Raw genomic sequence first — 121,896 nt, forward strand, 5'->3', positions numbered from 1 at the left:
ATTAAAAGTGGAGCCACTGAGTCCAGCGCTGACTTGAGTTTGTTGTTAAAATTGTCCACAATAAAATCACAGGGTGCTGGTAAAATCTCTGCAGGAGTGCTCTGTAAAATCTGGATAAAATTTGCAGCCACTTCAGAAGTTAGGTAGCGTTTCCTCACCGTTCTCACTGGGGCCTCCTCCTGGTTAAAACTGGTGGTGTTAAAAAACACACAAAAGTGGTCGGACACAGCCAGATCCACAACAGAGGACACACCCACGGACAGGCCGTAGGTTATGACCAGGTCCAGGGTGCGCCCTCTGCTGTGGGTCGGCTGCGTGATATGTTGTTTAAAATCTAAACAGTTTAAGAGGTTTAAAAATTCTCTGGATACTGGGACTGAGGTGTTGTCAATGTGTAGATTAAAATCACCAGTTATTAAAATCCTGTTGTAGGTGGAGTGAATGATTGATAATAATTCAGAGAAATCACTGATAAAAGAAGTGGAGTACTGGGGTGGTCTGTAAACCGTTATGCAAAGGATGGGAGGGCTGCTAAAAACAAAGGCATGATGCTCAAATGACGTGTAACTGCTAAAAGAAACTTCATTTGAGGATATTGTGGTTTTTGTTACTGATGCAGTTCCACCTCCTCTTTTACCTCCACTAATAGAATATAAAAAGTTAAAATCTGGTGGGGAAGCCTCGGTGAGAACAACAGGTGCGTCGGTGCCAAGCCATGTCTCTGTCAGGAGAATACTGTCTAGGTTATTGTCTAAAATTAAATTATTTATGATAAAAGATTTGTTTAGTGGAGCGCACGTTCAGCACTGCCATTTTAATGTTTGTGCTGAACGTGCGCTCTTCGTGACTTTTCAAATGGATGTTAAAAACACGGTTAGCTCTAAAAACATTCCTGGGTTTCAACTTTCTAAGTGTAATGATAGTTTTTATGGTGTGAATGTCCTGTGTTTCCGATTGCAGAGAAGGTGCTACTGAGGGAGAAGTATGTGTGGTGCAATGTGTAGTGGGGGAGGGTGGAGGTGGGTGAGCAGTGAGTCAGGAGGTGCTGTGGTGCAGGATCGGACGGTCAGGTCAGTGTTGACTGATAAAAGCCGTGATCCCTCCTGGTTTGGGTGGAGGCCGTCCCGTTTAAAAAGGTGGGGTCTGTTTAAAAAAGCTATAAAATTGTCCACTAAAGGGACACTTTTGGACAGGCAGTGTCCCTTCAGCCACAGGTGCAGCTGACGAAGGCGGCTGGTAGTGACGTCACCATAACGAGGCGGGGGAAGCGAGCCGGAAATAATTAGCCGCTTCCCTGTGTCCAGCAGGCGGTCCACCAGGGAGATGAAGTCCTGCTTGAGGACCTCTGACTGCTGGTTCCTGAGGTCGTTGATACCGGCCTCCAGGACCAGCGTGGAGGCCGAGCTGTGCCGTGCAGTCAGCTGGAGGGTGGAGGATGCAACCTCACTGACACGGGCACCAGGGTGGCAGAAGGTGCGGCCGTTGTGCACTTCCACGTGCCTGACCATGGAGGTCCCGATCACTAGCACAGAGGGGGTGCACTGCTCCCGAGTGCGCGCCTCCGGCTGCCTGGAGGTTCAACGGTGACGGGATGGAGCCCGATGTTTGTGGCGCCGGGCCGCGGTTCCTCCTGACCGGGATGGAGGGGAGGGGTCAGGCTGGACAAGCAGACGCCGATTCCTGGACTGGTGAGAGCCACAGCCAGCTGGATGTAGGCCTACAGGGTCCACAGGCAAGCTGGACGAAGCATCCACGGGAGGGAAGACCTGCAGGCTTAGGATGGCAGCTCCGGAGACGGAGGATTAGGAGATGGACGAGCCCCAGAGCCCCTGGCCACCACCGACCAGGGCTCCCTCAGCTTGAGTGGAGTTGAGCTCACCGGTGCTCCCGCTCCACCCTCCGTGATGAAGCGCTGCGGCTCCGCAGCGTGAAGGCAGGAGGTTGAGAGTGCCGATGATTTGGGCTTGGCTTGCTAGCGGGACTTGGCGAGTGCTGGTGTCAGAGTTCCGGTGGTTATGGAGCCGGTCCACAGCAGGGTGGTGGTGTTCATGGCCATCATACTCCGGTCACCAGCGCCGGATGCCGTCAGGTGAGCAATATGTTTCGCCTGGGTCGTGGCGACGGTGGTAAAATCCAGGAGGATCTTTTCTCTCTCCTTGAGATCGGCCTGCAGTCCAGAGATGCTCTCCCTCAGTTTTGACAGGGTCGGGAGGCAGGACTCACACACCGCCAACATACCTGCGGCCTGTGCTGGAGATCCGTCCCCCGGGACACAGTATCAACACACGGAGGTGAGTTAAAATTTTTACCCTCGGTCGTGGGGCCGAAATGTCCAAGGGGACCTTCCCCAATTTTAAGGGGGCAGTCCGCTTCAGGTGGTGAGTTGTAGGTCTCCCACAGATGGACGATTTTTAAAAGTTGGCGCCTCATTAATGCCGTTCGGCTGGCGACTTCCGCGTTCACTTCTGCGGTAGTCTATGATCCGTGACAACCACAGGCCCGATGGCTTAAAACCTTAGTCCATGTTTAAAAAGTACATACAATAAAAGCTGAGAGCAAGTGGTTCGTTAATAAAAGAAGCGAGAAACTGGATTAAAAGCTGTGTTTTACCGGACCAAAGTGGCAGGGAAATCGGTGACGCCACGCATGCGCAGAACAACTCAAATGAATTCATGTCGAACATGTGAAAATATCCGCTTGACAACTTATTATGGAGCTGGGAACAAGCCCAAATAAGCAACTACACTTTAGAAACAAGCCCAGAAAAACCGTGACCCGCGACTACCAATATTTGTAAGCGACTTTACAGAAAAACAAGCCCAAAGTCGCTTATAATAAGTGGACTTGGCAACACTGGCCTCGTTCTGTGGACGATAAACCAGGTGCAGACTTCCATCTGTGTCACCGCTGATGAGGAAATACAGCGAGTGCTGGACGGAGCAGTGAGTGACAACAACCCCGCCCACATTTAAGAGGACTGTCTGAACACACCGAGGGTCTAGGTACCATGTCTGAAGGCTTACTGCTGGTTCCAAAGGTGCTGGACTGAAAGGGTTTGGTGGAAACTGTAGTAAATTATCTATAATGTGATAACTATCGTGTAAACTGCCCCTTAATGTCTTATTTTTTACGTTTTGTGTGGACCCCAGGAGGAGCAGTCGTCACTGTGGTATCAACTGATGTGTATCGTGAATACAGACTGAAGACTGACAGGTTGCAGCAGACTGTAGCTGTAATAGCACACCTGCAGCAGCAGAGGGCAGTCTCTCTGCACTGCAGCTCTGTTCTAATGACTGCATGTGTTTTTTTCCTCCCTGAGAATGGTGAATGACTTTATGATCACACCAGACTTAGAAACCTTTGCCAAGTACGACACACACATCACTGGTCATGTGCCACTCTCCACCAGCATGATGTATCTTTACTCTCTGACGTGCAGTTTTTTTTATTTTGTTTGCTCTCTTTTTTTCAGACCAGAGGAGCAGTTCATTAAATCTAAACATCTGTAAGATTGAATAAGTAAGTCCTCCCCAGATCCTAAAGATGACAGCAAGTTATAATCAACAAATTATGAAATTAAGCCACAAAATGTATTGATAAGATGTATTATATATATATATATATATATATAATAATCGCCTCTGGAGATATCCACAGTCTGGGCCTCTCTCAGGTCACTGGGATCCTGAGTAGTGTCACTGCCCCCTTCAACCAACGGTGATGCTAATATGTTGAATATTGATAAATGTTACTTAATTTGCTTTTGTTGCACGATCTGAAGGAGCTGACAGGTTTATGTAACTGGTTACATGTGTGGTGTGGGGAGCATGGAAAGTTGCTGTAACGCCACCCTGAGAATTTCACCCATGGAAGTTATTAAGACTGCTCTGGGCTACTGAGGTCACACAAGTTCAAATGAAACCACAGGGTCAAAGACGTGTTAGCCAAAGGATTTATTTAGCAAAATAAAAATAAAATGCCTAAAATGTCAAGAACACTAACCAGTGATAAACTAATAATCATTAGCACCTCATGGCCATTGTTTAACTGCCCTCTTTCCCTCTTTGTGCTGCGGGTGCAGAGCGGCAGTCCAGTCCCTTGGTGGTGGTGTTTCTCAGTCTCCTTCTTTTGTTGGTGGTTAGTTTGCAGATCAGTCCAAGACTGATATGAAAACGTCTTCATCACAACTTCCCAAGACCGGTCCCTTTAAATGTGGACTTTATGAGAGGTGAACCCAACAAGGTCTTACATGGACTCAGCTCAGTTTATTACCACCTTTAATTTAGTTTTATAGTTGGAAATAGTTTAGTTGGATAAATTTTACAGTTCACTATCAAATACACCAGAAAAAACATTTTCCTGTCCTCTGCTGTTGTCTTCTTGACAGGGATGTGCAGTCTGGAGAGCTGTCTGGGGGATCTGATACTGGCCAGAGTCCGACAGGCCGCTAAACCCAGAACCCCCGAGGACTTCTTGGCCATCCAGATGTAGACTTTGAGCTTTGAGTTCATGTTGTGAGTTTTGTCTGTTTTTTTCTCCTGTGAAATTAATGAGTGATTCAGATTCATCTGATCGTCAGTGTGCCAAAATAATAATGTATCTGTTGCATTGGGAAACAGGTTAAAGAGTGAGAAACAGTCCCAAAGCTCAATCATAAACTCACCCTATAAATCAACAACCACCAGATCAATAAAGATGGAGAACTGAAAAACATCCAGCATCCAGACCCCGCCCCCCCACAGCTGTTTGTCTCTCTGGACTTTGATTTATACTTTGTGGTGTTTTTCCACTATGAAGACGTGACGTCATTTGGAAGATTGCTTGTATATAAGCTTGGACACCCCTGATCGAAATTTCATTTACCGTGAATAGTTAAGAAAGTAGAAGATGAACTGATCTCCCAGAGACATGAAGTTAAAGATGAAACATGCAGCAGGATCAGTGTTTTATTTTTGTTTTGTACAGTTTGAGAGTGAAAAAATGAAACGAGCACCATGAAAAAGTTTGGGCACCCCAAGACATCTGAGCTCTCAGACAACTTTTCCCAGGGTCTCAGACCTTAATGTGCTTGTTAGGGTCTGGCTTGTTCACAGTCATCGTTAGGAAAGGCCAGGTGATGCTCATTTCAGCTGGCTCCTGAAACCTTGTCCCAACAATCAGCAGCCATGGGCTCCTCTAAACAGCTGCCTAGCCCTGTGGACTGATGAAGGTAAAACAGAACTTTGAGGTATGTTTGGAGAACAAACTGTTAAACACGGGGGTGGATGGATGATGCTTTGGGCTTGTGTTGCAGCCAGTGGCACGGGGAACATTTCACAGGTAGAGGGAAGAATGGATTCAGTTAAAGTCCAGACATCACAGCATCTGTAAAGATGGCGTCTACAACAGGACAATGATCCGTAACACACCTCCAAATCCACAATGGACGACCTCAAGAGGAGCCAGCTGAAGGTTTGGCCACGCCCCTCACAGTCCCCCGACCTAAACATCACTAAACATCTGTGGATAGAGCTCAAAGAGCAGAGCATGAAGACGGCCCAAGAAGAAATCCTTAAAACAGGAAGTGTAAGTCCTGACCATGCAGGTTGCCCAAACCTCTGCCTCAGGCCCTTTCCCTTTTTAATTATTTCAAAACTTTAAAAGATGGAAATTTAAAAATATAGTAATCTTGCTTAGAATATTGAAGAAATGAAGAAGAAATTAAGAAATTGTGACCGGGGTGCCCAAACGTTTGCATTCAGCTGTCCTTCATGTACATTAACACGACACAGAAATGTCCAAAGGAAAGAATTTCTCTGTCAAATTAATCCAGTTTTCAGGTTCTGTTAAACATTGATAAATGTAAACAACATAAATCAGTAGTAAAGTCAGTGTGACTGATTATATGTCAGCTGTTGGCTGAATAAAGATTCCACAGATGAGGCGATAACGATCAGGAGGTCCTTTTCCGTTGAGTAACGTCGTTTCTTGCAAACATGTTTAAGCTCTCTGGTTCTTGTGTTGCGGTGTTTCAGCCTCAAAGCTGTCGTTGTAGTAGGGAGTTAGGTCGGCGCGAACAGACGACTTCTTGATTCCACAGCAGATGAGTCTGTAGAGAGCCACCAGAGGGATGGAAATCACAGGTACTACAGAGAGGAGGATGATGATGGCAAACACCCAGTCTGGGTAGGGCTTGGTTTCAGTTTTTGGGAACAGTTCCTGCAGAAAAAGACAACACAGTGTAAAATATAATGTACAGATTATTATTATTATTTTTAAAAAAGAAATAAATAAATAAATAATGTACAGAATATTGTAAAATTATTTAATTTAAAAAATAAAGTTGAACAATACTTTGACATTTTGTGAAATGAAAGCGACACCACGGTGCTAAATATGAAACTAAATCCAACAACGGATAAGCTTAACTTAAAACCATAACTAATTTCTACTTTTTGTTCTGTGTATGGGTCAAACGGTGAAGATAAAACATGCTAACTGGTTAGCTTTAGAGGTGTAAGTGGGCATATTTATGTCCTTTCGACAGAGCCAGGCTGTTTCACACTTCCTCCATCGCTAATTTCCTGCATGACATGACTAGCTTCACGTTTAGCGTACAGACGTCAGAGTGCATCGCTGTTTTAATCTAACTCTCTGAATGCGTATTTCCAAACATGTAAAACTATTCCTTTAAACCTGCATAGTGTTTTTTGGCTGCTTTTGGGACTGAACAGGAAGCAGCAGCAACAACACTGACATCATCATGTGAAGTCGTTTTGGCGGACATTTTGGCAAACAGTTGGAAATGCACATATCAAACAGACACAGAGCAACATTAGCATTTATTTGGATTTCATCAGATCACCTGATGAATGTAAGTCTAAAAAAGTCTGGTGCTTGGTCAGTGACTTCGTGATATGTTGCCGGTTGCCATTATTATTTAATGACACTAGGCGGTGTCAGGGGGAAACGCGGCGGGACAACAACGAAAGTTAAGGTGGCGGAAGTCCAAGTATGGCGGGCAAGAGGGATGGTGGATGGGTCCAACAAACACCTACTTTCACCTGAGAGAGCTGTGTTCATGTCCTGTAAGACTGTAAAGCCAAACCCTGTTCTTTCTTCCTAAACCCAACCACGTGTTTTAGTTGGCTAAATGTAACCACATGCATGTGGTGTTACTGAAGGACAAAAACGGCAAATTACAGTGTTTTACTGGTGTTGACACGGCGTCCCAGAACGTCAACAACCAACACACCCAGGGTACCTTGGACGTCATATGTGGACGTGGAAAGTCCATGACCAAACGTGGACATGTGACGAGGTCACAGTGAGGATGATGATGAATATTCAGTCTCTTTTAGTATTTCAGGTTCTCTGTGTCCTTCACATGTTTGTGTGTGAGAGCGAGTGCTCATTTTGTTTGAGGATCTTTGTCTCCTAACTACACGTGTGGGGCATTGATTGGCTGGAGGTGTGGACTCAGTCTGGGAGTGTCGACTGCTGATTGGCTCTCCAACTATCGTCTGCTGTTTAAATCCTCGACTTCCCAACAGGTCCATTGATTGACAGCAGTAGTGTTCGTGTCCTCAGCCTCCTTTAGTATTGTGTTGTGTTAAACCTGAAGGTTTGGTTTTTCAGTAGCTACTGACTGTTTGTACTTCCTGTCGGCCATCTTGATGAGATTTTCGTATTTGTGTTTGCAGAAACATTGTGAGTATTTTATAGCCTATTTTTCGATAGTTTACCTTTTATTATTTGTAACTTTGAAGTTGTAGGGTGGGCTGCCATTTTATTTTCTATATTTTTCTCATGTTTCTTACACATCTCAGGGAGCCAGGTTTAGGAAATGCCTTTTTGTTTGTTTCACATACCTGTGGTTAGTATGTTCAGGGTTTAGATAGTTGTTTTGTTTGTTGTTTTGTCTGACTTACAGTCAGGTCCATAATTATTTGGACAATGATACAGTTGTCATCATTTTGGCTCTGTACACCACCACAATGGGTTTTAAATGAAACAATGAATACCTGCTTAAAGTGCAGACTCTCAGCTTTCATTTAAGGCTTTTTTCAAAAATGTAGTATGAACCGTGTAGGAATGACAACCATTTCTTCACACAGTCCCCCAACTTTAAGGGCTCATAAGTATTTGGACAAACTAACATAATCATCAATTAAACAGTCAGTTTTAATACTTGGTTGCAAATCCTTTGCAGTCAATGACTGCCTGAAGTGTTGGACACATAGGCATCACCAGATGCTGGGTTTCTTCCCTGGTGATGCTCTGCCAGCCCTTTACTGCAGCCGTCTGCACTTCCTGCTTGTGTTTTGGGTGTTTTGCCCTCAGTTTTGGCTTCAGCAAGAGAAACGCATGCTCAGTTGGATTCAGGTCAGATGATATGACTTGGCCATTGCACAACATTCCACATCTTTGCCTTAAAAATGTCTTTGGTTGCTTTTGCAGTATGCTTCAGGTCAATGTCCATCTGCACTGTGAAGCATCGTCCAATGAGTTTTGAAGCATTTGGTTGAATCTGAGCAGATAATGGTGCCCCAAACACTTCTGCTTTCATCCTGCTGCTCTTGTCAGCAGTCACATCATCAATAAATACAAGAGAACCAGCTCCACTGGCAGCCATACATGGCCATGACATAACAGTACCTCCACCATGCTTCACTGATGAGGTGGTGTGCTTTGGATCATGAGCAGTTCCTTCCCTTCTTCCTTCTCTTGTCTTCCCATCATTCTGGTAGTTGATCTTTGTCTTATCTGTCCACAGTATTCTGTTCCACAACTGTACAGGCTTTTTAGATGGTTTTTGACAAACTCTAATCTGGCCTTCCATTTTTAAGGCTAACCAATGGTTTGCATCTTGTGATAAACCCTCTGTATTTATTCTAGTGAAGTCTTGTCTTGCTGACAAGAGCAGCAGGATGAAAGCTGAAGTGTTTGGGGCACCATTATCTGCTCAGATTCAACTAAATACTCCAAAACTCATTGGACGATGCTTCACAGTGCAGATGGACAATGACCTGAAGCATACTGCAAAAGCAACCAAAGACATTTTTAAGGCAAAGAAGTGGAATGTTCTGCAATGGCCAAATCATATCATCTGAATCCAACTGAGCATGCGTTTCTCTTGCTGAAGCCAAAACTGAAGGCAAAACACCCAAAACACAAGCAGGAAGTGCAGACGGCTGCAGTAAAGGGCTGGCAGAGCATCACCAGGGAAGAAACCCAGCATCTGGTGATGCCCATGTGTCCAACACTTCAGGCAGTCATTGACTGCAAAGGATTTGCAACCAAGTATTAAAACTGACTGTTTAATTGATGATTATGTTAGTTTGTCCAAATACTTATGAGCCCTTAAAGTTGGGGGACTGTGTGAAGAAATGGTTGTCATTCCTACACGGTTCATACTACATTTTTGAAAAAAGCCTTAAATGAAAGCTGAGAGTCTGCACTTTAAGCAGGTATTCATTGTTTCATTTAAAACCCATTGTGGTGGTGTACAGAGCCAAAATGATGACAACTGTATCATTGTCCAAATAATTATGGACCTGACTGTATTTTTGCTTCACATTATTGTTAAACTAAGTTAATTTCTCACAGTAATAAATAACTGACACACTTTTATGTTGTGCTCCTGCTCCGCTACACAGGGGTGTAACAAGTCTTCACTAACTCCTGTGCGTCTGTGTAGCTGCTAAATGCTCCACTGTGTTCACCAGCTCGTGTCTAATTTTGTACGTTGTTTGGTGTTGGGCAGGTAGTGTACAACAGCTGTTCCTCTGAGGCTGAAAACGGCTCTTACAAGGTTGATGAGTGTGAAGTAAAACATTAAATTTGTGGGCATTAAAACCAAAACTGAGGTGAGCTAAAGATGCGTAAACGTTTACAGAGCTGAGGTTAACAGTGGAGATGATTCTTACATAATGTGTTCAAGATTGGACGCTGTGCTGCTAAAGTCTTAACGTCTCCGTGTCAGTGCCTTCGACTTGCTTACATAGTCTGGGTTCCATGCAGGATAGGTGGGGTGTTTCTGTGCCTGGACGACCACGTAGGAAACCAACACCACCAGGAGCATCAAAGGACTGATGACCATCCAGCACGCCTTCCAGAAGATGTTGGGCCTCTTCCCAGTCATGAAGTAGATATCGTCACTGAAACTGTCAGAGGATAAAGGGACCAGAAAGAAATGTTTCATGTATATGAATCTCATGAGACTGCAGAGTATCACAGAAGAGGAGAAATCAGTACTTTCTCATTCCATAGATATAAGCGACTCCAATGATCTCGATGAACGCGATGATGAGCAGAGGAACAGAGCCCACGTAGCTGTTGAAGATCTCCACCCAGTAGTTTCCTGACGCCATGGTGAAGATGAGAGCTACCAAGAAGGCGACCAGGCACATGATCGCTACGGGAGAAGAAAAAAAAGTTGTTCAGAGACGAGTTTCAAAAGGAAAAACACTTCGACTTCATAACAAGCTGATTTGCAGGTACCGGTTGAGAGCTCATTGGGGATGCACTTGGGCATTAGTTTAAGGTCCTTCATGGGGTTGAGGACTCCTTCTATGGTGCCAAACATGGAGGAGAGGCCCAGGCTGAAGAGCATGACGAAGAACAGTATGGCCCATACCTGCGAGCCTGGCATCTCGATCACTGCCTCAGTGAACACAATGAATGCCAGGCCGGTACCTGAGGCGCTCTGTGGGAGGAAGATGAGAGAGACAAAGTAATGAGTAATCAGGAACTGACTGTACATGTTTGACCTGCACATGATGTTCTGTACTGATCCTGAACTGTACTGATCCTGAACTGTACTGATCCTGAACTGCAGGATTTAATGATTAAAATGAGATTCAGACAGAAAGAACACAACAAACAAGACTGGGTGTGTTTTAATAGATATGATACCTGGTCGAGGAATGTCTGCAGGTCACAGGGCCTCAGGTCCAATTTGGCCAGCTCACCTGGAGATGTTTGAGTTAGATACTCAATCCAGTGATTGTAGTTCTCCACTGTGATGTTCTGGTCTGAGAACTCAAAGTGGTTGGTCACAGCCAAGATGTTTCTGCAGACGGGATTAAAAAATCAGCCTCATCGGTTTCAAAGAAAAAAGAAGCTTTAAAATTCACTGTGAAATATCTGGCCGCACATTTACAGTAAATTACAGGCTACTGGTTGCATCACTTTCACAGTAAGTTGCTGTGCACTGTGATCTCACAGTAGTTATGTCTGCATATTACTGTGATTTAACAGGATATTCTTGTAAATTACTGTATTTAACTGTAACTTTATGTACATTGGATTACTACTGTTAGCAGTATGCTCCTATAAAATTATGATATTTATGTGCATGAATTTCACAATAAAATTCTGAATACAGTTTAATATCACAGTTGCAGCTTTCGAGGTGATAATAATGTAATTTATTGTGGAGTATTACAGTTACATGCTGTAATTGTAAAGTCCTGTTTCTCCTCTGAGTCTGGCTGCTGCTACGTGTTTACCGGTTCTGGATTATAGTTATTTATGGTGCATGAATGCATCTGCACGTTGTTTGTACATGTTAGACACTGCACATCACAGTGCTCTGAGATTCACCCTCACTCATCACTGTATGCTTTATTCCAGGGCTGGTCGGCCATCTTTGGCCTTTCGTAGGCTCAGTCTCTGGTATTTGTTCACCTATATTTGTACTTGGATTGAACAGAGATCTGACTGTAGCTACAGTCTGAGATCTCAGGATTTAGTTTTGTTGTCTGTTCCTGGTGCTCGGACTGAGCTGGGAAAGAAACCCAGGAATAATGAGACCTGGAATAACCTTCAGAAAGATTTGAAACTAGGTGAACTGGTCTCTGCCTGATTTTAAAGCTCTCATAAGCACAAGGACGAATGAGTCAGTTGGTTCCTGTCATAGTGTGTAGGTGTTCTACATGTTGCCGTAGATCTTTTATGTTTTTATTATGTGGTTGTTTGGCTCTAACTTTTTGTGTGCTGTTCTTGGCCAGGTCTGCCTTGTGAAAGAGATCGTCGACCTCAGCGGAACTGACCTGGTTAAATATGGGTTAAATTCATAAATGAATTTCTAGAAATAATTTGCAGTGTAGGATATGTGTGCATACGTACTCCTCCATACAGAAGTTGTAGGCAGTGTTTGCTTTAAATCCCAGGATGGAGAAGATGGAAATGGAGCCGTAGAGCGAGGTGGCACTGTTTATTATTCCCACGAGGAGAGCGTCCCTCTCACAGTTATTTCTGATGGAGACAGGAGAGACAAACAGTTCTGTAAGTCATCAACCACATCATCACAGTTCTGGGAGGGAGTGAAGGAGTTTTACCTCTCAGCGTTGTAGCTGGAGAAAGCTATGAGACCTCCAAACGCCAGAGACAGAGAGAAGAAGATCTGAGTGGCAGCGTCCAGCCACACCTGAGGGTTCTTCAGAATCTCCCACTGCAGCCAGCAGAAACACATCGGGTCATTGTGTCAGGAAATAACATCTCATATCAGCTGTAGCAGCAACAAACTCACATCAGGAGTGAAGAGGTACACCAGTCCGTCAGTAGCTCCGGGCAGAGTGAGGCCACGGATCAGAAAGATAGTCAGCACCAGGTAGGGAAATGTGGACGTCACATACACAGCCTGAAATATGCAAACACACCATACAGCCATCATTAACTCTGTCTGTCTGTCTGTCTGTCTGTCTGCAGCTCACTGTCACTGTCAGCAGTGATGTCTCCAGGTAAACGGACCTTTCCCATGGACTCGATGCCTTTGATGAAGCAGATGTAGACCACTAACCAGGCGCTGGCCAGACAGATGACCAGCCACCACTGCAGGGAGCCACTGATCTCGATGTCTGGTGTGACGTTCAGGGTCTCACGGTACCAGAAGTAGTTCACTGGAGTGCTCTTCACACACTCGTCATTATAACCTGTGTGTATGCAGACACAAGAGACAAACATGAGAGCTATAAAACTCTACAATGAATTATTGGTGTTTATTTTGGGTGCGTCAACCTTTGTAACTGAGTTCAAGTTGCCTCCACTGGCTCCCTGTTGAGTTCAGGATCCAATTCAAAATTCTCATTCTCAAAGTCAGACTTTCTCTCTGAACTACTGTACTCATATTCTTCAGTTCACTCTCTTTGATCAAATAAATTTGTTGTCTGTCCCTCCACTCGCCTTCAGACCTGTGGCGATCGAGCTTTTGCAGCCGTCGCACCTAAATGTTGGAAAGCTCTGCTTGCTTCCTGACGGTCTGCTGACTGTGTGTTTTCTTATGAAAGCCAGATAAAGACACACCTGTTTGAACTGATGTTTGGGTTAACTTATATCAGAATCAGAATGCCTTTTATTGTCATCATCCATCCATTTTCATCCGCTTATCCAGGGTCAGGTCTCGGGGGCAGCAGGCTGAGCAAAGCACCCAGACGTCCCTCTCCTCAGCAACACTCTCCAGCTCCTCCTGGAGGACCCCGAGGTGTTCCCAGACCAGATGAGATCTATAATCCCTCCAGTGTGTTCTGGGTCTGCCCCGGGGCCTCCTACCAGTGGGACGTGCCCAGAACACCTCTAACAGGAGGCGCCCAGGAGGATCCTGATCAGATGTTGAACCACCTCAACATGAAGGAGCAGCGGCTCTACTCCGAGCTCCCTCCAGATGTCTGACTCCTCCCCCTATCTCTAAGGCTGAGCCCAGACACCCTACAGAGGAAACTCATCGTGTTGTAGCAGGGTTCAAATCACCGTCTGCTGAATGGTGCCGAGGTCAGGAGGATCTCTTTGAGCCATAAAACAATAAAAATCCAGTTTCCCTATTAAATCTGATCTGACATGCCACGTAGAGCCTCAGAGTTAAAGGTCCTCTTGCATCTTACAGCTTGACTGTAACCATACTAATTGCTCAAACCAGAGTTGATTCAATTTTCATCTCCTGTTAGTCAACACGTCTTTAATTACTGTCACTGTGATGCATGTCTCAGGTGCAGACAGGACGACTGGTGGTTCTTATTACCTGTCAGGTTGTCATTCAGTGGACACCGGCTCCACGGCAGAGGGTTCTGGAAAGAGTGAAAGAAGTACCAGAGCACCCAGGCCAGGATGGTGTTGTAAAACAGGGCCACCAGGAATGACACTATCATGGAGGCGATGCCTTCACAGGAAATAAATGAAGAAGTTTTCAGCTCATGAAATAATGACGAATATGACAGATAATAAATGCGACTAATGATTCGCAGCCACCCACCGACTCCACCCAGCACTGGTGAGATGGCTTTCCAGACGCCGATGCTGCCCTTGCGGAGCCTCTGTCCTATAGCCAGCTCCAGGTAGAGCAGGGGGAGACCCTCGAACACCAGCGCTATCAGGTAGGGGATGAGGAACGCACCTGGAGACATGAAGTTAATGGTAACCTCACAGTTAACACATTTTTATTATCAACAGACTCTGCAGAGATAATGAAAAATAAGTTTCATGATCATGACTGTTTTTTTATTACCTTTATCAAGCTGTAATAAGGCTGAATAAATGCACCGCAATACTCAACGACTTCTAGAAACCGAAATACATTTTGACACATGATCACAGGAATTTTATTGTGGTCTTATAGGTGGACAAAAAAGTGAGTGGAGTCAGATTAGAAAATAGCAGGTAGGCAGGTGATAAGGTAATGAGAGCAAAAGACCAAATATGATTCACCCCCACGAAATAACTGATTGCTGCCTGACGAGGTGGACCAAGCTGGTGGTGCAGTTTGAAACATCTGTTGTGGTGGAGTGAGGACATCACCTGTTTGAACAATGTAGTGTCATAGAACGGTTCATATATGTTATGTCTTTAACATACAGTTACTGAATTAATGTAAAGTTATGGAGCTTAGGTTTAGGAAATGAAACATGGTGAGGATGCACCTTAAAATGCCTCAAAGTTCACACAAAGTTCACACGGATCCGAACACACAACTCCAGGGGAAAGGAATGTTTTTGTGACTGTTCCACCACCCCAGCCTGCCTCCTGACAAGACCAGGACTGCTTCCTTCTCTACTGCTGCTAATACATTGGTCACATGATCAGTCTTTCAGAATATGCTGGATATGTACGAATTTGTGCTTTTCACAGGAAAACATTAAAAAAACTTGTGAGAGCAGCCTGGTTAGAAACACTGCTGATAACAATGTATTATAGGGAGCTTTAGGCCCAATCCCTATTCCTATCTTAACCCTCAGTCTCAAAAATCCGCGCTCACGCGAAGTGCTACTGCTGTCCCGATTCTCAGAGTGTTGAGTTGAGGGCCAAGAATAAGGGCTGTCTGGCCCTCGCTTTTAAGATTTTCAAGGCCAACCTTGGCAGTAAGTGCTATCCCAGAATCCTTTGCGTATGATCTGCCGAGCTCAGCCGAACCCAGCCGAGTACAGACGATTCAGTCAATGCAAGATGGCAGCGACAAGCGTAAGGAAGCAGGCCCTGCGTTCCAAATCGCATACTTCTACTATATACTTTTAGTATGTACTGCAGCTGCCCTTAAAAAGTATGTAGTGCAGTATGCAGTATGCATGCTATTGGGACACATCACATCGCTCCCTGAACTCCGACCCTCTTGCTCACTTCCGCCGCCGTCCGTAGCGCCACATTTGAATATTTTGTGTTGTTGTACTTCGGAGATGCAGCAAATCTCCTCTCGTCGAGCTCGCCAGAGTCGTGCATACTGTCGGAGGTGCTGGAGAGCTGTGTTGCTGTTACGTCGTCATGTATGTTGTTGTTCCTAATAAACAGTCCCAAGCCTGTTATTAGTGAGCTGTCTGTTGAACTAGTCACCAGTAGGCATATTAACCCCCTTCACACACAGCTCTCTGTTGCTGGCAGATGTTTGATGTTAAATATATTCACAGCTATGCAGCTGCTGGCACTATATTCTGTCTGCACGTGAAGCAGCCTTACATTCACATTACTTTTATTTGTAGTGTAACATACCTGCACATTCTTACTACATTACTTAATGTGTTTGACTTTCACTATTTATATATTTACTAGTCTATACTGCTCATACCTGGCCCATAGTGTATTCATATTTAGTCATATTCATTATTTATACCACACTTACCCCACTGCCTGTACTGGTAGAATCTTCTATATTGTAGTCATAGTTGAACCCTAACACTGATTATACTGTAATCACAATAAAGTTGTCTGTGTTGTGTTGTCTTCCATGCTATATGTGGGCGTTGGTTGTACACGCAGCTCAGTCAGTGTGGCGTAACTTCCGCTGCGCAAAGGATTGTGGGTCAGAATGGCCAAAGAAGCATGCTGACATGCATACTGCGAAATATGACCGGATGTAGTAGAACATCCTGGTACTTTTGGCATACTGCATCTGACATACTATGTATTGGGACACACTAATTCTTTTTCTGGCATACTAAATAGTATGGTAGTATGGGTACTGGAACGCAGGGTGGGTTATAAATGTGAGTATTTTCCTCGTTAATAGTTTTAAAATTATGATAACCATTGCATTATCTTAGTTTAACATCATTTTATGGACTATAGACCTCTTTGTAGCGTAACACAAAAAAACTCATCACGTCTTTTTATCGATGACTACTGATAACATATATTTCTTCTTCCTTGAACTGACAGACTGGACAGAGTTTTGGCATATTGCTGCCCCCCCACAGTCTTAAGACGTATTTGCCTTTGAGGGGTGTCCCATTTTAAAGTCACAAGATAGCCCTTAACACTTGGTTTTGAGGGCTAGTGAGATTGAGGGTTAAGATAGGAACTGGGATTGAGCCTTAAAGTCCCTATAGTGCAGACGGGAAGGTGGACGTGTCCAATAAACCCCAGAGTTTCACTCAGGAGGCTGGTGTTTGCTTCCTGTAGGAATGTGGCGCCAAACCATGATGTTTTTTTCTAAACCTAACAAGTGTAAATGAACATGCAGTTCCAGATCGTCACTAAACGCAGGAGGATTCTCAGCGCGTCATGTGTAGACGTGACATATGAACATTATCCTGCTTCACAGACATTACAGCTATAAAACATAACTTACATTGCGTCCACACCAAACGAGATGCAAATGCTTTTGTTGCGGTACTTGTTGCGGAGTTTGAATGCTAGAATATCTTGTACATAACTGACCTATGGCTAAGCCCCGCCCTCAAACGCGATGAGCCAATCACAGTGCGTATAGCCATTCCCATACACTGGGACATTCTCTGCCTGGACGTCCATTGAAATGCATTACAGAAAGTCAGTTTGTTGGGTTTTATGAGCTTTTTCTGAGATTTGAAGTTTAAAAATGGTCAAACGGTGTGCATGGGGTACATGCAACTCTGACACAAGGTATCCTGAGAGGCTGGGCGACCAGGTGTATTTTTACACTTTAAACCACATCTCAAGCGAGAAAAGTGTCTCCTTTGGATAAAGTTGTGTGGTAACGTTAGACCACAACATCAACTCAACGTGAATAAGATTAACAATGATGTCTACATCTGTTCTAAGGTAAGTCAACATTGTGTTTGAGGCAACATATTGTCACTTTGCTGGAAAGAAATATAAAGTTATCTTTAACATCTCTAGCTAACGTTAGCTAAAGTTAGCCTAACGTTAGCTCCTAGCTGCGTTGTTCATCATGTCACCTTGTTTGCTGCCGTTCATTAACCTATTTTGTTCTAGTTTTGTATTTTGGTGATCGTACATCATTGTTAGCTGTTGTCCAAAGGGCTCTAGTTAAGCTAACGTTAACTTCTGGAGCTTAGCTTCATTAACTTATCTGTAATGGCAGAGATAACAAAGGTTGGCAAACGTTATGCTGAATGATTCAGTGTAAATACTGTAGCACCAAACTAACGGAGAGACACTCTTGGTAAAGATGGTAAAAAGGCCGTTATCCTTTTCTCATATTCTGAGCCAAAAACCTTAACTTCAGTGGCACTTTAACTTGTTGTCTTTGATGGTGACGGCAACCAGATGCGGTTCACAAGCGTACACTGTGACCTGTAAATGTTGGCTTGTAATTTAAGCTTTTCATCGACCTTCTCAACAATAAAATGATGAATATATCCCTCCAATGCGTAGTTTAGGCCCTTTTGGTTACTTCTCAATGACATCTGATCATTATGTCCCCAAAAATCATCAGTTGCCTCCTGTGAAATGCCGTGTACCGTGACACCTGCCATAGCGCCGGGCACTGAATGTTGATAGTTTGTCCGAGTGAGTGGAGGGGGCGTGGCTTAGCCATAGGTCAGTTGCTGAATCGATGAATGAACTTCTGCCAATACGTCCTTGGTGTCATACGCCCCTGAAGGACCTCTATGGCGTGCTACGCTTCATTCACAGCCCTTAATTTGCATATTCTGCATCATTTGTGTCGCCTCCATCGTGCATCCAATCACTTCTTTACATTGACTACACATCTTATTCACTCACGCAAATTGTTTTTATTCAGACCTGGTGTGAACATAACGTCAGGCTCATCTGCGGCACAGACTGCACCTTCAACACATCCAACATAAAGCGTCCTATTAGAAATAGGATTAAAACCACCACTGGTTTAAAGAACACACACCTGAAGCTTCAGATTCTCAAGAAAAAGGTGTGTAATTGATCATTAAGCTGAGGTCGACTGAGTGCAACACTGTCTGTGGTAATAAGGAATGTTAGAGTCAATACGAGAGGTTGATAGACCCTGTAAACATTTACGGGACTGGCTGTTGACTCAACTTTACCCTGATCCAGGTCTCTTCAGGCCTCATGACTCTCACCAGGAACAATGAGGAAGTAAATACGGGAATTAGGACGTTTGGCTGGAATGGAAACAATCACCAACGTTCACCATGATCCATCAAACAAGATAAGGCTCAGCACGTTGACAAAGACTGGCCTGGTCTACGGAGGGAGACTCTGATGTGTTGCTGTGGTTCAGTTTAGTATCTCAGGGTTGGATAAAATAGTCTGATTATATAACACTGATCAACATCTGACAGCACTTTGTTCAGCTCTGGTTGTTTTTAAATGTGCTTTATAAATAAACATGATTTGATTTGATTTGAAAACTAAAACTTAAACTGTGACGTGATGAAAGATCAGAAAAACACAGCTCATCTGACAGCATCACAAGAGCATCTCACCTCCTCCATAGACTTGACACAGGTAGGGAAAACGCCAGATGTTTCCAAGTCCCACAGCAAAGCCGATACACGTCAGCAGGTACTGGACCTTGTTGTCCCATTTGGGTCTCTCCTCCACTTCAGAGTTTTTTGTTTTGCCCATCGTCAGCTGGGAAAAATTCTTCTCACAGTTCCAGTTCTGTTACAAGGATGAAACTCTCCTAATCCTCACACACACTTCAGCCAGGTGAGATATACTTTAATTTGGCCCAGAATCCTCCACCTGATCTCCAGACTGAGTGATGTCCAGTCGTCCTCTCTTTTCCTCTTCTAGCTCTCTTTGCTGGGCCGGCCTCCTCTGACCTATCAGCAGCGAGCCAAGTTTTATTGTTTTTTTTATGAAGGAGATCAGGTCGTCAGGGAGGGAATGAAAACATCGGACATCGTGATTTAGTGGTCAAACCTCCCAGTTTTTTTCCTTTTTAATGGGACTGTGCTCAACTTTAGATTAATGGATAACCTGCTGATGCTGTTTCAGTGTTACGCTGACACTAAAGCGCACGCAGTCAAAAAAAAGACACAGCTGTAGCATGATGAGGCCGTATCTTTATCCAATTATAAAACTTTACTCATACAGATGAGTTTAAGCATCGAAATAAAACAGGGAGTGTTTTACAGAGAGCAAAGGGTGACGTTTGAATTCCTGTTTCACTACAGATGACTTATTTTTTAACTAAATAATGTGTTTTAAATACTTTGGATTACCTCTGGAATACTTAAAAATCACTTTGCTGAGCTCATCTGTCTGGGTGTTATATTTCCCTCTGACATCATTGTGTGGCAGGTTCACTGCACACACACTTATTTAGAAGTCTGAGCAGGAAATTCAGGCCTCATGAATTTTACATCGTGTCTTAACAGCGAGCGAGCGTCACTCTGTCCACACTGAATCTGTTTAATGTGAGCAAAGCACCCGGGCCACCCATCAGCTGTGCGCTCCACTGGAGACCAAACCACTTAAAAGATGGGCGGATATATGTTGTGAAATGTAGTGGAAATGAAATGACGCTCCACTCCAGTGGTGACCCCCCTCCGGCCAGCCGACGCCTTACCGCGCTCACGTTTGTGCGCTTGCACACGAGACCAGCGAAAGCACGTGAACACACATGAAGGCGGTGGCCATGTCTCACGGTCTCACGCAAGCGCACATGTGAGCGCGGTGCCCAGAGAGGCAGTCAGAGCTACAGGCTACAATGAGGCTAAAAACAGAGTTCAAATGAGGTTTTTCCAAACAACTTTTTATGTCGGGGCTTCAGGACACTTGGATCACTACGGACGAGCAGTATGGAGATATTTTGTGGTTTCAATGATGTGTTTTTGGACGTTTGAATCTGGGGCGCCGTCAGCCTCCATTAGGTGGAGTTGTGTTGCTACCTCCTCTCCCCTTGGATCTCTGCAAGTGATGTGAGGACTCTAAAACTTCACCTGAGCCTCCCTCGGCATATGGGTGAGTAGATAATGGCTGCATTTTCATTTTTGGGTGCACTATCCCTTTAAAAGGGGTCGACAGCCTGCGGCTCTGTAGCCCTTTTCTAGTGGCTCTCTGTGGCTTTGACAAAAAAGTCACGGTAACAAGAAAAACTGTTATTTATCTGTTAACATTTTCTTTTTTTAATTATCACTGGTGTCAGAAATTCTGACATTTTCCAGCTGTAAAAATGTGTAGCCTCTGCACTGAATTAAGAAAATAAATAAATAAAATTAAAGAAACTTTTAACATTTTGTCTTCTAAAATGTGCATCATACTACTTGTTATGTCAATAGGCTAATTGTTACTTTAAGGCTCAAATATGTTTTGCAGATTATTTTGAATTACTTTTGATCAAAAATGTCTCTTTCGACAGGTTTCTGACCCCCGTGTTAAAACTTTGTTTTAAATTAATTCAGTGCATAGGCTACACATTTTTACAATTAGAGAATATAAGATTTTCTTTAGGCCTACAAATATGATGGATAAAACATAAAATATTTAAAATAAATTAATAACCATTTTTCATTTTAATGTGATTTTTTTTCTTTGTCAAAGCCACAGAGAGACGCTGGAGAGGAGCTACAGAGCCGCTGCTAAAGGCTCCGTCACTGATGTTTCTAATACAGTAAGAAGCAAAGAGGCACTTTAACAGTCTGTACAGTCTGTGCTGACAGGAACAGAGTCATCAGCTCCTCCTATTTAATCTCTCCTTATCTGTACAAGGCAAGTTATTATTGTTTAAGGGACTGTTTGAGCTGAGCTGAGGTCAGTACGTTACAGGAGTCGAGTTTTTGCACACGCATGCACAGGTTTACTGTGAGGGAGAGAAAACCCACTGACCTTATGGTGTTGCAGCAGATCAGGGTTTAATTATTTTCCTTATCTGCATCTTTAAAGACTCAGTCAGTTATAATAACCCACCATGTCTGCATCTCCTGCCTGTGACTGTGAGTCCAGGTTCACTCTGTTCTCCTGTGAGCTGATAACTGACCTGTGTTTTACGCTGGTTCAGGTAAAAGAAGTTTGAGGTCATCTCTGTACTGGTGCTGGAATTAAGGCCCCGTCTCTACAGATGTTTTTGTGAAGGCAAATTTCTACGTTTGTGCCTCTCGTCCACATGCAAACTGAGATGGAGATTTATAAAAACTCTGGTTATTGTTAATCTGTGTGTTCACTAACAAATATCTCGCCATATGTACGGTATAAAGTCCTTTTATTGGATGACTGGAGGATCAGGGATGACGGGGAGAGGGTCGGGGTCGATTTATTGTCCTGCTGAGAAGGACGAGAGGAGGAGGAGAAGAAGAGTTTGGGGAGGAAGGTCGTGAGGTGCACAGGCGTACAGGTGACTGCACTGATGAGGCACAGGTGGTTAAATCAACAAGGTGCAGGTGATTTGGATTAGCAGGAGAGAGAGGTGTAGTAGAGTTGGCTGGGCCACCTTAAAGGTCAGTCCACCTTAAGAGAGCCTGATTAGGTTTGAATGGGCTCCGGCTGTTGCTCCTTCATGCTCCTCAGGCTGCAGAGACACTGCTCCTCATCCCTGTGGCCAGAGTTTCCCTTCAGTTTCTCTCCTAACGAGGTGAATCCCTGTTCCTGCCCGCTGAGAGCTGATTGAACCTTTTCATGGCTGTTACGTGCTGCTGCTGTTTTGTCTTTAAAATGTATTTAACTTTTGTAAACATTATATTAACAGTAGAGAAAGTGGCGCAATCTTCCACCGAGCCGCCCAAGACTCCGCTCCTATTGCACGGTGAGTGAATCTGTTTCTATGGAGACGTGTAAACAGGATAGACGGAGATTATGGAAAAAGATGACGCTGTAACCCAGTTCACGCATGCCCATTAGGCGCCCTGTAACCACAATAACAGTGGTGGATATATGCCGGGTTGTTTTGTTAGCACTTTTGGGACTACGTACGAGCTAACAAATAAACTTAGCACTGCTGCATCAACATCACCGCTACATTGGTGCACAAAGACGTCTGCTGTGCCCAATATTAGTAAGTGCACGCTAGCTAACTATGCTACATAAGGTTAAAATGTAGTTCATCATTGTTTTTATCACTAGCGCCCAGAGGAAAGCAAATCACTGTGCATGCGCAGAACATTCTTGTATGGTGTTAGACATATGGCGTATCGCCACCTACTGGCCTGGTGTGCTAACTGCAGCAAAAAGCTGCCGTTTCTGCGTTTTGGTGTAAACAGGGATATCGTTTTCACAACTGATCGAGTAAACCAGAATTTTCTTTTTAGACAGGATAAATAAATCCGTTTTTATTTGTATCGGTGTAAACAAGGCCCTAAACAGCCACATTTTTATGTATGTTCAGGTTTTAGCTTCTCCTGGGACTGTCACAAAGGTTTTTATGGTTGCCAAGAATCATTGTTACTACTTGGCATACTTTATCAATACACGTGGTCAACATGTAGGAGGCCATATTTCAATCTGCTCTGTCTGCAGTCAGCCATTCACTGCTATTATGGTTTACAGTCCCCGTTTACACAAGCACATCGTCCTTGCAGGGCAATTAAACATTAAACACACACATTAAACACACATCAAAGACACATTAAACACACATCAAACACATATTAAACACACATCAAACACACATTAAACACACATTTAACACACATTAAACACATATTAAACATTAAATACACATTTAACACACACATTAAACACACATTAAACACACACATTAAACACATTTAACAAACATTAAACACACATTTAACACACATTAAACACATCAAACACACATTAAACACACAGTAAACACACATTAAACACATTTAACACACACATTAAACACACATTAAACATTAAACACACATCAAACACATTAAACACACAGTAAACACACATTAAACAAACAGTAAACATCAAACACACATTAAACACACATTAAACATCAAACACACATCAAAAACACATTAAACAAACAGTAAACATTAAACACACATTAAACACACATTAAACATGGCTTAATAGAGACTGTTTCAAACACAAATCAGCTTCACTATAACTCGCAGCATTCACAGACAAACACTTGTCTTTATCTGGACACATTTTGCCCACAAATACAACATGCTAACGTTATTAGCACAATCCTATGGCATTTTACATTGTATAAATTAGCCTAACAGCTAGCAGAGATTTCCTCTGCTCATATGAAGCCAGGATAAATCACACACAAGACTTAAAATGCTATTTTAGTGGAGGCTTTATTGTCTTCACAATTTATTGTTTCTTGTCTGTGAAATTAAAGTAAATCAAAGCTTTGTTTCCACTGAGGGAAATGGTTTCAGCTTACAGAGACAGACAGGAGGTCTGCGTCACTGTGACACTGTGCAGTTACATTTCTGGGGAGGTGCACGTCGGGCTACAGTGTAGGCTCCATGTTGATGCAGAGCATACGCTGCAGCTACGGCGTCAATTTAACACAGAAGTATAAATTCCATGTTAGTGTTAATGCCACCTGTTACACTTCTGTGCACTGATAGCTCTTTCTTATTCAGTTTCTGCATTGATGATGCTCCTTTGGCAGATGTGTGTGTGTGTGTGTGTGTGTGTACATATATATATATATATATATATATATATATATATATATATATATATATATATATATTATTTCAAATGGGAAATAATAAACATTGATACTTTAACTATATTCATTTACATTTCTTTAAAATAATAAAACAAAAGTTCAACAGGTTGCTCATCTGACCCATCGACATTTTCTGGTTCTTAAATCCGGCCCGATAGACTTTGTAATTGAACAGCCCTGGATCAGAGCATCACACAGTGGATACTGAGAAGTTCATCTCTGTTTTTAATCGCCTCTCCGTCCACCTGGTCTTCTTCTCCCACCTCTCTGTCTAATGAGAAAGCTGCAGTGCCCTCTGCTGGAGGAAGAGGGAAGTGAAGCTGTTTGGATCACATAAAATCAGATTGTTGCATCTGAGGAATTTACTGACATGCACTGAGGGATCATTTAAAATAACAGCTGACCGTCTTCCCCAGTGAGAGATGGGAGAAGAATTAGAGACAGCAACTCAAGAGGAAACAACTTTCTGTTGATTTTTCATTCTGATACTCTTCTGCTCAACGTTTCCTTCAGCTCTGCAAAATGTCCCCTTTATTTATTTTAATAACTCTATTTTCAGTGAAGACAGACACCATGTCACAGAATATCTCTATCTAAGTGATCCAGATAAATTGGCCGTACAGTCTGCACTGCTAAACTGAGAGCGTTATCTTGGCTGATGCAGACAACACTGGGACATTTGGTCATCATACGAGCCATGTTGTTGTTCATTCTTGTGTGAAATATAATTCTTGCACAGGTTTAAAAAGAAGCTGGAACAAGCAGAGAAGACAAAAGACCACTGCAGCTATGAACGTAGAACATTGCCATCATTTAAATGCAAGTGATTGTTGTAGAATTTGAAGCCAAAATATGGAAAACTGAAAAGGAATAAATGAAATAAAAGAATAAATCAATATCAGTACAACAGAGAAAATACCAACAACAAACACAAAGGAGCCTATAAATCATAAATGAAAATGACAAAGAGGTACTTATATATTAGTCATTACACCTTGCTGCCGATTTGTCCCAAAGGCCAACTGTAGCAGAGAGTCTGCAAGGGTCCACTTTCGACAACCCGCACCTGCCCACACCTGTTAATAAAAGTCCTGCCACCCGACCCGACCCGTGATCAAACCCCCCCCCCAGGCTCCAGTCCCTCACATGAAGCTGGTTCTCCGTTCTTGAATTGGACGTCTCTTTGACTGGATGGTGAAAACATTCAATCACTGCCAGGTTAGGAAACATGTTAGCATGCTCCTTCCACCACCATCAAACCTCCAAAGGATCCTCCTTGGGTGTCTTGAACTCCAAACGTTCTCAGAGCAAATAAAAATTATGATGATCTGATCAGTAAAAGAAAAATCCTTTGAATGCAGGAGTCTCCAGAGTGATATACTTTGAGCTGTACACTTGTATTTGGTGTATTTAATGTTTCAGGAAACAGATTCTACTGTACACAGAAACACTAACAGCTCGTGTTAATCATTGGCTCTGACGCCTCCGTCTGATAGTTGTTTATATCCAGTTTCTCCCTCTCATTATATTTTGCGCCGTCATCTTTCTGTGTCAGTGGCTGTGGCGAGTTCTGCACTTTCACGTTGAACACATCCCACTTCTCAGGAAGCAGGCCTTTGTTGAAGAGCACAGACGCAAGGTAGGAGAACAACAAGATGGCGACAAAGCCAGACAGCATGGAGATGGTTTTCACTGGAGAGTACTGGATATAAACACCGTCCTCAAGAGTGCATCCTGGGAAGTGTATGACTGGCTCTAATCCTAACGTTTGTTCTCCACTGAGCAGTCTCAGTGTAAATCCCACCAGGAGGCCCATGATAGCTCCGTAACCGTTGGAGATGTTGAAGAAGAGGATGCAGACGAGTTGAGGGAACATTACGATGTAGGCCACTTCGTTGGAAATGAACAGAAAAACTAACATGCTGTTTTGCAGGCTGGTCAGTGATGTGCCCACCAAGCCTACCACCAACACAGAGGCACGGATCACCCACTGGATCTCTCTGTCTGAGGCCTAAAGCAGGAAGTAGAGAAGAAGAACAACAACAACAACAGGTAAACAGCAAATACTATAATAATAATAATAATAACTGAAGTTACAAACTACAAGAAAATAAGTAGTAGACAGTAAGATTACAATAATTTAAAAAATAATCTAAAGAGCTCTCAGGCTGCTGTCAGTCCTAGAGTGGTCTCCTCTGGTCTGAATCAGGGACTCATGTTGTTCCAAAGTTGTATAGTTGCCTAGAGTTGGTTGGTGTTCTCACGGCAGCATTTACAAGAGGACCAGATCAAATGCCTTGTGTGAGAAAGCTGCTCTTGATTGGTCAGAATTTCCATGTGGGAAAAATCCAGGAAGTAAAGCAAACGTTGAAGAAGAGTACACTTGCAAGATAAATGTGACACTTTCTAATGTCACAATGGAGGGACAACTACGCAGGTTGATTTTAGCGCTGCTCATCGTGGACTATATTGCTGTCATTGTTCATTTTAGTCAAAGCATACAGTTTGAAAACGAGGCAAACGCGGCTCCAACTAGAAAACAATGTTTTGATGCATTGGATGTGCTGAATGTGCATATTAAGGCAGTACAGGAGGAGGTGCACATTAATAATCCTCCAGGACTGTAACATGCTCATGTTTAACCCAAACAATGTGTCATGTGACTGCAGTTGCTTCACATCCAGGTCGCAACACCTTCTCACCACAAACCAACCGCACCAGAGTTCCTTTGGAACCGGACTGAGACCACCTCTTCAAGAAGGTCTCGGTCCGGTTGTTTTGCTGTGTTCACACCTGCACAAAGGAACCGCACTGAGGGGGCAAACACACCTGAGTTTGACTGAACTGAACCAAACAGAGCAGGTGTGAAAGCAGCCTCAGATGTTATTGTTTAACATAAGTAAGAGTTAGGATAGCGCCACCTTTTCAAGAAGAAAGAAAGGCAGCTTAGAAATGTGCCTGTAGTTCTGTGGAAGAGATTTATCAAGGCCAGGCTTTTTTAATAAAGGCTTACTTAAAGTACTTTGGGATGCAACCAGATGTAAGGGAACAATTTGAGACAGTCCTGCTTCCTTCCTGGTTTGTTTCTCCTTCATGCCACGTCATCATGTCTATAGTCTTCCTCACTTTGTTCCCTTTCTTTTAAAATAAACATCACACTTTCACAGTGACAAACATTTTAACCAGCTGTCTTTGGTGTGATGGAGCACATTGAAAGAACATAAATTATTTTGTTTTTTTACCCGAGGCCTCAGGATGTTCTTGTATATGTTGGAGGAGAAGACAGAAGCTGCAGAGAGCATCAGAGAGTCAGCAGATGACATCACGGCAGCAGCCACACATCCAATGCCAATAATGGAGACGAAGGGCGGGGTGAGGTGCTGCAGGGTGATGGGCAGAATTAAGGCCGCTTGCCCACGTTCGTATGGAGATGGAGAACCATAGGAGGTCAGGTTCCAGTCTGAGGGACGGACCCAAAAGAAGGAAACACTGAGAAATGGTAACATTACACACAACAGGCATGGATGTCTTTGCATGATCAGAGTATTTAGAAGCTGTTAATACCTGTGGATGCAGCAGTTGCCCCAAGCAGTATGGGAGGTGTCCCAAATACAAGCAACATGAAAGCAGCAACAAAGCAGGAGATCTTGGCTGTGGATGTGGAAGATGCCGACAAGGTCCTCTGATGGACAAACTGGTATCCCACACTCCCCAGTGCCTTCAAAGTAAAACAGTTGCTTAATTTAAAGTGTGTCTATCAAGACTAGAGGCGTTGCATTGGGTACACTGCAGCTCTAATGGCTGTTTCCTTACAAAGAATAAGAACTGATCAATCATTATCCAGGCCTTTTCCGACCCCGGTGTGCCAATCCAGGGAGCGTGTAAGGTGTTGTTCATCATTGTCTGCCCAATGTCCAAGGAGTGTGGGTTCATCAGGACGAAGGGAACACACACCCACTGCAGAGACACAAAAGAAACAACATCCAAATGAAGAACACACAATTTTTAACACGTCTCTGGGAGTTCTTGATGCCTCGTGTACCAGTGTTTTCTTAAAACAAAAAGGCTGCCACCATAAAAACTTACCATATATCAAACTCACCAGGCTGACGAATATGAGCACAAGCTGTATAATATCTGTGTAGGCCACAGAGTAGAGACCTCCCAGCAGTGTGTAGGTAATGGCGACCGCAGCGGAGATCCAAATGCACACAGTGTAAGGCATATCCAGGACCACACTCATGGTTCCTCCTATCAAGCACATTATGTCAAAGACTTTGGCAATCGGGTTTACACAAATTTGACTCCAAGCAGAGCTGATCGCCTGTCGCCCCGCTCCACTTTGATTTGTTGTTTGTGCTGTTGCCGTCATTTGCTTGTGGTTGGCTGAAATTTGGGAGTGTTTCTTTTAAAGAAGACAGTAACTGCGCTCACTGTGAATGATGTGGATTATCTTCTGCGGCACACATTTGAAAGTCTGCCTTTCAAGTAACAATATAAGCTTACATGAACCGTTGTGGCGTTCTAACGATGGCTTTGGTGCAATAGTAACCCTTTCAGGAGCTTTATAATTCAGCCTTGATCGACTGCATCTTTTTGAAGACTTCGTAAAATAAATCCAGAATGATAAACAGCATTGGGCAGTAACGCGTTACAGTAATATTACTTCTTCCAATAACCAGTAGTGTAACTAATTACTACTGGAATCTCAGTAATTTATCACAGTTACTCCAAAACCAAACAACTTTTTACAGAATTACTTTTGTTATCACATCACTGCTGACCTTAAATACAGCATCACATCAGCGGACTCATTTTAGTAATCGTCAAAGCAGCAAGCTACTTGGAAATGTGACTACAATGTGGCTGAAATATTCCCATTTCTTTGATTCTGTCTGGAGGAAAGATGACATGAACTCTGTTGCTGCAGGTAGTCGGACTAAAACTCTTTCCACTGCGAAAAACACGTCCTCAAACCTCCACTCTGAAACACCTCAGCTGCTACAACCGACAACACAACAACGTGAAGCTCCAGGAAATACACCCCACCAAAGGTGAGCCCTCCTTGGCCGCAGAGGTCGGCTGTAGCTCTAAACAACCCAAACTGGATTTTAATCGTAGACAGCTGCAGACACAGAGAGGTGATGAAGCCTGTCGTTGGATATGTGGTGGATGAAATGTTGCTCCAAGAGTGACTCTGGGCAGATCCTTGAGAAGATACAGCTCACAGGTAACAGAAAACCTCTGTGTAAATAGGAGCTCCTAGCTCTACTGAACGGCGATTACCCCGACATTCACACAGAGACATCTGGATTGTGAGGAGATGCCCAGTTAGCTACAGTTTTTATGGGGTGTAACAGAAAAGTAATACAACGAGCAGTGGAACAAATTACTGTTGTCAAGTAATATAATATTACTAATTTTATTAACAAGAGTAACGAGCGGTAAGTGACGTGTTAAACTTTTAGAGTAACGAGCCCAACACGGACTAACATCACCCAGATTTGCCGATCACCAGGATGAACTCCTTATCCCCGCTGCTTTCAGGCAGCCTCAGGATGCAAAAGTACAACAGGATATGCTGTAGACCAGATATATTAATGTAAACACACAGAACATGATAACACACAGTATGGCATCACCCTGATGTGCCCATCACCAGCACCCTTCTATAACGTCGTCTGTAACGACAGGACACAATAACCTTCAGATGATTTTTTTTGTTGGTGCACTGGTGGAAGAGGAGCAATGTGGATCAGTGTGGAGAGAAGAATAATTAAATCAAATAACAGTTGTTTGCAGGTGGTAACGTGTCACCCCAGCACTGTACATATCTGGCTGTTGAATCTTTGGCTGCTACTAATGTGGTCTGGAAGTCTGTCTTTATTTGTTCAGGTGACACTGGCGATCATTTGTGGTTAATGCCCTTGAGCGGTTTGACAAGATATCGCACTCCGTCATACTTCTGTTGCTTTCATTTGTCATCAGTAATGTACTGTAAAAGTGTATTTTGGTGCATAGTCAGTATTAATAACAGGCTAAACTAGAAATCTGAATGGGATTATAGAGGGCGGTTATTTAAGAAGTCATATCTGCACAGCGTTGACAGGAATTTACATCCACATACATCTATTTTACTGAATAAATATACTGTATATAAACACAGTTACAGATACGTACCTAAACCAATCTGTGTTGCCGTCACCATGAGCAAATCACTAACAATCGGAGCCACGCTCAGTCCAGCTGTCAGTTCTTTTCCATACTTGACATGAAAAGGGTCCAACATCGTCAGGCAGTTTTTTTCTCTCATCGGCTTCACAAACACCAAACCAGCTTGATTTAAAACAGATCAGAGGACATTAAAATTAGAATACAATAATAAATTCGAGGGGGAAAACAAAAAACAAGAGACAGGATTAGATTTAAGGTGACACCCTGAGGTTCAGTAAAGTCTGTGAATGTGTGTCATCATTTATCTTCTGATGTGCAGGTTATTTAGGACACTTTTTTCGTCGGCTTCAAATCAAAAATGTGGTTGAGTATTCTTCAAAGGCTAACTCTGCCATATCCTCTCATTACCCCACAACACATGAACTTTCTAGTAAACAAACACGAAGTGCACCGATCCTCTCCCTCCCACCTCTCCTGAAAACTGATCTCCTTCATGTTACCTGCCTGAGGCTCGGCAGTAAAACTCTCACTTCCCCTTGTCTAGGTCCCTTTGGAAATGCAGAGTGGGCTGCAGAGTGGTGGCTAAAGTCTGGAGCAAAAGTGTGACGATTCATTTTCTCCCTCCTGGCCTCTGCTTGGGCTGTGCTTCTCTTTAAGGAGGAAGTCCTTCATTGGTCAACTCAGACCACAGACCAGGTATGCTGCTGCTCCTCAGCTATATAAAGCCCCGTTTCCACCGAGCAGTCCAGTGCGGTTTGTACAGTTTTTTGTTTCCACTTCCACAACGGACAAAACACATGAAATTTTGGGGGGTTTCATTCATGTCAAGGTACGAGGTAGCCCAGGTCAGAGTCCTGCACAGGTACATTTTTCAAAACCTGCACCCGCCCATACCCATAAAGCTCAGCACCAGAACCAACCTGTTACCTGTCATTATGTCTCAGTCAAAGCTGCCCCATGATCAAACCCCCCCAGGCTCCAGTCCCTCACATGAAGCTGGTTCTCCGTTCTTGAATTGGACGTCTCTTTGACTGGATGGTGAAAACATTCAATCACTGCCAGGTTAGGAAACATGTTAGCATGCTCCTTCCACCACCATCAAACCTCCAAAGGATCCCAACTCCATGTAGGCTGCCACCTCATCCTCGGGCTGCACAGTTTCATGGCTGGAGTCCTCCATGTCGGTGACCAATGTGACCACGGGGTCAAAGGTCACACTGGTGTCAAAATATTACACATATACTGCACAGCTTCATGTTTTTTTACCCTTTACACGGCTTTTACCTGCAGGTACCCGACCTGGTGCAGGACTCTGTACTGACTGGTTGGTGAAGGTTCTCAGTCATCCAGGTCATGGTACTCGTAAGCCCTGTATCGTAGGCAACTGGACTTGCTTGAATTTCTTGAAGACGTTTCACCTCTCATCCAAGAAGCTTCTTCAGCTCTAAATGACTGGTACAAAGTTGCAGGCTATAGACCCAGACAGTAATGTAGTGTGAGCAGTTCAGTGCAGCCAGGAGCGCACAGATTTATACACTGAGGAGACAAAACAACCGCTCCACAAACACATGGCACAGCACAGGAGAGCCAGCTCCTCGGGTCAAGACTCGGCTGTCCACTTACATCTACAGGAGAAGGGACACTCCTTTGAGGACAGCAATGTGCACATCATAAAGGCCAGGGAGGAAAGATGGGTTGAAAGAGGAGTAAAGGAAGCCATCTACGTCAAGCTGGAACGACCATCGTTACACAGAGGGGGTGGCTTACGACACCACTTATCATCCACCTACAATGCAGTCCTGGGATCCGTCCCCAGACGACTTCACCCCTGGTCCCACCTGACCCTAACGACTCACATTGTGACCTTAACGACTTTGAAACTAACTTCTTGGATGAGAGGCGAAACGTCTTCAAGAAACGCAAGCAGGTCCAGTTGCCTACGATTTTAGAGCTTACGGTTACTCTGTACTGATGTGATTTTGGGGGGTTTCATTCGTGTCAACGTACGAGGTAATCCAGGTCATGATTATTCCTGTCCAATCAGAGACTGTCAGGCCATATTTATTTTGTCCAAACACACATACATGTCAGGTGTGAACTCTTACTGATAACAAAACATGAGCTGAACGCCAGTATCATCACGACCACCCAGATCAGTCCCATGGAGGGCGTGTATATCATCTCAGCTGTTCCAACGATGTAGCCTCCTCCGACCCAGGTAGCTGCAGGACGAATTAACACACAGAGACTGATTCATTTGACAAGCAGCAGCTGTTTGGACAGAGCATGAATGGTAACTCGTCATCACTGATCTTCTCAGTGGGATGATTTGTTCATATCATATTGTCAGTGTGGAAAATTCTGATGTCCAAATGATTCAAAGAAAAGTGAAAATAAAAGAAAACAAACTGAATATTAAAGATTTAGTTTGACACGTGTGAAGAGATTTGACTGATCGACAGCAGACTAGAGCTTTTTATGAGTTTAAATATCTTCATAATGTAATAATAATAATAATATTTATTTGTATAAAAATATGATTTAAGCAATGATTTAAAAACAGGTAATGGGTTATGTAATGTTACGTTTCAAAGACACCTCCCTGCTCATAAAGGTGCACAGATGCACTGATGTATATTTAGGCCTCAAGGTGCTGTCAGATAGAAACCTCCGGGCCGTGTGCACATTTTTTCCCTCTGCACTACATCTCCCTGTCACTGCAGGAGCAGCCCTGCAGCAAACACACCGGCCTGTCTCCGCTCATTCCTGGCCGTTTGTCTCGTGGCTCTACAGCCTTTGTCTCTGCTTGCCTGACGCACAAATTATGATCTTCCCCTGGGGATGTTACCACCTGAATCTGAATATGTTTTCGGGGGAAGCACACATAGTGTCATGGAAACAGATATTAATTCTACCTGACGTTACTCGGTATTAGGACACGCTAATACAGGAGCGAACATGCAAAGCTAGCTTGTTAGCTAATGTTAGCTAGCTTGATAATAAACACCATTAATTATAACAATATCGTACATTTTCCATTTTCTTACGTTCCATGCATCTCTCATCAGACAGTTTATACTTTTTTATGACTAATATCACATAATCAGGGTGGAAAATCAATACAGCAATGTATTGTGATATTTTTGTGTGGCAATATCGTATCGACACACTGTGCCAAGTATCTATTTTTTTTATTATAAAAAAACATTATAAATACAAATTAGACTTTAGGTAGCCCACTTGAATGATAAAATTGTTTGGTTTTCCAGTCCTCTAGGTACATTTTGCTGCTGCCGACACGAGACTGAAAACTTTACCTTATTAGATTAAACAGATGTCGACAAAGTTTTCCTTTGGGCCATAATTTACAGTTAAAAAAAGTAATAAATCACAATATATTTTATCGCAATACTCAATAACATATCGTGATGATATCGTATCATGGGTCCTCTGGTGACCCACCCTTATCACACAATATCAGCCCATTAAGCGCGACAACAACACTTTGCTCGAGGCTGTGACTTTGTTAATCAAAGCTTACTCATGTGTGGCCTCGCTCTTTTTCAGAAGGAAAAACAAAAAACAAAAACATGATTGACATGTCTGTTCCTTTAAAGTGATTTATATCATTTTGGATTACCACAAGCAGACTGCTCTCATGCACTGATCGTACGTCTTTCCTACGAAAAGTAGGAGTGAAGGATAAAGAGGGAGGCAGTCACGTGAGGAGGCAGGCTGGGGAGATGGATGAGTCACAAAACACAGGACTTTCCTCAGGAGGCTGTTGTATTTTAAAGTCTGTTGTCACCATGTTTCTTTTCCTAAACCTCACCACAGTAACATGACGTCCTGATACCTCCGCAACTTTAAAGGATAACTTCGTTATTTTTCAACCTGGGCCCTATTTCCCCATGTGTATGTGTGCGTATGATTCATAGGTACAACTTGTTTTAAAATTGGTTCAGTATTGAGGGAGGTGGATGCAGCCGGCAGCCGCGAAACGAGCTGAAACGGTAGATATGGGGGCAAATGAGTCCAGTATAAGTTTGCACTGTAAAAGTGCTTTTTTTCGCCACTGACCGGTTCAGATCGCCAGTGCTATCTCTGTAAATAACATACTAAGCTTTTCCCTTACCTCTGGGCTGTGTGACGCCGCTCAGAGTGGCGCTGGTTGTCCCGGAGCGCAGTTGAGAGTTTTACTGCATCGATTGAAAACAATGGTTCGTGTTTGTGCTTATCCGAATTGCAAGAACAGGATGTCGCGCAACACCCCGTACAGCTTTCATAGGCTGCCTTTGTCGCACGGCGAGATGCTGAAGTTGTGGCTAGTTGTGCTACATATGGATGCTAACACTCCTGTCCAGACACTGCGCCTTGCAGACCATCGGGTCTGCAGTGCTCACTTCTCCCAAGATGACTACTGCCAGCCGAAGAAGAGAAGACATCCAGTCCCGAAACACCTCTTCTTCAAGAAAACGGCTGTCCCATGAGTAGAGAGAGCCACAGACACAGTGGAGGTAACGTTATATAAACAATGTTCGAACCACTTAGTATGCTATCTACAGAGATAGCACTGGCGATCTGAACTGGTCAGTGGCGAAAAAAAGCACTTTTAATGCACAAACTTATACGCATTTGCCCCCATATCTACCTTGCAGCTCCCGGCTGCATCCGCCTCCCTCAATACTGAACCAATTTTAAAACGAGTTGTACCTATGAATCATACACGCACATACACATGGGGAAATAGGGCCCAGGTTGAAAAATACCGAAGTTATCCTTTAAGTAATGTCATCTGTGGGTGCCGGTTCATAAGATATCACACAAACCTCTGTATGAGAATACACAAGATGAAAGTGCCCAATCTGTCGGCAACATACGGCTTTAATTTCACCAACTTGTCTTTTCATTTACTACTTAAACAATGTAACACAAGAGGCTTTAATGTCATTTGTGGCACAATAGTGACATGGTCAGGACCAAGGCAGTTGCGCCAAGTCTGTGAGCATGCAACACCACGAGTTGACTTTTTTTTTTCCTTCAACAACAAAAACACGTGGTTAGGTTTAGGAATAAAGAACAGGGTTTGGCTTTACAGTCTGTGAGGATGTGATCACCACTCTCAGGTGAGAGTCAGTGTTTGATGGACCCCTCCCCCACGCCTCTATCCTGGCTGCAGGCTTTCGCCGCCTTAACTTTTGTCCTTGTCCCGCTGTGTTCCCCCTGACGCCACCAGGCACCGTTAAACTATAATGACAAGCTGGCTGGTGTGATCCCATCACAACATGGTGCCAGGTCCAGTCAGTAAAGGTGCATCTGAACTTAAACTTAGCAGCCATAAAACACCTGTGCTGTGGAAAGGTTTAAGTATTTTACATCCTTGGAATCTTCTTCTAATCGTCAGCTGTGTCATCCTCACCTGTCATTGTGAAGATCCCCACCACCAAGTTAATGCTGCGGTTTCCCAGCAGGGTCATCTCCATTCCAGACGCTGCATTTTTCTGCTGTTTCCTTCTGGACTTGAAAGAAGCCCAGATGCCGGTCCCGAGGACCAGCAGGTAGAAAAACACCATGGCTATCACTCCGGGGATGTTGACAGCCATGATAGACGCTGACTGTCTTCTTCACTCGCTGATGTCCAAATGACTGAGAACGACAGAAAACAGGGAGAACGTAGCCGAGGGGGAACAGGAGTGACAGAAACCTCTGCCTCAAACACACAGACGCCCTCTGGAGATGTATGTTTACACTTTCAAGCAGGTTTAGTTACTACTGCGAGCAAACAGGAATTCTGTGCATCTCTGAGTGTTGAACAGCAGCAGGACTGTTTCACTGGAAGTGCTCTGTCCAGTGAGAATCATTTGAACTCCAGTGTTTCATTGTTAGATTATAATAGATAGATTATAATATAATAGATATATTATATATATATATATATATATATATATAATTATTATATATATAATATAATAGATTATAATATTTGTTGAGCTTCCCAGTGTCCTCACCTGCATGTGAACAGTCAGAGCTGGACTAATGCATAAGCAGACCAAACGAATGCTTAGGGCTCCCAGGCCGGCACAGGGCCCCTGGAATGCCCCATATACAGAGCTGGGCGGTCCTGTGCTCGCTACACAAGTTGGGACAAATCTCACCTGTCTGATGGAGGGTGTGAAACGACTCAGAGGTATCCACGTGGTTAAAGACACATTACTACCTAATAATACTGTGTAAAGTCTGGTGGAGTGATCAAATGACACAGAGCAACAGAGGGAGCACTGCACAGATAAAATGTTGACATAAAAATTGCCCAAAAAAAGGCAAAAATTTCTCGTTCCAGATGAAACAGTCAACACGTTAGTAGTGTTAGTCGACTGTGTGCTGACGCCTGCTGGACTGGCTCTGTGTCAGCACCGGATGTTTCAACACATTCTCACTCTAACCTTTTCACATATTGACTTTCCGAGATACGACGTGCGAGGTACCCTGGGTGTGTTGGCTCATATGAATCCCACAGAGGCCGCCCTGCTGACACACTCAAGATGATATTTAATATTTGGTTTTAGCCACTAGATGGACACCTAATGCTGCTCATCGTCCACTGATGCCACATTAATGATATGTTGCTGTTTAGCTCCTGTTTGGTTCAATCAGAGAGACCTGAGGAGTGAGGAGGTCACTTCAGGGTTAACTCTGGGTTTTCAGTACGATGAAGCTGGTTGTCTTTTGACCGGGATAAATCACCATGGTAGCTGATGCTGGACAGCTGACCTGATCACAGCCTGTCAACACCCTGACCTCTGACCAATCAGATCACTGAAGAAAAAAGTATCCATGGACCAAAGTCCAGAGTCTCAGGTAAAAAAAGAGGATCCTGTATGTTTTCTATAGGTCAGTACTTCAGCAGCAGAAACAGTCTGGTGTTACTTTAAAGTCTTTATGTGACACATTCAGAGGAGTTTCATCACCATCACACTAAACAGCAAAGAATACTCTGTATTAATGTCACACACAGCTCAGTGATACCTGTGCGTCATTTAGGTCTGTATTTTTGGAGTGTTTTAAATGTTTCTAGATTTTCTGTTTTAAGATTACAGATTGCTGTTTCCATCTCATCTGATATGAAGCAGCCTCCTTCATTCATGGATCTGATGATGTCACTCGTAATTAACACCCTGCCTCTCTCACATGAACACACACCCAAAACCCAGAGTTGACCGAACAAGTTGATAACCAGCTTTGTGGTACCTTATAGGACGGACAGTGTGACGAGTTAGTCAGACCAGACAATGAGAAGATATCCTGGGTCAGCTGAACTGGTTTCGTAGCACTGAGGCCTCAAGTGAGTGAAGATGATTGTGTAGAACAGATTAACAGATGATGTGATGAGTATGAACTGACAAAAAGTCTTTGGCGCTTGGACTCCTGAGGGGGATTTGTAATCGAGCGCCATCTGAGCAGTAATGAGATAAATCCAGCATGGAGTCAAGACACTGGTGGCTGATGACTCTGAGACTGAAGGCTAATGAGACTGAAGGATGATGAGGCTGATGACTCTGAGACTGAAGGCTAATGAGACTGAAGGCTGATGAGGCTGATGACTCTGAGACTGAAGGCTGATGAGGCTGATGACTCTGAGACTGAAGGCTAATGAGACTGAAGGATGATGAGGCTGATGACTCTGAGACTGAAGGCTGATGACTCTGAGACTGAAGGCTGATGAGGCTGATGACTCTGAGACTGAAGGCTGATGAGGCTGACTCTGAGACTGAAGGCTAATGAGACTGAAGGCTGATGAGGCTGATGACTCTGAGACTGAAGGCTGATGAGACTTATGACTCTGAGACTGAAGGCTAATGAGACTGAAGGCTGATGAGGCTGATGACTCTGAGACTGAAGGCTGATGAGGCTGATGACTGAGACTGAAGGCTGATGAGGCTGAAGGCTAATGAGACTGAAGGTTGATGAGACTGAAGGCTGATGAGGCTGATGACTCTGAAACTGAAGGCTAATGAGACTGAAGGCTGATGAGGCTGATGACTTTGCGAAGACTGGGCGATGATGGGGAGGTAGAGGGTGCGCACAACTGCATAAAAGAACGACGAGCAGAAAAGGAACCATATTTAAAACATGAAGCAGTGAGATGACAGGCTGATGAAGAAGAGGTGTCGCTGTGCTATTGGTTAACTGTGATCAGCTGACAGAGCGGCTGATGTTGCAACTGACAGCACCCAATATTGTTGGAAAGAAATGAATCAGCGTGCCTGCAGGAGTGACTGTCAGATGTTATGAGAAATATTTTTAAAGACCTAAGACCACACCATCCTCAACACCGGCACCCCCCAAGGCCGTGTTCTCAGTCCACTCTTAAACTCACTATTCACACACGACTGCACTCCCATCCATAACACAAAGTGCACATACAAGTTCGCCGATGACACAGCCGTGGAGGGATTAATAACCAACAATGATGAGACAGATCCAGGCCCTCACATCCTGGTGTCACAACAGTGACTTGCACCTCAACTCCAACAAGACAGAGGAGCTCGTCATTGACTTGAGGAGACACAAGGACACGACACATGCCAGTGTGGTCATCACTGGAGGAGAGGTGGAACAGGTGGGGAGCTTCAAGTACCTTGGTGTTCGTCTCTCAGGGGACCTGACATGGGGAGTGAACACCAGAGCTCTGCTGAAAGCCTGAGCTGGATATTTTGCACCTCACTCTCTTTGCATTTTACTTAAACCTTAATTTAAACCACGATTTATATTCATTAAAATTTTAAATTCAATATTTTATATTTAATGGTCTTTTCTACCTCTATCACCCCTTTCTATTATCCTTCTAAAAAGGAACAGTCATCCCAGAGCTCCATCATGTTTCAGCAAACAACACCTGGAGTAAAATGTTATAAAAGTGCACTTTGAGACCAAGAAAAAGTTTGTTGAGGGTGAGGACACACGTCATCCTACAGGTGGCAGAAGCACACACCTGAAGCCACAGAGTAGTTTTCCACCTTGGATTAAAACTGTCTTTGTTGTTACTGAAATATTCATGTTGTCCTGAACGTACACGAGCTTCAAAGTCCAGGTCCAAAGCTGACTGCTAAAAGGTGAGGAGCTGTACGGGATCACCTGAGATGGGACCGTTGTATCTGTGAAATGTAGTGAGGGCACATTTTGAAAACGGTCAACCATCCAGCTCTCTGTAACTTTCCACTCACACCTCGGAGAGCTCAGTGAGACGGGAGAAGAAGAGGAGGCAGTAAATCAACAGAGGACAAGCAGGAAAGACAGGAAAGACTGTCCATTGTTTTTACAGTCTGTTACTCTAACGCTAAATTTTGCCTCAAGGCAGAGCCCTCCACAGAGTCAGGTATCAGGAGATAGCCCCAGGGTAACTTGCAGAAAGCTGTGTAAAAGGTAAAAATATGTATAAATTAAACATGAACTCCACGTGGGTGGGCAGCAGGTGAGTACAAAAATATATTCTTTATTTTTCAGAATAAACCGCAGTAAAAAGCTGTGCAGTATATGTGTAATATTCCAACATCTAAATCACTATCATCAAGCTGCAGCTCCTTTTATTTTGAAAGTCAGTGACACCAGTGTAACCTTTGACCCCGTGGTCACATTGGTCACCGACGTGGAGGACTCCAGCCATGAAACTTTGCAGCCCGAGGATGAGGTGGCAGCCTACATGGAGTTCAAGACACCCAAGGAGGATCCTTTGGAGGTTTGATGGTGGTGGAGAGCTCGGTCTGACTCAGAAGTTGTCTAAATCCGGCGCTTGGGCAGTGACTTGTGGCGTCAGAAACCTATGAAAAAACGCATCCTTTAATGTCGGCGTGGTACGCATGGCCAGTTGGATGAAAGCGTGCCCCCAAACCCCCCAGCGAGTTTGATTTTGGACTTCAGTATTTTTAAAACTCTGCGTGGCTGGATCATGTCTTAAACATTGGAGGACTTTTAATTTGAAGCAGGTCGTGGCCGGCATGTACTCAGTCACAGACTTTTGTTCACCTCGACTGACCCCGTTGTTATGGTCCAGCACATAATAAAATGAAGAACGGTTCATGTAGACACAGACACACAGCAGCTCCTCCGGATCTGTGAGACTATGAGTGTGTGTGTGTGTGTGTGTGTGTGTGTGTGTGTGTGTGTTCATGGCCGCACTAGTGGCTTTTTTTATTTCTTTCACCCAATCACAATCGTTCTGGGCGGTGCCACAGCAACAGTGCGCTTGCAAAATATTGCCGGGGGGAAACAGGTTTTGGTGTAACACGCCCACAAAAATATCGCCTACAGGACGCGAACCATGGCAGAAAAATGGCTACATCCCCGCAAGATCAAACACCGCAAAAGTTAGTAAAGGACGTGTTGAAAACTGCAACCGGAGGTGGTAGGGCGGGACTTCAGCAGGTGGCTCGTTCCACCCAATGAGAGGCTGATCTCTGCAGCAAACTTCCGCCCACTCAGACTATGGCTGCACAGACCACCGCCATCTGCAACGCTGCCTCTGTGTAAAGGTACGGTATGACGACCTCCTCAATCGTCGCTTCAGCACAATCTCACTGTGACCTCGTCACATGTCCACGTTTGGTCATGGACTTTCCACGTCCACATATGGCGTCCAAGGTACCCTGGGTGTGTTGGTTGTTGACGTTCTGGGACGCCGTGTCAACTTCAGCCTGTTACATGCATTGTCTGTTTTCAAAATACACTTCTGTTTTCACAGGAAATGTACAGTTTGATACAGTCTCTTTCAAAATAAAAGCACTATGTCGGTACAACACTGTGAATTGACGTTTCTTTCCTTCAACAACAAACACATGGTTGGGTTCAGGACAAAAGAACAGGGTTTGGTTTTAGAATCTTACAGGAGTGAATGCTGCTCTCTCAAGTGAAGGGTAGTGTTTGTTGGACCCATCCACCGCCCCTCACGCCCATCCTACTCGTACATTTGCCGCCTTAACTTTCGTCCTTGTCGTGCCGCTGTTAAACTAAAATGGCTCCTGGCCGTGTATCATGCTGACGTTAAAGGATGCCGTTTGTCGTTGGTTTCTGACGCTGCGAGTCACTGCCCAAGCTCTGGATTTCAACGACTTGCTTGACTTGCTTTATTTGTTACTGTGTGAAACTTTTGACTCCGCCCTCTGGCGCCATCTGCTGGCTGTATCTGTGCCATCATAAAAGACGCATGAGGGCAGTGACGTTTACAATGTTTGAAACAGACGGGAGTATAAATGATCCTTAAGTCTTAGTCTGGTGATGCTGTATTCTTCCATGTCACCAGCTTTTTTGGCTCTTGATAGGCCCCTCCCCCTCCCCATTTAGCCAGGTTTTCTGGTCGGTGATTGATTCTGTTGTCTTTATGGTCACATCAACACATTGGCTGATGGATGATGTCACTGTTGATGGATATTCCTCAGGACTGATGTGGTTCTCCCGGGTGGCGGCGTCTCTGAACACGTGCCAGTCCGCGCAGTCAAAACAGACCTGCAGAGCTGCTGCAGCTTCGTCCGTCCACACGTTAACATTTTCCTTTTTCCGATGGTTTGACCCTGTTAATCAGCTGGGAGTCAGCTGGCAGGAAAGGCAGGGAAATACGATCTGATAGTCCAAAGTGGGGGCGGGGAGCTGCCAGGAATGCTCGTGTAAACATGCTCCAGGTTTGGGACACTTTGACGTGTGGTGTGAACGCAGCCTTACGTTCGACAATCTTGGAAAGAAAACACGTTCACATGCAGTTCCTCTGATATTTGTTTCTGAGATCCTTAAAATATTATTTTTCTCAGGACAATCCAGGCTCATTCAGGCAGAACCCACATGTATATTTTCTCACCAACATTAAAACATGTTTCTCTCATAGTTCATTTCTTTGCTGTCAGTGCTCGTACCAAGCAAAACAAAAAGGTTGAGAGACGCAAAGCAGAGGAAACTCTAAATAGCCGAGCCGGAGAGCAGCCGAGCCAGGAGTCAAGTCTTTTTCCCCAGATGAAGAACAGCGGTCCCTCCTGCATGTTCTCACAAAGCTCCTCCAGATCTGCTCCTCAGGAGGATGCAGACGAGTCTACGAGTGTGTGTGTGTGTGTGTGTGTGTGTGTGTCAGTCGGTGAATTTTGGAAGTGATTCGAGCACATTTATTTGGACAGTCCATCAGTTCTGTCTCACACCAGAGGGTTACAGAGGAAACAGGGAGGGGTGGTATTAGGAGGAAGAGTAGTCCCTCAGGAGATGATGACGATGTTAAATGAATTCCTCAGAATTAAATAAAAGAAAGACGACGTTAACAACTATCTGGTGAACATTTTGGAACATTTAACAGCTGAAGAATCTTAAAGCTTTCTACTTCCTGGTCCATCTGCGTCCCAACCCTCACCTATGGTCATGAGCTCTGGGTAGTGACTGAAAGAATGAGGTCACAGATACAAGCGTCTGAAATGAGTTTCCTCTGTAGGGTGTCTGGGCTCAGCCTTAGAGATAGGGGGAGGAGTCAGAACACACTGGAGGGATTATAGATCTCATCTGGTCTGGGAACACCTCGGGGTCCTCCAGGAGGAGCTGGAAAGTGTTGCTGAGGAGAGGGACGTCTGGGGTGCTTTGCTTGGCTGCTGCCCCCGAGACCTGGCCCTGGATAAGCGGATGAAAATGGATGGATGGATGGATGGATGGATGGATAGCAGCTAAAGAGCCAGACATATTTCTCAGGAGTTGATGGAGACCAAAACAGAGCTAAAAGAGAGTGAATATTGGGCTTACATTCATCTGATGACTATTAATTCATCTGAGGAATTAATAGTCATCCTTTTCTTATTCTTTTTTTGGGGGTTGTTTTTTTTTGTCTCTCCATGTCCTGTCAAGTTTCCCATGGCCCTGACTGTCTGATTGTTTTCACCTCTGTCTCATTAACTCCCCTGTCAGAGTCTATATAAGTCTGTGTCTTCCCTTTGCTCCCTGCCTGGTTGTCTTGTCCTTCGTGTGAGCTCGTGTTACCTCGTGAGATCGAACTGTTCTGTTTTTAGACCAGCAAGTTTTTGCCTGTTGATTTGGTGACCTCTGCCTTTGGTGTACCGACCCTGACTAACTTAAGTTTGCTTAATCTATCTGCCCCTGTGACGCTTCCCTCTTTCCCCAGAGCTGGAACGAGGAGCAGATCACTGAAATATAGTTCACTAATCCGGACGAGAGCAGATTATGGTTGTGTGATGATGAATGGGTCAGTGCTGTCACCCCTGGATGTTCTTCAGACTCGAGCTTTAAGGATCTGTGATGAAAACAGTACGAGTGTTTGCTCTTCCAGCTGACGCAGGAGAAATGTCACTGTGGCTCTGCAGGAAACAGCTGATGGCCAAATACTAACATATGTGAAATATGTCCAGGAGGGTTGTTGGGGAAAAGTACAAAAACAAGTTCTGGATAGGTCGATGGAGAAAGGAAAAACAAATTAAAGGTTATGACATTGAATTTTGTTCGGTTGTGTTGTGACCTGTGAGACCAGGTTGGTGCACCAAGTGGCAACAAGTCAAACACTCGTCTGTGGCGACTCATGGCAGCACTGTCAAACATTAAAACAGGATCTGACCTATGAAACTCTGCTGACTGGTTCAAGATTAGAGGATGTCATGATCCTGGGTGATGGTTTGTATTCTGTTTTATTTTGGCGACTCATTTCTGATTCACTTCCTGTTGAGTTTCCCGCCTGTCCCACCCTAACGTTGTGCACCTGTGTCTCACTCATGCACAGTGAAGTGGAGCTCCAGTCCCAGCTGGACGAGGACATCTAACTGGCCTACTGTCCTTGTCCCAGTATACAAGCACGGGAGGGGAATCCATTTATTGAGCCAAGTATGTGCGACTCCTCTACGATAGGTGGAGATATGCCCCCTTTCAGCTTGTTAGTATTGGACCTTTTTCCTGTTGACCTATTACGTCACAGACCAAACAATGGACAAACAAGTTAGCTACGGTTAGCTAGCAGCTAACTGGTACCATGGTGGACAACTTTACAGCTCTGTACATTTGGTCCGTCCAAAAAGTCACGGCTCTGGATGTAGATTTCTCCATGTTGTTTTAGATATTTATTGTGAGATATCTTTTTGAGATTTGATTAATTTTCCTCCTCTGCAGTCCTCCCACACTTGGAAACATTAAACTTTCTTGTGAACATCAATATAAGAGTTTTATTTTGTGTTATATCTAATTAAAGAGTTGATATCCTTGAAAATGCACAAAGGGTTAAAACAGCCCAGTGTGGAGTTTTTGGATCGACTGCATTCATGACTGAAATCAAAACACTCTGGAAGTGGAGCCTGTCAGCCTCTGATGTACGACTTGTAATGGGATGTTTCCAAAGCTCTTTGTCCATATGGCTGCTGACACGTACAGCAACACCCTGCCTACAGAGGGGGGGCGCTCACCGCTCCACATCTGGCAGACAGACTCTGTCTCTCAGCTCTCTATGAGGACATGAGGAGGACAGTTGTGTCTCCAGTTGGGACGTCACGAGGAGAGGCTGTTGATGTGAGAGGTGCAGAAACTAAACTCTTGTGCGACCGGAAGTCGACCTGGGAAAGAGCAGGAAGCCCCAGCCATAACACCTCCAGCTCTCTCTGCTGCTCCAGAGAGGCATGAATCAACACTGACACGCTCGGCTGCCCATGACCACATCCTCTCAGCTTAATGGGCCCTCACAACACAGGGTGGCCCCCCACGACTGCAGTACCCACTCCTCAACAAGGAACCCCGTCTCACTCTGAAGTCGTCGAAATCTGGTGCTTGGGCAGTGAGTTGTGGCGTCAGAGAAAAGACATCCTTTAAAAGTGGCGTGATACGCGGCCAGTTGTTGTTATAGTTTAACAGAAAAAAAAAACGTATTGATGTGTCTGAAAAATATTTAAAAATGTCTGAAAATATGGTCATGAAATGTGTTAAAGAAATGTCTAAAAAAATGTCTTTAAAAAAAGTAAAAAAGAAAAAAAAACATTCAAGAATTAGTGATTAAATGTCCAAAAGAAACTGATAAACTGTCTGAAAAGCTTCATGTGAGGGACTGCAGCCTGGGGGGGTCGATCACAGGTGCAGCTTTACTTTAGACATGATGACGGCTAACAGGTCAGTTCTGGTACTCAGCTTTACAAAAATGGACCTGTGCAGGACTCAGAGCAACGTTACAGTTAGTGTTGCTTTTGTCAACGAAAAGTATGGCTAAATATCGTCGGCAACGAACCTTTATCACGTGATGAAAATGAGACGAGACGCAACGTAAATGGTGGTCATGTGACGATAACTATAATTAAATATATAATGCAATATTGTTGACGAAAAAAACGAGACTAAATGTGGTTTATAAAATAAAACCTCTGCTAAAATGTCTCTTCATTTTCGTTGACCAAAACGAGACGAGACGAAATAACGTTATAATGTTTAGTCACGTTATTATTATTATTTTGCAGTATTTCTGTTTCCTAGGCTGTGCGTCGCACTGCGCAGACGGATTACAGCCGTGACGATATACAGTCCAACGTCACTGGCTCTCATGTGATAGTGCTTTTATACAACAGGTCAACAACAGCTTAAACAGCAATGCTGAGTAAGGAAATGTTAACAAAAGACTTCCTCTCTCCCTCATCCTCATCAGCACCTCATCAGATGATCAGTGATAATTCCTGACTGTGTTCGCTTCATTTTTGCTCCTCTCCAGTTTGTCGAGGTCGGCTGATGTTACACAAACACACCTGGAGGTCTGCACAGAGGAGTCCTGGCTTTCCTTTTCCTCGTCCTCTCCTGACGACCACTCAGAATTTAATTCAGATGTAATTTTCGGGAAAATATCCATCTTCTTGGCGTAACGCTATAGTGTCAGTTTGTGTCAATGCAGCGAGTGTGACAGCTGGTTAATTAACGGTTGTGTTTAAATTTTGGTCTGGTTATACTATACTAGGTACTCATACTACATTGACTGGGTATAATAGAACTGCATTACTAAAAAGAGACTAAAATACAATTTTCATTGACTAAAACGAGACTAAAATAGTCATGGATTATTCTGACTAAAATAAGACTAAAACGCTCAGACTTTTAGTTGACTGAAACTTGACTAGACAATAAAGAGTATGAACGTGACTAAACCTAATAAAAACTAAAATGACAGTTTGACACAAAGACTAGACTAAAACTAAAATTAAAACAGGCCGCCAAAAACAACACTAGTCACGATGACCCTGACCTTTGACCGCCACATGCTAATCAGTTCATTATTTAGTCCTGGTGAGACAAATTTGAAGAAATTCCCTTCAAGGTGTTCTTGAGACGTCACGTTCAGACGGACAACCTGTCAACGTGTCTCTGGTCACGTCTCATAAAGATGAGAAAGAAGTGAACTCACCTCCACGTTCGGATTCTCTGGCGGCTGCTCCCCCTCAGCCTCCGTCCTCTGGGTCGACTGCTCCTGAAGTGACATCGCACTTTAACAGGATTCATTTAATGTCTGAACTGAATCAAGCTTAAATTTTAAACCTCGAGTTTAAACATTGTTAAACTCTGTGTTGTTTGTTGGATGCAGTTTGTAGGGGAGGAGCTTCCTACAGAGGTTAATACAGTATTGTGTTGTTTATTCTGATACGTGTGATCATCAATAATCCATCAGATGCTCATTATTCTTATTTATTTCATCAGACTTCTTGTTTGATAAATGAAAGTTTCACCCAGTAATGACTGACCTGATGCTGTTTGTGTAACTTGTACACACGAGTGTGTGTGTCAGGTCACAGGACTTTTATCATTATTATTTATGATATCAGTGATTGAGTCGACTGAACTTTTATAAAATGTGTAAAATGACGTGTGTATCCTCTGAGGTGCTGCAGGCAGAGCTTCAGATCTGATCCACAGATTACAATTATCCTCTAACAGGTTCAGCATTAAAGCAGGCGTGCTGCATGCAGCCTGGCGGCGAGCTGCACCCTCAGGACGGACGGAGAAGTGACGGACATGATGGATTCCGACCACCCATCCACCTTTCTGCAGCACCCAGGCATGTTGCTAACACTCGTACACACAGAGCCAATTATCACGACACCAGGCCACACACACACACACACACACACACAGAGTGATGCCAACTTATGTCAGAATCAAAATAAAAGCAGAAGAAAGACAGAGTTTCGGCCGCGTCTTTATTGTTGTAATTATTTTACTCTTACGACAGGGTGTTTCACTTGGAGAAGCAGCGGCGGCTGCGTGCCAAGTGAAACACGCAGCCGAGCGCCTGCCAACCGAACGCAGCAGCAGCATGTGAGAGTAGATTTGAAATGTGTTGGCTGAGTGTTGTGTGAAGTGTGTCGTGGGGCAAGATGGGAAAACTCTCCATCAGGACAAACACATTTTTGTTTCCGTAACCATAACCATAACCGTTCTACTGTTTCAAAGTCTCGACACCATGGTTGAAGTTTAACAGGATTTTATGGAACCTTTTATCCATGACAAAGACGAGATGCTGACGAGCTAAAAATAGATCCTGATGATAAAAACTAAGACGAAATCTTTGTTTCATTTTTGTTGATGAGACGAGACGTGATGAAAATGTTAGTGGTGGACTGTCAGACATTGAAAACCTAATAAAATGGGTAAACTCCAGTAAATAGTCTGCACCAGGATGTTTCAGTAGCCAGCAGAAACACTCACACCAGAGCCGCTCCGTATTTTATTGCAAATGTACTCGACAAAGAATCAGAAGTGTTTTGCAAAACTTCTTCAGAGGTACATTTTATACATATACATTAGCATAAACAGGTTACGGGATACACGTGACCTTTATCACAGACAGATTTTATCGTCAGCAGATGGATTATTATTGGTATTACTATTGAAAATCACATATCTGCATCATAAAGTCCTGTGGTTGGTTCGTTTTTGTTCACACCACAAACAAACCGCATCAGAGTCCGTTTGGAAGCAGACTGAGACCGGTTGGTTCGGTTGTTTGGTCCACATCAGGGTTTGATTGACAGCTTTCACACCAGTCCGAACAAACCGCACTAACCGCACAAACACACCTGAGTCCGTTTTAACAGAACCGAACAGGTGAGGTGTGAAAGCACCTTAACGTCCAGGCCGCTGTGGGTCAGCAGTGCTAACACTACAGTCACACAGCACGCCTCATTTTTCACACTGTCCCATCCGTGTCATCCACACATGTCACACCACCCTCCTGACCCCGTCAGCTCCCCCGGTCGGGGCCAGTGTTGATGTTATTTTACGTCCCCAGCAGCTGCAGCGTAGTTTCCTGAGCATCTTGGTGCTTTTGTCCACACTCCAACCTGCGCAGCGAGAAACTTCCAGTCGCAGTGAAGATTTATGAAACTCTCGCTGTCGGGGGCGAGCGTCCTGTGAAGCAGGCGAAGGGTTTGTTCTTTAAACAATAACATCCAGAGGCAGAGCATCAGCTGCACTGGTCTGAGAGGAAGGAGCTCTGCAGAACCACGACGCACTGCTTTATACTCACATTCACAAATACCTGTGTTTTCCTGCTTCAACATTCTGAAAGATTTTGTATCTTGTAATGTTCTTAGTTTTTATACTGTTGGAAATAAAACTCTTCTATCTGCAGTAACTACTGTTCGCTCTGAGGAAGACGTGCTCAACATGGTCGCTTAAAACACTTTCAGCAAAAGCAGCAATACTGTGACGGAAAATAACAGATTAAAGTGATGTAGTTAAAATTTGTCGAGTTTAATGTCGAGGTCAGATGAACAGTAAAGTCATGGGCCGTTAAACCAAAGCAATGAGCTGAAAGACACTCAGATGCCTCCAAAGACGTCAAAGTTGGTGATTAGTGTCTGTGGTTTTGTCACTATGAATGACGCCTTTCACACGACTCATAATCATTTGATCCTGTGTTACTATAAAGACACGGATTAGTGCAGCTCAAAGTAAAAGTAATAATGTAGAAGCACCTGGTCAACCCATCCTCACTGTGACCTCGTCACATGTCCACGTTTGGTCATGGACTTTCCACGTCCGCATATGACGTCCAAGGTACCCTGGTGCGTTGGTGTGGTCTGGGATGCCGTGTCTATCTTACGGGACGTGAACGACGCTCTCTCAGGTGAAGGTCGGTGTTTGTTGGACCCATCCACCACCACTCCCGCCTTCTCCACTTGGACTTTCGTCGCCTTAGCTTCCGTCCTTGTCCTGCTGCGTTTCTCCCTGACGCTGCCGGGCGTCGTTAACCTATAACGGCAACCGGCCGCATACCATGCTGACGTTAATGGACGTCTTTTTTGATGGTTTCTGACTTTGCAAGTCACCGCCCGAGCGCCGGATTTTGACGACGTCAGAGCTCCACACTCACACCTACAGACAATTTAGAGTCTTTGGACTGTGGGAGGAAACCGGAGCGCCTGGAGGAAACCCACGCTGACACGGGGAGAACATGCAAACTCCACACAGAGGGGCTCCCCCACCTCAGGGTTTGAACCAGGAACCCTCTTGCTGTGAGGCAACAACACAAACCACTGCACCACCGTGCCACCCATTTTTCTCCCGAACAGTGTGTATTAAAGCCGAATGTGTGATCTGGTTCGTTAACAACGTGGCCAGTATTTGACCCATCCTGAATACTCCTCTGGTGTGAACGGGTCTGAACAGATAAGACGTCTTTTAAGTCATGTTCTTGGCAAAGTTCTTGTAACGAGCGTCCTCGAAGGACCAGCTGTGATCACAGCGCACTGACCTGACAGAGCGGCACCCTGCGACCACACCTCCGACTACGAGGATGCGGGCAGCAGCGGCCCGAGCGCTGACACTCTTTGTAGTTTATTATCATCTGTTGATCATGGCGTTTGAATACAGGCTTCACACTGAGCGCGATACTTCCACCAACACTGAGAAGACTTTGTTAATCCCATTAATCTGTGTGTGCTTTCTCTACCTCCTCTTTCTCCTCTGCTGTCCAGACTCCCACCCACCTTGGCCCGTGTTCACTCTCTCCTTCTCAAGTTTTGTCTCCCTCCATGTTTCTCTCTCCCCCTCATATTCTGGACAGTTTAACACATGCCAGACCTCTTCTGAAATGTGTATGAGGGGAAAAGAGAGACAGTGATGAAAGACTGGTTTAAACATGTGCAAGAAACAGCTGTTGGCACATGTGCTTCTTGCATATATATTTTCTATTTGGGTTTTCAATATTACGGTTTCAGAGGAATGGCCTCAGTTTATTTAATTGTCAGCTGTGACCATTGTGGGGTTTGTTTTGGATCGCTTTGGAATTAATGTCTAGTCACGATTTGTTTGGGAACGCTAAAAGGAACAATTGTTTATATTTTATCTGCGCGTCAGCTCCAAAAGAGTATGATAAATACTTCACATGACCCAGGACACAGGCAAGAACTCTGTTGAATAATCAACCAGAGCTGTATTCAGCACCACTTTAGTCAAGTCTTCGAGTCGAAGGGGTCCAAGTCGAGTTCAAACAGGCTTGAGACAGACGAGACGGAGACCAAAAAATCCCAATACTGTCCAAATATCCTTCACACTGCTATCAGTAGACAGAGAGAGAAAAGCCAGCTGGACTCGGGCGAGGATGGCACACGTCCAAGTTAAAACACAAGACCAAGACAGGTCCAAGTCAAAACATAGAAGAGTCTCAGAGAGGACCAGTGTGTCGGATTTAGGCGGACATAGGTTACCTTTGACATTTATATCTATATAGGGAGCAGGTCCTCATCTACGGTGATCGCCGTGTTGCACTGCCATGTCTCTTCACACCATCTCTGACTCACCTGGAGTCTCATTTATAAACACTGCGTACGCATAAAACGATGCTTGAAAGAGGCGTACGCCACTTCCTACGCAAAAGTTGTAATCTATTAAAACAGACTTGATGGGAGAAACCTTGACCCATGCTTACCAACATTTTGCAGATGGTGAAGTGAAGCCTGATTGTAGAAATTATCCAGTATCATTTGGCGCACGCCAGTTTTGGCTTTTGTCCATACGTTCATTTTTAATATGGATCCTACGTGTCGTTTTATAAATGAGACCCCTGGTGTGATTGTTTTGGATATAAAGAGACCTGAGTCCTGCACCTGATCGGGCACCTGACAGGTAACCTGCAAAAAGCTGTGTAACAAGCATATGTATATATAAATGAATGGGCAGCAGGTGAGAACAAAAATGTATTTTTCATTTTTCAAAATAAAACGCAGTAAAAAACTGTGTGTGTAACATCTCAACATCTAAATCACTGTTATCAAGCTACAGTTGCTTTTATTTTGAAAGCCAGTGACACAAGTGTAACCTTTGACCCCGTGGTCACATTGGTCACCGACGTGGAGGACTCCAGCCGTGACACTTTGCAGCCCGAGGATGAGGTGGCAGCCTACATGGAGTTGGGATCCTTTGGAGGTTTGATGGTGGTGGAAGGAGCATGCTAACATGTTTCCTAACCTGGCAGTGATTGAATGTTTTCACCATCCAGTCAAAGAGACGTCCAATTCAAGAACGGAGAACCAGCTTCATGTGAGGGACTGGAGCCTGGGGGGGTTTGATCATGGGGGCAGCTTTGATTTAGACATGATGACGGGTAACAGGTCGGTTCTGGTGCTGAGCTTTACGGTGATGAGCAGTGCGGGTTTTCAAAAATGGACGCATGCAGGACTTTGGAAGAGATCTTTGCAGACGATTCTGCTTACGCTCAGAATGTCTTAAATAATGACCACTGAAGGAATTCTCACTCTGAGAACTTTCAGCTGGTTGCAATGTGCAGTCTTCACCACTAGATGTCGCTAAATCTCTCTAAGCCTTACACACTGGACCTTTAACATTCAGACATGAATGAACACTCTCTAAGAGAAAGCAAATACGTCCCAAATTGTTTCCTTCAGCATTTCACGTCACCACCTGAGTAGAAAGTTTATGATCTTATTGTCTTTAAAGGAAACAGATAGCCCACTGTATTAGCAGTACTCTGGATCTATATATCTCCACACAGACTTGGATTTCATGCAGGACTCCAGCCTCGTAGACTCCCCAAGATGCCCAAGTGGGGGTTCGTCTGTCAACAACCTCTTCACTAAAAGCCTTTGGTTTAGTCTCTCTGTCAGCCCATTCTGTCTGCGTGTTGCTGTTCCTCTTTTCTTCTGCTGCACTTTATTTCCTGAACGTTCTGCTGAGATCAGATCTATTCATTAGGTGCACCTTAACCATACGAGAAAGGGACAGGGGGAAACGGAGGAAATGTCCTCTTCCATGCAGTCTGGTTATTTGTGGTTGCGTGGAACGTTGACTGAAGCTCCGGAGCAGGAGATTTAATGAAGGACTGGTGCGGTGTCAGGAGCCAGCGGTTGGAAAAAGCCAGCAGGGCAATGACAGCATGTGGCACTTTGGCAGCCGAGGAGACTGGATCAGTAGTGGTAAAACGTCCTGATGGGTGGAAAACAAAACCCTGGAAAATTGCACAGTGACTGAGGAACACACTGAGCTGAGTGAAGGATGGTGGAGCAATTAGATCTCTGGAAGAGGGAAGACCCTGGAAATCCCCAGGAAAACAAAAACAGCAGAGACGAATCTAAAGGAAAATGTGTGTGACATAGTTGTCTGTGACTATTTCACAGTTCAGCGCAATAACACTCATTTTATACTCAACCGCAACACGATCCTTCCTGAAGACAATAAAGTTCTGTTCTTTTTCATTTGTATAGTTTAAATACGACCAACCTTCATATCAACATCTCGATCCTTCAGCTCCTGTCAGTCGACTGTGAGGGTCAGTAGATCAACCTGGTCGCTGCAAACACTCACAACACACATCTGGTGCTTCTAAACAAACACTGAAGGACAATGAAGCTGTTTCCTTTAGAGAATCTACTGAAAGGTTTGTGTTTCATCGAGCACAGCTACACCTGCATGGCTATCAGCGTTTGATAATCAAGGTAAGACTGGGAGTTAAAGTTCACACAAACATACAAACTTGTAGGTAAATACTGAGGTGATGTGCCTTCTCATTACTCTTACCCGCCTCTCTCTTATCATAAGGCAGGATTTATGCCTCTGTGTTGGATCCACACAACACTGGGCCTAATGTTGCTCTCTTCTCTGAACTGCTGTCAAATAATCCAGAGCGCTGCTGCTCCCATTTTAGTTTCTTCACACTGTCTTCATCAGGTTCAGGACTCACTTTAAGATACGTGTTCTCACGTACAGAGCCCGTCATGATCAGGCGCCGCCTCAGGGGCCGGTATCTGCTCTGTGTTTTACTTTATTTCTAAATACGCCGCTGGTGAGTTTCAAAGCTTTAAGGGGCCACACATGTGCTGCGTCTTTAACGGTGTATTGTCCGTGGGACAGATGTGACGCTCTGACAGCTCTGCACTAACATGATCAACTCCTCCTCCATATTTATCACTGATTGAGGGACTGATAGCTGTGATAGGTTGGTCCTCGTCACAACATGTGGTGCACGCTGCTGTGCTCAAAAAGTTTAACTCAGTTTATCGCAACTGTTGAACCCTAAAATATAGACACTGGGGAGCGTGTGCCTCTCGCTCTGGTGTCGCTCTGGTGTCTGAGCGCGCCTGCTGTGCGTCCATATTAAATACGATGGATTACAGGGTGCAAAAAGTGCGGCATGTGCACGGCCCCTGGTGGTTGCTAACAAGTGGCTAAATGAGACAACAGTACATCATCACATTGAGCACGGCTTTACAGCCTTGTTGCTGTGGCAACATTGAAGTCATGTGACCATGGTGTGGTTTGTTTATTGCCTAACGTTAGCTTTTTACCTCTGGCGTGCGGGTGCAGATAATGACGGGGAACAGGTCGGTTCTGGTGCTGAGCTTTACCTGTTAGGGCGGGTGCAAGTTTTCAAAAAGGAACCCGTGCATACATATCGTCTCAAATCAATCGCAGGCCCCGGAATCACATCAAATCGAAATTGAGGCATAGCAGACATTGTAATATCAGCAAATATCACATCATAATGAAACGAGTGAGTTAGCTCTCTGATGCAGCAGCACTGACAACGGAGCGGTAGGGCCGAGGGGAAGTGTTGGGGTTGGTCCTCAGCGTCTGAGTGTTCCTGGTGTGAAGTCACTTTGTGTTTGTGCACCTTCATTTCTCGGTCCAGGCAGCCAAGTCGCTCGTACCACAAGTTGAGGTGGATCTGAGCCCAGCAGCTAAAGCTCTAAATGGGTAAAACAGCTGTCAGTCACAGTCCCCTGCCAGTTTATTGGAGGGCTTGTGGTTTCCTGTTTCGTCATTCTTCGTCTCTTTCAGCCACAATCTGCAGAATCTGAACAACTTCCTGAGCACAATTCCTTGGCCCCTGATCCCACTTTCCACCGTCACGCCGTGGTATTAGACTTACAAAGGTTACCATCACATCATTACACACGTTTAGGCAGCGCTGAACAAATAACGATCTGAATTACTTCTGACTGCTCCCTCTCAGTTTCTATGGTGAATTATATTTGGATTCATTTTTCTCTCCCACAAAAAGACAATGTGATTCATGACCTGCCTCAAAAGATTTTAACATCCCTGATCTTCCAGTTATGATAATTATTTGAATAAACATGTAGAAGTTGTAGATTTTTCACAGATGGCCGTTTTTAATATTTCCCAGATGAAACGCCTGGAAACTTCCCAAAGTGTCTGTAAAATCTGTGAGAAATCCAGTACAGGAACATCCATGGTCAGAGCTTTTCCCAAAAGTGCCTGAGTCACTGAGGAAAAACTGAGACTCTGCTTCAAAACACTTGTTTCAATATCTCTCCTCTCAGCTTCAGCTCTCATGAACGATCACGTTCCTCACCCTCGCAGCTCAGATTCATCAGGTTTGTTAAAGCATTCACAGAAAGAATCCCGCCTCGGAGCGCAGCACTTATCAACACCGCCGCAGTGCTGTAAATCTCACTAAATCGTTGGGTTAGGAAAGCAAAGCAGGCCCTCCAGTCGAATGTGGAAAAGTCTTCAGCTGGCTGTGTTGATCTTGGCATGGCGGGCTGTAATGACAACATGACCCTTCCTGCTGAAGGAAAGCTGCTCCCTCAGGGGTCAAGGTACGAGGTTCATCCAAGATCAGGCGTGACGCTGGCCAGATGCATTCCACAACACCCGGCTTTTTATCCTCCTCTCAGCGAAAACACAAACCTGGATCATCATTCAGAGGGAAATATAAGAGCAGGCTTCATCAGGGTTAATGCTGACAGCTAGTTCAGATTGATTTTAGTCCTGAGACGAAAATGTTTATTATAGTCACATTTTTATCCTTCACAGTTTTACTCAATGAAATTTCAAAACACTTTAGTCACGATGTTTTCTATATGTTTTTCTCTTTAAACTGACCCACTGATCATCATCTGAAAAGCTCAACATGTCTCTATTTATGCTCTCAACAAATAACTAATGTGAGCCAACTAGGATTTGTCCCCAGGTTCATTGTAAACTCTGACTTATCCATGTGACTGTTAAGAAGCAGAAACATAACTTGTTTCTTCATGTGCAACATGTTAGTCTGGAGGTTTAAACTGGTGTCCTCTCACAGAGTTGGTGATTCAAACTAAACTTTCATCTGAGTTCAGACTGTTTACTTACAGCACAGCTACACTCACAGATAACTGAGCCTCCTACCTGCCTGTCAAACACCATCAACCCACAAACCTTCTCCAGTCTGGACTGAGTGGAGTCCTGCGGGGTGAAGCTGTGAAGGCTGCGAGCGGAGCTAGCTGCTAACTGCAACTAACAAACTCCACAAATCCATTCAGCAGCTCCACCATCCACAGTCAGACACACACGGCTGATTATTTACTGCTGAGTTACAGCTCACAACTCGCACCAACCCAAACATCCTGGTGCAGACTATTTACTGGGGTTTACCAGCCTGTGGCTCATCAGGCATCTGAAGATCATTACAAGAACAATGTCCGATAGTCCACCACTGATATTTTTGTCACGTCTCGTCAATGAACATGAAACACAGATTCTGTCTTAGTTCTTACTATCAAGATCTATTTTTAGCTCGTCATCGTCTGGTTTTCGTCATGGAAAAAAGGTTGTCGATGAAAAACTTTTGTCATAGTTTTGGAAATGAACACCAGTCTCCATCTGGAGGACCAAACCAGCATTTCTCACCAGCTACTATAATGCCCCCCTTTAGCTTTACTTCCTGTTTAACAGTTAAAGTTCTTAAACAGAGGATGGGGGTGTGTTTAATAGTCTGATGTGACCACTGCAACATGATCGCAGCTAAAGTAGTTTGGAAAAAAGCAATATGGCACTTTGATGAATTCACAGTTTATTGGAGCACAAATGAGACAATTAGCACAACATGATGACTCTTTCTCTCTTTCTTCCCTCGTTCTCTTCCTTCTCGTCTCCTCCTGCCGCAGCTGTCGGATGTTGTAATGACAAGATGCCGTTTGGCTGCTGCCGGTCGCAGTCCACCAAAGGAAGGATAGATATGTTGCGGAGGTCCACTATTTGAAATGCAGTTACAGGATGTTTTAGAGATGCGCTGTCCTCCGGCATCGGCTGCTCTCGCCTCAGCTCTTGCACCAGCACCACCCTGCTGCAGTGATTCTTCTTATTTTTCCTGACAGGACTTCTGAAAGCTAACACACCTGATTAACTGATGAATCTGTCAATCAGAGTCATAAATTTGATTGACAGATTCATCAGCCAATGGTGACGTTCGTTGACCTGCGACATCAGGGGAGTCTCAAAATTCACCACACAGATTTCTCTCACAGATGTAGAGAGGTTCACAAATGAGAAGCAGTTTGTAAATGCACATTCAGCAATTCACATGATCTGTGAATTTATATTCCAAGTGTGCCTCAAAATAATATTTGCGAAACAGATCGTGTGCATTTCCGAATTTATATTACAAGTTTGCATAAACATTATATTTGTGAAACAGATCGTGTGCATTAGTGAGTCCGAAATACAACTGTGAACCAGAGCGTGTGCATTCGTAAAAAACCCTGCGTGAGTTCATTCATTATGAGACAGATCTGACCCCATATTGTTGATCATCACATGGATGTTGACCTCAAGTCATCATTGCTTTATCCTTTAGCAACTGATGAGTAGAAAGCAATAACTAGCTAGTTAGCATGCTAGGTAGTTAAAATGTTGTTGATTCGATGGTCTGAACCTGAATCTTCATGTGACAGAATAAAGCAATGATGAATTGAGGTCAACATCCATGTGATGGTGTCAAGACAACGTCATATAAGCTAGCTAGCATGCAGACAGGGGACAGACCAGAACACACTGGAGGGATTATAGATCTCATCTGGTCTGGGAACACCTCGGGGTCCTCCAGGAGGAGCTGGAAAGTGTTGCTGAGGAGAGGGACGTCTGGGGTGCTTCGCTCAGCCTGCTGCCCCCGAGACCATGAAAATGGATGGATGATGGATGGATGTGAGTTAAAACACTAACATCGTTTTATTTTCTGCATGTGAACATTATTCTGTAGCTGTCAGTGGCTGATGGTAAAATCCACCCCTAAATGTAAACATGCTAAGAAACTGCCACCAAGACTTGGTTTTGATTTTTCTGATTTATTTGCGTTAGAAATCTGAGTTCAGCAGAGCAGGAGGAGAAACACATGTTCACCAGGTACATTATTTTAGGGTGCAGGAAGAAACTGGAGAGGTTTGCGTTTGGCGATTACAGTTTTGGGACCTCTTGATAAATTATTAAAATTCCAAAGCATGAGCAGGAGTTCCTTCAGTTCAGTTCATCGTACACAAAACATCTTTGTATTAATCAATAGAAGAAGTACAGTAGAGTTTGACCGACACAAGTTCTCGACAGTGCAAAATAAAAGCCTTTCATCAATGCAAAGCATCTCTGGAATGTTCTCTGAGTCTCATTAATCGTCTGTTGGGAGGCTTTGCTCACAGCAAGCTGTATACATGTATTTTTAATGTCTCACCAATGTTTCCTCATTTCTGTCCAGTCCTGTGACACCATGGAAGGTCATAGGTGAGGATTCTCTGAGCTGTGGTTGCTGTCATGGCTGTCCTCTTCAGTCGCCAGCCGCGGCGAGCTGGCAGAGCGCTTCAGTCCCACTATCTCTGAAATCTCAGAGGGAAGTAACGTCCCTTTTTTCACATTCACCAGCTCTTTCTCTCGTGCCGCCGCCCCCTGCTGGCCTCCCTTCACCCGCTTCCACTTCATCCTCCGGTTCTGGAACCAAACCTTCACCTGAGAGGAGACACAAAGCAGTCAGACACGGCTGATGTGCTTCTTCGTACTCTACAGTGCAAGCAGCAGGAAAGGAGCTGGAAGCTGTGGACATGACAGTGGACTTCAGCGCAGCTCAGGAAGTTCTACCTGCTGATACAGTAACTCAGTCTGTTCTCTGCACGTCCAACACTGTGGTCTGGATCAGCCTCCCACAAAGAATCATTGGTGCCACATCCAACTTTTCAGGACTTATACACCTCCAGAGCCTAACACTAACAGGCAGGTAACATCACTGCAGACAGAAACAGTCTGACTTATTGACATCTTATGTTATTACTTATTGTATTGTTAAAGTTAAGTTAAAGAAGACTTTTTATGAACTCAACAGAGAAATTTCTCTCAAAGTTTGGTCACAAATTAGTTAAAATCTGAGTCAGTCATCGGTCTCACTCCGAAGTCGTCGAAAACTAGTGCTTGGTTGTGACTTCCGGCATTAGATACTGACGAAAAAAGCCACTCAGTGGCACCAGGGGGAAACGTGGCCAGACAGCAACGTAAGTTAAGGACGTGGATGTCCGAGTAGGGTCCGTGGGTGAGGTGGTGGATGGATACAACAATCACTGATGTTCAGTGTAAAGCCAAACCCTGTTCTTTTTTCCTAAACCCAACCACATGTGTTTGTTGAAGGAAAAAAAACATGAATTCCCGGTGTGGTACTGACGTAGTGCTTTTATTTTGAAAGAGACTGTATCAAACTGTGCATTTCCTGTGAAAACAGAAGTGTATTTTGAAAACAGACAATGCATGTAACAGGCTGAAGTTGACACGGCGTCCCAGAACGTCAACAACCAACACACCCAGGGTACCTTGGACGTCATATGTGGACGTGGAAAGTCCATGACCAAACGTGGACATGTGATGAGGTCACAGTGAGGATGAGTTGAATTAAACAGCAACACTACTACACAGGTGTGTCTTGGGATGGTCACAATGAAAGAACACTTTAAAATGTGAAGTTCGATCACACTTAGGTAAAGATCAAAAAAGATAAACGCACACCTGACCGTGACAAATTTTTTGGGTGCTGGATCAAAAAAAAAGTATATACTTGAAAGATAAAGAGATGATCCGCACACCAAATGAAGCTCCCACAGAAAAATTTATTCAGTCATAGTATGATGTTTTGAGCCAGCAGGCTCTTCCTTTCTGAGGAAGAGAAAGACTTATAACATCATACTATGACTGAATAAATTTTTCTGTGGGAGCTTCATTTGGTGTGCGGATCATCTCTTTATCTTTCAAGTTTGATCACACAACACAATGACACAGATTTTTGAAAGTTTGACCTTCTGACCTTTGACCACCAAAATCTAATCACTTCATCTGTGAGTCAAAGTGAGTGTTTGTGCCAAATTTGAAGAAATTCCCTCAAAAGCGTTCTTGAGATATCACGTTCACAAGGATGGGACGTACACATGGACAGACGGACATATGGACAACCCGAAAACATAATGCCTCTGGCCGCGGTTATAGAGGGTTGGCTGACATGTTGACCAGTCATTGTCCTCTGGGTGAGTGTAACAGCGAGGGCCATTGATTGGACGAGTGGTGTGGTGTTGCGTCCAGTATCACAGCACCATTCTGTGTTTCCAGATAAAAGCTGATGCATGAGTCACAGCAGCCTGCTCGCCTGACTCCACAGATTAGCTCGTATTTATGTCTCTCACAGTGATGAATAAGCTGCTGCCTCAAACGGGACCAATAAGAGACACCCTCAGCCCTCTCCTGAGTCCTCGTCTCGTCCCACCTCCTGTTACTCTCACTGCTTCCTCCCTGTAGAGCCTCCACCAGACACTCCCTCCTGCTCACACCACAAGTCTGAACAAACCAACATCACACTCTTATTAACAGAACACACACATCTTTTATCTCCTCTCCGTTTGTCCCTGGGACTATTGTCTTTATCTTGTAGTATTTTTTTGGCAGTGCTTCATAGTGGCCTGACACTCACCTCAACTTGTCATAAACTGCTCGGTGCTACTGCAAACCCAAAAACCCAAATATGCTGAAGTTCAGTTATTGTTTAAGAGAAGAAGCCCAATGTGCTGGTTAAAGGTCAGGCTCAGTGATTGGACAAAGACTTGTTATACCCTCAAGGTGTCTCCATTCATTCATTTTCCTTAACCGCTGTTCCTGTTGGGGGTCGCGGGGGGCTGGAGCCTATCCCAGCTGACACTGGGTGAGAGGCAGGGTTCACTCTGGACAGGTCACCAGACTATCACAGGGCTGATACATGAGCCCCTTTTACACTGCCAGGTTTTCAGTGAATGTTGGGCCGTTTTGCCGGCAAGCTGCGAGCGTTTAGACACACAGAGCCGGATTGGCGAGCTGATCCGAGGTGCCCAATTTTCCTCCTCGTAGGGTAGACATATTGGTGGAACCCTTTTAGTTTAAACAGACTGAGGTGGCCTTCTGCAATGGGAGGAGCTGTTGATGACTTGTGGGAGGGGCTGTTGATGACTTGTGGGAGGAGCTGTTGATGACCTGTGGGAGGAGCTGTTGATGACTTGTGGGAGGAGCTGTTGATGACTTGTGGGAGGAGCTGTTGATGACGCTGCACGTGCGAGCCACTGGCGGCGGATAAACAGGAAACAGCTGATAGCAGGAATTAGCGAGCAGCTAGTAGCAAGAGGGAAACACAAACCTGACAGACACTGTAAAGATGAGCAACTGGGGAGACAAGGAATTGCACGCCCTCCTTGTCCTCGCAAATGAAGAGGCCATTAACCGTCAGATGACGGGGACGGTGAAGAACGGGCCGACTTACGAGAGAATCACCGAAGGACTGACCAGCCGCGGCTTCCCTCCCACGTCACTGTTTACGTCACACGCTGAGCTACACGTTTTGTTACTTGCTCACGCCCCCCATTGCCCCGAAAAAGGCACATTCTGTATAAACAAAAGTAGGTAGGCGGCATTTTGCTGCACTCCCCGATTTTGTTTTATACTGCCAATGCTGAAAAAACACTGATTGGGCTTTCCTGCACATTTGCACAACTCCTGTCTAAAAGGAGCTAGAGACAGACAACCATTCACACTCACGTTCACACCTACGGACAATTTAGAGTCACCAATTAACCTGCATGTCTTTGGACTGTGGGAGGAAGCTGGAGCACCTGGAGGAAACCCACGCTGACACGGGGAGAACATGCAAACTCCACATAGAGGGGCTGGTTCAAATCCTGGGTTGGAGCCAGGAATCCTATCGCTGTGAGGCAACAATGCTAACCACTGCGCCACCATGACACAACCAAACACAAGGACAGAGGGATGTCGTATGCTGTAAAGCCCTGTGAGGCAAATTGTGATTTGTGATATTGGGCTTTATAAATAAAATTGAACTGATTGATTGAAAACTGAAACTGTCAGCTGAACGATCAACACATTCTCTCTCTGACCTCGTCACATACTGAGGGTTTGACTTGAGAATCTTACGGGACACCAACACCGCTCTCTCAGGTATAAGCCAGTGTTTGTTGGACACATCCACTACCCCTCCTGCCCACCCTCGTCGGACTTTTGCCGCCTTAACTTTTGTCCATGTCCTGCCATGTTTCCCCCCCGACACCGCTGGGTGCTGTTAAACTATAATGGCAACTGGCTGTGTATCATGCCAACATTAAAGGACACCTTTTTTTGTTGGTTTCTGACGCTGCAAGTCAGTGCCCAAGCACCAGATTTCAACAACTTCAGAGTGATACCGGGCTTGAAAGACACAAAAATGCTCCATTGAGCTGATGAGATCAGCAGAGGTGAGAATAATCCTCTATGAAGGCAAGTGACACCACTTGTGTTTTGATTTTTGCTGCTTTAACACCGGGGCATTAAAAGGCCATATGTGTTTTAATATCATTAAAGAAACAACATGAGTTATAAATCTGTACATTTGGTGGGAAGCAGAAGGTTTAACATAACATTAAGATGTTAAAGATCCGGATCAACTGTCTCACACGCAGATTTATTGGACTACGATTGGGGACATTTGCAGAAGCAGCCAATGTGAGGGGGAGTGTTGAGGGACCTGGCTCCAGACAGGAAGACCTAAATCCTGGGTGAGTTGTCCTGGCTGTGGCCTGATCCAAAACACTGACTGGTTCTAGCCAACAGACCTCCAAATGCACCAAATGTGTGGGGGTGCTGAGACTGCAGGGTTGTTGTTGGACGCAAGTGTTGGACTGTCTTCAGACCTATACAAAGACTTTCACAGGACAATGCAAAGCCAGAGTGTGAAGATTTAAAACCAGTTCATCCTTCTAAGTCAGTGGAAGCAATGTTTCCCCCCACACAGAGGAAGTTACTGATCTGAAGGTTTAAAGCTTCAATAAAAGATTCTTCTGTACAAATCCTGTCTGAATAACAGAGTGACAAAACCTTCTGCTCGTCTGTGACTGAGGAATAATCGATTCACTATAGTTTCGCTTAACAGCCAAACAGCTGTGTAACGGGTAAAAATGAACTCCACGTGGGCGGGCAGTGGGTGAGAATAAAAATCTATTTTCTTATTTTTCAGAATAACACAAAGTAGAAAGCTGTGCAGTATATGTGTAACATCTTAACAGCTAAATCACTGTTCTCAAGCTGCAGCTCCTTTTATTTTGAAAGTCAGTGACACCAGTGTAACCTTTGACCCCGTGGTCACATTGGTCACCGACGTGGAGGACTCCAGCCATGAAACTGTGCAGCCCGAGGATGAGGTGGCAGCCTACATGGAGTTGGGATCCTTTGGAGGTTTGATGGTGGTGGAAAATGATATTGATATGATAAAAAATATTAAAAATGTCTGGAAAAAAAATGTTAATCAAATGTCGAGATGTAGTGATTAAATGTAAAAAAAAAAAAAGTTGATAAAATGTCTGAAAAATATAAAAATGTCAGAAACAATGATAGAAAGTCCTAAACTAGTATGAAAATGTGTCGATAAAAAGTCCTAAAAATATTGTAAAAATATTCGGAAAAAAAATTGGGAAAATGTCTGAGAAATATTATGAAAATTAAAAATGTTAAGCAAGAATAACCCTTCTGTTTTCACTCTTTCAAGGCTCACTCTGACTCATCATAATATAAATTCTGTAATCCCATGAAATTGCATGTTTTTTTAAGATGGTTATCGTATCATGAAAAACTCATACTGTTGCAGCGCTAGTTTACAAACAGTCACATACATCCTTCAAACAGTGTTCCTACACATTTGGAATTTCAAAATTCCATACTTTTCCATACCCTAATTTCCAGACTTCTCTGCATTTTTCAGAGAATATGCGACATCTGAGTAAACATATCAGTGTATCATATTTCACGTCATATTTAATTATTCTTAACAGGCGACTGTAGCCAAGTACCATAATGGTATGCAAATAAAAACTCAATGTCTGGGCTGAGGCAAAAAGGTTGGGACTCTGGGTGCAAGCGATGCAGTAACGAGACGTCGGTGTTTTTCCTTTCATGTGGCTCAGAATCGTTTCTCCCTCATGTTGGCGATGTCAAACGATTTCACACAAAGCTTGCATCTAACTCTGTGTGTGAATTGGCAATCCTTGGCCAACCAGTATTTATGTACGGTATTGTGAAGCCATCCATCCAAAAACTTGCATCTACCCACTGTGAACCACGTGAAACTCGTCTTCTTGTCGAAGGTGCAGTGTTGGAGTGAAACGTGATACCTGGGGGGCTGGAGGAGGGTCACGGGGCAGCGACTGGACAGACCACTTGTCAATCAGGTAAAAGGGGCGGTATGTTTTCTGAGACGTTTGCTCTCACACAAACTGAGCTTGGCCCGGCATAAAACACGATCCGGATTGATTAAATTATTTTTGGAAATACCTAATTTTCTATCTTAGAAAACAGTATTTTAGAACAGTGGTAACAGTCTGGAAACATAAATATTTTTCCATTCTTTATTTTTCATTTCCCATACTTTTTAATACCTGGAAACTGATCAGATTTAGTTCCATACTTTTCCATACTTTCCATACTTGCGTAGGAACCCTGTTCAAAATAAATGTAGTACATTGTTTGTTTGTTTTTTACCTTCAACATCAAACGCACCTGGTTGGGTTTAGGGAAAAAGAACTTGGCTGTACATTCATACAGGAAGTGAACACTGTCCTCCCAGGTGAAAGTCGGTGTTTGTTGGACCCCCCCTCACATCCAATCTACTCAGGCTTTTTTTTTAACTTACATTGTTGTCAGGCCGCGTTTCCCCCTGATGTCATCAGGTGCTGCTGCACACTGATGGCGCCCGGCTGTTTATCACGCCAACATGATAGGACAGCTTTTTTCATTGGTGTCTGATATGGACGTCACTGTCCATGCACAAGGATTCGACAACTTTGGAGTGAGACAGGATTGGCTTCATGTCAAGTTTACTTCTCTTGATTGATAGTTAATAAATAAAGTAGCTAGAGAACACTCTTTGCTAAAACACTGGCACGACCCTTTTAATTCTCCTGTCTTCAGTCCAGTGAGCTGACTCTTCTCACAGTCACTGTTCACACACACTTGTTTCCAAACACTTCTAACCCCCAGAACGAACACCAGCAGACTGCGCTGGTGTCCACGTTAGTTAGCACACCGCTAACTTCATACAACTGTTTCTCTGTGAGCATTTAGAGGACCATCTGGACCGTGACACTCAGCATCACAGAGTCACTTCACAGACACCGAGAGCAGCACGCTGACGTTTCAAAGAGCCTCTGTGTTTGGAATCGATTAACCTCAGAGTGTTAGCATGACATGGCCAACCGTTTGCTAATGTCTCCTGTGAAGTCTGTTAATGGGAGCCATATATCTCCGTCCACAGACTGATGGATGTCACTGTGCTCAGGATTCTCTCACAAAATGTGGAGAACTAAAGCAGTTATGACTAAATGTTTCACTCTGCTGTTTTTCTGAATGAATCAGAACCTGATGGCTGCAAAGACAGTCCTGTGAGCTGAAAGTTAATCTACAACACAAACGTTTGCATATCAGTTATTTAATGACTTTTATTCTGGTAAAAATAAATTACTGTGTTTTAATTTGAGAAGGAAACTTTGTTTTTCTCACATGCCTCCAAAGTAAAGGAAGACTCCATGAACAGAGCAACAGAGAGTTTAAGTGTTGCTGTTTTAGTGACAATGCGTGTTGGTGAAGTTCTGAGCAAACGACTGGACAAATGAGACGTGGATTAAACTGCCTGAGCTGCGTGAGAGTTTGCTAACGGATGTTTAGATATAGTTTAGGCCCCTTTTATTCTAATTCATCATGATTTTTTATGCCTCAATGCTGGCAATAGCCGTGGCTGGCTGGCAGGCATTGTGTTTTCAGGTTGCTGTCCGTCCACAGAGCCTGGTTGTTGTCAAAATCCAGCGTTTGGACAGTGACTTGTAAGCGCCAGAAACCAACGACAAAAGCCATCCTTTAACATCGATGTGATACACAGCTGGTTGTTGTTATAGTTTAATGGTGCACAGCAGCTTCAGGAGGAAACGCCACAGGACAAAGACAAAAGTTAAGGCAGTGAAAGTCTGAGTGGAGCAGCGGGAGGTGTGGTGGATGGGTCCAACACTGACTGTCACCTGAGAGAGCGGTGTTCGCTTTCTGTAAGATTCTAAACCCAACCATGTTTCTGTTGTTGAAGGACTAAAAAGGTTAATTACCGATGCAAGGCTTTTATTTTGAAAGGGAGCATATGCAAACTGTACATTTCTTGGGAAAACAGACCTCATCGTGTGTTGGTTGTTGACGTTCTGGGACGCCGTGTCAACTTCAGCCTGTTACATGCATTGTCTGTTTTCAAAATACACTTCTGTTTTCACAGGAAATGTACAGTTTGATACAGTCTCTTTCAAAATAAAAGCACTACATCTGTACAACACCGCCAACTGATGTTTTTTTCCTTCAACAACAAACACGTGGTTGCATTTGGGAATAAAGAACAGGGTTTGACTTTAGAATCTTACGGGACGTGAACACCGCTCTCTCGCGTGAAAGTTGGTATTTGTCAGACCCTGCTACAACCCCTCCCGCCCACCCAACTCGGACTTTCGCCGCATTAACTTTCATCCTTGTCCTCTTGGTGCTGCCGGGCGCCGTTAAACTATGAAGGCAACTAGCCACATATCACGCCAACGTTAAAGGACGCCTTTTTCCATTGGATTCTGACGCTGCAAGTCATTGCCCAAGCACCGGAGTGAGACCAGTCTCAAATTACTTGCAAGGGCCCACTGTCTTTATGGGCCCCTTTACCCCAGGGGCCCCAGTGCGATTGTCTGTATTTACGCCCCTGGTCCAGTATAATCAAAACATTTAAAAATGTTTAAATGACAACTTTAACGTGTGTCAAACACCTTCTCCTCCCTTCTTCACCTCTGAGGAGCAACATGACACGTTTGAATCACTCGTCCTGACGACAGTATGACTGTGCTGATTTATGACCTCCTGGACTTTTATTTTTGGATCTGTGCTTTAAAAAGCACCGGCTCCAGTGATTGTCAGTGAGACCTGCTGATTTTGTTAGAATACCTCTGGCTGCCAAAGGATGTTAATAAAAGTCACGGCCCATCGAACACCTCTTTCATTCTATTTCATGACTTGGAGCACATAAGCTGGGAAGATTCTGATGGCTATTTATCACTCTGCTCCTGTTTCCTCGTGCTCTGCCCTCACACTGAACCGCAGTCATTCAGCAGGTACCGTACTTGTCGTTCCGTGAGGTCGAGGTTGACGGCGATTTCGTAGCGTCTCAGTCTGGTCAAATAGTTGTGGTGTGCAAACTCGGACTCCAGTTCCCGGATCTGTTCTTTGGTGAAGGCTGTGCGCTCCTTCCTGGGCTTGCTGTTCATGTCTGACTTACAGCTCCCGTCTTGGGACTCTGAAATGAAAAACAGAACATTTTCCAACCACAGCTGAGTCTCCAGAAGAGAGGGGAGGAAGAACAAAAAAAAAGGGGGTTGAAAAAAATTAGAGGGGTTTGACAAACTGCAGGGGCCCGTCTGAAACCAAAATAAAATGGAAGCTGAGATGATGAGGAGTGCCACTCACCTTTTACTGCAGAGATCTCAGTGTTGCATCATGTGGTGTTTAACCTGAGCAGCAATCAGTGAATATTCAAACTCTTCCTCACACTAATGCCTCAGATTAATGCTCTCACTGTTAGCAGCTACTGTATGAGTAATAATAATCTACAGATGCAAAGCTTTGCAGAGGAAACATACAGAACAGCATAACTCCAGTTTATTATAACTGGGGTCTAATTATAGTAGTTTGGAGCATTATTCTGTTAGTTATGAAAACTGCACTCACTAAAGTCACTGCTGAGATCTCAGAAACACGAGCAGTCAGACGAGCTGATAGTTAAACCTGATTACCTCAACGAGGGATGCACGATAATATCAACACATCATCTGTATCAGCCTTTAAAAACAAGTTCCTACATCTGTTTTACTAATTTCTTAAACCACCACAAAGTAAAACACAAGGCTGTGAATTATAATTTTCATCTGGGCTTTTCAAATGTTTAAGAAAACATTCTGTATAAGTGCGTATCCTCCTGAGAGCTTCTGTTTGGTCTGTATTTGTAGTTTCTCCGAGCTATTTGGGATCAGTAGGATCTGATAGATATTAAAAACTAAATATTGTCAGCGATAATAAAGTCTCAATGTCCTCAAACAAGCCGATAATAGAAACCAGTCTCACTCTGAAGTTGTTGAAATCCGGCGCTTGGGCAGAGTCAGAAACCAACAAAAAAAAGGTGTCAGCATGATGCGTGGCCGGTTGCTGTTATAGTTTAGCGCCGTCGGTGATGTCCGGGGGAAACTCAACAGAACAAGGATGAAAGCTAATGCAGCGAAAGCCCAACTGGGGTGGACGGCTTTTACCTGAGAGATCGGTGTTCACTTCCTGTAAGATTCTAAACCCAACCACGTGCTTTTATTTTGAAAGAGACTGTATGCAGACGTTAAATTTCCTGTGAAAACAGAAGTGTATTTTGAAAACAGACAATGCATGTAACAGGCTGAAGTTGACACGGCGTCCCAGAACGTCAACAACCAACACACCCAGGGTACCTTGGACGCCATATGTGGACGTGGAAAGTCCATGACCAAATGTGGACACAGTGAGGATGATGATGGCTTTCTATTCAACATATTATCGCAATAAAATGTCCTAAAACAAATATATGTAGAACAAAAAAAGGTGTCCAAACTTATGTTTGGATTATGTTCGTCAAAAGTGAATTCCGGACGTTGATGTTAATGCTTAAAGAAGAAAACTGTGAGCGTCCAGCTGCACGAAGTGTGGTCACAATAAACTGGAGCAGGAAGTGAGTCTGTGAAATTTAATCAGTGTTTCACAGTTAGTTAGTTTGGTTAATAATTTTACTGTTGCCCTTTATAAGTTTACTGTAATTCATTTCTTTAACCTGGTGGTTTGTTTATCACCTGTCTGATCATTGACTGCTCACCTGTCTTGCTAACGTGTAAAGTGTGACACACTATGCTGTAGCCTGATATGTAACTGCACAGTGTCACAGTGCCGCAGACCTGCTGTCTGTCTCTGTAAGCTGAAACCATTTCCCTCAGTGGAAACAAAGCTTTGATTTACTTTAATTTCACAGATAAGAAACAATAAATTGTGAAGACAATAAAGCCTCCACTAAAATAGCATTTTAAGTCTTGTGTGTGATTTATCCTGGCTTCATATGAGCAGAGGAAATCTCTGCTAGCTGCTAGGCTAATTTATGCAATGTAAAATGCCATAGGCTTGTGCTAATAACGTTAGCATGTTGTATTTGAGGGGAAAATGTGTCCAGATAAAGACAAGTGTTTGTCTGTGAATGCTGCGAGTTATAGTGAAGCTGATTTGTCTACTTGTGTTTGAAACTCTCTCTATTAAGCCATGTTTACTGTGTGTTTACTGTGTGTTTACTGTGTGTTTAATGTGTGTTTACAGTGTGTTTAATGTGTGTTTAATGTGTGTTTTGAATCAGTCAAACTTTACAGCACTTCACAGAGTCCTCCGCTGCCAACTAGTGTTTTGGAGGTGTAACTGCAGAGTGACACAGACACACAAGTATAAATGCTCACTGCAGTGTAGGCTCTGCCGCACAGATATAAATCCACCTTAACGTGTTGGTGGTGATGCAGCCTATTATTTATAAGAATCAGTGGCGTGCAGTAGTCAGTCACCCTTGTGCCAGATGTTGCGTTGAAACCGCTAACGTATATTTTATAATACAGACTCGATGTTGGACGACATCAACAAACATATCACCAATCATCACTGGAAATCTGTGACAAAAAATACCAAATAAAATAAGAAAATATTCATTAAATTGATTATTTATGTAAGTGTCTGTTAAATGTACATATAATTGTCTTTATTTACGCCCCTGATAGGAACTGTATTCACACTTATAAATGATAAACGTGCAGCAGATTTACATCCAGTACCATCATCATCATCATCATCATCATCATCATCATCATCAGCGTCGTCCGGTTAGCGTGGGAAACATTTATGGGATGTGTTACGGGAAGCGCAGAGTTCATGTCACGTCCCCGTCTGACAGTAAAAGGCACATCTGAGGTTTTACTCTTAACAAAGTTTAGTTTACATTCAGTGTTTCCAACCAGAGAGCATTGTGTAAATCTCTGCGCTCAAACAACCTGTTGTGAGAGAATATACTTCCTCAGAAAAACATTTGCAGGACCATTCTTCTTTAATTCAAAGCTGCATTGTTTAGATCGGTGTTTTCTCATCTTCCTGCCACCACCTGTTTATTACTGGAAACCATTGGCAGCAATGTGCGTCAGTTTTTTTGTGCAAATGCACAAAGATACAAACAGAACATTTCTCTGTCGTGCTTCTAGTGGTCAAAAAGACCTTAAATATTTATTTACTTTTCTTTTAAGTGTAATCACAATTTTTTCCAGACCTTAAGTGTTTAAATGTCTCGTCTTAACCACACCTTCACAATCTTTTATTTGCCATAAACACAATCTTTCCTCAAACAGATCCATGCTCAGGGGAGGAGGGCAGTCACGCCCATGATTTAAAAAAAACGCTCATAAGCATATTTTTTGAGGGACGGTACTTTTCGTGTTCCTTTTTTAAAAACTGCTCTTTACTCAAGTTTATTTTAGAGCCGTCAATCTTCTTTTTACTTCACTACAGTTGCCATTTATACCTTCATCACAATGACTGCTCTAAATGCGGTCAGTGTCCGGGGGGGAGCATGCGATAAGCACCTCAACTGCAAACCAGGCGGCCCACCCCGACCTCAGTTGACCCTGCAGCCCGGCCTAAAGCATCGTGGATTTTCAAAACTGTATTTTTCCGTTGTTTTTTGACTACAGTGGCCTTGTAGTCCAAAAAGAACATCCTGCTAACGTTACAATGACCTGCGATGAAAACACACGCAGGAGCACAGAGCTGCCCACTGTCAGGGGGGTTATAAGGGTACAGATGACCCCGGCCCAGGGCCAAGGGGGGAGCCCATGAAGAGGTCCATGTTTGACCCTTTAATGGGATCAAGTACAATTTACTTACTGACTATATCATTATATGTATTTACATGATAAATAAATGTATTTCCATCCATCCATTCTCATCCACTTATCCGGGGCCGGGTCTCCAGGGGCGTTCCCAGACCAGATGAGATCTATAATTCCTCTAACAGGAGGCGCCCAGGAGGATCCTGATCAGATGTTGAACAACCTCAACTGACCCCTTTCAACGTGAAGGAGCAGCGGCTCTACTCCGAGCTCCCTCCAGATGTCTGAACTCCTCATCCTATCTCTAAGGCTGCTTTCAGACCTGCCCTGTTTGGTTCAGTTCAATCAAACTGCCCCTGAGTCATCCTAAAATCTGCCTGTAAACATCCATGATGGAGGAGAAGCTCCTGGACCAACTGGTGGTACTCCCCATGATCCAGCCTCTTTTTTAGGGTCTCATGTACCCACACAGATCTTTGTTTATCTGCTGACAGCCTCTCACCCTCAACCAGAGCTACAGACAGCACCCTCTGCCTCAACATGGCAGCAGCTACACACTGATTACTGCAGGATAAAAAACGTCAAAGTGTAAGGAGGTGATGGGCTGGTTGCCTGGCAACAATAAAAAAAAGTGCAGCGTTTTGCAACAATCGGCGCTTAAGACATCTCTTGGCACCAACCATGGTGAGCTATCTTTTTGGAGAAGGGGCCAAATAACCCTCGAGGAAAAAGGAACATTGTTATTTTTCAAAATGGCATACTGTGCAAAAGTCCCCTGGATCAAAAGGAGGCTGTCACTGTTGTTAGACCATCATCATCCTCACTGTGACCTCGTCACATGTCCACGTTTGGTCATGGACTTTCCACGTCCACATATGACGTCCAAGGTACCCTGGGTGTGTTGGTTGTTGACGTTCTGGGACGCCGTGTCAACTTCAGCCTGTTACATGCATTGTCTGTTTTCAAAATACACTTCTGTTTTCACAGGAAATGTACAGTTTGATACAGTCTCTTTCAAAATAAAAGCACTACGTCAGTACCACACCGCAAACTGATGTTTTTTTTTCCTTCAACAACAATTCCATTCCATTCAATCATATGGAACATAAACATGGTCTGTGGTTGTTGGACCCATCCACCACCTGTCCCACTCGGACTTTCACCACCTTAATTTTTGTCGTTGTCCGGCCATGTTTCCCCTTGACACTGGTGGTTGCTGTCAAACTATGACAGCAACCACCAGTGTATCATGCCGACGTTAGAGGATGCCTATTTTCATTGGTTTCTGGCGCCACAAGTCACTGCCCAAGCGCTGGATTTCGACAACTTCGGAGTGTGACCAGGCTCAAATGTTATTTTCTTTTAATTCAATGTATGGGCACATTTTTACAATTGGAGATTGTCAGAATCACTTTCGGGCGACAGTGCTGATAAATGAAAATTAAAATGTTAATAAATAACTATTACTAATTTCCTTATGAGTCTCAAAGCTGAGGGGAGCTACAGAGCCGCAGGTTGTCTTTACAGACAGATTGGAAAGACAGAAAATTAAAAGAAAAACATTAATCTTGAATAAAATTCTGGTTTTCCTAAATTATATAACACTAACAGAGCTGTATGATCTTAGTAATGAACTTAAAGTAAAGTAAGAGCCAAGCTGGAGTTAAACTGTATCTGAGTATGAGGAATATTTCCATCTGGATCTTTCAGAATAAAAGAAAAAAGCCACATGTTAATATGAATTTTAAGAGGCACTTTTAGTCCTACTCAACAATACTTCTGCACATAAACACTGAGCCTTTCCGCCATTGTTCGTGCTTCGAGGGTGAAATCATATTTTCCCTGCTCATATTGTCTGTCATTACGAACATATTTCAACTATGCCTTTTATGTATTTGTGGTCAGTGAATGGTGAAAATGAACGGAGCGTTTTGAAAGTAATCCTTCACAGTGAAGAAAAAAAAAGCCCTGAATAATAATTTCTCCTGTGTTCTTCGCTCCTCAGTGCATAAATCCAGCTGACATTTCATTAGTTGTGTAAATGTGGGATGTGCTGACAAACCGCAGTGTGCCAGGAAAGAGACGCTGTCTGTACCGTAATGTGAGACTACAGACACCCAATGAATTAAACAAAGACTCTGGACGCTGCTGTTTTTCTGTCATATTATCGTCATATTATCCTTGTGTCATGTGATTTCTCTCAGTGTGATTCATTAGATCAGATTTAAGTTTTTAAATTTACAGGATTTGTGTTGTCCGTCGTTCTGACAGTTGAAATCAGTGCGGCTTTTTCAGCCTCATCGTCCTCTCAGTGTGCTCTCTGCAGGGTTGCAGGTCAATAGTTTTGTATATTTCATCATCACAAGTTCCTTTTTTAAAAACACCAAGTCCAGAAAAAACTGTAATAAAAGTGCTGCGGCTTCTCGGAGTGCCAATGAAGTTAGAGCTAGGAAATTGGATTTGGGTTAGGCCGCTGGCAGCCTCAGTGTATCCTTCGAAGTGTTCAATCTGTCAGTCAAAGTTCCCTCTCTCCTGGCCGGGACGTCGACTCGAGGGAATCGGAAAGTTCTCCACTTGGCAGCGGCTCTGAGCTGCTCGTCAGCGGGGCTAAATGATGCAGATACGGTGGCTGCTAGTAAATCTGGGGGATATATCCTGGAGATGATGTGGTCTTCTGTGTGCGCTCACCCTTCAGAGGAAACATATGTGTGCAGAAGTAGGGCGTTAAGATTTATGTCAGGAAGTTAGGTTTTTATGCCGCTGATTCTTCACCTACATTTTCACCGTCACAGTGAGTCCCACCAACAATGCAGATGACCTCATGACCTCAGTGTCTATCCAGGGCCGGGTTGCAGGGCAGCAGGCTGAGTAAAACACCTCAGATGTCCCTCTCCCCAACGACACCTTCCAGCTCCTCCTGGAGGATCAAAGTCATTCAAGTTGCCTGAAACGTCCGCCTGTACTCCAGTTTGTCACAGTCGCACCTCCCTCCTCTCTTACTGACACTACGCTTAGGCTTTGGAAGAATAAAGACATCAGCACAGCAGACTTGAACAGTTAAAATAAAAATTCACACTTCCAAGTTCGCATTTTGTCCATTATGTCTAGAATACATCCGCACAAGTACACCACAAAACTGAACTGAACTGTATCCACCTTATTCCTGAGGTCACGACTGCAGAAATGATTATGGTCACAACTTCCTGTGAGACAGAGGAAGTAGCAGTGAGCTAGTTAGCCCCAGTGGCTACTCTTGGTGGCCGCCAACGCTGGTTCTTTTCCAAAGTCATTTGCCTTCAGTTTATTTTCTAACAAATATTTAACTAACTTTTTCTAAAATGTCTCTGTGGAGCTCTGGTACCTGTTGCACTGTCCGTGTCTGTGACGACCAACAACCAGTCTGAGCTACATGTTTGTCTTCAGCAACTGTGTGTTGAACATGTGACCAGAACAAAAAGGGATTGTTCCTGTTGCCATGGTTACCGTTGACATGGGAAATAAAACCACGAGAGTTTAAATCAGAGTTATCAGCAGAGAATGACACGTAGACTGACAGGTGCGTCACTCACTGTCTTTCCCCGTCTGACTTCAGTCTCTACGTTAGAAAATAAACTGTGAAATATGTATTTAGTCATCAGGGCTGAGAATGTGTCGCTGATTTACTGTACTGCCTTTATATCATATAAAGAAATTAATCTTTTACTCATTCTTTATATGACTGTGACTGAAGTCTGCTGCTAAAAATAGTTTTTAATAAATCAGAAGTTATAAAAACATGTAAACTGCGTGGTTAACGCAGACGAGCGGAGGATCAGCTGGAAACATCACATTTATTCACTCTACATGGAGCTACAGTTAATACTGAATTATGTCTTAGTGTCAGAAATCATAAATCATCTTTAGAAGGAGCAGATGTTACCTTAAGCTGCTCGGGACATGTTAACCTTAACTGTATTTTAACGGAGCAAGGCAAGCTACCTGTTAGCATGCTAACTGTTAGCATGCTAACTGTTAGCATGCTCGGTTGCTTTGAGACGGCTGTCAGAGATAGCAGAGGTATGATCACATAATCCTGTTTGAGCTCTCACAGGTGGTGAGTTCCATGTTTTATTTCCCAGCTTATCTTGGAAAGAAGAATAAACGACTGTAAACAAACTGTTACTATTGAAATCGCCAGTTTCGGTTCAGCGCCAGAAGTTGGAAGTATCATGGGGGCAGGAATAAGGTGGATACACTTATGAATCACAGCCCTGACTCAAAGAGACTCGTCTCTTGGTTTGTTGATCTTTTTTCTGCTCATAATTTGGTCTCCACACAGTATTTAAAGGAAGCTTCAGAGAAAGAGACCTCTGCATCTCGGCTGGTGATGAAACCTGGGACACTTTCACACATTCACAAATGCTCCGTAAATTCCAGACACCAACTTATTCAATTTAAAGTGCTCCACAGGCTGCACCACTCTGTGCTGAACTTCACTCCTTTTATCCCTCCATCTCTCCAAAATGTAAATCAGCAGAGGGCACGTCGGGCTCCCTCTTCTGGTCTTGCTCTGAGCTAAACAAGTTCTGGTCAGATATTTTTAAGTGCTTTTCAGAGGCCTGGGTGGAACCCGACATCTATCAGCTCTGTCCCACTTGCAACAAAAGACAAAACAATAGGAAAGGAATATTTTAACTTTTGAAAATCTGAGGATCTTCCTTCTTTTCAGACCTGGTTGGCAGAAATCACTAACTTGTTATGACGGGTTCACACTAAATCATATCAGCCTGGTCACAGCCTGACGCAGCGTTGCGCAGTGTCGGCTCAGATTGTGAATGACAACGAGTGTCGTACGTGATAATCCATTGTTTCATCTCATGTAGTGTGTCATAGTGGAAACCACTCATGCCACGTCTGAGACGCCTCACGACGTTCCGACAGAAAGTCTAGCATGTTTGATTTCCTTTTTGTCGTCCACGACTTCTCCCGTCACAGCCGTCACTTTGACCAATAGGAACACAGAGCGATCTGTTGCCGTGGAAACTGTAGGACAACAACAGCCCAGCCTTTTAGATATTTCCTGTAGGGACGTTAGCACACAGAGTAAACAGGAAACAGCAGAGGCACTTTATCAACCCGCTGAGTACTGCCATTAGCATCAAGCTAGCAAAGAATGTTCTGTCTTCATAATGGAGGATATAAAGGAATCAAACTCACAGATAGTGTCTCCTGGGACACTTTCACACATTCACAAATGCTCCGTAAATTCCAGACACCAACTTATTCAATTTAAAGTGCTCCACAGGCTGCACCACTTTATCAACTTCTGAGTACTGCCATTATCCTCCATCTGTCTTCATAATGGAGGATATAAAGGAATCAAACTCACAGATAGTGTCTGGGCCTTTACTCAGCACAGCTGCAGAGGCTACCAGCTGCATCTCAAACACACACCACCATTTAGCATTCTGGCTTTAGTTTAATCAAACTCAACACTTCCTGTATCTGTTTCAAATTAAAAGCCTCTTATCATTTCAGCTGAGAGAATCCCTTCACTTTCTTAAAAGGCTTTTATTGTGAAACATTTGCAGGAACTTCCTGTTGAGGATTCAGTGACTGTCATAGTTTGCATGTGGCACTTCAAGTGTAGCTCCGCCCATCTGGTGACAGTTTTGATGTCACTACAGTAACAGTTCAGCTGGAACATGAACACACACAGTGACTGAGATAATAATAATAAGAAGAAGACAAAAATAATCTGATGACATCAAACAATCGGGGATGATGTTTGACCGTGTCGTCGAGCTATATTGCTGTTTGTGTCGGTCAGTCGCTCACTCCACAACAGGAAACAGAACTTCAGAATTAAAAGCTCTGTGCCTAAAATTCACTGTCCTTAATAATGGAGGATATAAAGGAATCAAACTCACAGATAGTGTCTGGGCCTTTACTCAGCACAGCTGCAGAGGCTACCAGCTGCATCTCAAACACACACCACCATTTAGCATGATCATCTTTTGTTGTAAAATTCTTAATTTAATTTAGCTGATGTTTATGATGAAATGTAAATTAGGGTTAAGGTTTGTGTTCATTCATATATATATTAAATTTTCTTTTTTTTGGTGACTTTATTTGACGGGGTGTGAGGGGGGAGAAAGGTGTGATAATATGCAGCAGCAGGTATTGAGCTCGCAGCTGCTGCAGCAGGGACGCTGCCCTCATGTATGGGACGCTTGATCTACCCACTGAGCTGCTGCATGCCCCAACGTTCATATGTGTAAATGAAGTGAAAAATATAAATTAAAAGTGCCACTAACTTTAACTTTAACTTGTTTAGTACAATTAAATTTGATGAAAACATTGTTTGGTCTTTTCATCGATATTATAATTCCACTCAAACTTGATTTGTTGTAAAATTTTAATTTAGCTGATGTTTATAATGTAAATTGTTTTGTTGTTAAGTTTAATTCTATATTATAAAAATATTGAGTTCACATTTTACATTTTTCTTTTTGAATTTCAATGGATTATAAAAATACATTGTGGCCAGCTGAGGTTTCTTAACTGCAAGAATAAAGCAAAGAGATGAACTCTGAACCAGGAAGTGCTCTTTGTTTAACCTCAGCAATTTGATGAAAACATTGTTTGGTCTTTTCATCGATATTATAATTAATAATTCCAAAGTGACTCTGATTCGCTCACTCAAACTTGATTTTTCTTTGGAGACAGCAAAACTTTTAGTTTAGCACAACACAATAATATAAAAGTTTTGAGTTCAGCAGACACAAAATAAAAATATTCAAATAATTTAATTTATAAATTTTAGTGTAACTTAAGTTGTTTTTGTTGTTTAAGCTTTTAATTCTATATTATAAAAATATTGAGTTCACATTTTACATTTTTCTTTTTGAATTTCAATGGATTATAAAAATACATTGTGGCCAGCTGAGGTTTCTTAACTGCAAGAATAAAGCAAAGAGATGAACTCTGAACCAGGAAGTGCTCTTTGTTTAACCTCAGCAACTTTATTGAACTTAACCTTAGACACTCTGATCTCCTCACAGGCGGGAGGTCACTAACTGTGTATACAACTTAACTCACGGTGCAAAATATCTGTTACCACAACATGAACTGTGACCCATCAGAACCCCTGCCCATTTGGGGTCACTGCCCTGCATGCACGAGGGCTGGTGCCATCTGATCAGGAATTATCGGGGCCCTGAGTACCTGAGTTTCCGGGGCTGCCTGCTCCTTCTGTCAGGCAGACACTGTGCCGGAGTGTTAGACACACAGTGAGAGCATCTGGGGACGGCCAGCCAGGTTCGGGTGCTGAGGGTGGAGAGGTGCTGCAGTGGGTGCTGAGGGTGGAGAGGGTGCTGCTGCTGAGGCAGGTGGTCTCTGAACGCTCCGTTGTCCTCTCCTCCAGAGAAGCCGCAGGGGGGCGAGGAGCTGGGTAGGTCCAGGTAGGAGATGTGGTCGCTCCGGCCGTGCAGGGTCAGCGGTGACTGGGTGATGGCAGGGTGCAGACCCTGGGCCGGAGCATGAGGGCTGCGGAGACAACCAAACAAAGACTGATCCATGGTGTGGGAGTCCTCCAAACCCCCACTCCTGCCAGTCAGAATCAAAGCTACCAAAAACAACTAGCAAGAAGAGAGAAGAAGAAGTCAGGGATGTTGGCAGCCTCAATCCCAGCTCCTCTCTGCAGCCTGCCTCAGCTCAGTCCTCCAGACCCCCGACCTCCCAAAGAAAGCCAGCTGAAGGAAGGCAGAGATGGTGGCGTTGAAAAAAAGAGGCCTCTGGTAATCCTGAGCATGCAGACGTTTGACAGGCGGATGGTGGGTAAACAGTGAGAGGCGGAGGAGGATCTCAGATGACAGCGGAGAACGCCAGGACCAGTGTGGAAGGAGAGGGAGCTTCCAGGGAAGTTGTGCCGGAGAAGGAGGGAGCGGGAGGAGGGAGGGATGGGGGTGTTATATATAGGCTGTAACCTGAGAGGTAGGCTGGGTCACTGGCTCGCTGCTACTGACCACATGCATGTGATCATCCTCCAAAATGCAACGCACAATAAATCTGAACCATTCCTATAGCTCTGCCTCAGGAAGAGTGGGCAATGTATTTTGGAGCTGAGCTATCTGACCATGCTGAAACTGCTCTAGGAGCTGCTTTTTATCAGCTGCTGGTTTTGGATGTGAAGCTGCAGAGCTCACAAACTGTTCTGTTGATGATGATGAGCTGTGAGTCAAAAGTGAACTGAGGTTGAATCCAAATTAATACTAACTGGTGAAATTACTGAAAGCACAGTGATTAAATACTTGAAGAAGTCCAACTGCAATATTTATAGATCATCGCTGTCGATGCATTTCGCACTGAGGTCATGGTAACTTTTCATGGCAGAGCCACAGACTGCAGACTTTAAGACCTGGACTCGAGTCAGACTCAAGTCATGAAAAAAGTATTTGATACTTGACTCTGACTCGACTGCTGTGGACTTGACTCGACGTGTGACTTGTCTCTCTCTAAGGCCCTGATCACACAGAAAGTGTCTCAGCAGCTGGAGGCGCCTTTTTGTGATTGTTTTTAATGAGAATGAAGCTTCTTGCTCGCTGTTTTTGCGTTATGACGCGCCTCCTGTTTCTGCGCTTTAGGCACCTGGCGTTTTTGCCGGACCACTCTGAACTCCTCGAGTTAAAAGAACTTCAACTCAGAGCGGAAAAGCGCCCCACATCTCTTTCTCTCCATTGTCCAATGGGATGATGTGAGAGGCGGGGCTTCTGTGGTGGTCACGACAACAAGTGTACAGTTGGTAACCAATGGAGGAGAAACTGGTGGTAGTGGTTGCTGGATACCCAGAGCTATACGACTTTACAAAGCACAGTTAGCACCATCTGAATAGAAAACAGCAGATAAGTGCAGTACTGTAAACGTCCATGATGGAGGAGAAGCTCCTGGACCAACTGGTGGTACTCCCCATGATCCAGCCTCTTTTTTAGGGTCTCATGTACCCACACAGATCTCTGTTTATCTGCTGACAGCCTCTCACCCTCAACCACAGCTACAGACAGCACCCTCTGCCTCAACATGGCAGCAGCTACACACTGATCACTGCAGGATACATAAGATTTGTGAAAAATCAAAGTCTTGACCAATGTCCACAAACCAGACTGAACAGCCAGTCAGTCCAGATGTAGACTGTATTTAAAGATGGACAATGTGTCCACATCCCCCACTGTACAGAAGTGAAGCTGAAATATCCCATATATGGCCGCTGCCATCTTATTCTGATGACATCATTTGGAGCCAGAGTCTGTGCAGTAGCAATCTCTGCAGTTTCAAGTTTACTGTCTATACACTTGTCTGACCAATCGCAAGCAGCACTACTGAACACATCCTGATCAGATGTTGAACCACCTGAACATGAAGGAGCAGCGGCTCTACTCCGAGCTCCCTCCAGATGTCTGACTCCTCCCCCTATCTCAAAGGCTGAGCCCAGACACCCTACAGAGGAAACTCATTTCAGACGCTTGTATCTGTGACCTCATTCTTTCAGTCACTACCCAGAGCTCATGACCATAGGTGAGGGTTGGGACGCAGATGGACCAGGAAATCAAAGCTTTGCCTTCTGGCTCAGCTCCCTCTGAACCATGAGGGTCCGAACCGCAGATCCATCTCACGCTACATTCTGCCCTCACTGTGAACAAGACTCCGAGATACTTGAACTCCTTCTCTTGAGGCAGTAACTCTCTCCCAGCCTGGAGACAAAGAGAACCATGGCCTCAGATTTGGAGGTGCTGACTCTCATCCTGACCACTTCACACTCGGCTGCAAATCACCCACGTCATGCTGGAGGTCACGTCATCTTTGGAGAAAAATTTATTTGATGTGTTCTTTGAGTTTTTAGTTGGGCTCATGTCCCATTCACTAACATGGGTTTATGCCACCAGGGGGCGATCCAGATGTTGTGGCTTTACTTTTGGGGAGCTGTCACGTCGTCTATCTTTATATACAGTCTTTGGTCCAGACCCATCTCATCATCTCATCCTCACTGTGACCTCGTCACATGTCCACGTTTGGTCATGGACTTTCCACGTCCACATATGGCGTCCAAGGTACCCTGGGTGTGTTGGTTGTTGACGTTCTGGGACGCCGTGTCAACTTCAGCCTGTTACATGCATTGTCTGTTTTCAAAATACACTTCTGTTTTCACAGGAAATGCACAGTTTGATACAGTCTCTTTCAAAATAAAAGTACTACGTCAGTACCACACCGAGAATTTATGTTTTTTTTTCCTTCAGTAACAAACACACGTGGTTGGGTTTAGGAAAAAAGATTTGGCTTTAGACTCTTATGGGATGCAAACACAGCTCTGTTGGGTGAAAGTTTGTTGGACACATCCACCCCTCCTTTCCATCCCACTTGGACTTCCACCGCTTTAACTTTCGTCTCTGTCTTGCTGCATTTCCCCCTGACATTGCTGGGCCACGTTAAACTATAACGCCAACCGGCTGCGTATCATGCCGATGTTAGAGGACGCCTTTTTTAATTGGTTTTCGATGCTGCAAGTCGCTCCCCAAGCACCGGATTTCAACGACTTCCAAATAGCAAACTTTTCCTTTTAACTTGCAGTACGTACCACAGCTGCCTTTGTTGCGTGCTGTATACAGTCAGGACTGTCTCATAACATCACGCCCTGAATGTTTTCCCTCCTTCTTTTATATCTGTTACCATGGAGATAAACAAACGCCACTTACTGAGTTTGTATGAAAAAAAAAGGTCACTTTTGAACCCATTGTGAGCGCCCTCTCACAGGTGGCCTCACTCATCTTTCCACCAGGGAAACGCTCGTTGGGACAGTGCGAGCACATGCACCACATCCGCAGGTCCTGTTTAAGTTCCCGCAGCTGAAATACTGTGTTTACCTAACAAATTAGGATAATTAGTGGCTCTGTAAAGTAATCCTTCAGCGTCAGCCCACAGTGCATATTAATGCTGCTCATATGGTTTCATTTCAACGTGCCTGAGCCGCGGCTCCACCGGGCCGTCAGAGGTGGATGTGTTTCTGCTCTCAGTGTGTCAGCAGCTCGAGGCTCCAGTAACACCAACCTCTAATTTGACAGCTCCCACGGGGGAGGAAGTTTTTCACAGATGAGTTCACTTCATACTACAGTAATCATTAGAGTGTGTGTGTGTGTGTGTGTGTGTGTGTGTGTGCGCTGAAACACTAGATGGGGTGTTTTTGAGACTTTTTTTTAACTACACGACGACATCTCTTCACCTGGTTGTGTCAGCTTTACAGCAGAGTGTGATCCGACCCATATGGAGTCATGAAAGTTAACACACACCAGTATTTTTAGATCAAAGCTGAAAATTATCTGCAGTTTTTCAATTTTATTTTTATCCCAAAATATTCCAAATATTCAGTGTTTTTTCCAGACTAGCCAGATTAAAGTTGACACAGCACCATGCAGGCAGTTAACAGGCACGTCAGAGTCCTGCAGCGGGTCAGCTACCAAACAGGTAACCCTCAACAAGCTGTGTGACGGGTAAAAATATGTGTGTGTGTGTGTATATACATATATATATAGAACTGCACACGGGGGGGCAGCAGGTGAGAACCCTCTTGCTGTGAGGTGACAATGCTGATCACTGCACCACTGCCTATATATTTGAATACTAGTCCATACCCACTGAGTGCACAGCTGCCCACGTACAGTTTCACATGGTGTGTGTTTGGGATACAGGTCATAGGAAACTGCAGATTAAATAGTCAACTGAACCCATTAAGAAGAGCAATGTATTCAGACAGAGTGTTTGTGAGTTTGATAGTACGATTGCTTTATTGAAAGTACAGCAGTACCATTGCCAATAGTGGGATAGTTAGTGGGCTAAAACTGTACATTAGTAGTTGAGGCAGCACGTTGAAAGGCAGATAGTTAAAGTGTTTATATGTTGTATTGACTTAAAAGTGGGGCGCACTGGTAGTTCACATGGGAAACATCTACCAAGTTTAGTAAAAATCCATATGGCGGTTAGGCCTAGATAAGAAATGAGCTCTCTAGCGCCCCCATTTTGTTTGATGGGCTCAATAATGGAGGGGTCCCCTCAGATTATGTGTGGTCATATGCCTACAAAGTTGCGTGGTGATGGGTGAAACCCTTGAGATGTTCTACACCTTTATGTGATGAGCCACGCCCTCCGCAATATTCATTGCCTTATAGAAGCTCAGTTTTAGGAAGTTTTCCAACTTTTGCCAAGAGGGAACTTTAGATATTGCTCCCTAGATTATGTTCACCCAGTTTCATGCAGATCGCTCAAACTTCCTAGGAAGAGATCCATTTGAAGTGTTTTTCAAACAATTCAAAATGGCGGAAAATCTATATAAGCGGAAGTTATGGGTTCTTGAGGCAAATGTGTTCCTCATGAGGAGAGGCATCTCTGTGCAAAGTTTCATGTCTCTACCACATACGGGGCATGAGATATGCCCATTCAAAGTTTGACATTTCAATGGGTTGCTATAGCGCCCCCCTTTGGCCAATTGATGTAATATTGCTTCATTGGCATCCTCCCATGACCCTCTACCACTGTGCCAAATTTCACATGGATTGACCAAGTCAGTGAGGAGAAAAACGTGGAACACACACACACACACACACACACTCACACACACACACAGGGGGTTTTCGTCATTATACAGTGAGATGTGTGTTGAATAATTCATAACACTGATTCAGCCAAATTAGTTTAAGGAAAATTAACAACACTGTCGTTGTTCACTTCACATATGTTTTTATATTTCAGTGAAGTTTGAGAAATGTGAAATGTGTCCTCAGTGTTTTCCTGTTCATGTGACACAGAGTTAAACACTCAAACAACAAAAACAGTTGTGTTATAAACTGACATCAGCTTCCTGTCAGACGAGGGTCATGTGACACATTTCTTTTGTCTCTGCTGTTCTCAACACTTTAATGTTACTGTGCTGAACTAAACTAAAGGTTTTGAGTGCAAGCTGTCTCCAAAATAAGATCATTTCATAGAGTGTGGTGATCTGGAACATAAAGTGTTTGTGGAGACTTTACACTAAACGTTTGGGGGTTGACACAGTGTGATGAGCTGCTCAGTTTAATATAACAACAGGAATATTAATAAAATAATGTGATTTCTTCTTTGTGACATATCGAGCTTCTGTTATTGAAGTTTTGTGGATATTGTTATTGGAATGAGTTTCAGCCTGTGTTGGTTTATAAAGTTTATTATAGAGCGCTGGCTCTTGTGTTGTTGTTAACGTGGCACTGCAGCCGGCTGTTTTACGGCTGTAAATTTCTTTAATGAGTTTAATTTCCAAATGAAGAAGTTATAAAGAGCTGACGGAGCTTTGTTGTGGTGCAGATATTTCCAACTATATTTTAAATGCAGCCTGCTGTGTGAGAGAATATGAGAAGAGTGAGGACGGTGGAAGAACTTTTATAAAATAAATTAATTTGGGTCAATTCATGTTCGTCCACTCAGCTGCTAACTTTCTGCAATTACTAAGAATTACAGTTTTTCACTACTGTGAAAACACAGATCCTGAAACTGAAGCCCTGTTTGTTAAAACTGCACACACACACACACACACACACACACACACACACACAGATACCAGAGACACATAAATAAGTGAGCACTACATTCAAAACTTTATCAACTCTTCTAAAAATTAAACTTTTGCTTCCAAACTTTTCAAACACCAGATAATTACATCCTTCCACCTCCAGCTGCACACGGCCGTGCTACATCTAAAACATTCAAACATTTCTACTTCTCTAACCACACATGCTGAATATAAAAACACTGTGACTGTATGTCTTTGGCACTTTTTTGTGGCGTGATGTAAAACAAAATCTGTTTATTCTCAATACTGAACTGAAGATAACACTCTAAAAAATGTTTCATGTGTTTCGTGAATAATGCTGAAAATAGATTAAAAAAAAAATTCAGTTTCAGTAACAAGTTTCAGTCAGCTGACAAATTATTTAAAGAAGTTTGTCAAAAATCAAAAACATTTTTGAATTTTCTAAACAGGACTGAATTAAAAATAATACGTTAGAATATTAAATAAAATAATTTCATCTCTAAATATCAACACAGCTTTTGGATAAATATTAATTTGGTTAATTAAGCTTTTAATGCCAAAGCTAATCATGTTGGTTATATTAAATTAATTTAGTTTGTCAGATTATAAAGACTCACAGGACTCAATAACATCAGAGTTAGAACGACTTCAAAAGATGTAGACTGTAGCCTACATTATTTTTTACAGTTGTTTACGCACTAAAATGAAAGCTCTTTACACTCAAGAAGCAAAACACCTGTCCATAGTTGCACAACAATAAGCACAGACTCAGCTTCACACTGTTTGCAAAACATTACACACAGTGATTTGCAAAACTCTACACGCATTGTCACACCTTAGACACGGATAAGGATTGTGAGGTTACCTCCTTCTCATTACAAAGGCCCGGCTTGTCAACGACCACACTAATGAACGAACTGGATAATCACATCCACCTGGTGTGGAAGCACACAGGTGCTTACCATAAACCAAGTGGACCACATGCAGTACATTGTTGTTTGGGACAATGTCTCTTTCCATCGATCTGCTCTGGTCCACAGTTGGTTCCATGAGCACCCTGAATTTGCAGTCTTATACCTTCCACCATGCTCCCCATTCCTAAACCCAACAGAGGAGTTTTTATTTGTCCACACTTTACAGTAGTAAGAAAAACTACTGTTTTGTTCTGATTTTCATTGTTGATCTGTTACTGTAACTGAGTGTGGTAAGAAATCAATATTTTCAGTCTGCAGCAGTCTGCAATCAGTGTTGTGTTTGTTTGTTGTATTTGTGTACTTTCTCTGTGTACCTCAAAGTAATCATGAAGAATGTTGTGGGTCTGACAATATCTTTCTGTCATCTAAATGATCCCTTACATAAAAACGTCTGGCAAAAAAGTCTAGCACTAGCTATTTCCTAAAATAGGGGTTTTTACAAATGTATTTTGTATTGATCACTGTAGTGTGTAACTGACTGCAACAGTGTCTGATCATGTGAAGACTGTGTCAGTGAGATGAAAACAAAACAGCATTTTTATAAATATGTTTATATGTTTTGACCGAAGTGCGTCATTTTGCAAAGAATCTAGGAGTTATGCAAACTGAGTGTGGTGTTTGGATAACTGTGTGAATATTTTGAAAAAAGGAGCCCTGTTTTCAAAATTGCGTGTAAACAATTGAGAAAACCTGTAAAGCTGTCCTCTATCACGTGTGTTGTGTGTTGAGCAAACCTGACTTTGGTTACCTGTGTCTTCACGTGTGTCTGATGTTTTGCTCCTTGTGTGTCGAGTTTCAATAACTGTGTATTATTTATGACGTTAGTGTGTAAACAATCGTTACAAATGTATCATGATTTTTTAAACAAACTTTTGTTGTTTGTTTTTGATGCCATTAACGGCCTGGCTCCTCTCTACCTGTCAGCGCTCGTCTGCTCAGCTTCTGTTAGACGTCCCAGGGTCGAGGTACAGACAGTCGGGTGATGGTTCGTTCGCTGCTGCTGCTCCAAGACTGTGGAACAAGCTCCACCCTGACATTCACATCATTACTGATCTCGGCCTTTTTAAATCTAAGCTCAGACCTGCCTTCATAGAACGGCTTTTAATTCCAGCTAGGGCTGTCCTTTGTTTAATGTTGATTTATTCTGTTTTAATGTATTCTATCTATGTTGAAAGGCTTTTAATGGCCTGCAGCACTTTACATTGTTTTTCTTCTCTGTATTGTCGTATTGTGTGTGTTTGTAGGTGCTAGTTAGCTCTTCTGGAGGGTTCCACAGTCAGGTCCAGTCCTCCACTAAAATGACCTGTGTGTTGATGAAGAAGAGTCACCGTCTGATGTTGACGTATGATGATTCATTCCTGTTTATCATCACAGCTTCAGCAGCCAGTCGTCTTGTTGAGAACAGGAGTGGTGGCTGAGTAAAAGTACAGATACTGCACCAGAAAATGACTTTGGTAAAACTTAAAGTCACCTGTTAGAATATTACTTAAAGTATCTGATGTTTACTGTACTTAGGTATCAAAAGTAACTTTATAAAACTCAATGTACTAAAGTATTGAAAGTAAAAGTACAAGTACAACAGGAAGTGGTCAGAATTCTGGAGATTATAAAGTTTATTTCTTCTCAGCATCAACACCACATTAAAAAATGGAGCGTAGATTACACTTAAAAGATTTAAAGAACAAAATCCAGTTTTCACTTCCTTCTCTAATTTGTAATAAGATGCTTCGGGGAAATGTAGTGGAGTAAAAGTGAAAGTTGACAAAATATAACGACTCAGAGTCAAGTACAGACACTGTTAATAAAATAAAAGCTACTCAGCAGCAGAGCCTGTGAGTGAAATAAGAAGGAGGGAGTGGAGTCAGAGAGTTATAGTGAGGCTGTTTTATTTGTCCACACTGTTTGTGTGAAGACGACTTCATAAATACTGAGAACCATCAGGATTAATATTCTTTAAATGATCTGACTCATACAGTGACGTGCTGTAAGGTTGTTTCATTTATACAAACTGTGTCCCTGTTTTACCTTTAAATGGCCTGACAGACATTTATTTGATTTATTAATGCAGTGACTGTTTATGTAGACAAAAAGCAAAAATAAAATCCATAAAATATTAATCATTAAAAATTTTTACCATAAAATCTGCACCTTATTAACATTTTTAGGTTACATCATATTCTTACGAATATTATTTAAAATAAAAAGAAGCCAGCCAATAATAGCCAGTAATCATTTCCTGTCCTGAAACACAGTTATAATGTTCATGGTTTTAATCTCACCCTCAGTCTCACGTGCAGGTTTAGAAATACTGGAAATTATTTATGTATCTGTAGCTTTGTTCTCCTCTTTAAAACATAATCATGTTTATTCCAACATTACCTACACGTCTTTGATCTACTGTAAAACTGTTTGTTATTATTTCTGGCAAACAATATTTTGTTTGATTTTAACTTTATAAAATAATGTGATAAAATAACTCAAATGAATGAGTGAACGATAAAAAGCATATTGATTCCTGAGTGGACACGCTGCCCTCTGCTGCTGAGGGCCACACATGACACTGCTCTGAATATAATACAGTAACATGTGCAGGATAGTGTCATAGAACACAGTCACTGATCAACATCATCATCCAGAGGTTGTAGGTTTGATTCCAGCTGAGTTCTTTTCCTCTCACAGTCAGCTGTTGACAAAGATGCTCATATTACAGATATAAATACAGATGTTAGCAGCTGCCTCAGAGGCTGAGAGATGAATCAAATTAAATGTCTTTATGATTCATTTTTTAAACCATCAGTTCTTCTGGCTCAAAGCCGGACTCAGCGTATGGTCTCAGGGTGTCGGACTCATCGTACGGTCTCAGGGTGTCGGACTCAGCGTACGGTCTCAGGGTGCCGGACTCAGAGTACGGTCTCAGGGTGCTGGACTTGGGCTGAAACCCTCCCTGCACTGTGAGAAGCTTCCTTGTCTTGACATCAGTGGCCTCTGTCTCCTCCATTGGCAGCTTATCAGCACTTGAACGCGTCCTCCCTGCAGCTCATGGTCTCTAAAGTGCACTGAAGCACCGAGAGCAGGAAGTTTGGTCTGACGTCATAAAATGGGGGTTAAACACATCGTCTAGATGTTTGATGTGACTGAAAAATAAACGGTACACGTCATCATTTGTGGACTTTCTATAACTTCCACACCCTCTGCTTTATTTTCGTTACACAGAGGCAGCACTGGTATTTCCGACAGCAGTGAAGGCAGCATCACGCCGGGCTGCGTGAGGCGTGTTGGCCGGGACAAGGACACTCAGCGGCGGAATGACATTTGTGTAAGTCAGCTATGTGACGATAACCGGCTCGTTACCAGCCTTAACCCACCCGTGACCACCGCACACACCCGGACCCGGAGAGGCACCGCGTCCACACCGACTGCAGCCGGGTTTTATATGTAAAAGGTAACATTACAGGGACGTTTGTCAAGCCGGTGGCTAGCTCGCTACTAGCCGTTAGCTAGCTAGCATAACAAGCTAGCAGCTATCACTGGCTGTCAAGTTGGACAGCTAGCTAACAGCTAGTGTTGTATGGGCAGCAGAAGGAGGACATATCACGAGTCCCGGGTTTTATAGTAAGATAAATACATAGTCATATAATAAGCAGTGAGCAGGAGCTGTAAATGCAGCTGTTTCATAACTTAGGCGGTGACTGCATTACATAAAATGATGATAATGCTAATGTGATAAATCGTGACGGTAGTGTTTTTTAATTTAATCAACACACAGTAACGTAATGATGATGTTTTACACAGGTCAGTACAATAATAGTTACTCATAGGTCACTGAATCATGTGGAGTGTCGCTATGTGTAGAAATTACCAGCATTGTCTTATGATAAAGGAAGATGCAGCCATGTCACATGTTATTTTGATTACTGCTTTATGCCTTATACATGGGTTATCTTATATGAATGCTTTATATTTATCAAATGTGACAAACCACGTCATGTCCTTCTCGTGTCACCAAGTTATGTCTTCACCCTACTTTGCTCATGTAGCTGTGATCAACCCAAAGGAAACATTAAACATGTATAGACCTTCACACCTCTGGACATTATTAGTTGTGAGGACAGAGTCATGTTAGACTTCTGCCTCATTCAGGCTCAGCTGTCACCATGGAGTCCGTGGTCATTAATTCGTGGTGTGCTGCAGGTCATGTGCTCTTGGCTCAGTCTGCAGAGACCTCAGGAGGAGACTCAGGTTAAAGGAAAAATCCATCAACTGTTTTGTTTGACTTTTCTTTTCCTGCACAGATTCTACAATGTTAAGTATCTGCTGATATGATACCAACCTGTTCTCTTTAAAGCTGCACAGTTTTGATACAATATGAGAAATTCATATCGTGATACTGAAGATATTTTGACTTGTTGACATTTTGACATCATGCTGTTACCCACGGCAACAACTAGCATGGCTGAAAGTGAAATGATCACAGACTCCGTGGTGGTTCCAAAAAGAGGAGCAGCTTCAGTAGTGTAGAATAAACTGTGGCGTCCTGAATGTTTTACTGACACAGGCCCTGACACACCAAGCCGACAGTTGGCCGTCGACCAAAGTCGGGCCGTCATTGAGCGTCTGTCGGCCTAGTTTTTGCGGTGTGTCCTGCACCGTTGGCACTTTGGCGTCGGCAGCTTTTCGGCTGATTGAGCATGTTGAATCGGCGGTGGAGCTTGTCGGTGAGAGAGATCACTCTGATTGGCTGTTCAGGTTTTATTTCCTCGCCCCTGTAGCGAGTGAATCTGCCTGTAGTGAAACCGGGGCTAACCGGTGCTTCCTCCTCAGGCTCCACTTCACTCAGCTGCCCCACAGACCCGCTGCTTCTTCCCACTTTAACCTGAATAACAAACCGGAGCTAGCTGGGAGCGGCTAGCGGAGCGTTAGCCGCAGCATGACCGGAGGGAAGCACAGCCAGTTAGCCTCCGCTAGTCTCTGAGCTAGCCCCGGCTCTCCGTTTGGATCCAACCGGAGCACCGAGCCCTGGTTTGTTATTCAGGTTAAAGTGGGAAGAAGCAGCGGGTTTATCGGGCAGCTGAGTGAAGTGGAGCCTGCGGAGGAAACACCGGGACCGTCTGGATGTAATAGTCCGTGGAGGTGCTGCGGTGCTCGGCTGCACAGATAGGAAACCCCTCGGCTGACAGGATGTACCACTCTCTCACTCCGCTCTCTCTCACGCAGGCGCAGAACGTACGTGCTACTTGGCCGTCGGATGTAGTCCATGTAGTGTATCATAACAGCCTGTCACAGGTTACAGCTGATGGTTAGAGGAGAAATGGCAGAGCATAAAGGTCCAGGTGGAAATAAAGATAACTTAAAATTGCAACAGAATCAGTGATCTAGTTTCACAGTTTGCTTCAAATATTCAGTAAAAACTAAACTGATCTCTCATTTCTTTAGTTTGTGAACAACAACAGTAACTCAGAGTGAGATTCAGGGATCTATATATATAAATCATCTCTAACCATCAGCTGTAACCTGTGACAGGCTGTTATGATACAGTCACATATATGGAGTTTATTCACATAGGTTTCCATCAGCAAAGGTTTGTGACAGAATCAGAGAGGAGAGGGAGAGACGCTGTGCTGCTGCCAGAGGAGCCGCTGAATGAGTTCCCTCTGAGCGCTAAGAGAAGGAAAACATTCAGGACGCCACAGTTTATTCCACACTACTGAAGCTGCTCCTCTTTTTACTGGAACCACAGAGGAGTCGGGAATAATTTCACTTTCAGCCATGTTTGTTGTTGCGGTGGGTAACAGCATGACGTCAGTATGTCAAAACATCGAAATATAGCGAGTATCACGATATAAATTTTTCATATCATATTACAGCCTTAGTAGGTAATATTAATTCATTGTGCAAAATAAGAAAAATAGTTTCGGCTGAGACTGATGACGTGTCAGTATTATCACGCATCCCTGTCCACAACATTTAGTATCTGCTTAATTCTTTCTCTTCAAAGCTGCAGATGATTGTTTCATCACTTCACTGTATAATGTGAAAGGTGTTTCATAGAGACAAACCCTCAGAGAGTCATCACCATCGCTGCAGCTCCCTCAGCTCTGCAGAGCAGCCGTGAGGGCGTGTGTCCTCACTTAATGAAACACGATCCAGGAAGGCTGATCTGAGTTTATACAAGGTCAGAAATAATAAAAGAAAAGCCCGTCACAATCCTCCAGGCTCCAGAGTGATTGATCATTGATTAATTAGCTAATTGTTGCAGCTCTGGTCTCACTGATCTCCCGGTAAATAAATCCTCTCATTTGAGACGTCAGGACCAGTAACTATTTGGCATTTTTGCTGGTGAATATTTCCAGCAGATATCAATATAATTTCTGTTTGGACAGCTCCACTGTTAACCCTTTGCAACCAACTGTGACGAGCTCTGCCGTCTCTCCTCTGTGCTCTCAGGTTGGAGGTAGAGAGCCTGCTGCTGTAGCTGGGAGTCGTCCAGAGTCACAGTCTGCGTGTCTTTGCCGTGTCGTGCGTGCTGTGGGGCTGAGCTGGTGACTGGGGTTGCCCCTGCCCCTGTGGTGAATGGCTGTGAGCAGAGGGGGCGTGGCCTTCTGGGTGGGTTGTGTCCGCAGCCATGGCAGAAGGCAAGCCATCAGAAGACAGGGCTGGAGTCTCAGTCAGGTATGCGCTCAGTCTTTGTGCTAAGATGGCCTCACCATGTCCTGGACCTGCAGCGGGTCATTTGTCTCTGAATCTCACGACCTAATAGCGATCAATAACGTCAGAGCTCGTGCTGTTCTCTAACCATGTCCTTGTTGCTCATTCAGGCAACCGACTGTCAGTGGCTCCGTCAGACGCGCCCCCTGAGCAGTGCATCATGGGCTCTGGTGCCCCCCAACAGCCTGAGGTATCAGAACATTAAGCAGCCGGCGCTGTCCCACCCGTTCCACCATGCCAGCCAGCCTCAGACTGGAGCGTACTATGAGGAAGACTGGGAGGAGTCTCTGAGCGTGTGCGTGCTGGTGCGACAGGGTGACTCAGACGCCCTCCACACCCTGCTGGAGATCCCTCTGTTTAGTCGCAGTAAAGTAGGAGAGCTCCTCGCTCCGGGGGCTCACAAGTCCTCCGAGTTCTCCTTCCCGCTGACCACGGTGGACGGCAGCAGAGAGGATGACATCAGCGTCGACAGCTTCAAGAGAAACAGCGTTGATGCTGTAAAGAGAGAACACGGCTGCTTCAGGAGCCTGTTTGAAGCTGAGAGGTGTCCGGCGCCGTTCATGTATGGCTCTCAGTTCTATTGTTTTCATTGCCCAGGCACGGAGCCGCTGCCCGGCAGCAGGCCTGAGTCTGGGCAGGATTTTGGACTTGACAGTAAGCCTGTGGAGCTGCCGCCGCCGCCCTCCACCTCTCTGTGTAGCCATATAGAGAGAGCAGAGGGAGAGCACGCTGACGGAGACAGTGAAGGAGAGGAGAAACTGGCCGTGATGTATGAACGACTGAGGATAGAGGTAAGAATGCTCACAGTGTCTGGATACATGAGTTAAAGCTGCACAGCACATCATCACCTTGAAACCCAAACGTCCTGTAACATGAAGTCAGTGAAGGGCACACGACACAGCTGTGGTATTTATTATTTTTGCTGTCACTTCACAGGGTTCTTACAGGTGGAGATTATAGACACTAAATATATATGGAAGTGATTTATACCCAGTGTAGATACAGATGTCCCTGCGCCAGGCGCACAGGCTCTGGACTTCTTCCCTGTCGGCTGTTTCTTTACTGTTTAAGAAGAGTCCAACTATGGTTGTGTCATTTGCGAATTTGACAAGTGCTGAGTCTGTAATTCACTGACAGAGCTGAGCTCCCTGACCGAGTGTTTGCAGCTTGCTCATCAGTTTATCTGGATTGATGGAGTTGAATGCCGAGCTGTAGTCGATGAACAGCATCCTGACGTAGCTGTTGATTTTTTCCAGGTGTGTGAGGGCTGTGTGTAGTGCAGTGGAGATGGCATCGTCACTGCACATCTTTTTACTTTGTTTTATTCTGAAGAATAAAAAATACATTTTAGTTCTCACCCTCTGCCCGCCCTCGTGTTGTTACCTGTCAGGTACCTGCCCCGCTGCAGGACTCTGCTGTAGACTGTGTGACTTGTTGTGAAACTTTATCTCTTTGTTGTTCTGCAGCTTCCAAGTTTCTTCATGAAGAACCACGACTACAGCATGTACTCTTTGGATATGGAATTCATCAACGGCCTCTTAAACACAAAGACCAGGTGAAGCTGCTGATTCATCGCAGACACTCTGATGCTCTGATTAAACACAGTGTTTAAGTTTTCACTTCCTGTGTGACCTGACCTTCCCTGTGTGTGTGTGTGTGTGTGTGTGTGTGTGTGTGTGTGTGTGTGTGTGTGTGTGTGTGATCGTAGAGGCCGCACGGTGTACCAGCTGACCCTCTCCCTGTGGCGCCTCCTGTGTCTATGTTACTACGCCCGGGCTCAGCTGGAGGTGCTGAAGCTCACCAAGCACATGGAGGACGGGACCATCAAGGCTCGCTGGAGGATCAGGGGCCTTCCCTTCTACTCTCTGCTGCTACGCTTCTATCGCAAAGACAAATCTCAGCTGTACAGGTAACACACTGCACATCCAGGTCCAGACAGCAGGTGGAGCTGTTACACAGATGTTACACAGATGTTACTAGTTCAGTCTGATGAGAGGATGTTAAAGTCAAAGCCTGTCCTTTATGAAATACGCACACAGTGGTTGATAATGTAACTTCATGTTCCAGGTCATATGATGCATTCTCTACCTTTTACATCGGGCAGGACGGACTCATTCACTGTCATAAAGTTGAGAAGGTGAGCAGAGAACTGTTTGATACCTTCAGGTACCTGCTGACATACAAACCTAACGTCAGCAGAGTTTGTATGTAGTGTGAAACATAAATAAAATCAGAATGCAATACTGTTCAAAGATATTTAATGTTCACACAGAAATTTTTAATTTGTTTTGTGAATTTACACTCGTTCTGAAGTCGATGTCCGCAAGACGTTAAAAACAAGAGAGCTCTCCTCTGTAGCAAAAATGCATTAGTCATGAATGTCTTAATCTGTACAAGATAATAGGCTTGTGCTGATTTCCAGTTTAACCGGTTCGGTCTGGTTTACGAGCTCCACCCGGTTTAGTTCTCGTCAAACGGATAAACCGGGGGGGCGGGGGGAGAAAAAAAAAAAAAGAAGCTTTTCCCATCAGCGGCGTGTCAAGGGACTATATTCAGCTTATCTTGCATTGTAACATGCATTATGACAACTTAATAAGGTTTGTGTTTGTTAATAGATGAAGTGGAGGAGCCTACAAGTGTTTTGTTTAGTTTGTCTCAGAGGCTGCAGAGCGACTCTGCAGCTCCGCTCAGCTGTCTGCTGCTGCTGCTGCTGCTGCTGCGAGAAATCAAATTTCATTGGGGGCGGGGAAGAGTGCGAGGGAGTCAGCAGTGATTCAGTTTGTTGCCCTAACCAAAGATACTGGATCACTGCTGTACTATACAGTATATACTGTACTATTATTACTGGTTTATCCACTGTCTTTGCCCTAACCTCCTGCTTCTTCTTCTTCTTCTTCTTCTTCTTCTTGTGTAACCTTGTGTGTATTGACGGTTAATACAGCATTACCGCCACCTAGTGGATTTGACGCGCATTACACCTATAATGGGCTTTTATTGGGAGAAATAGTTCAAATGTGACCCGCAGTGCTAAAATTAGGTATATCATTCGATATATTGGTTCAATTAGATATTTGGCTTTAAATCAAACCAGCTGGAAAATTTTCAGACCGGCACAAGCCTACAAGATAACGTTATGTAACCCCAAAGAACAAGAAATATATCTTCTGAATTTCTCCAACACTGATAGCAGAACAGTTAAGGTCTGAGCTTACCATCATCCTTAATGGCCCGTTTAACACCAGGTCTCTGCACCCATCCCTATAAATATCGCACATTTTCACAGGAAGAACCCTTATATAGATGAAGTCATTAATGTGTTTCAGTTAAATCTCAACCAGATGATCAGCTGTTTGTTCATCATGCTGAGCTTCCTGTTTGATCGTCTCTGTGTTGCAGGTGATGCCGGTTCAGCCCCCTGTCCTGCCCAGAGTGACTTCTCTCCTGGCGGGCGCTCTGGTGGCGCTCGGGGTGCAGGAGCACCGACCGGCTCTCAACCTGCTGCCCCTCCTCCTGTCCTCGCGGCGACAGAGCAGAGACTGAGCCTGGTGTGACGCTAGAGGAACAATGGCCAGTGGAATCAACAATGTGTCTAAGGTCCATGTGACTCTGAAAAGTTTCATTCATTCTCAACATAGGAGCACATTAAAGAGGAGGGTCAGACCCTCTGTCCTAAAGTCTCACCATGTTGCCCCTGAATTAAACACAAAGTCAAGACTTTACACTGCTTTTCCTTTCTCTCATTTCACTGTAGCTGTGATGTGAAATAATGGAGGTGGTTACTGAACTGGGTTAGCAGGTTCAGGAGTCACATGACGGTCACCTCTGCCAGTCAGCCGCCAGCTGTTGTTGTAACAGACTCAAATCTTCAAACATTACCGACTACACTAAAACCAACCCTTCTTAAAACCCCAAGGTTTTTTTGGTCAGATACAACTCCTTTATTCTTAACCTGCACACACCTTTAATAAACTCGACATTGCGGATGTTTCTGAACAGTTTAACATCTCTCATGATGACAGAAGTCTCAGAGATGCTGGTCTGTGGAGGGCTATGTGCAGCAGTGCAGATGGGTAACCTTTAGATGTGTTCTCGAGCCAAGAGTCCTGGATTTGAATCTCATGTCTGTAGGTTTAAAGAAAATTCTGGTAATTTTCAGCCTGGGTCTGAAGCCCCGTCTCCACCAAACCCTTTCAGTCCAGTCCCTTTGGAACCAGCAGTAAGCCTTCAGACATGGTACCTAGACCCTCGGTGTGTTCAGACAGTCCTCTTAAATGTGGGCGGGGTTGTTGTCACTCACTGCTCCGTCCAGCACTCGCTGTATTTCCTCATCAGCGGTGACACAGATGGAAGTCTGCACCTGGTTTATCGTCCACAGAACGAGGCTGCACGCCCACATTTTCACAACAAAATAGAACAGGCTGCAGTGAGAGTCTCTCTCCATGGGATATTTCAAAACAGCAGCTTTGTGCATTTAGTCCTTCTCAGGCAAGCTCAGGGGTTTAGTGTTGCTGTAGCCCACAGGAAGTGAGGATTAGAATATATGACCTTCACATAATCCGCTCCAAATGAATCTATATTTTTAAAGTCATTACTAAAAGTGTGTGTCATATAAAAACTAAAGTGATGGTCAAAGTTGTCACAGTGAAATTTAAGGTGTGCTGATGGATTCACGTCATCAACTCATGCATTGAGTAACATTACAAGTTAACGTTCCACCTTAAAAGTTGCCGGCAGTCGGCCCAGTGAATGAAGTTATTTTTTTCTCTTTCATTTTATAGTTGTAGTTTACTGATGTATGAACAGAGGTTACATAAAACCAGAGTGAGCGTCCTCTACTGACCAATCAGACTGCAGGGTTTCTAGCTCCACCTTTTAGTACCAGATCTGTGTGCTAGGTACCCCAACAGAGGGGGGACCAAACATGGGGACGCTAAGGAACGCTGCTGTTGGGACCATCCACAACTTTCACTGTGGAGATGGAAAAAAAAGTGCACTGAACTGAACTGAACTGAACTGCAGTTCTTGGTGAAAACGGGGCTTTACAGTCACAGCTTTGGACTCATCTTCTCCATTGTCAAGTTTGGCTCCAGGAAAGAAGCAGGCTCCTCTCCCAGTAAACTTCAGTTCAACATCAACCAGAGACCCCTGCGTTAGCTATTCTAGTGAATACACAGAGAAACATTCAAGGCAACTTGCTGACCAACCAAATGAGCTGCCAGTTTAGCTGAGCTGGCAACTGAATAGGCAAACCAACACTCTAACCTGAGCTCACGATTAAAACTGCCGTGTCTTGTTTACACAAACAGAACTATAAAAACAGAAACTTTGTGGTGTTAGGGAAAGTTACACGCTGGAGCTGTTTCATGACAAACGATAGTTGATGCTCTCACCCAGCACTCCTGTGTTTGTACCTTGGTGAACAAAGGTTTTGATTTTGATCTCTGATGGTCTTGTACCTGGCAGCGTCACTATGACGACAAGCTGCACCCAGCTGCCGTTGGTCAAGAAATAGTTTGAGCCCTTAACTCCTCCTGAAACTGCAAATTGTAAAAACTTAGGAAGTACAGCATGTTCATTGGTGAGTGCTCGATGTGACGGGGCTCAGCTAGCTGCTCTCTCCTGCTCTCAGTCCTCATGCTAAGCTAGGCTAACTAACTCCAGCTCAGTGGTGAACACACAGACATGAGATTGACATCAGTCATCTAATAAGTGCATCTTCCAAGATCTCATATTGTTGTTTTTTTTTTTTGAATACTCCACATCAGTTTGACAGCGGCTTGGTGTGGATCAGTGATTGCAGACCTGAGCAGGGCCCAGGGAGCAGCAGCTCAAAGAGGAAACAACTGTTTTCATCAAAGCTAACTCGCATGTCGTAAAGCAGCGTGAGAATGAAACTTGCCACAGTGAGGTTTCCAGTTATTAGAAGTGCAGCAGTGGATCCTGTCTGTCCGCCTCCCTCCATGTAGCGCACACAAAATACACTCACATTTAAGAAGGATAGCCGCAGACCGATGTGACGAGGCCTCTCAGCACACACCGTGACTTGAACATCGGCTGTACATAGACTGAAGCTTGTGACAGAATCGTTTATTCTTCCTGGTGAAACTCTTTTGAACATGTTTGAGTTATGGGACGACTGTGGTGGAGAGATGTTGTGGACGTAGATTATAGAAGTTATTTTGAAGGCGTGTTTGTGTGAACCTGCTGCTCTCACAGGTGACGTGTGTGACGGCAGGTGTGAAAGCAGCCTTATCAGAACGACGTAGAGCTAAAGAGGATGAGGCAAATTTTATTCTGCGCTTAAACAAATCCCACGTACAGGCTGAAACCAACAATGTATCAGTCCGTCTCTCAGCCTCATGTCCATCTGACGACATACTATGAATGAAGTGAAATAAACCGACTACACTGACATTCACAAATGATTCTGTTTTTCGCCCTCACTCCAAAAACACAATATTCCTGCAGAGCTGTTTACATGACTGATGGAAGTGAATATTCCACTGATTCTCCTGTTTACATGCAGCTGAGCATGTTGCAGCTAACGTGCCCTGACATGTTGTTATCATGTCAGAATGTAGAAGAGTGTAGGGATGCATGATGATATCAGCACGTCATCGGTCACGCCTGATATTAGCTTTAAAATGAACTGTGAGGATCAGCCAACATGTTTTTTCTTAGCTTGCACAAAGAATGAATGAACATTATAAACAAATCAGGGACGCACGATGTTGGATTTCTGCCGATATCCCATGCACGATGTGATGTTGCCAAGTAGGACACGCGCCTGCATCAACATCCCAGATTTGTTCCAGGGCCAACATTGTGATCAACCAATCACAGCCCTCTGACATCATCAGTGTGCTGCTCCTGTGCCTCTTCAGAGCTAAGATCGTTTTCCGAATCGAACAAAATCCTCAGTAACACTGAACAAAAACCTGATGAGCTGCTGCAGGGTTAGTGACTTAGCCTGCTAACTAGGTATGCTATGCTAACGAGTAAACTTGCCAATAGGCTAAAATATTGTTCACAAACATTAAGAGTAATGATGATGTCATTTTGCAGTTGCAAAGATCTGCGGAAGACACAGGTTCCCTCCTTTTTACTAGCTGATTCAAAAGGGTTTTTTCCGAGTTGATCCAGGACCACCATCATCATCATCATCATCATCGTCTTTATCCTGCATAATTTGTTTAGATTGATCCAAGAACATCATCACCATGTGGACTGTGGACAGAGCTGCTTACGTTGATCCATGACCATCATCATCGTCACGTTGACCCTGGATAACTTGTTGATGTCCACATAAATGATCCAGAATCAGCGTGAGGATGATGATGATGATGATGATGATGACGATGATGACGATGGTTCCGGAAAAGAAATGTGTTATTGTGATTCATCGGAGTTTTGTGCCATTCATAAATCAATAAACGTCTATATTCAAGCCTTGTAGATTTTGTTCTTGTATCTCTGTCGACACTAGATTAGAAATTCACCCGTCAGCCCTCCTCCAGTCTCACAGCCAATCAGAACAGTCGCTCAGACCTGCTTTGTGAAATGCTAAAAACAAAAAGCTAACGCATTGTCGTGTTGCCAAGACAAACGTTCCAGATGACACACTCAGCCCTGTGACACATGACTGAACAGAGACGTGCTCAGCTGCTCCGTATGAACACATGGTTATAGATGATGCAGTGTGTTGAACGCCCCCCTCTGTCCCTTAGAGACGACCTACATGTGACCATTAGAGAAACACGTCTGTCTGTCATTGATGCTAAACACAGAGGAACGTCTCCGTACAGGAGCAGTTTCTGTTTGAATTAGTGCGGTTGTACGTGAACATGTAGCTGTACATGCTCAGAGTGGGCGCTCAGGCATTCGATGTGACTTGACTTTGTTTCACACAGCTTGACGATATTTAGCGCTTCTGGAACCTGAGCAATAAAAGCATGTTGTTGAGTCTCTGGTTCATCAGGTGGAGACTCTCTGCTGTGTGTTCATGACTCATATCTGTAGAGTAAAACATGTCTGGTTCTGTGTTGCTTCTTTTCCACATGTACTGCTGCAGTAACTCCTGTGTGAATCCTGCTGTGTGAATAAAATAAACTTATGAGTAACAATGAAGTGTGTGTGTTGTTTATTGTGTTTGGATGTTGACCATGACGTCAGTCTGAGTGTCTTCTTTACACCGGAGGAAGATACCGCAACAACCACATGCTATACTATGACTTTTTTTTTTTATCGTGATTTTGGACGACATGCTATACTATGACTTTTTTTTTCGTGATTTTGGACGACATACTATGACTTTTTTTTCGTGATTTTGGACAACATACTATGACTTTTTTTTTTCGTGATTTTGGACGACATACTATGACTTTTTTTTTCGTGATTTTGGACGACATACTATACTATGACTTTTTTTTTCCGTGATTTTGGACGACATACTATACTATGACTTTTTTTTCGTGATTTTGGACGACATACTATACTATGACTTTTTTTCGTGATTTTGGACGACATACTATGACTTTTTTTCGTGATTTTTTACCACATGCTATACTATGACTTTTTTGTCATGATTTTTGACGACATGCTATACTATGACTTTTTTTCATGGTTTTGGACGACATGCTATACTATGACTTTTTTTTTCGTGATTTTGGACGACATACTATGACTTTTTTTTCGTGATTTTGGATGACGTACTATACTATGACTTTTTTTTCGTGATTTTGGACAACATACTATGACTTTTTTTTTTCGTGATTTTGGACGACATACTATGACTTTTTTTTTCCGTGATTTTGGACGACATGCTATACTATGACTTTTTTCGTGATTTTGGACGACATACTATGACTTTTTTTTTCGTGATTTTGGACGACATACTATGACTTTTTTTCGTGATTTTTTACCACATGCTATACTATGACTTTTTTGTCATGATTTTTGACGACATGCTATACTATGACTTTTTTTCATGGTTTTGGACGACATGCTATACTATGACTTTTTTTCATGATTTTGGACGACATGCTATACTATAACAATTTTTTCGTGATTTTGGATGACATACTATACTATGACTTTTTTTTTCGTGATTTTGGACGACATGCTGTACTATAACTACTTTGTCATGAATTTTGACGACATGCGATACTATGACTCTTTTTCATGATTTTGGACGACATGCTATACTGTGACTTTTTTTCGTGATTTTGGACGACATACTATGACTTTTTTTTTTTCGTGATTTTGGACGACATACTATGACTTTTTTTTCATGATTTTGGACAACATGCTATACTATGACGTTTTTTTTCATGATTTCGGACGACATACTATACTATGACGTTTTTTCATGATTTTGGACGACATGCTATACTATGACTTTTTTTCATGATTTTGGACGACATGCTATATTATGACTTTTTTTTCGTGATTTTGGACGACATGCTATACTATGACTTTTTTGTCATGATTTTTGACGACATACTATGACTTTTTTTCATGATTTTGGACGACATACTATACTATGACTTTTTTTTCATGATTTTGGACGACATGCTATACTATGACTTTTTTTCATGATTTTGGACGACATGCTATACTATGACTTTTTTTCATTAATTTTGACGACATGCTATACTATGACTTTTTTCATGATTTTGGACGACATGCTATACTATGACTTTTTTTCATTAATTTTGACGACATGCTATACTATGACTTTTTTCATGATTTTGGACGACATGCTATACTATGACTTTTTTTCATGATTTTGGACGACATGCTATACTATGACTTTTTTCATGATTTTGGACGACATACTATACTATGACTTTTTTTCATGATTTTGGACGACATGCTATACTATGACTTTTTTTCATGATTTTGGACGACATGCTATACTATGACTTTTTTGTCATGATTTTTGACGACATACTATACTATGACTTTTTTTCATGATTTTGGACGACATGCTATACTATGACTTTTTTGTCATGATTTTTGACGACATACTATACTATGACTTTTTTTCATGATTTTGGACGACATGCTATACTATGACTTTTTTTCATGATTTTTGACGACATACTATACTATGACTTTTTTTCATGATTTTGGACCACATGCTATACTATGACTTTTTTTCATGATTTTGGACGACATGCTATACTATGACTTTTTTTCATGATTTTGGACCACATGCTATACTATGACTTTTTTTCATGATTTTGGACGACATGCTATACTATGACTTTTTTCATGATTTTGGACGACATGCTATACTATGACTTTTTTTCGTGATTTTGGACGACATGCTATACTATGACTTTTTTCATGATTTTGGACGACATGCTATACTATGACTTTTTTTCATGATTTTGGACCACATGCTATACTATGACTTTTTTTCATGATTTTGGACGACATGCTATACTATGACTTTTTTTCATGATTTTGGACCACATGCTATGCTATGACTTTTTTTTCATGATTTTGGACGACATGCTATACTATGACTTTTTTTCATGATTTTGGACAACATGCTATACTATGACTTTTTTTCGTGATTTTGGACGACATGCTATACTATGACTTTTTTTCATGATTTTGGACAACATGCTATACTATGACTTTTTTTTCATGATTTTGGACGACATGCTATACTATGACTTTTTTTCATGATTTTGGACAACATGCTATACTGTGACTTTTTTTTCATGATTTTGGATGACATGCTATACTATGACTTTTTTTCATGATTTTGGACGACATGCTATATTATGACTTTTTTTTCATGATTTTGGACAACATGCTATACTGTGACTTTTTTTTCGTGATTTTGGATGACATGCTATACTATGACTTTTTTTGTGATTTTGGACGACATGCTATACTATGACTTTTTTTGTGATTTTGGACGACATGCTATACTATAACAATTTTTTCGTGATTTTGGACGACATGCTATACTATGACTTTTTTTTTCGTGATTTTGGACGACATACTATGACTTTTTTTTTCGTGATTTTGGATGACGTACTATACTATGACTTTTTTTTCGTGATTTTGGACGACATACTATGACTTTTTTTTTTCGTGATTTTGGACGACATACTATACTATGACTTTTTTTTCGTGATTTTGGACGACATGCTATACTATGACTTTTTTTTCATGATTTTGGACGACATACTATACTATGACTTTTTTTTGTGATTTTGGACGACATGCTATACTATGACTTTTTTTTCATGATTTTGGACGACATGCTATACTATGACTTTTTTCGTGATTTTGGACGACATACTATGACTTTTTTTTTCGTGATTTTGGACGACATACTATGACTTTTTTTCGTGATTTTTTACCACATGCTATACTATGACTTTTTTGTCATGATTTTTGACGACATGCTATACTATGACTTTTTTTCATGGTTTTGGACGACATGCTATACTATGACTTTTTTTTTCATGATTTTGGACGACATGTTATACTATAACAATTTTTTCGTGATTTTGGATGACATACTATACTATGACTTTTTTTTTCGTGATTTTGGACGACATGCTATACTATGACTTTTTTTTTGTGATTTTGGACGACATGCTATACTATGACTTTTTTTTCATGATTTTGGACGACATGCTATACTGTGACTTTTTTTCGTGATTTTGGACGACATGCTATGACTTTTTTTTTCGTGATTTTGGACGACATACTATGACTTTTTTTTCATGATTTTGGACAACATGCTATACTATGACTTTTTTGTCATGATTTCGGACGACATACTACACTATGACGTTTTTTTCATGGTTTTGGACGACATGCTATACTATGACTTTTTTTCGTGATTTTGGACGACATACTATTGAATTTTTGCTGACATATAACAACTCATTTGGGCAGTATCGACATATCCACTCTTTTCCCAATCTAATTTAGTGATCAAGTCCCTTCTGGAGTGGAATAAACATCATGTTATACATTGATACTCTTGTTGTTCAGTGTGTTAGCAGGGTCATTAACACATCCCACTGTTCCAAAGTCGCCCCAACAAAATTTGGTCACATGTTCTGTGAGATTTTGTACAAAGTCACATGAGCCAGTAAACAGTGTTTGTTTCATTTATTGTTTTTGGATGGTGATGACGTCACTCTGAGTGGATCTTCTTCAGTCCAGGGGAGGAAATCACAATGACAGACCAGATTAACGACACACACATGCTCATTGTGTTGCTTGTTTCCTGGAAACATCCCGATCACATTCATGCTCCCCAGAGGATGAAACTTTTCCTTTCATATTTTGGATCCTCCACTTATTTTCTCTTGCCCCGCCCTCAGCGCAGACCGTACACACACAGGGTTCGTCACATCTAACCAACATGTTACTCTAAATATTCCTTGTAAATGAAGCGATGCAGAAAGATTTGTTTAGAAGTTAATTTACTGCAGGTCATTGTTGTTAACAAGCACAGTCACCATTCACAGTTTGACAAATCTCTACCGACACCTTCAGACAAACATCACAAACTTCTACCACCACCGCGGCCTGACCAGCGGGTGACGCTGCATCACACTACAGCTGAACACATGGTCATAGTATCCTGCGTCACTGATGAAGATAATGCCCTTAAATACAAAAAAAAAAAACATGAGCTATCTGTATTCATGATGCTAAAAAATAAAAATCTGATGCCACGGCAGGAAACACTACTCGCCTGATGGCCACTGGCGAAGCTCTATGACATCACTGCCCATCGACTATGTACAATTTACACGTTTATCTTTTACACATTTATAATGCAACTACGTTTGTAGCATAAGATCTGCTGTGTGATGGCATATCAGGACACAAAGGTCTGACATTTGGAGAACAAAGTCATCTTGAAATAAGAATAAAGACATTACATGTAAAGTAGAATTACCACCCTGCGGTTGTTTGACTCCGCCCACTATGTCTGTGAAAATATGGTTGCTGTACACACACCTTTGACCTGACAGCACAGATCTTTACAGTCAGCACAGTTTGAAGGTGGACACATTGACAGAGTAACGTCCACAAGTGTTTTATGTAGAATATGATGATGTCACCAAATTTGAATTGTTTGTTTTTGAGTCCAGGTGGACGTTTGTGCCAAATTTGAAGAAAATCACGAGGTGTTGTTGAGATACCACATTCACAAGAATGCAATGGACAATGTCACAGTGACTTATGAATTCATGAGTTATGGCCAAAAACATGTTTTGTGAAATCACGTGACCTTGAACTTTGACCAGCAATTTTTAATCAGTTCATCGTTAAGTTTGTGCCAAATTTGAGGAAACTCCTTTGAGGACTTCTTAAAATATTGTGTCATGAGAATGAGTTGGACACAAGGTCACAATGACCTTGACCTTTGACCACCAAAATCTAATCTGTTCTTGTTACAGCTAAATAGATGTTTGTGCCAAATTTAAAGACATTTCAGGGTGTTCTTGAGATACCACATTCACGAGAATGCAACGAACAGTGTCACAGTGACTTAAAAATTCATGAATTATGGCCAAAAACATGTTCTGTGAGATCATACTGACCTTGACCTTTGACCTTCAGCCACTAAGTTTGAATCATTTCAATGTTGAGTCTGACTGGATGTTTGTGCCAAATTTAAGGAAAGTCCCTCAAGGACTTCTTGAGATATTGTGTCATGAGAATGAGTTGGACACAAGGTTACAGTGACCTTGACCTTTGACCACCAAAACTTCAGTTAATCGCAGAGTCCAAGTGGACGTTTGTGCCAAATTTGAAATAAACTCCTTTTAGGAACAGACAGATGGACGGACACCACACAACACCATGCTTCATGTGATTACACTGTATGTGAATATTTTTACATTTACTGACAGTCCTTGAATGCAACATTTACAGAGTTCTGTCTGTTTAAATATTCTCAGAATATTTCAGACTTCATTCTTTAACTACTGCGACTTCTCTTAGTAAAATGTTAACGTTTATCTCATACATTTTTTGCTTTACATATTTCTGCTAATATTACGATACTTAATCCCCTACTGTCCTGACTGTTCTCATAATATTACAACTTAAATTCAAAGTATCACTTCTTCCCCTTAAAGTGGTCCTATAATCTGTGGTGTGTCACGTTCTAATGCTCCGACTGCTTCACACCTACACAAGTTCTGAGATGAATCCAGATCTTTTGTTTCGGTGGCCCGGTCCTCTTCTGCACTGAGCTGCTGATGTCAGACGATCTTATATTCAGTGTTTGCCTCTCTGACACTTCACTTATTCCATCATCAGTTTCTCAGAGGTCTCAGAGGGAATGTTTTAGCATGAGGTGACGGATCATGTGTCGTGGAGGGTCTTCAGTCTTTTCCATCCTTCGTGACCGACCACAGCAGGTGACGTCACACTCTGAAGCAGGAGAGGTGACGTCAGCAGCTGTGGGATGTTACCACACTACATGAAGCAGAGCTCGGTGCTGCAGGTAGTGTGAGCAGATCCTGTTGTGGACCAGGTCCTGATCCTGGGCTGAGGATGATTAGGAGTCCTCTATCGAGAAAACCTGGTGTGTGTTGGGGAATCGCTGAGCGTTGTAGTCCGGATCATCTCTCACTCGCTCTTTGATGTCGCTCTTTACCTGAAGGGAGGACGGACAGAGAGGTGAGTAAGTCCTTATCAGAATAACTCCATCAGTCCTTCACCAGTGTATAAAGCTACACAATCAACACGATAACTGAAGGTGAATAAGGCAGCGAATTCACGCCGTACCCTACGCTGTAGCCTGACGTGCACCTCCCCAGGTCTGTCTCTGTAAACTGAAACCATTTCCCTCAGTGGAAACAAAGCTTTGATTTACTTTAATTTCACAGATAAGAAACAATAAATAAAAAGACAATAACTAGTGTTTGGAGGTGTAACTGCAGAGTGACACAGACACACCACTACACAAGTATAAATCCACCTTAACATGAAAGAGTTCAGCAGCAGTGCGTTACCTGTCTGGTGTATGCTTCCTGCAGCTCCGGCCTCTCCAGCTCCCCCTGCAGGCTGTTTGGGGCGGTGACAGGCAGGGCTCCTGTGGCACGAGCGGCTCGACTCACTGCGTCTGACAGAGACAGGTGTGGGCCTTCACACTGTGTCGTCTAGGGACGGAAACACAACTGTTACTCTCCTGAAAACAGACGCTTTTTAAAAGACCTTTTTGGGGCTTTATTGCCTCAAATCGATGGGACAACTTCTTTAACGTCAGAAGCAAAAAGGGCAGTGAGTTGAAATCGAGCTGCTACAGTTGGGGCAAGGACAAAGCCTTTGTACACGGGACACCTGCTCTACCAGGTGAGCTGATTGGCACCCTGAAATCAGACATCCTTAAAGGGACGTTTTGACATCTATGTCTGTTCAGGACGTTTCTGAGCTTTGCTTCGCTTAAAGTCTGGAAGCAGAGGGAAACAGTTAGCCTGGCTCCCACAACTCTGTTCTGTTAGCTAACAAGATATTTTCAACAAGTCACCTGATTTCTTCAGCGTAAGAACGGAGCTAAAGCCTGACGACAATCAGTACGTTTACATGACATCAAAGGAAATGGATTTATTGTGTCAGTCTGACTAAAACCAGACGAAAACCACTCTGAGCATGCTCCACAGTTTCCGCCCCGGGCTTTGTTTGGTCTGTGACGTAATAGGTCAACAGGAAAAAGGTCCAATACTAACAAGCTGAAAGGGGGCATATCTCCACCTATCGTAGAGGAGTCGCACATACTTGGCTCAATAAATGGATTCCCCTCCCGTGCTTGTATACTGGGACAAGGACAGTAGGCCAGATAAACTGTGCTATAAACATAGCTTCACTGTGACTGCAGACGTACTGAGTGATGACGTGATTTTGACACAACAACTCTGACAGTCTCCCTCAGTCCTGTCTACAGTGAGACTACACCCACACGCAGCGCTCACCTTCCTCCTCTTGGCGGGCATACCGTGCAGGTAGGCGTCAGACAGCGGCGGCTGGGCTTTGATCTTCCTCTGAGACAGCATGTCATGTCTGATGATGGGAACCCATTCCTGAGCGAGACATTATCACACAGTCATAATCTATAAGCTGATGATGGCTCTGGTCACATGTGAGACTGATTTACATCATAGGCACAGCAGGTTTGTTTCTACACAGCTTTTTCACATCAAGGCGTTAGAAGTGCCATAAAACAGACACAGAACAACTTCGAGGTATTAAAGTGTTTCCATTTGATTCCTTACGGGTGGAACAGCTGCAGCCCATGGCTCCACCTCAGGGGCCGCCCCCTCCCGTCCTGTCGGGGCCCCAGCGGGGCACTGAGCGTCCCCTGCTGAGGCGGTGTTGTCTCCGTGAGGTGCCTCCCTCTCTGCACCGTCACCTGATGAAGCCATGGCCTCCTCTGCTGTGGTGGCTGCAGCCGGAGACAAACTCTCCTCCATCTGATGAAGAAGAGGTGCATCAAAGTTAGAATTTGGACTATCATGACATCACTAATGTCCAGCTAAACATCGTGGGGGCTGGTCTGACCCTCTCTGTCTGACTGACTGCACCTGAAGCAGCCATCGTTTTGTGGCATATTTAACAGAGGATATTAGTCTGTTCAACATCTGCTGCCTGCTCTTTGATCACCAGATTCTAATCGGCTCATTCTTGAGTCCACGTGGACGTTTGTGCCAAATCCCTCAAGGACGTTTTGAGGTATTGCGTTTATGAGAATGAACTGGATGAAAGGTCAGAGTCCTGCACCAGGTCGGGTACCTGCAGGTAACCCACAAGAAGCTGTGTAACGGGTAACAACATGTTTATATATATAAATTCACAGGTAAAATATTCTAACATCTAAATCACTGTTATCAAGCTGCAGTTGCTTTTATTTTGAAAGCCAGTGACACCAGTGTAACCTTTGACCCCGTGGTCACATTGGTCACCGACGTGGAGGACTCCAGCCATGACACTGTGCAGCCCGAGGATGAGGTGGCAGCCTACATGGAGTTGGGATCCTTTGGAGGTTTGATGGTGGTGGAAGGAGCATGCTAACATGTTTCCTAACCTGGCAGTGATTGAATGTTTTCACCATCCAGTCAAAGAGACGTCCAATTCAAGAACGGAGAACCAGCTTCATGTGAGGGACTGGAGCCTGGGGGGGGTTTGATCATGGGGGAGGGTTTTAAATAATGGACCCATGCAGGACTCTACAACATTATAATGACCTTGACCTTTGAAAACCACATGCTAATCAGTTCACTGTTAAGTCCAGGTGGACGTTTGTGCCAAATTTGAAGAAATTCCCTTCAAGGTGTTCTTGAGACGTCACGTTCAGACGGACAACCTGTCAACGTGTCTCTGGTCACGTCTCATAAAGATGAGAAAGAAGTGAACTCACCTCCACGTTCGGATTCTCTGGCGGCTGCTCCCCCTCAGCCTCCGTCCTCTGGGTCGACTGCTCCTGAAGTGACATCGCACTTTGACAGAATTCATTTAATGTCTGAACTGAATCAAGTCGAGTCTGAACATTGTTAAACTCTCTGTGTTGTTTGTTGGACGCAGTTTGTAGGGGAGGAGCTTCCTACAGTATTCTGTTATGTGCACATTTATCTTAATAAAGTTGATCACACTGTGCGTCTTGTTTAATAAATGAGAGCACGTTTAACCAGCAGTGATGGACTTGATCCTGTTCATGTAACTCGTACAGACCAGAACCTGCTGCACACAGGATGTTTCACGGGCAGCTGTAGATGTTTCTGGATGAGTCCACTCGGTGCCTCTGTGCCGTGCGCTCAGCTCCAGCTGCTGTTACTGAGCACGCTCACTGATGACTGTGTTTATTACCTGTGTGTAGATGATGTAGTGCTGGATCTGGTCCTCAGTCACTGGGTTGTGTTCCAGGATGACGTGCAGCCTCATGGACATCATACTGGTCAGCCAGTTGACCAGACTGGGGTTGACTTCTGCAGACATCCTCCTCTACACACACACACACACACACACACACACACACACAGCTGTTGACTTGTATCACATGAGTAAAACACGATGCTGTGGTTATAAACGATGTGTACTAACGATGCGGTGGTTGATGACGGCGGTCAGAGATCTCTGCTCTCCCCCGAGACAGTACAGGTTCAGAGCCAGACACTCGAACAGACCCTGAGTGCACAGCAGCAGCAGACGAGGGCCGAACGTGGGATCTGTGTGAAGAAACAGAAAACCACTCACACCTCCTCATCTTCACATCGCAGGTGATCCTGACATGTTGGGATGAGCAGGAAAGAAAGTTTGGGCGGAGAGATGTCCGTGAGCTTTAGATTAAAATTAAGGTTTTCAATGAGAACGTCTGCAACTGACGACACTTCCTACTGTCATCAGACCTTCAGTCTACAGCTCACATCCTTAGACTCTTCGTTGGCGAGACTTGGACACAAAACAGACCAGAACAAGCAAAAGGTTCAGACAATCGTTTCATTTCTCTGTAGAGTCCTCTCCATAATGTTATATGATGCTTAGAATCACAATCTGAGCCTGTCAGCAGGCTGAAGTCTGATTATCCACACCGTCAACAACACAGACTGCTCAACAGCTCAGCATCGGGCCTTTAAATAATCCATGAGCGCCTCCCAGTGGACACAAATAAAATGATCAGTAACCAGGTCACTGTGGTGTCAGCTGATTGGCCACTGACTGAGTGAACTCACCGTTATGGCGCAGGATGTGTGAGGCCATCTGTGTGAACTGCTGTCTGAGGAAGGACACGTTGGTCTGAACGATGTCCACACCTTCTCGCACTGTCACTGTGGCCTGGACACACACACACACACACACACACACACACACACACACACACACACACACGTTCATCACTTCATACCCAGCACACAGCACAGCATATTGCACCGGGTTCACACCACACGACATTTTTGTGTGTTCCAACGGTCACTGTCACATTAGGTGATTGTGGAGGCATAAAATCTTGTCATCACTTGGCCGACAGACATGACACACTACATGATGGTCCACGACCAATTATTCCTGGCCGTCACAACGTGTGTGATGTCATCATCATTCTTATTATTATTATCTCAGTCTGTGTGTGTGTTCATGTTCCAGCTGAACTGTTACTGTAGTGACGTAAAAACTGTCACCAGATGGGCGGAGCTACATTTGAAGTGCCACATGCAAACACTGAATCCTCCACAGGAAGTTCCTGCAAATGTTTCACAATAAAAGCCTTTTAAGAAAGTGAAGGGATTCTCTCAGCTGAAATGATAAGAGGCTTTTAATTTGAAACAGAAACAGGAAATGTTGAGTTTGATTAAACTAAAGCCAGAATGATAAATGGTGGTGTGTGTTTGAGATGCAGCTGGTAGCCTCTGCAGCTGTGCTGAGTAAAGGCCCAGACACTATCTGTGAGTTTGATTCCTTTATATCCTCCATTATGAAGACAGAACATTCTTTGCTAGCTTGATGCTAATGGCAGTACTCAGCGGGTTGATAAAGTGCCTCTGCTGTTTCCTGTTTACTCTGTGTGCTAACGTCCCTACAGGAAATATCTAAAAGGCTGGGCTGTTGTTGTCCTACAGTTTCCACGGCAACAGATCGCTCTGTGTTCCTATTGGTCAAAGTGACGGCTGTGACGGGAGAAGTCATGGAGGACAAAAAGGAAATCAAACATGCTAGACTTTCTGTTGGAACGTCGTGAGGCGTTTCAGACGTGGCGTCAGTTGTCGTTTTTCGTCTACTATGACACACTACACACAATGAAACAATGGGTTATCACGTACGACACTCGTTGTCGTTCACAATTGGAACCGACACTGCGCGACGCTGCGTCAGGCTGTGACCAGGCTGATATCATGTAGTGTGAACTCAGTATGAGATGAGGTTCGTGTGTCCTTACAAAGCTCTCTGCGATGTACTCCTCCAGCCCGTTGATGAGGTCCTCAGCTGCTGCCTGCAGAGACGACAACGTGATCAACAAGTTCATACAGTCCACAGAAACTCTGCTCACGTGGAGACCGTTAACATCAAGGTGTCGCATCACTGAGCCGTGAAACACATAGAACCCTGACAAAGACCAAACTGTTTGCCGAAAGCTCGTCAGATACTCGTCCTGTCTTGGGTTCTGGTCAGTGTCATATCATGAGTAATCATATCGAGCTGCTCAGTGTGTGAACACAGCGAGGGACTCTCTGCGTACTTACAGCGATGTTAGCGTCAGTGGGCTCTCGGCCCTGGAGGTAGTGTTCAGTGAAGAAGTCGTTGAGCTGTGGCTGAATGCGACTCAGAGGCTGAGCGTTCCCATGGAGCAGCAGCACCATGTCCACCATGGAGAAGCTCTGACACACCAGAGACAGCAGGTCGCCGAAGAAACCTGTCGGGATGAGAGACAGGTTATCAGTGTGTCACTAACAAGCCTGATGAATGATGTTAGCTGTGAAGTCATTCTCAGAACATTTTAGGACGGCGATATGAAGGTTAGTGTCGACTGAAAGCTGCGTTAAGTCGTCCTCCTGTGTTGTGACTCACCCACAGCATCTCCAGAGCCCGGCGTGAACAGGTTCCTGGTCTGAGACAGTCTCTGGATGAATTGGGCGATGCTCTCTCCGGTACTGTGCTGCGCCCCCAGAGAGCTCATCATGGTGGACAGCACTCCCTGCACGATGCCGGTGAACAGCTCCGGGCTTAGAGAGTCTCCACCTGCACCGCTGCCGGCCTGAGGGGGGGCGGGACCAGTGGACTGAGGGGGGACTGCAGCGCCGGGACCACTGGCTGGTGGCTGCACAGAAACACACTATTCAGGGACAAGCTTCTGTTTTATTGTTTGTGGCCCTCCAGACCACCTGGAGTCAGGAGAAACCCTGCACACCTCCATGTTGTGGTTTTCTGCAGTGCTATATGAACTCACCGCTGTGAAGTCTGACACGCCCTGGAAGAAGCCGGGCACCCCCGGCAGCGTCACAGTGATGGAGGGAGCCGGTCCAGAGCCGGGACCTCCTGGTCCAGCTGCTCCTCCCAGCAGAGAGGCCAGCAGCTGGGCCAGATTCCCCTCAGGACCGCCCTCTGCTGGCTGACCTACGGAGGCAGTGTTGGTGGTGTGGGTGGACGTCTGTCCGGAGGTGTTGGCAGAGGGAGGGGGAGGAGACGTGGTGGAGGTATCAGATGAGAAGGAGGTAGAGAAGGAGGACTGAGAGGTGGCTGAAGATGACGTGGACATGGGATCACCTGGAGGAGTTACAGGAACAGGACAGAGTAAGAACAGACGCACTGATGGTGGACTGCCAGCTGAGTGCTGGGTGACATCATCAGCCAACTTGAGTCAAGCTCAGACCGGCCAGTTCAGACCACTGACACTTTTCTCTGCAACAGTTTTGTCTTGTCTCCAATCTTTGGTCTGAGCTGGACTCAACAAACAACAATACTGACTCAGTGTCACAGTGATGGGTCTCTCTATTCAGGCTGGTCTCTGTGAGCTGTTGTGTTGAAGGAAATAAGCAGAAATGACTGGTTGGAAAAACTGACAAGAATCTGAAACATACTTTGAGTTTCCATTTTAAAGCACAAATCTGTGGATCTGAACTCAGGGGTCACTGACTTGCTCTTTCATATCATACCTTACTCAGGTGTCTTCATAACTTCAGATACTTACAGACACTAACATTAGATAATGAGTCAGTAACAGCTGGTTGACAAACATAATTACACTCTGTTAGTGTCCAGTCTGCAGCACTGTACCATCTGTGTTACAGTGAAGACAGTGAACATTTGCTCTGTTAGCAACACTGACTTTTTAGCTTATTCTAGCTTATTTAGTGTAATTATCTCTGGGAGTCAGCTGGCAGTCCTGTTGACTTGGTGTGTGCTAGCATACTGCTCGCTAACTGCTGTCTGTGTGCATGTTACTTGTGTTGTCTCCATGTTATGTTCTGTCTTACCATGTTTTTTTATGTGTGCGTTTTTGTGCAGCTGCAGCCTAATTTGCACTTTGGGACATTAATAATAAAACTGAACTGAAGTGACAGTAATGTAGAGTCGTCACTGACCCGTCTGCCCCGGCATCAGGAGCTGTCCCACCAGACCGCTGATCATCTGTGTGAGGGAGGAGGGAGCCAGAGGGGTGCCCTGTTTGGAGAGAAGGGGAGGAGCCACATTAACATTAACATGCAGTCAGTAATCTGTGTTATTCAGTACACTGGAGGAAGTGAACTGATGGAATACTTATTATTTGAAAACTACTGAAAACATTTCTAACAGTTTTCTGATGTTTTATGATCCAAACACCTGACTGATAAATCAAGAAGCAAACTGTCAGGCTGATGTATGAAGCTCTTCATGTAGCTCCGTGCTGGTGTTACCTGTCCTGGCTGCTGACTGGCTGTGGGCACCGTGGCCCTCACGTTGATGGTGGTTCCCCTGTTTCCCACTGGCTGAGGGATGCGGGGGGAGAAGGAAGGTCTGGTGATGACGACCCTCGCCTGAGCAGGGTGGGGCGTCTGCGGTTGTGCACTTCCCTCAGCGCTGGGTGTAGATCCAGGGACCATCTGTGCTGGGTGGCCCACTGAGGCTGCGGTGGCCATGGCGGTGGCTTGGTGGGAGATCTGGTGCACAATGGCCTGCATGAACTCTGGGGGCAGACCTGGGAAGTGGACGGGGGTCGGTCCTAGAACACAGAGAGGTCTGATCTGAAAAACACATCTTTAAACCTCCTGACCCAAAGAGTCAGCTGTTACCATAGCAACAAACCACCCAATCAGAGCAGCACTCACCAGGCTGTCCGGTACCTGCAGCGTTTGGCTGTCCTGGAACCTGAGAGCCAGCAGCGGACTCACCTGGTGAACACAACGAGAGCAGAAATCAGCTTCACACTGATTGAAGGAGGAGCGTCGAGGGAACGCTGCAGAGCTGGACCAATCACCACGTACGTACCATCGAGGTTCATCTGCATCATGACGACAGGCTCCATGGTCTGGTGGGTGATCCGGATTACTCTGGGTCCCCCCGGTCCTTGTTGATTGGTCCCATTGGGCTGAAGAGGCGGGGCATGACCTGTAGCCTGCTGATCTGATTGGCCAGCAGCGTGAGAAGGCTGACGCTGTCCCTCAGCTGCCTCTCTCCCGTTAGACGTCATGGTCACTGTCGTCCCCAAGTTCATCTGGACAAGAGAGACATCTTTATCTTTAAGGTCAAGTACGAACTCACGTAAACATCACGTCATCACGTTAAGTTGAGAAAATAAAACTGTCAGTGATGTAAAGTTGTCTAAAGCCCTGATCACACAGAAAGTGTCTCAGCAGCTGGAGGCGCCTTTTTACAACAGTTTTTAATGAGAATTAAACTTTTGCTCGCTGAGTGTGTGCTGCTACGCGCCTCATGTCTCTGAGCTCTGGTCGCCTGGCATATTTGCTGCAGCGCTCTGAACTCCTCCAGCTGAAAAACTAACTCAGAGCAGAAAAACGCCCCACGTCACCTCTTTTCTCGTCATGGTCACGACAACAAGTCTACAGTTGGTAAACAATGGAGGAGAAACAGGTGGTAGTGGCTGCTGGATACCCAGAGCTATACGGGCCGACGAAATTCTGAGGAAACCATGAAAGAGTCGACGCACAGAGGATCAGAGCGGCGTGAACCTACTGGGATGGGCATGTGTGGCAGACCAGCCTGGAGCAGGACCGGGTGGCTGTAGTGGGCCATGGGACGGACCACATACAGGTGACGTGGAGGAGAGGTCGCCAGGTTACAGCGTAGGTCGCCGAGGACGACTAAGCTGTTGCCAAGGAGACGCAGAGCATCTCCGACCAGGTTGAGAATGCGCTGATCCTCCTCTCGCTCCTGGATCTGTGGAAGGAGACAGAAAGCACTGCTGTGTCAGCACCTGTCACATGTTTGACATGACACAGACCACATGACACAGACCACATGACCACATGACACAGACCACATGACCACAGACCACACCCACAGTTGGTGGCTGATGGTGTGTTTACAGAGCACACATCATTAAGTGCTAATTACATTTCAGTACAGACAGTGATGATGAAGGTTCCTGCTGGTTGTGTCAGTGTTTGTCTGCGTGAGCCTCAGTCAGTGAACATGTGACGTTTCTGTCATGTGATTATGATCAGCTGATCTCGTGCAAACTTACGTTGTTGTTGTAGTCTGCGGAGGTGGCTGCTCCGAGGATGGAGTGAGTCCTCTCGATGAAGGGACGTAACCTCTCCTCCACCCTCCTGACCTCAGACAGAACCTCCACAAACTCCGCTGGACTCGGGTGACTGAGGACAAACAGAGGAGAGGAGAAACTCAGAAACTCTGCTGATGAACACCTGTGATCAGACACACCTGTGATGAGAGATGGTCACATGATGTCTGGGTCCACTGCAGCCTGATGGTTACACCTTGTTTCCACCAAAATGACTGTGTGTGAGTGAGTGTTTGAATCGTATCGCCCTTCATCTGACATGAACAAGATAAGGAGACACACCTTTATGTATTCAACCCCAACAGATCATGTGATAACACGTGTGTGAGAGGAGCCATGCGAGAGGAGCCGTGTGAGAGGACACTGATGAAGAAGCGTCAGATAATGTTTCCATACATGGACGATGTGCTGATGTCAGACTTACTTGGGCCCAGTGTTGGCCGGTCCCTCCGTCTGGGTGGAGGTGGAGGATGATGGAGCAGGAGGAGAGCTGGTGTCCATGAGCTGTGATGCTGCAGCACCTCTGTCAGAGGAGGAGGAGGAGGAGGAGGGTGGGGGAGGAGGAGAGGACTGAGATCCCTCTGGCTGTAAGAGGGAGCTGCTGCTGTCACTGGACACGCCCTGTAACACACACACACACACACACACACACACACACACACTCAGTACTGTCGTCTGCCCTGCTGGTTCATTGAGGGGTGCAAAGTGGACACTGACAGCTCAGCTCAGAGTCCTGCACCGGGTCAGGGACCTGCAGGTTCCCCTCATAAAGCTGTGTAACAGGTAAAAATGAACTACATGCGGGCGGCAGGTGAGAACAGCCATGACACTATGCAGCCCGAGGATGAGGTGGCAGCCTACATGGAGATCAAGACACCCAAGGAGGATCCTTTGGAAGTTTGATGGTGGTAGAAAAAATGGCACCAAAATGTCAAAAAAAATGGTAATAAAATGTCCAAAAATTATTATTAAATGTTGAAAAAGTGTTTGGAAAATATTATAAAAAAACGTCCAAAAAAGTTGATAAAATGTCTGAAAAAAATTCTAAAATCCCCCCCCCCGCTGATAATGTCTGATAAATACCAATAAAACATCTGAAAAAACATTAATAAAATCTCCAAAAAAAAGTTTAAATAATTTCTAAAAAAATGTTAATGTCAAAAAATGTTAAAAAAATGTTGATAAAATGTCAAAAAATGTTAATAAAATGTCAAAAAATGTTAATAAAATGTTAATAAAATGTAAAAAAAGTTAATAAAATGTTAATAAAATGCTAATAAAATGTAAAAAACAATGTTAATAAAATATAAAAAACAATGTTAATAAAATGTCAAAAAAATGTTAATAAAATGTCAAAAAATGTTGATATAATGTCAAAAAATGTTGATAAAATGTAAAAAAAAAAATATTAAATGTCAGAAAAAAAGGTAATGAAAGTTTGAAAAATATTATGAGAATTTCCAAAAAAATGTTCATGAAATGTCCGAAAAATACTAATAAAATGTTAAAAAAAATATTCATAGAATGTCAGAAAAAATGTTAATATAATGTTTGAAAAAGAGTTATTGAGAGGAGCATGCTAACATGTTTCCTAACCTGGCAGTGATTGAATGTTTTCATCATCCAGTCAAAGAGACGTCCAATTCAAGAACGGAGAACCAGCTTCATGTGAGGGACTGGAGCCTGGGGGGGTTTGATCATGGGGGAGGGTCACAGGACTAACTTAATGGTTGTGGCTTTGACTTAGACATAATGACGGGTAACAGGTCCGCTCTGGTGCTGAGCTTTATGGGTATGGGCGGGGGCAGGTCTTTAAAAATGGTCCCCGTGCAGGACTCTGCACTGCCGTGTGCATCGTTACCTCCAGCCTGTGGATCAGGGATCGAGCATCTCTGAGCAGGTTCTCGGCCAGCTGCAGCCTCATCCTGGGCTCACTCTGCACCGACTGGTCCAAGTTGATCTGCACGTCCACCGAGCCGTTGCTCTAAACACACAAACAACAGTCAGCTTCACAGGAAGTGAGAGGCTGAAAGATGAACTGATGAAGACTGAGCCTTAGAGTCTTTACCCCGGAGCTGGTGCTGACCCTGCTGCTCCTCCCAGCCTCACTGACTCCTGCCATCATCTGCTGGACAGACATCTACAAGACAACGCCCAACTGTCACAAAGCATGAAAGCCCCGCCCCCTTCAGAGAAACACAGTGAAGCTTTGGTGTGTGTGCAGCGCGGCGTCCTCACCTGGATCTGCTGAGGGTCCATGATGTTGACGGGCAGGTTGAAGGTCCCCAGCATCACATAGCTGTTGCTGTTACGGTCATGCAGTGCACCCTGGGAGGAGGTGGAGGCGTGGCTGCTGCCCTCCGCCCCTCCGGTGGAAACACCTGCACCACCAGAACCAGACATGGTGGCCTGAGGTGGGGCGCGCTCCACCAGGTGGATCACTTTCCCGTCTACATCTGACGGAGACACAAAAGAATAGACTTCATTTCCTACTGTTATAACATCTACTCTCTGTACTCAGTCACACCTGTGTAGGCCGTCAGCTGTCAGGTACTCACTGTACTCAGTCACACCTGTGTAGGCCGTCAGCTGTCAGGTACTCTCTGTACTCAGTCACACCTGTGTAGGCTGTCAGCTGTCAGGTACTCTCTGTACTCAGTCACACCTGTGTAGGCCGTCAGCTGTCAGGTACTCTCTGTACTCAGTCACACCTGTGTAGGCCATCAGCTGTCAGGTACTCTCTGTACTCAGTCACACCTGTGTAGGCCGTCAGCTGTCAGGTACTCTCTGTACTCAGTCACACCTGTGTAGGCCGTCAGCTGTCAGGTACTCACTGTACTCAGTCACACCTGTGTAGGCCATCAGCTGTCAGGTACTCTCTGTACTCAGTCACACCTGTGTAGGCCGTCAGCTGTCAGGTACTCTCTGTACTCAGTCACACCTGTGTAGGCCGTCAGCTGTCAGGTACTCTCTGTACTCAGTCACACCTGTGTAGGCCGTCAGCTGTCAGGTACTCACTGTACTCAGTCACACCTGTGTAGGCCGTCAGCTGTCAGGTACTCACTGTACTCAGTCACACCTGTGTAGGCCGTCAGCTGTCAGGTACTCTCTGTACTCAGTCACACCTGTGTAGGTACTCACTGTACTCAGTCACACCTGTGTAGGCCGTCAGCTGTCAGGTACTCACTGTACTCAGTCACACCTGTGTAGGCCGTCAGCTGTCAGGTACTCTCTGTACTCAGTCACACCTGTGTAGGCCGTCAGCTGTCAGGTACTCTCTGTACTCAGTCACACCTGTGTAGGCCGTCAGCTGTCAGGTACTCTCTGTACTCAGTCACACCTGTGTAGGCCGTCAGCTGTCAGGTACTCACTGTACTCAGTCACACCTGTGTAGCCGTCAGCTTCAGTCACACCTGTGTAGGCCGTCAGCTGTCAGGTACTCACTGTACTCAGTCACACCTGTGTAGGCCGTCAGCTGTCAGGTACTCACTGTACTCAGTCACACCTGTGTAGGCCGTCAGCTGTCAGGTACTCTCTGTACTCAGTCACACCTGTGTAGGTACTCACTGTACTCAGTCACACCTGTGTAGGCCGTCAGCTGTCAGGTACTCTCTGTACTCAGTCACACCTGTGTAGGCCGTCAGCTGTCAGGTACTCACTGTACTCAGTCACACCTGTGTAGGCTGTCAGCTGTCAGGTACTCACTGTACTCAGTCACACCTGTGTAGGCTGTCAGCTGTCAGGTACTCACTGTACTCAGTCACACCTGTGTAGGCTGTCAGCTGTCAGGTACTCACTGTACTCAGTCACACCTGTGTAGGCTGTCAGCTGTCAGGTACTCTCTGTACTCAGTCACACCTGTGTAGGCTGTCAGCTGTCAGGTACTCACTGTACTCAGTCACACCTGTGTAGGCTGTCAGCTGTCAGGTACTCACTGTACTCAGTCACACCTGTGTAGGCTGTCAGCTGTCAGGTACTCACTGTACTCAGTCACACCTGTGTAGGCCGTCAGCTGTCAGGTACTCTCTGTACTCAGTCACACCTGTGTAGGCCGTCAGCTGTCAGGTACTCTCTGTACTCAGTCACACCTGTGTAGGCTGTCAGCTGTCAGGTACTCTCTGTACTCAGTCACACCTGTGTAGGCCGTCAGCTGTCAGGTACTCACTGTACTCAGTCACACCTGTGTAGGCCGTCAGCTGTCAGGTACTCTCTATACTCAGTCACACCTGTGTAGGCCGTCAGCTGTCAGGTACTCTCTATACTCAGTCACACCTGTGTAGGCCGTCAGCTGTCAGGTACTCACTGTACTCAGTCACACCTGTGTAGGCCGTCAGCTGTCAGGTACTCACTGTACTCCGTCAGCCTCCTGTCGTCCTGCAGGACTCTGCCCTGGTAGATGAGCCTCTGTTTGTCCACTGGGATCTCCACTGATGATGCGATGTGCTCCTTAAACTGCTTCACAGTCAGCTGAGGGGCGACACACAGCACAGAGCCTGTCAGTGACACAGGCAGTCTAAATAAAGCCGTACCTGAGTCAGGTAAGAGCATTACCTCAGCCCGGACTCTGTAGCTCCTGCTCTGAGAGTCCAGAGTCTTCACTGTCACTTCGATCATGTCGCTGGTCTCAGCCATAGTCCTCAATATCTGGAGAATAATAACGTCAGAGGAAACTGATCATTAGTGATCATCTATAATGTGATTAATGAGTGACAGGAACAAAGCTGGTGACGTCAATCCTCCATCAAACTGATAAATATAATAAAATAATCACCTGATAACAAACAGCTCCTCAGCCTTGTTGTTGTTGTTAGCCTGTTAGCCGGACAGCTAACGTTAGCTAATCCCCAGTTACCGGAAGGATAACCGGGCTGAATATGGGATGTCCCCCGGGGACACGGTCCTCCGCGTCCAGCAGAAGTCTTCCTTTACCTGCTCTGACAAACTGTGACCACCGGAGGGGTTTTATTTTAAGTTCAACTCCCGTCTTCACACAGTGAGCGCAGTCACGATGAGCCGCTGTCTTTATTTTCCCCGAATTAAACACGACACTGAACGCAACGTCGAAGGACCCCGATGACGTCACCAGGAGTGTCTGTTTCATGCCTGAGCGCCATTTTGTGTTTAAATATCAAATCTCAGATTTTATTTATTTATTTATAGTGATGTTATTCATAGAGATGCTGTGTTTGGGTGCTGCGGTTACTGTGACAAATATATTAATGCTTTTAATGTCTTATTAATTTAATTTTACCTCTCAG

The 121,896-nt window shown here is 44.1% G+C and overlaps 5 protein-coding genes across 6 annotated transcripts; 1 reads left to right on the forward strand and 4 right to left on the reverse strand.

Moving 5' to 3' along the window:
* Nucleotides 1–3,975: 3,975 nt before the first annotated feature.
* LOC125904549 (sodium-dependent neutral amino acid transporter B(0)AT3-like) lies at nt 3,976–19,500 on the reverse strand. Its single transcript, XM_049602026.1, has 12 exons — nt 19,113–19,500; nt 14,231–14,371; nt 14,000–14,137; nt 12,736–12,917; nt 12,515–12,625; nt 12,324–12,436; nt 12,112–12,240; nt 10,897–11,053; nt 10,483–10,687; nt 10,237–10,396; nt 9,983–10,145; nt 3,976–6,198 (listed from the first exon to the last, which is right to left on the reverse strand). Exons 1-12 carry the CDS (start codon nt 19,252–19,254, stop codon nt 5,980–5,982), a joined length of 1,860 nt encoding a protein of 619 aa, XP_049457983.1. The 5' UTR covers nt 19,255–19,500; the 3' UTR covers nt 3,976–5,979.
* A 4,339-nt stretch (nt 19,501–23,839) lies between these two features.
* LOC125904557 (high-affinity choline transporter 1-like) lies at nt 23,840–46,863 on the reverse strand. Its single transcript, XM_049602038.1, has 9 exons — nt 46,800–46,863; nt 35,832–36,058; nt 32,518–32,634; nt 30,419–30,574; nt 28,341–28,489; nt 28,052–28,195; nt 27,803–27,956; nt 27,481–27,698; nt 23,840–26,249 (listed from the first exon to the last, which is right to left on the reverse strand). The coding sequence occupies exons 2-9, from the start codon at nt 36,013–36,015 to the stop codon at nt 25,689–25,691; spliced, it is 1,683 nt and encodes a 560-aa protein (XP_049457995.1). The 5' UTR covers nt 36,016–36,058; nt 46,800–46,863; the 3' UTR covers nt 23,840–25,688.
* Nucleotides 46,864–57,962: 11,099 nt separating this feature from the next.
* On the reverse strand, nt 57,963–79,060 carry meox2b (mesenchyme homeobox 2b). Its single transcript, XM_049601745.1, has 3 exons — nt 78,416–79,060; nt 67,348–67,685; nt 57,963–58,627 (listed from the first exon to the last, which is right to left on the reverse strand). Exons 1-3 carry the CDS (start codon nt 78,702–78,704, stop codon nt 58,400–58,402), a joined length of 855 nt encoding a protein of 284 aa, XP_049457702.1. The 5' UTR covers nt 78,705–79,060; the 3' UTR covers nt 57,963–58,399.
* Nucleotides 79,061–88,950: 9,890 nt separating this feature from the next.
* Nucleotides 88,951–100,535, forward strand: lg17h6orf136 (linkage group 17 C6orf136 homolog). 2 transcript variants are annotated; one of them, XM_049602080.1, is made up of 7 exons: nt 88,951–89,023; nt 92,152–92,376; nt 92,523–93,203; nt 93,879–93,967; nt 94,121–94,321; nt 94,480–94,549; nt 95,809–100,535. In XM_049602080.1, exons 2-7 carry the CDS (start codon nt 92,278–92,280, stop codon nt 95,950–95,952), a joined length of 1,284 nt encoding a protein of 427 aa, XP_049458037.1. In that variant the 5' UTR covers nt 88,951–89,023; nt 92,152–92,277; the 3' UTR covers nt 95,953–100,535. The 2 variants fall into 2 exon arrangements, with proteins under 2 accessions (XP_049458037.1, XP_049458036.1); XM_049602079.1 differs by having other exon boundaries at nt 88,958–89,149.
* A 4,009-nt stretch (nt 100,536–104,544) lies between these two features.
* bag6l (BCL2 associated athanogene 6, like) lies at nt 104,545–121,679 on the reverse strand. The gene is made up of 25 exons (XM_049602006.1): nt 121,410–121,679; nt 121,190–121,282; nt 120,988–121,105; nt 118,877–119,094; nt 118,707–118,778; nt 118,500–118,622; nt 117,063–117,259; nt 116,582–116,711; nt 116,071–116,274; nt 115,366–115,591; nt 115,206–115,268; nt 114,795–115,099; nt 114,483–114,561; nt 113,348–113,664; nt 112,969–113,218; nt 112,644–112,813; nt 112,340–112,393; nt 111,138–111,240; nt 110,509–110,633; nt 110,275–110,409; nt 109,829–109,891; nt 108,687–108,884; nt 108,387–108,494; nt 107,430–107,576; nt 104,545–107,071 (listed from the first exon to the last, which is right to left on the reverse strand). Exons 2-25 carry the CDS (start codon nt 121,268–121,270, stop codon nt 106,973–106,975), a joined length of 3,585 nt encoding a protein of 1,194 aa, XP_049457963.1. The 5' UTR covers nt 121,271–121,282; nt 121,410–121,679; the 3' UTR covers nt 104,545–106,972.
* Between the last annotated feature and the right edge of the window lie 217 nt (nt 121,680–121,896).

Source organism: Epinephelus fuscoguttatus, linkage group LG17 (assembly GCF_011397635.1).
Source record: "Epinephelus fuscoguttatus linkage group LG17, E.fuscoguttatus.final_Chr_v1".
Lineage (NCBI taxonomy): Eukaryota > Metazoa > Chordata > Actinopteri > Perciformes > Serranidae > Epinephelus > Epinephelus fuscoguttatus.

Excerpts from the sequence above, each read along its gene's own strand:
- LOC125904549 (XM_049602026.1), bottom strand. The coding sequence starts at position 19,254 with ATGGGCAAAACAAAAAACTCTGAAGTGGAGGAGAGACCCAAATGGGAC. Across the intron at positions 10,146-10,236 it reads TATATCTATGGAATGAGAAA|TTTCAGTGACGATATCTACT; the intron begins GTACTGATTTCT and ends ATCCTCTGACAG. Across the intron at positions 6,199-9,982 it reads CTGCATGGAACCCAGACTAT|GAACTGTTCCCAAAAACTGA; the intron begins GTAAGCAAGTCG and ends CTTTTTCTGCAG.
- LOC125904557 (XM_049602038.1), bottom strand. The coding sequence starts at position 36,015 with ATGGCTGTCAACATCCCCGGAGTGATAGCCATGGTGTTTTTCTACCTG. Across the intron at positions 27,957-28,051 it reads TTGATCAGTTCTTATTCTTT|GCACTGGGGAGTGTGGGATA; the intron begins GTAAGGAAACAG and ends TTTACTTTGAAG. Across the intron at positions 27,699-27,802 it reads GGCAACTGCTGCATCCACAG|ACTGGAACCTGACCTCCTAT; the intron begins GTATTAACAGCT and ends TCCGTCCCTCAG.
- meox2b (XM_049601745.1), bottom strand. The coding sequence starts at position 78,704 with ATGGATCAGTCTTTGTTTGGTTGTCTCCGCAGCCCTCATGCTCCGGCC. Across the intron at positions 67,686-78,415 it reads CGTCCCCAGATGCTCTCACT|TGGCACTCCTCATCATCTCA; the intron begins GTGTGTCTAACA and ends GTAAAAGGTGAG. Across the intron at positions 58,628-67,347 it reads TCGACCTCACGGAACGACAA|GTGAAGGTTTGGTTCCAGAA; the intron begins GTACGGTACCTG and ends GTCTCCTCTCAG.
- lg17h6orf136 (XM_049602080.1), top strand. The coding sequence starts at position 92,278 with ATGGCTGTGAGCAGAGGGGGCGTGGCCTTCTGGGTGGGTTGTGTCCGC. Across the intron at positions 93,204-93,878 it reads ATGAACGACTGAGGATAGAG|CTTCCAAGTTTCTTCATGAA; the intron begins GTAAGAATGCTC and ends GTTGTTCTGCAG. Across the intron at positions 94,322-94,479 it reads GACAAATCTCAGCTGTACAG|GTCATATGATGCATTCTCTA; the intron begins GTAACACACTGC and ends TTCATGTTCCAG.
- bag6l (XM_049602006.1), bottom strand. The coding sequence starts at position 121,270 with ATGGCTGAGACCAGCGACATGATCGAAGTGACAGTGAAGACTCTGGAC. Across the intron at positions 108,885-109,828 it reads CAGAGAATCCGAACGTGGAG|ATGGAGGAGAGTTTGTCTCC; the intron begins GTGAGTTCACTT and ends CTTCTTCATCAG. Across the intron at positions 107,577-108,386 it reads TGCCCGCCAAGAGGAGGAAG|ACGACACAGTGTGAAGGCCC; the intron begins GTGAGCGCTGCG and ends TTCCGTCCCTAG.